The following is a 144,179-nucleotide window of genomic DNA, read 5'->3' on the forward strand; positions in this document are numbered from 1 at the left end:
AATTTGAAGAATATGGTAGGTTGGTTCATGAGAATGATATGTTGAGAACTGATTTAGTACAATCTCAGAGTAAGGAACAAAAGCTTGAGAGACAAATGATAATTCTAAGAGATGATCTATTGTAAGTGAGTATAAAGAAAAATTCAAGATTAGTTCAGCACAACTAGATCAGTTACTGAAGAGACAAAGTTAGAATGGATATTCCACTGGACTTGGATTTGAGCAAGGGCAGAGTTCTGATACTGCAAATGAAGATCAAAACCATAAGGCACTAGTAAGGCAGTTTAATGCTTATAAATTTAATGGTAGATGTTTTGTTTGTAATAGATTCTATCACATGGCTAGGCAATGTAGAAACAGAGCAAATTAGAACCCTGATTCTGCTCCCAAATAATGTTCTAAATGTAATAAGTATGGACATAAGATAAAAGATTGCAGAATAAATGTTAAATGTTATGCATGTGGAAAATTTGGACATGTAGCTAATTAGTGCAGTTCAAGTAATTATACTGATTTTAGCAAAGTAATTCAAAAGAACAATGTTACATGTTATGCATGTAATGAGGTTGGACATATTGCTAAATTTTGTAGAAGCAAAAATCCATTGGTTGGTAATGGAGGATCAAATGAGAGAGGGAAAGAAAAGGTTAATGAAATCTGGCAAGATCATACCCAGAGATGGGTTAGGAAGTCTGAAGATCAATCCGCAGATGAGAATTCTTGGGTTACTTATCCAACAGAGGAGGTTGTTCCTGTACCGATAGGAAGCTCAACCGATAACTAAGGCAGATGCCTTAGGGGTAGGCAAAATTCATGAAGATGTTGCATATGCCCTAGGAAGAGGTTCTAGAAGATGTTCCAGATATTGGAGATGCTTATCCCACATGGAGATGTTTGTTCAAGATCCGGTATCTTCCACCGGAAGTCATTGATATCAATGATAGATTAGGGTTTTTCTTGGAGGATAAAATGTTGAATCTACTTCATTTTTATCACCTTGCATTCAGAGAGATTAAGAGAAATTTAGAGCGATTAAGGGCAATTCAGTGCGATCAGATATCTTCTTGAGCGATTTCACTAGAAATTGGAAGAGGTCTTTAGGTTTCTTTTTTCACCGGTAGCGATTCACAGGTATTTATCTTGAATCATGGAAGCAAGATCATCATTTGTACCTATCTTTGTTACAAATCTGACTTTAGTTGAGGTCAAGGACCATCCCAGGCTGATTTTCAAGCGATATCCGCATGTGGCTACCCTGGACGATTCGGTTGGAGCTTTAACCCGTGTCCCCAAAGGAGTCATATATGTTGAAGATGTAAGAGCCTACATCCACTATCATATTGAGGATTTGGGAACGACTGATATCAAGAGCATGTACATGAACGAGTTAATGGGAGATTCTGGAAAGATTAAACCTGAATACTAGCATATTGTTGATCTAGGGTTTATTGGCATCTTGGATATTCTAAAATTCGAAGATGAAATTGTTAGGTATGTTTTGAGCAGAGTGCATGGAGAGTTTATCTGGTTGGATAGACCTTATAAGATTACAAAGGAGACCATCAGGGCAATCACCAGTTTACCATAGCTTGGACAACGTCTGAAGAAGAAAATTTCAAATGATCAGGTTAACAAGATTACTAATGCAACATTAGATAAGCGGTCAATAAGAATTTGTACTATCACCGATACAGACATCAAATTCAGAAGCATGATCATTGGTTACAAGGTAACACAATCAAACCAACTGAATTTTGTTTCTAACTCCTACATTTATGCAACTTATAAAATGATGAGGGAGAATGATAAGATAGATCTATCTGGTTGGATGTTAGATTAACTATTGATTAACCTAGGAAAGATTAAAGGAGAAAAGAAGGGGACATTCCGGTATGGTAACCTAATTGTCTGTTTAATGCTATTTTTCATCAATGAGACTCCTAGTTTTGGGAAGAGATAATGGGCATTTGATATCCCGGTAGGGAGGCAACTAAAACAGTCAATTACTTCATTAGGTAATCAGAGAGATGACAAATTATGGGGAAATTTTAAAGCATTGCTAAAGGCTATGAATTCTAGGATGAGGGTTCCTAAGCACATTGTTGAGAAATACTCAACTGACATATGCTTCATGGTTAAGAAAGATGAAACACTCATGGAAGTGGTCAAACCCTAGAAGATTTGGATTGAGGAGATGGGTTATGAAGTAGATGCTCAAATTCTTGATGCTTATGCATAAATACTAATTGATGCACCGGTAGATGAAACTGTAAAAACCTTTGGCAATGCTAAGTAGAAGACGCAAGAGGTTGAAATTGAGTTCAACCAGAAGAAGAGAGAGAAGTAGGAAGGAAAGGAGAGTAAGTTCATTGAAAAGGTTTCATAGGACATCAAAGCATTGATTGATGTTGTTCTAGAGAAAGGCGGGAAAAGAAAAGAACCAGAAGTATTTATTGAGCCTATTGAAGCAGAGTCTACATCTGATGATGACACACCCTTGGCATTCAAAAGGGTAATAAGGAAGAAATTTGAAGAAACTAAGGTAGAGGCTAAGAAGCAACCCATCAGGAAAGTTACTATCAGGGTACCGACATAGAAGAAAGCACCAAAAGAAACACCTTTGGCCCCATCTGATAATGGAAGAAGGAAGAAGAAGAATGGCATTGATCTAACAATTAAATATGGTAATGTAACTATCACTCCACCAAAAACTTGTGCAGAATTAGTTGATGAGATTACTAAAGATGGTATGTTAAATTATGTACCAGTTTTATTATGAACATTTAGAAAATGATGAACAAAGAGAAGTAGAGGAAGCAGTTTTTTTATATTTGGATATTTATAAGAAAGCCTTGATAGAAATTGAAAACCAAATACTGGCATAGTTGTATGATATGTTAGATGCTAGAAGACTATCAACAATGCAAGAGGACAAGCATATAAAGATACAAGATTTGTTATCTCTTTGTGTTTCTATTACTCCAGAGGAGATGGATAAGACACTTGAGGTGGCAGATAGGAAAATCTTTAACAACAAACATAGAATAATTAGTCTTATGTTAGGAAGAGTAAATGAGATAATCAAGGAGACCCAGAAGGAATGGGTTAAGTTCTTTGAAGAGAACCATGGTTTTTATACTTCACCAGAATCTAAGACAAATACTACAGAAATCCTGGTTGAAGGAAAAGGAAAGGGTATTATGGATGCTTCACCCTCAATTTTAAAAAATATTAAGATAGTGGAAATTAAGCTTCTAGTAGATACAAATGTATAGACAAATGCTAAGATACCAGCAAATACAGAGAGTGTAAAGATTGATAATATACAAGATACTAATGTTGAGGACAACAATCCTCTAGATACAAATGTACAAGATGAGGTTATAGTTCCTAGGGAGGAACCGATAGTTACTGAGACTACACCAAGTGGTGAAGCCACCAGTGCAAGTGAGGAAGCTATAAAGGATAAATCATCAAAGGAGAAGAAAGAGGAATCCGGCAAGGAGCTAGTAGTGAGTCCATCATTGTTTTCAATTGACACCTCACGGGTTGAAAAGAAAAGCATAACTGAGATGAGCTCTACTGAACTCATGATGATGGCTACACAGAAAATGATGAAGGAGGGATCTATGGATAAGGGTGTTATTGGTCAATCTATCACTGTTTTGCATAGACTAGTCCAGGACTGTAAGTTTGACAATGAAGCGAGCCCATCTGGAAAGCTTAAGATAATCATTGAACATATTTCAAAGGATTTTCATTCTTTGTAGCAGATTTGAAACCGGCAAGCACTGGAGAGGTTCACACAGGCAAAGAGAGCTACATTTGATCAAATGATTAAGTCTGAACGGAAGGAAATTAATGAAAAGTTAAAATTTATAGATAATTATTTAAAGAAGTGTACAAACATTTATAGAGTATGTTGTAACATAGATTGTCTTACAGTTAATTTGGATAAAAAGATTAAGGAAACTCGGGAGAAAATTGCAAGTATAGTCAATTCTTTTGATGAATTGAATTCATTGACTAAATCCATTGATGATCAGATTTTGGTTTTGGAAGCTCAAGTTTCTGCTCTTGAGAAAGAAAAAGACAAAATCATAAGAAGAGCCAGAAGTCTTAGAGTTTTGGTGAGTCCCTGGTTGGATTCACTTAGTGTACATAAGAAGGAGTGTGTAGATATGGTTGGTAATCCCACACCGACAAAGTTAAATGAGAAAGAGTCATTTGCCCATATGCTAAATGCACTTGTATCCATTTCTAGAACTTTCAAATTTGGTTGGGATACTTATCTATATTTTTTTTTGAGAAGGCCTATCTAGAAATTTTCAAATACATTAAGCTCCAGTAAGGTATTATTGGGATATTCATTATATAGTATCTTTCATTCTTCATCCCAGTTTTGGATTTTTAGTATTCTTTTTGGAAATTTTGATGGCATTGATGTCAAAGGGGGAGTGATATAGATGTGAAAAAGAAAAAAGGGAGTTGTATACATTAGGGGGAGATATGGAGATGTGGAGTATTTTGTTTAGATGGATATTCAGCTAAGAGGGAGCAGGTTCAGGATGAAATCGACAGTTGGAAACGATGGCCATTTTTCACATGAGTGTTGCCATCAATGCCAAAGGCGGAGATTGTTGGAAATTGAGACTCAATTGGTTGGTTTCACTATGTTTTCATTGATGGCAACATGGAAATTTATTTTGGCTTCATATTTTGGGTTAGTTATGTACCGGCAGACACTACACTGGCACCGACACCGACACTAGTAGGTTGAAAGGAATTCTCAGGTTACCGGCAATGCAGGCCAACATGATTTAGAATCAGGTTATCGGTATTGGAGGATGACATCTTTTGGATCTAGCATTGGCAATTGTTTTGATATTCATGTATTTATGTTATCTAGTCAACGTGTACATTAACAATTTAATTATCTTTGTAAGCCGACATAAGGCATGATAAATTATGAAGGGTATATAGGTTAGTTGATTAGATCATTTTGATATATGACATTATATGATATGTAATGGATGGATAGGAGAATAGGATGATGTTATGTAATGTGAAACATATCAGAGAGATCATGTATGTGAGGATATTTATGTAAGGGGTATTCCGGTAAAGAGTTTAGGGTTTCAGACCGGAACAGACAGAGCTTAACCAGAACTGTATTCAGGAATAGAAGATGCTATCTTTGTAGTTCAATCATTTCTCTAGATTGTAGTCTGGATTTGTATGTAGTTAGTGAGGCTCCTTTTGTGATTGAATAGTGTGCTCTAGGCTATAAGCCTTCTTGCAAGTGCAGGCCCCTATATTTTGTAATATCTCTTCATATGGCTAGTGGATTGATATTGTGGTTCACAAATCCCATCATGGTTTTTCCTCTTTGAGGTTTTCCACATATAATTTTGTGTGTTATGGTATCCATTTATGTGTTTGGCTTATTGGTTGCTTTAAACTTCTTTCAATTCGTATGTATATTTTAATAAGGTTAAAATTGATCATTCTGGTAGAACACCGATTCACCCTCCCCCTCTCACTGTTCTTGAATTCCAACAATTGGTATCAAAGCCTTGTACCTCGGAGGAAGTTTAATATCTTGAGGAAGATCCTGAATCTGGAATCCATGGATATGGGTTTGGAAAAGCAACTTGAGATGGCACTTGAAGATTATGATGCTGAAAGGATGAATAACTTAAAGATACAAGATGAATTGAATTTTTCTAAGGAATTCATTCTTGTCCTATAGGAGAGGTTGTCATCTGTTCAAGCTAGGAGGAAGGAACTTTTACAAAAAACATGATGATGAAGAGAAAGATGCACTTAAGGAGCAGTGTCAAAAGTTGAGTCGAGAGAACATGGTCATGAGAAATGAAATGAAAGCTATAACTATGAGAATGTCTAATAAGATTGAAGACCAGAAGAAAAAGGAAGAAAATCTTGTTATATCCCTGAAGAACAAATTTGAAGAATATGGTAGGTTGGTTCATGAGAATGATATGTTGAGAACTGATTTAGTACAATCTCAAAGTAAGGAACAAGAGCTTGAGAGACAAATGATAATTCTAAGAGATGATCTATTGTAAGTGAGTATAAAGAAAAATTCAAGATTAGTTCAGCACAACTAGATGAGTTACTGAAGAGACAAAGGCAGAATGGAGATTCCACTAGACTTGGATTTGAGCAAGGGCAGAGTTCTGATATTGCAAATGAAGCTCAAAACCATAAGGCACTAGTAAGGCAGTTTAATGCTTATAAATTTAATGGTAGATGTTTTGTTTGTAATAGATTCGATCACATGGCTAGGCAATGTAGAAACAGAGCAAATCAAAACCCTGATTCTGCTCCCGGACAATGTTCTAAATGTAATAAGTATGGACATAAGACAAAATATTGCAGAATGAATGTTAAATGTTATGCATGTGAAAAGTTTGGACATATAGCTAATCAGTGCAGGTGAAGTAATTATACCAGTTTTAGCAAAGCAATTCAAAATAACAATGTTACATGTTATGCATGTAATGAGGTTGGACATATTTCTAAATTTTGTAGAAGCAAAAATCCATCGGTTGGTAATGGAGGATCAAATGAAAAAGGGAAAGAAAAGGTTAATGAAATTCGGCAAGATCATACCCAGAGATGGGTTAGGAAGTCTTAAGATCAATTTGCAGATGGGAATTCTCTGGTTACTTATCCAGTAGAGGAGGTTGTTCCTGCACCAATAGGAAGCTCAACGGGTAACTAAGGTAGATGCCTTAGGGGTATCAAATGTTGGAACTTCTTGAGGCCCTTTAAAGGCCTATTTCTCAACAAAATTATATTTGACCTTGTATTATTTTCAGTGTCCTTGAATGGAAGGCGATCAAATATTCTCCTTTCTCTTCATCCTTTTGAGTTAATATTTCACTAATGTTAATTCAGCTCTTCTTCCATTGCCTTTATCCAATTTTCATCCTTATATGCTTCTGCTACATCCTTAGGTTCAATATTTGAAATCAAACATATCTCTTCAGCAACAATCCTTCTCCTAGTCATTACACCTTTATTCTTGTCACCAATAATCTAATTTTCTAAATAATTCAACCTTACATACCTTTAAGTCTTCTGATTATTCTAATTGTTAGGCTCTTTTATTTCTTCACTGGCAGCAGCAATGACCGGATGAACTATCTCCACAGGTTCAATCTACTTCAAGATCTCAGTCTACATAGGCTTAGGAATATCTTCATCATCAAAATCATATCCACATGCTCTGATCTACTTTCCAAGATATTCATCTACCTTCACATTTGCACTTTCCACAATCTTCTTCAACCTCTTATTATAGCACTCGTAGGGCTTTCTCTTAGTAGAATATCCCAAGAATATTCCTTCATCACATCTAGCATCAAACTTTCCTATATCCTCATCTCTTTTGATATAACATTTACTTCCAAAAACTTTAAAATATCTAACTATAGGAACATGACCAAACCATAGCTCATAAGGAGTCTTACTGGAATCACCTTTAATATGCACCCGATTGAATGTGTAAACAATAGTGCTAACAAATTCTCTCCTAAAGGTGTGTGCAACATTTCCTTCAATCAATATAGTCCTTGCAGCATCCAAGATAGTTTTGTTCTTTCTTTCAACAACTCCATTCTGTCGAGGGGTTCTAGGAGTAGATAATTATCTTATAATTCCATTCCTACCATAGAATGTATCAAATTCACCTAATGTAAATTCTCCTCCTCTATTAGATCTCAGGCAGTTCATCTTCAGTCCTATCTTAGTCTACACTCTAATTTTGAATATCTTGAATTTCTCCAACGCTTTTGATTTCTCCCTTAGAAAGGTAACCCGCATCATCCTAGAATAATGATCAATCACCAACATAAAATATCTATCTCCCTGCATACTTCTTACTCTAGTAGGACCACATAAGTCAGTGTGAACAAGATCTATAAATCCATTAGATAAATACAACTTACTTTTAAATGATGTTCTTGTTTTCTTTCCCATCTGACATTACCTACATATCAGATTAGTAGGCTTCACAATCTTAGGCATATCCCTAATAGCTTGAGTGGAACTTGTCCTTACCATGTAGTCAAAATTAACATGACACATTCTCAATGCCATAACCAACTTTCATCAATCTGAGCAATCAAACAATTTTTTTCACCAGCACTCAAGTGAAAGATATTACCTTTAGTCTTAGTACCTGTAATACACTAAAAATGGTCACCTAAACCATGGGCCCCTAATTTCGACAACATCACCAAGGTCCTAACCAAAGGCAACTAAATCAACTTTGAGCACACAATTAATTAATTCTTCAATCACCAAATGTCACATGGCAAGTGAATTATTCTATATTAATTAAATATTTATTTAATTAATTAAATCATTCCAAGAAAATCATTTTGATCAAATAATTAATTTATTAAATATCCTAGCATATTTAATTAATTAATAAATTTTCCATTTAATCATAAAAAAAGGAATTAATTTATCACGAAAGAGGAATTAATATGCAAAGCAAGAGTTAAAATTGAAAATAAAATAAAAGAATTGAATTGAGAGAAAAATCAAACTTGAGATATTATTTCTTTATTCTAAATTGAGAACTTGAAATCAAAAAAACAATTAAAGGAATTTAATCATTCTCTAAAATTAGAACTCAAAGCTTATGAGAAAAGAAATTCAGTTGCATTGAAAATACTCTTTTCTTGAATAAATCAAAGAAATCACATGGAATTACCTATTTTCATCTCAAGTGCATGGAATTAATTGAATTATATCTCTAATGCAAACTCAAACTTACAATCTGAATGCATTTCAATTAAACTATAATTGGAATCTATCTCAAGGTTAACTGAATTTGATCTCTCAATTATTTCAATTATCCTAAATTGTGCTTTTTCTTGATCTCTCTTGTGATTCTCTATAAATTCATCCTGCATCTCTCATTCAAAACACCCTGGAGATGTATTGTTATTATACAATTTTTGCTCTGGAGTCATTGAAGATATTGTTCTTGCTTTTTTATTATTGCATCTTAGTTTAGCTTTTTGCATATTTAGTTCAATTATGATTGCTTGAATTCATATAGCTTACTATTCATCCATCTAGCATAATCTTGCATCCATTTAGCTTAATATCATGCTCATGTAGATTAAATCCTTTGTCTTGGTGTAGTCTAGTAACTGGTATTGCTTATACAAATCTGAGAGCAAGTCTATACTCACATCTTTTAGAAGGAAATTGGTCGATTTGTGATGGTTTTATTATTCATGTTTATATTTGTCTAACCATACATGTAATGACTTAATTGAAGTGTTGTGTCTTACAACTTACAGACTTATTCCACTTTTCACATAGATATTTCTGGCTCCCACCGTGAGGCAGAAGACTACATCTTTTCAGCCTCAAAGACTAGCTTTTTCTTATTTTTCAGATTTTTATTTTTTAGGATTTTTGTCCATACAGTTACTGCAAAATATCATATGAGTTTTCTCACAGTGTTGAACAACAAACTACAGATATCGTGTGATCTCGTATGAATTATCATACGACTCGGTGAGAATTATTGTACATTATTCTATGTTTCTGGGTTAAAAAGAAAAATTTCATTCTTCAATTTTTCTCATTATTTTGATCATACTAACGCTCACCCTGGCTTGTTGTTTGTCTGTCTGAGGAATTTTCACAACCTAATCAGTTTTTTGCAGAACACTTGTCGAAGAATATACCTATCAAACAAAGACAATATGACTACTGATTCGTTGTCTTTGCAGGTTGCCTGAGGAGATTCGAGAAAACATTGTGTATTCATTTAATTCATTTTTTAGGCACCTAACTTTCTATCTGGTTAATGAACAAATTTGTCTTTCGTGTTTTAAGAAAATTTTGAGAGGTAGGAGGGTATGCTCTTGTCTGCATAGACAATCAAAAATCCAAACCCTTGAGGCTTTTTCTAAGTTTGAGATTTGTATAACTTTAGTGGGCCTGCCCTCTCGAGGAGCCTATAAGGCTAAAGCCATTAGGGCCGATGAGAGGGGAATGAGCTAAGTAGGAACTACTAAACGCCAAGTACTCCAACCCACTATAAAATAAATGTGATTTGATGAAAATCAAGTCAACGACAGTGCTCAGGAATAGATCTCCTCTGTACCTCCGGGTATATTAAACCTTGGTTTTCAAGGCAGGGAGACCTCTTAATTGAGTTTATACCCTGACATGCCGAATGGATCCCTTACTAGTTCCAATTAAGATTAGAAGCTATCCGGTTCACCTCAAAAAGGGGGGATAATCTTTTTGCAAGAGAGATAGTAGCTCTCCCAAGATACTTGCTATAATGTGCCACCATTAGCATTTGGAGTTGGCTAATACAGCATTGAGAATCCATTGTGTGAGACTCAACGGCCTATTTTGATTAGCTATTGGGTGTGTACCTAAGTCAGCAAGCAAATATTTTCTTCTCTCACCAATTTTTGTAGGGTTAGCATGTTGGCATTTGGCATTACAATAGACAATGGGAGATTGTTGGCATTTCAATAAGGATATTGAGAAGGTTGTTGATGATTATGGATATAACTGATTAAGGATGATTTACTGTCTTAATATTATTATTTTGTCATTTATGTCAAGAAATTGATTTTCTAATTCAGTATGATGTTGCCAATTCTTGAGAAGTATGATTTGATGAGTATAAAGATGTCAGTAAAAGACACAGAAAGAATATGATGAATAAGGGGATGAATAAGGTATTCAATGGGCAACTATTACCGAGTTAGACAATGATGAGATCATGATGTTTAGATTGTTTTAACATCATACATATGTTGTAAATTGTAAGGTTAATACTATACTATGTTACCAAGCAAAGAACCTAGTCGATAAACCCTAAGGTTATCGCTATCGGTTAATGAAGGTAGAATGTCTACCAAGTGAAGTTTATTATTTACCGAGTTGTTACCGAGTTGTTACCGAGTTGTTACCGAGTTGTAACCGAGCTGTAACAGAATACATTAAATGGTTACATGCATTATTTAATGAAGGAAGCTGATGAGCTAGAACTGATTAAATGATTGGTATGTTGTGCATGAAGTTTGTTAATAGATATATGGCAAAGGAAAATCGGCATGAAGATCTACAGCGTAGATTGAACCGCATTACCCTAGCACAAGTTCCAAGAAATGTATGCAAGTTCCAAGGCAGGGTAAAACATTTTTCAAATCGAAGGATACATTGAACCTGGACAAGTTTCAAGATCTGATGTCTATGATTGATCATGGGAAGTGTGATCAAGGAGATTAAGCGATTGGCAAATTGTTTATAAATAGGGAACTATTGATAAACAATGCATGCAGGCAAATGTATGCACAAGGATGCTACACAGTGATTACCGAGCACAGAAGCTTGAAGACCTATTTGAATAACAGAGTATAGAAGCCCAGCAGATGGACAAGATTAGTTCTATGTCTAGATTGTATTGAGCAAATAAGAATCTGCTTTAGCATTTTAGATGTGAAGTTGCAGATAGATTTTTATTACTGTTATTTTGTGAAAGTGACAGAAAATCTCTTAACCGAGTGGACTTAATAGTCTTATTTGTAAAACCGTCTAGCAAGGTGACATTCTGATTGAGTGTTTGAAATCCTTTAACAAGGTCACTTCTAACAAGGTGAAGATCCTAACAGATCTGAGGGAAATCCCTTAACCGGGTCACATCTAGCAATGTGTTTGTAATTTTTAACAGGATTTGCTTTTAACCGAGCATACTCTAGAAGAGTATATTTCTTAGTGGGTTCAAAAACCCACAGTGGCTTTTCCCTATTTCGGTTTCCACGTTAAATCTGGTGTTATGAGTGATATGATGTTTATATGCTTTTGAGTTTGCATGTTTAGCAGTTTTGGTTATATCATTGAAGTATATGTTACCGAGGTTGAATCTGATGTTTTTATGGAAGATTAAGTTTGTATGATTCACCCCCCCCCCTCTCATCTTGTTGGCTATTGGATCTGCACTTACATGAAGTATCAAAACTATCAATTGGTATCAAAGCTTTAAACTCCAGAAGAAAAATTTTAAAGGTACTTGAGGCAAAGATCCAAAGATGTATAAGAGGGATGCAGTGAAGCTGAATGAGTCAAGTTTCTCTACATGGCAGAAAAGGATGAAGCTGCACCTATCAGGAATTGGAGAATATGTTGTATATTATCTAGAGAATGATTTCATCACACCGAGCACCTATCCATTGACTATGGAAGAAATAAAGGCAAAGCAAGAACATATTCAAGCAATGATTGAAATAACATTTACATTGATCGACTCAGAGTTTAATGATCTAGAAGGCTACAATGATGCAAAGGCAATGTGGGACAAGCTCATATTTGTATATGGCTGTGATGAACATGTTCAAAGAGAAAAAGTAGACAGTCTAAGAGGACAACTTGAATCTATGAGGATGAATGAAGGTGAGAACATAACCCAGTACAGTACAAGACTAAAGGAGATTGTTAATCAAATCAAAGGAGCGGGTGGAACTATTGAAGAAAAGGATATAACAAGTAAGTTGTTAAGAACCCTTCTACCGGCTTATGCAATCCAAGTCTCTGCAATCAATGAACTGAGGTGTGTACCTAATATGCCATTTTCTTCAGATGCTACTATTGGTAAGCTACATGCATTTGAGTTAAGTAACTTTGATAACAGTGGATCTTCAGTAAATAAAGTTGAATCTGCATTTAGTTCTTTTCATCTTGATGAATCTAATGATTACAATGAAAAAAAGTACAAGTACTCTGAAGGAGATCACAGTGGAGCAAGTGAAAGATTTCATAAGAACATGGAAGAAGTACACAAACTGTATGAGGAAATCAGAAAGAAGGAAGATTTTGAAGCACTATTAGCTAGAAGGTTACCGAGAGGCAAAGGTAAGTATAAAGGAAAACTACCTTTGAAATGTTTCAATTGTGATAAAATAGGACATATGGCTTCTAACTGTCTTGACAAAGATTCTACTGAAAAGAGAGATTACCGAGATGACAGACAGAAAGATAATCATTATAGAGGACACCAAGACTTTAGAAGAAGAGATAGAAAGACATGCTTAATAGCTGATGAGGAATCCAATGATGATAAATCAGATGAAACTGATATAGAGGAAGTAGTTTATGTGGCTATCAAAGATGGATCAGATGAAGAAAGGTATGAAGAAAAAGCCTCAATATCTCACATAAATAGTAATGATTCTTGGATCATAGATAGTGGATTCTCACATCATATGACAGGTGATAAACACAAGTTTGTTATGTTAGAAGATTATGATGGAGGATATGTAAGATTTGGTAATGATGCACCATGTCCAGTAAGAGGTAAAGGATCTATAACACTTCTTGACAATGCAAGATGCAATGATGTTTATTGGGTTGAAGGTTTGAAATACAATTTGTTGAGTGTAGCACAACTAAACAATACATGTTACCGAATAGAATTTCAGAAAGGAATTGTCAAAGTTCATGACAAGCATGGAAAGTTAGCTGCTACCGGGACACAAACAAAAGGTAATACATTTCACCTTGACTCAACTCAAAACAAGTGTCTATATGCAAAGATAGATGATACCTGGTTATGGAATAAAAGGTTTTGTCATGTAAATTTTGATAATCTGATCAAAATAAGCAAGAAACACTTAGTAAGAGGTCTACCGAGTCTTGAAAAACCTGAGAATGCTATGTGCCAAGGATGCAAGATGGGTAAGATAACAAGATCGAGCTTTACAAGTAAGTCTTACACTTCTAAGGGAATTTTAGATCTTGTGCATACTGATCTTTGTGGTCCTATGAAAGTTCAGAGTTACTATGGTGATAAATATTTCATATTATTTGTGGATGATTACTCAAGGATGATTTCAGTAATGTTTTTAAAAGAAAAATCAGAAGCTTTTCAAATGTTTAAATGGTACAAGGCAAGAGTTGAAAATGAAATAGGAAGATAACTGAAATGTCTTAAATCAGATAGAGGAGGAGAGTTCACATCTGATGAGTTCAACTTATTCTGCAATGATCATGGTATTAAAAGACAAGTCTCTGCACCGAGAACTCCACAACAAAATGGAATTGCTGAGAGAAGAAATAGATCTATTGTGGATTGTGCCAGAACCCTGATGATCGAAAAGAAAGTGCCACAAACATCTTGGAGGGAAGCAATAAGCATAGTAGTTTACACCCTGAACCGAGTACAACTGAAGAAAGGTACTTTGAAGACACCATATGAAATCTGGTATGACAAGAAACCTAGCGTAATTTATTTTAAAATCTTTGGAAGTAGATGCTATGTACACAAGGATGATAGAAATGGCAAGTTTGATCAGAAAAGTGAAGAAGGAACATTTCTGATCAAATCATCTAACAAAATAGTAAAAAGTGCAAATGTGAAAATTGATGAATTTGCAGAAAGAAATGATGCAGGAAATTCCAAAGAACCAGAAGATTATGATGAATTTGTCTATGTTCAACTGACAAGTCCTACCGAGAAAATTGTTGAAGAAAATGAAGAGAATGTCCAGTTATCGAGTGATGATGAAGATCATACAGAGCCTATCGAGCTTGTATTAGCCAAGTATGTCAGAAGACATCATGCACCAAGTCATATTATAGGAGATAAAGATGATCCAGTGATGACAAGGAACAAACTGAGATAGAACACATGTCTGATATCTGAATTTGAACTAAGAATATTGAAAGAGGCATTTAACAGTGAAGATTGGATAAATTCTATGATAGAAGAGATTGATAAAATCAAGAAGAATGACACATGGACACTAATCCCAAGACCAAAGGACAAAAATGTAATTGGTACAAAGTGGATTTTCAGAAACAAGCTAAATGAAAAAGGTGAGGTCATTCGAAATAAAGCAAGACTAGTATGCAAAGGTTATGCTCAAGAAGAAGGAATTGATTATGGTGAAACTTTTGCACCTGTGGCTAGACTTGAAGGAGTAAGAACATTATTAGAATATGCTGCTTTCAAAAACTTCAAGGTATATCAAATGGATGTCAAATTTGCATTTCTGAATGGAATATTAGAAGAAGAAGTTTTTATTGAACAACCTGAAGGATTTGTTGAAGACAATTGTAAAGATCAGGTATGTAAATTCAACAAAGCATTATATGGTCTAAAACAAGCACCTAGAGCATGGTATGAAAGATTGCACTCTTATTTAATTAAGATTGGTTTTATAAGGACAAGTGAGAACAACAATATGTACATGAAGAATGATGAAAATGGAATACTGATCTCAGCCATATTTGTTGATGATATTATATTTTGTGGAAATGACTCTTTATGCAAGAACTTTGGAAATGAAATGAGAAAAGAATTTGAGATGTCATTAATCAGTGAGATAAAGTATTTTATAGGTTTATAGATACTGCAAATGAAAAATGAGATTTTCATTACTCAATCCAAGTACATAAAGGAAATCTTGAAGAAATTTGGAATGGAGGATTCAAAACCAGTAAGTACTCCTATGACTACCAACTATAAACTATCAAAGAATGATGAATTTGCATCTGTTGATGAGACACTTTACCAATCCATGATTGGAAAGCTACAATATGTTGTTCACAATAGACCAGACATAGCACATGTAGTAGGTATAGTTGCAAGATTCTCTGCAAATCCTAAGGAAACACACATGATAGCAATCAAAATAATTTTTAGATACTTGAAAGGCATCGAGGATTATGGCTTAGTATATCAGAAAGGAAATGATTTTGATTTAAAAGTTTATACTAATGCTGATTGGGCAAGCAACATTGATGACAGAAAAAGCACAAGTGGAGGAGATTTCTTTTTAGGAGAAAGACTAGTGAGTTGGCTTAGCAAGAAACAAGGATGTGTTTCACAGTCAACAGCAGAAGCTGAATACGTTGTTGCAGCATTGAATTGTACCAACATAGCATGGATCAAACAACTTTTGGAAGGTATAAATGAGAAAGTTACCGAGCCAATAACTATATTATGTGACAATACTAGTGCCATTAACATTTCGAAGAATCCTGTTATGCACTCTAAGACAAAGCACATCTCTATCAAATATCATTATCTTAGAGAAGAAGCTCAAGAGAAGAAAGTGGTGTTGGAGTATGTTAGAACAAAGGAACAAATAGCAGACATCTTCACCAAGCCACTACCAAGGGACACTTTTGAGTATCTCAGAAATAAGTTAGGGGTCCTACCCCTATCTTCTACTCACTGACCGAGTTTGGTGAAAGCATCAATTCGATGACTCTATCGAATATCTTTTAAGAGTTGATGCTAATTTACACAGTTTAGGATGTTTTCTAAAGGTGTGCAGGAAACGGTGCAGGATACAATACAGGAAACAAGAATTGAAGACAAAATGCTCTGACTGAGACTAAGTTGACATATTACAATAGGAATTCACTTCATACAAGAATAAATTATGTTTTAGTTCTTTACTTTGGCATTGTTGTTAAAGGGGGAGAAGACTGGAGAAGAAGACTGGAAAAGACTGAGAAGACTAAAAAAAAGCAAAAAAAGACTGAGAAAAGAGGAGAAGTCTAATGTATGGGGGAGAATTCTAATGACAGGAAGAGAGCATTTCATAATCTCACAAACAACTCACAGCAATCCGAATCAATTAGGTCAAATCAATTGGTTTTGCCATCAATGCCAAAGGGGGAGATTGTTGGCATTTCAATAAGGATATTGAGAAGGTTGTTGATGATTATAGATATACCTGATTAAGGATGATTTACTGTCTTAATATTATTATTTTGTCATTGATGTCAAGAAATTGATTTTCTAATTCAGTATGATGTTGCCATATCTTGAGAAGTATGATTTGATGAGTATAAATATGTTGGTAAAAGACACAGAAAGAATATGATGAATAAGGGGATGAATAAGGTATTCAATGGGAAACTATTACCATGTCAGACAATGATGAGATCATGATGTTTAGATTGTTTTAACATCATACATATGTTGTAAATTGTAAGGTTAATACTATACTATGTTACTGAGCAAAGAACCTAGTCGGTAAACCCTAAGGAACCTAGTCGGTAAACCCTAAGGTTATCGCTATTGGTTAATGAAGGCAAAATGTCTACAGAGTGAAGTTTAGTATTTATCGAGTTGTTACCGAGTTGTAACCGAGCTGTAACATAATACATTAAATGGTTACATGTGTTATTTAATGAAGGAAGCTGATGAGATGGAACTGATTAAATGATTGGTATGTCATGCATGAAGTTTGTTAATGAATCTATGGCAAAGGAAAATCGGTGTGAAGATCTACAACGTATATTGAACTGCATTACCCTAGCACAAGTTCCAAGAAATGTATGCAAGTTCTGAGGCAGGGTAAAACATTTTTCAGATTGAAGGATACATTGAACCTGGACAAGTTTCAAGATCTGATGGCTATGATTGATCATGGGAAGTGTGATCAAGGAGATTAAGTAGTTTGTGAATTGTTTATAAATAGGGAACAGTTGATAAACAATGCATGCAGGCAAATGTATGCACAGGGATGCTACATAGTGATTACCAAGCACAGAAGCTTGAAGACCTGTTTGAATAACAGAGTATAGAAGCCTAGCAGATGAACAAGATTAGTTCTATGTCTAGATTGTATTGAGCAAATAAGAACCTGCTTTAGCATTTTAGATGTGAAGTTGCAAATAGATTTTTATTACTGTTATTCTGTGAAAGTGACAGAAAATCTCTTAACCGAGTGGACTTAATAGTCTTATTTGTAAAACCCTCTAGCAAGGTGACATTCTAATTGAGTGTTTGAAATCCTTTAAAAAGGTCACTTCTAACAAGGTGAAGATCCTAACAGATCTGAGGGAAATCCTTTAACCGGGTCACATCTAGCAATGTGTTTGTAATCTTTAACAGGATTTGCTTTTAACCGAGCATACTCTAGAAGAGTATATTTCTTAGTGGGTCTGAAATCCCACAGTGGTTTTTCCCTATTTGGGTTTCCACATTAAATCTGGTGTTATGAGTGATATGATGTTTATATGCTTTTGAGTATGCATGTTTAGCAGTTTTGGTTATATCACTGAAGTATATGTTACTGAGGTTGAATCTAATATTTTTATGGAAGATTAAGTTTGTATGATTCACCCCCCCCTCTCATCTTATTGGCTATTGGATATGTACTTACATTAAGTATCAGAACTATCATAGCATGTTGTGATTGGAGTCATTATACATATTGCGTGTCTACTATGTTTTCATCCCTAAAACTGAAACTGAAATACCAAAATTGGAGAAAACAATAAACAACTCAGTGGTCAAAACTCTGTTCGTGTCAAAAACTAGTCTATCTTAGTCAAAACTCTGTCTGTGTCCAAAAAAAAACAAAAAAACTAGTCGATCTCAGTCGAAACTCTAGTCTATCTCAGCTGTCCAAAAACTCAGTCTATCAGAAATTTTGTCTCTGTCTAGTAAACTATCATACGAGTCTTCTGATTTATCATCTGGATCCTTATTTTATGTCCTATGAAATCTCATTAGGTCTAACAGTTTATCATCTGGGTCCTTATTCTGTGTGGTAGGAAATCTGATAAACTATCATCTTGCTTAGGGAATTATTGTCTGGTCTCTGATTCTGTGTCATACAAAAGACCATTACATTCATCAATTTGTCATCTAAGGTATACCCATCTGTCGTGCGAACATAGGCAACAACTCATACAAAATTCTATTTTTGTCATCTTGAAGCTATTAAATTGTCATCTGGTCCTGTAAAACCTGTCATACGAATCTCTGATTTTGTTAGTACGGAGCAGTCAAACTTGCCTAAAATAGTCCACAACGTGCATAAAATTGGTTATCATCATTCTAAGCATAAACTAATCTAAATAGTGCACTTTTGTCGTGGTGTTGCATGATTTTGTCGATCATCTTTCAGCTAGTTCAATCAGACATTTATCAAACTTAAGTCACTTAGATAACATCTTACATAGGATAGATCATTCCTGAAACCAAACTAAGTCTTAGTCACTTCTCTTAAATCAAACTAGGTAACTTAGATAAATGTCTTACATAGGATAGATCATTCCTGAAACCAAACTAAATCTTAGTTGCTTCTCTTAATCAATACGTTAAATGAATAACTAGCTCCAAATTTGATCTTGACTTCTGCATCACAAACAACTTTAGGTCACATCAGTCAATAAAAATGCCTATTCAAACCAAAAGTTCTTGTAAGAAAGCAACCAAGGGAAAAGGACAATCCTTTTCATATCAAGATAATCCATTTTATGTATAGGATCCTCTCACTGATAAACCTTCATCATCAGATATTCCAATTTATGATCAATCCTTGTCTCCCACCATATCTAGAACAAAACAAGAAAGACAAGCTCCTAAACACAAAACTTATGACGATCTCAGTATCCATGATACCAGCAGTGATTCCTCGTCAAGTGAATCTGAAGCCTTTGAACCTCTAGAAACTGATATACAGAAATGTCAAAAGGATAAAGATTTCTAAAAAATGATGAAGGTTATCATGGCTAGAGAAAAAGAAGACTATTTTTTGGAACTAGCAAAGCAAGGAGATAAACTTCCTACTGGTTATAACATTGAGGCCCTCATCACTAAAGAGGAAGAGACACCATTAGCAATGGTAAACAAGCAATTACAAGCGTTACGAACTGAGATCACAGAACTGAAAAACAAGGATAAATCATCAAAACAATATTCTCTGGACATGATATGCCCATTTCCATTTGATAAAAACATTTATATGCCTCAATTTCCTTCATGAGTGGAGATCCCAAAATTTGACAAATACGATCGTAACTCAGATCCCCAAGACCATATCAGAGAATTTTGTGCTTTATGTATAGATTTCATGCACGACCAAACATATCTCATGCACCTTTTCCTAAAAATTTTAGGTGGGCAAGCCATGGAATGGTTCTCAAGTCTACCTACAAGAATAAAAACTTTTGAAGAATTGATCCAATTGTTTCTACAACAATACTCCTATAAAATTCATCACCTAGTCACTATGATAGAGCTTTGCAATACCAAGCAGAAAATAGGAGAGCCCTTTCTCACTTTTCTCCAACAATGGAGAAAGATGTTCTCTAGATATTCATAGCCTATTTCAGATTCTGAGAAGATGGATATTTTTGTTAACAACTTAATCCCTGAATTGAAATATAGTATCCAAATGCAAGTATATTCCTCATTCAACAAAATGGTAGACAGTGCCCTCAGAATGGAAGATGTGCTTATAAAAAAAGGAGATATCTCACTTTGGAAAGAAACACAACAAGCTTCTAGCTCCAAAGAAAAGAACAAATATTGGAAATATGGCAAAGACAACAATAAAAATGTTGTTAATGATGGAGTGGTAGACACTGTTAAAGAAAACTCAAAATCCATGATATTTAACTTGGCTAGTGGCACGCAAGCACTCAAAGCAGCTGAAACCACAACAGAAAATCCTTCAAAGAAAGTAAAAGAGTGCTTTAAAGATAAAACTTGGCTTTCGAAACCTAAATGTGAATTCACTCCTCTAGAAGAATCATACGAATCTGCATTCAAAACTTTATTGGCAAATGATCTGATAACCATACCAGACAATTCTAGGCCATATGATCTGGAAGTTAAACCAAAATGGTGGAGAGAAAAGGAATACTATGACTACCATCAAAACAAAGGTCATAACAGAAACAACTGCATGAAGCTCAAGCATGAGATTCAAGATCTCATTGACGCTGGCAAAATTGTTGTTGTAAATCACACAACTAATGTTGATCACAAAGCTTTTAAGGATCTCTTACCTATTTATGAACAAGGTGATTCCTCAAAGACAAAATGAGGTGCCAAAGTTATAAACACCTATACCAGCAATGACAATGTGATTAACATGATTGAGTCTTCTCAACTTGAATATTGCAATGCGATTATAATCAAAGACAAACAACATGAATCACAAAATGCAAATGTTGTGACCTGCACTCAAAAGAAAGCCACTCTCCAAGGAGCTAGTTCTTCAACTCCTGCTCAAATGATGTCAAACCTACCAACCTCATCAAACAAACAAACAGATACAACATTTGCTAAATTTAAACAGCTAACTTCATCATTATCCCTTGGATATAGCATTGTCGAACAACTGAAAAGAATGAATTCTCAAATCTCCATTTTTGAATTGCTCAAAATCTCTTTTACTCATAAAGATATCCTAGACAAGGAATTACTCACAACTAATGTCCCAAAAGATTTATATATCGATCAGTTTCAATTTATGGTGGGTCACCTGACTTTGCCTCATTATCTTACTTTCTCTAAAGAAGATGACAGCTCGTTGAATCACCCACATAACCAGCCATTGCACATTGAAGCTATGATCCATAATCACTGAGTTAAACATGTTTTGATAGATGGAGGCACTAGGTTGAATATTTTTACCTATAATCTGCTTACACAACTGGGCTTCTCTAAAAATGGCATTGATTCAACCAAGAAAATAACAATCAAAGCTTGTGATGAAGAAGAAAGAACCTCTAAAGGTCTAGTACTATTACCAATCAGAGTAGGACCTATAGAAAGATATTATTTTCCAGTGCTGCATCTTCCTCTATCATACAACATCTTACTAGGTAGGCCATGGATTCATGAAATGAAGGCAGTTCTATCTACATATCACCAGTTCTTAAAATTTACTTATAACGGAGTTGAACTCAATATTCCTGCTGATACAAAATCTCTCTGTAATGCATTAACAAAGTGTTGATACCTTTGTGCCTCATAATAGAGCAGCCTCTACAGCTGAAAATTTAGAAATCTTGATGAAGGACTTAGAAAATAAATTGAAAATCACAAATACTGACATGTATGGATACAAGATAGAACCAATCCTTTCACTAATCTCTCTTCCTCCATCACCAAGATAGTCAGGAAAACCATAAGAGGTTATGAAGCCATAGACTTCCACTCCAAATGTCATATATGATGGTCTCTTTGTACAATCCTCTACTTCCCTTGCAGATGAAAAGAAGATGATGTTGTTCTCAAATGGCTTTTCAAAGAAGATATTGTAAACAAAGAAGTAAGACATTGTGAGATTTCCCCGACACAATATGGTCCAGGATATAAAATGATTCAATGCATGGGATATTTAGGTACTGGTCCTCTGGGCAAAAATCAGGAAGGTATTATTGAACCCATTCGTCTACAAACAAAGTCTGTAAATGACAAAGTTGGACTAGGATACAATCCAGGAAAGACATCAGACCAAACACATGCTTCTAAGTCTAAGTGGAAGAAAAAGACACTGCCTTCACTATCATAGGAAGTAAACACTCAACAAACTCAAGAAGAATATGAAAAAGAACAAAAGAACTAGCAATCAAGAGAGAGGAAACAACTGGTAATCAAGTCCCAATGATATTAGCTACAACATTACAAGGAGTAGAAATTCTAGAGGATATGAGACAAGAGGTAGAAAGAATCAGAGAATTGTTTGCACCACTGAAAATTCCAGTTACATATACTAGTAGAGAATAAGTAGATGATTCAAAAACTAACTCGAATGAGTATGAATGGGATCCAGATCATCTATCAGATACATCTAGTACAGAAACTCCAAAAGAGTCCAATGATATCACGAATGACACACACAAGCTGATACACTTAAAACTACAAACAAAGATAGAAGAAATCAGACTAAAAAGATAGGAAAACTATGAACAAAAGTTGAAAAGAGGAAGGACACAAGAAAATTCTTCACCTACTATGTCTCCTTCTAATAGGACAGAACAAATTAGGTATGGAACTACACAAGAAGAATTAGAAGCTATAGAAACAGAACCAGTCATTAGTCCTGAGGAAGCTGAATGGAGTAGAAGACAGAAATTCACAGAACCATCAAGGTTATGTCAACAGGTATGTTAGATACAAGTGATATGAACCAAATCATGAAGGAAATTGTATCATCAAAGATGTAGGTGTTGACACTATACATACATTCACTCAATCACTTGAAGAAGAGTCGGAAACCTCCTCTTATGACTTTGATGACTCTGACGACAGTCCTATTGATGAAAATACCTATTCAATATCAAACTTTGACTCATCTATCATGGATGTCAGGAACCTGTTTACTGATATTGTTACTGTCGAACCACGATATGTAGTCCAGTCTGGCGTAGAAAATAGTGCTACGAGTAGGTCTATTAGATTGGGTCAACTAAATATTAATGTGCACTTGAATGATCATGTTGCAACTATTCCTGGTCTTGAGACATTTACGCAAGGTAGTCTTCTAGAACTCAACTTGTCGGTCCAAAGTTATGATGTCAATACTGTGAACTCCCTCAAACCTGTTTAGACTTTATCCTTGGTACATCCTGAACTAATTGACTGTAGTCTCCAAAACCAACCTATGAATGTACCTATCTTTTCCAATGACTATACGTTAGCCTACTACCTTAATGCAGTCGAACCAATGGACTCTTCCACTAGCGAACAAAGTGAGAATATGACTAAAACAGATATCAAGTATCTTAGTCGCAAAAATCAAAAAAAGAAAAATAAAAGATCTGATGGCAAAAACCACATTATGGTGGTGTCAGAATCAAAAATAAAAAAAATAAAGGACGTACCTAAGGTGAAAACCTCTCTTAGGCACCTAAAGGTGAGATAATTGATATACTGCCAAGTCATTTCCAAGAAAGGTCTTCTATATTGATTGAACCAACTCAGCCAATAAATATTGGGAGTAAAGAGACACCACATATCATCCACTTAGCTCAATCATTATCAGCAAAAGAGTTAAAAGATTTCAGCAATCTCTTCCTAGAAAAGAAGATCAACTTTGCATGGACATACTCTGATATGCCGGGTCTAGATCTTGATCTCATAATGCACCATCTTTCTATTACACCAGGAGTTAAACCAGTCAAGAAAAAATTCCGCAAGATGCACCCTCATGTGGCGTTGCTAGTCAAAGCTGAGCTAGAAAAATTGCTAAAAGCTAGATTTATCAGAGCAATAGACTATGTTGAATGGATATCCAACATAGTACATGTATCAAAGGTAGACAAATCTATTAGGGTTTGCACAGACTTCAAGGATCTCAATAAAGCATGTCCGAAAGATGATTTTCCATTACCTAACATTGATATGATAGTGGATATGACTGCTGGATATGAGATGTACACACTAATGGATGGATTCTCCGATTATAATTAGATCAAAATAGATCATGGGGATCAAGAAAAGACAACTTTCACTTCTGCATGGGGAACCTTTTGCTAGAACATCATGTCATTTGGGCTAAAGAATGCAGGAGCAACTTACCAAAGAGCAGTAATAACTGTCTTTCATGATATGATGCATAAGAATGTGGAAGATTATGTTGATGACACTTTAGTAAAGACTATGAAGAGATCCACGCATATTCAAGAGCTAGGCCTTATACTAGATAGAATGGAAAAATTCAAGGTCCAGCTAAATCCTAAAAAGTGTGCATTCAGAGTGACATAAGAGAAATTACTTGGTTATATCATTTCAAAGAAAGGAATTGAGGTTGATCCTGAGAAGGTCCAAGCTATAATGGAAATGCCACCTCCAAAGAATATTAGTCAAATGAGAAGTTTGCAAGGACGTCTCCAGTCAATCAGATGCTTTATTTCTCAGCTAGCAGATAAGGATCAACACTTCACAAAATTATTAAGGTAAGGAGTAACATACAAGTGGGATCAAGAATGTGAACAACACCTTCAGCAAATCAAAGAATACCTGTCTAATCCACCAATACTGATGCCACCAATTCAAGGTAAACCATTGATTTTATATATATCAACTACTAATTCATCATAGGGGGCACTTATGGCACAACAGGATGAAAATAAAAAAGAGAGAGCTATATATTATATCAGCAGAACATTGGTGTCTTATGAAATGAACTATACTATAATAGAAAAAGCATGCTTGGAATTAGTCTTTGCATCACAAAAAATCAGAAACTACATGTTAGCACATTCCATCAAACTAGTAGCTAAGATTGATCCACTCAAATATCTTCCCAACAAAGCAACACTTATAGGAAGATTGGCTAAATGGGTCATGGTTCTTACAAAATTTGATATTGAATATGTAGAACGCAAAGCCATCAAAGGATAGGTAATTGCATATCAACTTGTTGATGCTCCACTTGAAGACACTCAACCTTTGGATATAGAATTTTCAGATGAATCAATCATGCACCTTACTCAACAATCATGGAAGATGTTCTTTGATGGGTCTTTCACTCAACATGGTTCTGGTGCTGGAATAATTTTTATTACTCCTCAAAGGTATTCAATCCCAAAGGCTTACAAAATTCTTTTCCCTTGCACAAACAACATTGTAGAGTATGAAGCTTTGGTAAACGAGAACAAATTGGCTATCAAATGGAAGGTTATGGAATTACACATCTATGGAGATTCTCAGCTAATCATCAATCAAATAATTGATACATATCAGACTCAAGATGAGAAACTAATGCCTTATAAGAGAATGGTGGATGATCTCAAGAAATATTTTACTTTTGTATCATTTCAGCAGATCCCCAGATCAGCAAACAGAGCAATAGATGCTATGGCCACCTTGGCACCCATACCAGAGTTACAAGAATCTAATTTTTGCTTTGAATTATTGGTGGAAGAGTTACATATGATTCTCCTAAGTCCCAGATAATTTGTTCTATTATTAGACATGACTCATCTCGCTACAACCACATTTATTCTTATCTACGAGACCAAATCATCCCAGAATATCTTACCCGTAATGAGAAAAGGAACTTAATCCAAAATGCTTCACAGTATGTCATAATTGCTAATGACATATTTAGTTGAGGTTTGGATAGTACTTTGCTTAGGTGTCTAGAAACTGAAGAGTCCCAATGTGTATTATCGGAAGTCCATGAAGGTATTTGTGGATCTCATTTGAATGGTCTTACTTTAGCTCGGAAACTACTAAGGGCTGGCTACTACTGACCAAACATGGAGAAAGATGCTATAAATTTTTCTAAAACTTGTGAGAAGCGTTAGCTACATGGGAATCTCATACATGCTCTAGCAAGGGATCTTATACCCTTCATTACACATTGGCCTTTTCAGCAATGAGCCTTTGATCTCATTGGTCAAATATATCCTGCATCATCCAACGAACACAAGTTTATCATAACTTCCACTGAGTACTTCACTAAGTGGGTAGAAGCGTTTCCACTCATCAAAGCAACTAGTAAACAAGTATCTTTGTTCATCCTTAACTATATCATCTGCAGGTATGGGATACCTTCATCCATTGTGACTGACAATGGAGGACAATTCAAGAATAAAGATCTAGATGAGCTCTGTGAGAAATTCAAAATCAAACAACATTGGTCATCTGTATATTACCCTCAAAGTAATGGACAAGTTGAAGCATCTAACAAAAACCTGCTGACAATCTTACACAAAACAGTAAACATATCTGGGAGGGATTGGCATCTGCAGCTCAATCCTGCACTATGGGCTTATAGAACGAGTATCAGAACACCTACTAGGGCTACACCTTTTTCTTTGGTGTATGGATCCAAAGTAGTATTACCTATTGAAGTGGAAATACCGTCTTTGAGAGTTTCTTTGCAAGGTCTTGTTACTGATGAAGACTATAGAATATCTAGATTGCAAGAACTCGAGTTGTTGGATGAATGTTGACAAGTGGTATTTGATCATCTGAGAGTGTATCAAAAGAGAATGTCTAAAGGATATAACAAGAAGGTTTAACAATGAGCATTTCAGGTTGGTGACCTTGTTCTGAGAAAAAATCCTAAAAAATAGTTTCTAGACAACAAAGGGAAGTTTGAACCCAACTGGCTGGGTCTCTACATCGTTACTGCAGTCTTTGGCTATGGTGCTTATTACCTCTCAACATCAGAAGGAGAACAGCTCTGTGAACCAATTAACACAATCCACTTGAAAAATTCTTCACTAAGTATTCTCTGCTCTAGCAACCTGTACAGCTGAAAATGTCCTAAAAAAAATCCAAAAAAATCCTAAAATGTCCTGAAAAAAAAAAAAAAAAAAACTTTGCCAAGTAGGTGAAAACCTGGCAAACAGGTGCCTCTTGTACTCAAGCACTCCATCTATCAATGCAACATTGGCATTTCCCTCTTTCCTGCATCTTTGATTTCTCTTGTACATATCTTTTAGTCACTTTTGTGACTTCCTGGTTCTTTTAGAACCCTCATGGCTTGAAACTGATCAATGTCCTAGTCTTAGGGTAATCGACTGAGCAATTTACGTGTCCTAAGTAGTATCAACCAAGTCATGTTTCCGTTAGTGATACCCAGTCATCCAATCTAAGTCAGTCACCTGTCTCCTAACTACTTAAGAGTTTTATCACTAAGTACACAAGCAAAACAACATTACTCAAAAAAATCACTAAATAGTTTGAGATATGCATGAAATTTTTCTTTGTGTGTTGTCTTTTATATTGGTTTTCGATCATTATTCCCTCTGAGTAACTCGATGAAGTCTATCTTGACTAAGAGGAGCAAGGATTGGGGGCATAATATTTTATTTGTTCTCTGCTTGTAGGAATGATTCTGATAATCTGGAAACATCTAATCGGCTGGGTGTTTGTGATAAGATCCTTCACATCAAGGTGAAATCGCCACACATACCTTGACTCTGCTTATTTGTATGCTACAGGGAGGTTGGCATCATTTCTTTGTTTGTTTGGAGGGAATTTTCTTAAATGTGCAATCTAGATGCATGCGTAATCTATCCAAGGACATGAACAAAAAAAGGGTCATTGCAGACAAGATAATTAATATTTCGCATGAAAAGGAAGGAACTCTATTTTGCCTACTATGTTTGTAAACGCTTAGTGAGGAAAATTAAGCATTCCAAATATAGTGACTAGTTTTCAGTTTGCATTCATTTTGCATTTTCTGCATTTCAAGTGATTTTTGCATGATTAACAATGATCTCTTTATCTTCTGAATGAGAGTTTGAAGTATCATCATTTCTCAGCTAACTGGTCTTTGTTTCATCATTTCTCCGATCGAGTACTTGTGTATTGAGATGTTAGCTGCATACATAAGAATTTTATATAGATTCATACATTCATTTGCATTCATCTTATTGCAAAAATAAAATAAAAAATAATAATTTGCATTACTAGTTACTCATTTTCATCATTTATTTGCATATGAAAAGAAACAAAAACAAACATTCATAACAAACATTCATATTCATTTGCATTACATACATCCATACTGAACAAATATGCATACATATAGAATAAAGCATATAGAAAAACATCTCATAAATCAATCGACACAAGTACAATGAAATCAAATCAAGATCTCATATATATAATCATCAATATCTTGAAGTACAAGTGATATAACTATCATATACAATCTCCCATCAGAGCAAGAATCATATGGGCTACAAAAAAATGTGGTATCTAACAAAATCTAAGAGCTACAAAAATCTAGCTCTCTGCCTCTCCCTCATCGCTAGGTGGTGGAGGAGTTGGAGCTTGCTGACTGGCATCCCGCCTCAGTGCCCAAGCTCCCCCAGATCGCACCATGTACTGAGAGTAGGGGACAACCTATTGCGCTATAGGAACTACTACGCTATATGTCACAACATAATAAACTACTCGACTTGTCTGGTGTAAAACCTCCCACTGAAGAGAATCTTGCTCTGCCCTAACCTCAGCCAATTGTCAGTCTCGCTCTGCTCTGAGCTCCACCAACTATTGGTCTTGCTCTGCTCTGAGCTCCACTAGTTGTCGGTCCCACTCTGCAAGCTGTGTCTGAGCCACTATCAACTATGACTGCAGACTAGCTAATCTCACTCTCATCGACCATGCTACATCAACTACCCCTTGCTCCCTCACAGGCTCTCCGCCTCCATCTCCACCCCTATCTCCACCCTTCTCATCCCTCCTCTGCTATACCTATCTAGGAGCTACTCGCTCCTCCTCTCCTCCACCCTCTGCTATCCTAGCACCACTCATCCTCACACCAACATCTCCTAGAGATCTGCCCTCTCCTCTCTGTTGTTGTCTCCTCCCAGCTAGTACCCTGTTGCTGCTCGTGCAAGAATCACTATCGGCCCGCCTAGGAGCCTCTGCTCTCTGTCCATGTCCCTGTCTCTCTCCCTATGCTTGTTCGTGTGCCTGTGCAGGGGAATCATCCTCAATCTCGTCTATGAGAGGCATCTGCTCAGCTAGATCTATAAACCTAGGGAAAAAATGCTGCTAGAACCAATCCCTGTACTGGGGTAGTACTCCCACATCTGTAATGTCATCCAAATAATCCCACCAAAGTTGTTGTAACCCTATTAGCGCCTACATGCTCAATGTGTAGGACAACCTAGGGGCCCATCCTCATCTCTCCTCATCTACATAACGAGCGTAGGTGGTAAACTCCTGCGAAATCCTCTAAGGCCTACCATAATGTCTCATGACCTGAGATACAACGAATCGCTCAATAACCATCATAGATCTGCCGATCAAAGGATGAGTCATGAACATATCTCTCTGCACATCTCTCTAGTCATCCCAAAGCTCAAGGCCCCTATACGGTCTCTATACAATAACTATCAAGTCATCTAGTTGTCGTCTCCAGTACTTTGTCTTGCCCAGATGGGGCTGAGTAACATATCCAAAATATCTATAAACTATCAACTGTTGTGGATCTCTGGCATCATCCATAATAGGTCTGCAAACTGGGAGATACTCCCAGGCCCATATCTGTAAAACCAAGACCCCTACTGCCATGCTCTTCCCCTCCCTATATACAACCTCATGCATCTCACGATACATGTGAGATAATAGACAAGTACCCCATCCTAATCTCTTAGGATGATCCACCGATCTCTCCAGCATCTTGGCCCAGCAGCATAAGAAACCTTGTTGTCCCTTGTCCGACATAGCGAAGCAACCAATGAATCCTGCCAAGACACATGCCAAGGGAAACTCCTCATTGTACCTGGCCATCATATCATCCCAACTGATAGCCCACGAAAGGATGTCCTCATCATGAAATATGCATCTCAAGGCTAATATACCAGGGTACTGAGTTGAATCATAATCAACCTTATCCCCAACAAATAAAATCCTGAGAATCCTATAAACATCCTTTGGAATGATGGTCATCTCCCCAACTGGTAAATCAAACGTGTGATGCTCATAATGGAATCTCTCAACCAGTGCAGTGAACATCCCATGATTCACATGGATATATGGCATCTGTAAAGGTGGGTAAACCCGCACAAGTCAATATGTGCTCTATCTAGATCAGATAACTCATGAAATAGCCTCATAGTAGGAGGATAGACGCATCGGAACAGAACATGTGGAAATCAAACCTGCAAGAATCAAACAATAGAGCATCAGAAAGTCATTCAAATTTGCTATAAGACAAAGTAAACATCATGCAAATCCAAATACATCAATTGCCAAATCAAATTTTCATGTTTGCACCCTTAAAAAAGCTTACTTTTTTTCATACAAAATTTCACAGTGTAGGCAGAAACTCATACGAGTCAGGAATAGCTACAGCACGACAAAAGACTCCTATACAATGAAATACATATACCCGCATGATAAAATGGTCTTCTTAGAAAACATTCGTATGATACACAGGTAGGTCTCGCATGACAAAACTAATGGCCTCAAACGATAAAATACTAAAAGACAGTTTGTCGTACGAGACACATTGTCATCTCGCATGACAAAATGACATGGACCAAATTTTAAATGACTAAAAAGAAAAAAAAATCAACAAAAAAATCAAAATTGATGACATAAATAGGCATAAGATTAGTCACTCGCAGCTGGCTCGTAATTCCACGGTCGATTATGACGTCTTTGGTGCTCAAATCGGTGTTCATGGATCAGAATGACCATTTTTCTTCGTAGAAGGCTTTTTCAAATTTCAAACTTGGAGAGGTTAAAATGAATTGAAAATGACACTTGGACCCCTTATATGGCCCAAAACCCTAATTTTTCGACTTGCTCTGATGGACATGAAAATTATACCCTTAGCTAATTTGCCCATCCTGATTCCATTTTTGAGATCGAAATCAACATACGAGATCATTCTTCTATTCAATTTTGCACAAATGCGACCACTTAGCACTTTCATCAAATTCTTATTCTTTTCTTCAATTTGCGCTCAATTTCTCATCAATCATCGCTAAATCTTTAAATATTCCTCTGAAAAAATCTTTGTGCTCAAGTCATTATCATCGCCAACATTTGCCTAAAATCATTTACCCTCGTTCTTTTTCGATTTCACTCCTGAGGGGGCATACTCGTGACCTCATGACCTCACATCTTTAATGTCAAGAATTTTTTTCAAATTTTCATCAAAAGTTGAGCAAAAATCTTTTCAACTAAATAAAATCAAACAAATTCTTATCGCTAAGGGGCATCTCAGCTTCATTGCTTCATATCAAGTTGAGATTTCTCATACATCTAAGTCGAATCAATCACTAGGGGCATTATTAGTTTCATCGCTTCGAATCAAGCTGATCTTTGTCTGCATCTGAATCAGTCTCTTAACGTTAATCAATTTCATCGCTTTTCATCAAGCTGATTATTCATTTAAACCCAATCAAAATTTTAAAGAGTATCTTTGATCACATGCTCAATCTAAGCAGGTGTTCAATTTCATCGCATCAAAGCAAGCTGGACAGTTTATCTTCACTCATCCTATCTTGATCCATCAAGTTCAAGATCGATTTTATCTTTTCTCACTATGTCTAGTTCAATCAAGTTCTAGATCAGTAAGATTCACTTCTTGATCAATCAAGTTCAAGTTTGGTATCTTTCCTTTTCATCAGTCCTAGTTCAATCACGTTTAGGATCGGTTTCGCTTTAATCAACTCTATTCAGGTTCATCACTTCAAATCAAGCTAAGCACCTCGCTCTTCATCTGGTTTGTGATCAATCAAGTTCAAAACTGGTATCTCCTAGACATCAACTATTCTTTGAACCAATGCATTGCTCGCACATTAATTCAAAGAGGGGCAAATGTAATACCCTAAAAATGGTCACCTAAACCATGGGCCCCTAATTTTGACAACATCACCAAGGTCCTAACCAAAGGCAATTAAATCAACTTTGAGCACACAATTAATTAATTCTTTAATCACCAAATGTCTCATGGCAAGTGAATTATTCTATATTAATTAAATATTTATTTAATTAATTAAATCATTCCAAGAAAATCATTTTGATCAATTATCCTATTTAATTTATTAAATATCCTAGCATATTTAACTACTTAATAAATTTGCCATTTAATCATAAAAAAGGAATTAAATTATCACAAAAGAGGAATTAATATGCAAAGCAAGAGTTAAAATTAAAAATAAAATAAAAGAATTGAATTGAGAGAGAAATCAAACTTGAGATATTATTTCTTTCTTCTAAATTGAGAACTTGAAATCAGAAAAACAATTAAAGGAATTTAATCATTCTCTAAAATTAGAACGCAAAGCTTATGAGAAAAGAAATTCAGTTGCATTGAAAAGACTCTTTTCTTGAATAAATCAAATAAATCGCATGGAATTGCCTATTTTCATCTCAAGTGCATGGAATTAATTGAATTATATCTCTAATGCAAACTCAAACTTACAATCTGAATGCATTTCAATTAAACTATAATTGAATTCTATCTCAAGGTTAACTGAATTTGATCTCTCAATTATTTCAATTATCCTAAATTGTGCTTTTTCTTGATCTCTCTTGTGATTCTCTATAAATTCAGCCTTCATCTCTCATTCAAAACACCCTGGAGAATTATTGTTATTATGCAGTTTTTGCTCTAGAGTCATTGAAGATATTGTGCTTTCTTTTTATTATTGCATCTTAGTTTAGCTTTTTGCATATTTAGTTCAATTATGATTGCTTGAATTCATATAGCTTACTATTCATCCATCTAGCATAATCTTGCATCCATTTAGCTTAATATCATGCTCATATAGATTAAATCCTTTGTCTTGGTGTAGTCTAGTCACTGGTATTGCTTATACAAATCTGAGAGCAAGTCTATACTTGCATCTTTTAGAAGGCAATTGGTCGATTTGTGATGGTTTTATTATTCATGCTTATATTTTTCTAACCATACATGTAATGACTTAATTGAAGTGTTGTGTCTTATAGCTTACAGACTTATTCCACTTTTCACACACACAATACTTGATGAAATCTCTATACCAGAGGCATTTAGGATCTTACATTTACCATTCTTGAATAACAAATCATATCCTTTGTCAACCATCTGTCCAACACTCAAAAGATTATGCTTCAAACCTTCAACATACAAGACATCATTGTTGGCCATTTGGAGGAATTAATTGTGTTGCATTGATGTTTTGTCATTGATGTCAACACTAGTTGTTTTGGTTGCTTTACCGGTATCTTTCTGGTCCCGATAGGTTGTTTGGTTTCTGGTTGGATTAGATCATGAGATGTCTCAGTAAGGAAATTTGGGAAATCACAGAGAATGGTGTAACTCCTTTCAATCTAGCATCTAGCAATCCTCCTCTGACAAACTTGGATTAGGAGCTTGAGAATGATTGTAGAGCAAGAGAATCCCTCTTGTGTGAGCTTTTGGATCAACAAATAATGGATCAATTAACAAATCATCAACAAAGGCTATATGGGACAAGTTGGAGACTCTTAATGAAGGTGACCCTATTGTTAAGATTGCTAAACTTGATGGTTATCAGGTGAGATATGAAAACCTGAAGATGGAAGAAGATGAAAGGATTGCTGCATTCATGGAAAAGGTAAATGAAATCGTTATGGGAATTCAATGTTGTGGTGGAAATCTGAGTGAAGATGAAATAGTTTCTAAAGTTCTGAGAGATTTGTCACTGGCTTAAAAGATGAAGGCTACTGTAATTCATGAATTGAGAATAATGGCTAATACTTTTGTCAATAGAGATACCTTGGTTAGGAAATTATCTGCTTTTGAGATTGAAGAATTTGGACCTTCTAGAGCTATGAAATCTGAACCTGCTTTTCATGCATTTACATCATCATCCGACAAGTAAGATTGGAAAGATTTGTATGCAAAGGAATTAGATTGTATGAAGAGAGAAGATGAATAATTTGAGCAACTTGAAGCCCTATTTTCTATAAGAGTACCTAAAGGACCGGTAGGAAGTAAGTATGAAGGAAAAACACCTTTTAAATATTTTGCATGTAATAAGATATATCATTTTTCATCTAGATGTCCTGAAAGGAATTCAAGATTTGAAGAGAGATCTGGAAGATATTTTAACCCTAACCTTGGATATTAGAAAAAGTATAAGTACAGGAAAAATAGAGATAAATCATGCTACATTGTGAATGAGGAAGGTGTGACTGATTCTGATGATGAACCAACACAAGACTCTGCTAGTGGTTCCAATAATGGAAAGGAATGGGTGTTCTTGGCTATCAAGGAAGATGTTCTAGCACTGGAAGAGAATGTACCTGAAGGGAAGGCACTTGCTGCTAAAATTGAAGATAAGGATGAATGGGTAATTGACAGTGGATGTTCACATCATATGACTGGAGATAAAAGGAAGTTTCTATCTTTGCAAGAATTTGATGGCGGTCTGGTTAGATTTGGAGATGACAAAGCATGTATGATCAAGGGAAAAGAAACTATATCATTAGATGGTAAGAACAATATTGATAATGTTTATTATGTTGAAGGTTTAAGGCATAATATTTTGAGCGTAGGACAATTGGTGGATAAGGGATTTCAATTTCAATTCAAGGATGGAAAATGCAAAATCATTAATTGATCTAGTTTGGAGATTGCAACCGGTACTCAAATAAAAGGTAATATATTTCATTTGAATTTTGGTGAGAATACACGTTTGATTGCACAAATTGATGAGAGTTGGCTATGGCATAAAATACTATGTCATGTGAATTTTGATTGCATGGTAAAGATCAGCTCAACTAAGGCAGTTAGAGATATACCTAAAATTATGAAGCTCTATAATCTGGTATGTAAAGAATGTCAAATGGGAAAATAGGTCAAAACCTCTTTTAAAAGTATAAGAGACAAATCTAATGATGTTCTTGATCTTATTCATACTGATTTGTGTGGCCCTGCTAGAGTTAAAAGTTTTCAAGGTGATAGATATTTTATGCTAATCATTGATGATTATTCTAGAATGATGTGGGTTACTTTTCTAAGGGAGAAATCTTAGGCTTTTGAAAAGTTTAAAATATTTAAAGATAAAGTTGAAATTGATATAGGATTGAAGATTAAATGTTTAAGGTCAGATCATGGTGGAGAATTCACATCCGGTGAGTTTAACAACTTTTGTGAGAAGCATGGCATAAGGAGACAATTTTCTGCTCCCCGGACATCTCAGCAAAATGGAGTTGTGGAAAGGAAGAACAAAACTATCTTGGATGTTTAAAGAACCATGATGATGTAATCTAATCTACCTCATATCTATTGGAGATAAGCAGTGAGAACAACAATTTATACATTCAACAGAGTACATATCAAAGGAGAAACCGATAAGACACCTTATGAATTATGGTTTGGCAATACACCTACAGTTAATTCAAAATCTTTGGTAGTAAATTTTATATCAGGAGAGATGATATCATTAGAAAATTTGATCCTAGATGTGATGAAAGAATTTTTCTTGGTTATTATAATGAAAGCAAGGCATAAAGATGTTATAACAAGAGATTGCAGATAATTGTGGAGAGCGCTAATGTCAAGGTGGATGAGTTGAATAGAAGTCAAATCAAAGTTTATGAGCAAGAACCGGTAGTGGAAATGATCATAACTGAACCAGTAACACCATTATTGGAACAAAATGTTGAACTAGTTACTTTGACAATATCAGAAAATTCAACAATAACTGAAGAACTAGAAAGAGGAATAGAGAATCAGAAGGCTCCTAGGTATGTAAGGATAAATCATTCAGAGGATCAGATCATTGGGGATAAAAACAATGGAGTGATGACAAGAAGGAGATTGGAAACTAATGAGGTATGTTTAATTTCTCAAGTTGAACTGGTATCAGTAATTTAAGCATGTAAAGATGAAGGTTGGATGAAAGCTATGGAAGAAGAATTAGATCAGATAGAGAAGAATAACACATGGACTTTAGTTCCTCGGCCTAAAAATAAGAATGTTATTGGAACTAAATGGGTTGTTAGGAATAAATTAAATGAAGATGGACAAGTTGTAATGAATAAAGCTAGATTGGTTTGTAAAGGATATTCTCAGAAGGAAGGAATTGATTATGGTGAAAATTTTACACCTATAGCTAGGATTGAAGCTGTAAGATTATTTCTTGCCTATGTTGCAAATAAAAACTACAAGGTATATCAGATGGATGTTAAGTGTGCCTTTCTGAATGGGGATCTTGATGAGGAAGTTTATGTTGAGAAACCTAATGGTTTTACACTTTTAGATGATAAAAACATGGTTTGTAGGTTAAAGAAAGCTTTATATGGATTGAAACAGGCAGCTAGAGCTTGGTATGCAAGGTTAGATAAATATATTTTGAAGCTTGGTTTCACTAAAGGTAATGCTGACAATAATCTATATTATAGTCTTTGATGATGATATACAGATTATTGAAGTTTTTGTTGATGACATCATTTTTGGAGGTGAAGATAAGTTGTGCATGAAATTTTCTAAAAATATGGAGAAATAATTTGAAATGTCTATGATTGAGGAAATGAATTTTTTCTTAGGTTTGCAGATTACTCAGACTAATAAAGGTATTTTCATCTATCAAATGAAGTATGCTAGAGAATTGTTGAAGAAATTTGGTATGGTAAACTCTAAACCGATAAGTACTCCTATGGTTACAAGTGAGAAATTGACAGGGAAAGATGAATCTGCACTGGTAAATCCTACAAGATACAAGTATATGATTGGAGGTCTACTATATTTGACTCATACTAGGCCTGATATAATGAATGTTGTTTGCATTGCATCAAGATATCAAAGTGATCCAAGAGAAAATCATGAGAGTGCGGTGAAAAGAATTTTTAGATACTTGCAAGGTACATCTGAATATGGTTTGTGGTACCCTAAGAATGATGACTTTACTTTATGTGCATATACAGATGCAGATTGGGTAGGTGATGTTGATGACCGGAAAAGTACTTCGGGTGGAGCTTTCTTTCTTGGAAAGAAATGTGTTTCATGGATCAACAAGAAACAATCATGTACTTCTTTATCTACTATTGAAGTTGAGTATGTTTTTGCTGCTACTAACTGTACACAAGTTCTATGGATGAAGAAAATGTTGAAGGACATAAAAATGCATTGCATTGGACCGGTAGTTATTCACTGTGATAACTCTGTTGCTATAGACATATCAAACAATCTAGTATTTTACTCTAAGACAAAGCACATATCTATCAAGTATACCTTTTTGAAGGAGAAAGTGGAAGAAAATGAAGTTAGATTGTTTTATGTGAACACTAAAGAGTAGATTGCAAACATTTTCACTAAACCTTTGCCTAAAGAATCATTTGATTACCTTAGAGACAGATTAGGGGTTTCTACCCCTCCGACAGATAACTAATTGATGCTATTTTGCATCAATCTAGTATGCATTATCAGAGATATTATTCTTTTCAAATTGATGTGGGGATGCTACTACTCAGGGGGAGTAGTTAATTTTGTGATTCAATGGTTCATGATTTTGCTTTGATATTTTTGTCAGATTTCTGGCATTGATGTCAAAGGGGGAGAGATATTCATGTAAAAAACTTAAGGGATATATACATCAGAGGGAGTATGTTTTAGAACTTCATTTCTATATCTTTGTGTGGAAGATTTTTTTGACATTTCTTGTCTTTGTTGGTATCCTTCTGGTCTCGGTAGGTTGTTTGGTTTCTGGTTGGATTAGATCATGATGCTCCGATATGTTTGGGTTATGGAATTGGCTTATTCATGCTACTCAAATTAATGTTCAATCAGTTGGTTTTGATCTGGTGTTCGGATGCTATCTTGTATGCTGGTAAGCTTGGTTTGTTGTTTTGGTGAGGGTTTCATCGGTACAACTTTGTTGAAGATTTTTGATGTTATGCATAAGTGGTGTTGGTGTGAATTCTAGTGGAGATTCAGGATGTTGATGGTGATCATGTTTGAGACTTGGTTGATTGGGATAAATGCTTTAGCATGTATGGACCTAAATTGGGTCTCAGTTTATCTAGGTTATGGACCGGCTTAATGTAACATGTAGATTGGACTTCTCGATGTGTTTCCAGGATGTCTTATGGGTTGGATATTATTTTTTTGGTCTTAGGATGACATGTTTTATAATTATGTAGTTATTTTATTGTCTAGTGGCCAACCTTATTGTTTGTGGTCGAGGGTTTGTATATATATGATGTAAGATCTCATTGTAGATCATGGTATGGGAAAATATATGTGAAGATGAAAAGGATATGTAAGCAACGAATAATGTAATAATCATTCATGCAGAGGATTTGGTCGATCATTGGTGATTGGGTTGGGTTTATGTAAGAGGATTTAGTCCTCTAGTATTGAGCTTAACTGGAATTGTATAAGGCATAGGAGATGTTATCATTGCAATTCATTCCTTCTTTTGGATTGTAGTCTAGATTTTGATGTAGTCAGTGAGATTCCTTTTGTGATGAGCAGTGTGCTCTAGGTTGTTGGCCTTCCTGCAAGTGCAAGCCCCTCATTTGTAATCACATACTTACTACAGAAGTATTATCTGACTATGGGTAGGCTTCCCATTGTGGTTTTTCCCTTTACCAGGTTTTCCACGTACAAATCTTGGTGTCATGTGGATGGTATTTATTCTCTAATTGTTGTTTATGCTTAATTGGTATATCTGTCATTTCAATAATTTGTTTATGCATTTCGGTATTGATCTTTTGGGTTTCGTTATTAATGTTTTAATTGCTTAAGGTTCTGGTAATATGGTGACAACTGATTCACCTCCCCCTCTTAGTTGTCTTCTAGTTATTTGAACTGTCTAACAATTAGTATTATGCTTACCATTGAAAAATATACAACCTCTACCATGAATCACACAAGCTTTATCATCTCCAAATCCCACTATATTGCCATCATACCTTTCCATACTCACAAATTTTCTTTTATCACCTGTCATATGATGTGAACAACCAATGTCAATCACCCATTCATCTTTCTCCACAATCTTAGTAGTTAAATCTTTCTCCTCAACAATGCAGCTTGTAGGACTCACTGATACCAGATCATCTTCCTTGATAGAAATAAATACAAATTCATCTTCTGAATTCCGATTCTCTAATTCCTCATCTATCACACCTTCATCAGTAGCATAATAGCATATCTTATGATTTCTATACTTTCGATAGGGCTTATCACTGTTATCATGCTTCTCATATCTATCATACTTATCAGATCTATCATGTATTTCATGCTTATTATATCTAGACATTCTTTCAAGGCACCTAGAAGAAAAATGTCCTATCTTATTACAAGAGAATTATTTCAAAGGTAACTTTCCATCATACTTATCGGCTATCTCTTATCAATAAGTGCTTCAATCTCATCCAATTCTATTTCTTGCTCTTCCATCTCTCTCTTTTCTCTTTCAAATCTGGCTACCCAACATGAACTTTCTCTTAGACCATACTTCTGCTTCTCGGATACAGAGGCTTTGAATGCAGTCTCATATTTTCGATGTGATTCTCCAAATTTTCTTAACTCAAATGCAGTAAGCTTTCCAACCAACATGTCTCTAGTCATTCTAGTCACTCTCTGCATCTCATCAATTGAAGCTACTTTATGCTTGTAATCAAGAGGCAATGATCTCAACACCTCAGCAACAATCTCATCTTCTTCAAGGGTTCCACCCGCACATCTGATATTCATGAAAATCTCATTCACCTTAGCCATAAAGGTTGATATATTTTCATCTTCTCCCATCTTCAATGCTTCATACTTTCCTATCAAACTCTGCAACTTAGCAAATTTAACTTGCGCATCTCCTTCATACAAGGTATCAATCTTCTTCTAGATCTCATGTGTAGTCTGCAAACCCATCACATTAGTCATCTTTGAATCACTTAAGGCACTCAACAATTATTTCTTATCTCTTATGTTATGTTAAGCATCTGATCTCAACAACAGTAATTGGTCCATTTTGAGGAACATTGTAAACATTCTTTGTAATCCTCCAAAATAAATCTCCAAGACATTTCAAATGAACTTGCATCCGGTCCTTCAAAATAGTATAATTGCTTCCATCAAATCTAGGACTCTCCTTCTTGAACATATAAGTTGTCATCCTGGATCTCCTTAAGTGGTCAAGCTTCTTACAGAGGATCTACCTCTGATACCAATTGTTAGCAGAAACAAAGAAGGAAAACTGAGGGGGTGGGGGGGCCAGGTGAATCAGTTTTCACTGGATAAACCATAATAAGCACAATCTCATATTTAAACAACTGCAACAAGAATAAAGATAAACACAATAGCACCAAGATTTTGACGTGGAAAACGCAGTCAAGGGAAAAACCACGGTGGGAGCCTACCCACAATAAGATGGTACTCTATAGTAGTATGTGTAAATATTACAATGGGGAATGCACATGCATTCAGACACACTTCCTAAAGCTCACTGCTCAAAATAAGATGACCCAAAAGGCTCCAACCCTCAGGGAAGGTTCACTACCTTACAACAATGATCAAACTGCAATCCGGATTACATGAACTATAAATATAGCATCTCCTTATGCCCGATGACAATTACAGTTAAGAACATTTGTCTGCCCTGCAACAATCTCTGCTTAATACACCACACCAAAGGATAAATTTGCTTATGAACACATATACCACTCTCTGATAATGTAAACTGACATCAACCCCAAAACTACATGACTATACCACCTATCTATACAATTCATCAACCTTGACTACAAGGTTGACCAAACCCTCAATTACAAAATTACATCACACGATACATAGATCAACCACCAGACCGATATAATGATATATATGACATAGAATGGACCTAAATCAAATCTCCAAACATGCATCACCACCGAAAATCTCACCAAAATCAACCGCAACATGTTACACCACTGAGAATACCTCATAACACGAAGAATATCACCGGATCACCAAGAACACACACAAATCAATGTAGACCATCAAGACAAATAAGACATGACCGGGAAAAAAACAAAAAGAATGTTAGAACCATCCACAATAGTTACACCAATACCACTTATTCAAATATTCATTGATCAACATGCTAACTCACAAGAACACTCAAACAACAACAATTTGGACTAGAAAGATAGCTTGCCAAGCACCAAATCATGACCCATCTGAACTAAAGATACACATGAACATCCAAAACATTCTCCCCAAATCGCAACCAAAGATATAATCATACCGGAGCTCACTGGATCTGTAAAGCGGAAAATCGCGATCGAACCCTAGTTGCTCTCCCCTCTTCCAACTCCAAGGAGAGAGAAGGGAGAGTCACTCTAGGGTTGATGGTTTTCACTTAGGAGGGACTTTACATTCAAAAGAGGGGTTGAAACCCACAAGATCCAATCCCACACAATGCAAGATTGGATGCTAAATGTGTTTCAAGGGTTAAGAAAGCAAGGCTACCCTCTTTTGTAAAGAATGTTGATAGAAGAATTAAGCTAGGAATGCATAGAAAGTGACAAAGATTCGCTTATAAACTGAGATAGGGATATAGGATGAAGCTGCGGACCTGGAATTAGCAGTAAAATGTCGATACGGCGCTGTCCTGCAAATTTGAGCAAAAGTTGATGGGACGATGGCGCCCGGTGTGCACACGGTCCTCCGAAAAATCCGCGAAATGAAGGGGGATCTGTTCGTCTCTGCACAAGGATTCCAGATCTTCAATTTCAGCCGCGTACCTGCAACCTACACACAGAAAAGAGAAGACGATTGGGGGGTTAGGGATTAGGGGTTTGCCCTTAGGTCAAACCCCGGTTTTGGAATTAACCAAGAAATGAGAAATGTTGTAAATGTAATGTAAAACAAGTACTAATACCTTGTTGTAAGGATGTTTGTATCCTTATGTGTGAAGGTATAGATGTTGTTGTTTGTTGTATTGTTGTATGTTGTATGTAGCATGTAGTAAGTGATCTCCTCTTCAATGGTTGAATCCTTGTCTTGAATGCAACACTTAGCCTTGAATGGAGACTTAGAATGATCAATTGCTTGAAAGAATGCTTGAATGCTTGAATGCTTGAGTATAGTTTCCACGCTTTTTCCCTCATCATATCGAATGAAAGAGGAAAATGTAGTTTATATACTTGTCAATTAGGGCTGATAGACTGATTTTCCCTACCTTAGGCCGACCAGGAAAGATAATTTTCCAATTTGCAAACATAAAGACCCGAAGTCCAAAAGAGACCGGGCCCAAAATAGGACCCAGGGACCAGGGCGCTGGGCGCCATGGTCCTGGGGGACCAGGGTGCTGGGCGCCCTGGTCCTGAAGGACCAGGGCGCTAGGCGCTCTGGTCCCACCTCCCGGGACAGCAGGGTGCAAAGGAGGTTCAGGCTAGGGTGCAAGAAAATGCAGTTTTTGGTGTCATAATCAGGTTTCGGGGTCTCCATTCAAGTTGCATGTTGCGTCGCCATCGTGAAGACCAAAATGCAGTCAAAATTGCAAGTGTCGCAATTTTAGGATGCTACAGGATCAAATACCAAACACTGCCAACCACTGAACAGAAAAATGAACTACAAACTGGATCAAATAATATGATCAAGCTAACTTCTGGATCACTGAAACCAATAAGGAATGAAGCATCCCAACATCCCAAATAGATAAACTGGCCATATCAACTCAATGCAATCACCGAAACACCAAACAACTCTCTGCAACACCAAAACAAGAATATGTTGACATCAATGACAACAACATATCCTAGCAGCAACAATATCCAACAACATTAGCATGGGTGGTTGTGGTGGGAGCTTCCTAGCATCAATCAAATTATGTTTTTCTTCAATTGCCACATCATATGCATTCGACAAAGTAGTACCTCGTAGCGGTTGTATCATCCTCATATTTCATAATTAAAAACTCTTTAAGATAGAACATGAAAGCCATATTTGGAGGGGGATGGGTTGTCATTGGGATCCTCTCCTAGGTTTGATAGAACTAGGTGTTGAAATTTGTCATAGCCTCTTGAGGATCTCTCTTAATTGTTATTAGTTGTTGTAATAAGGATGCGTGATCTCCTTTATTGGTGAATCTATCAAAGAAATTGTCACCAAGCTGATCCCAATTTGTAATTGAATTTGGAGGCAGGGACCTATAGGCTAGTCTTGTATTTTCCCTTTAAACGAGGTGATAAGTAGTCTAAGCACAATATTTTATTATGTTACGTTATAAACCATACAAACATTAGCTACATCTTCTAGGTACTCTACAAGTATTTTATAGTCTTCTCCAATGAATTTAGGCAAAGCTCTTAGCACGAAATTCCAGGAATTGGATCCCATGTTGCTTGAGAAGTTGGAGGCACTAATGGGTGATAAATAAATGATGAACAGTTAGTACCAAATTGGTACTAAGAGGGGGGGTGAATCAGTATAGGCAAAAACACTTTTCCTGAATCGGTTTGACTGCAAACACTGAACTTTAACTGGCAAGCAATAACACCGGTATAAAACAGATTACTACCAGTAAAACATAGTGAGAATGTCAACGACATAAACCGGTAACCCTTAGCTTTCCATACAATCTAATACCTCATTTCCACTTCACCCTTACGCATAAACAAGTAATCTATCATCAAAAATATAATGACTGCTAGCTCAACATATTTTACCAGTTTGACATAAAAGACTAAACCATCACATGAAAGGCATCACACATGACACACTGATTTTTTCACGTGGAAACCCAACTAGGAAAAACCACAGTGGGGATGAATACCCACAAGCTGTTCTTGAACTCTTTTGAAGTCCACTCTGTTAGGAGCCTAGTCTGGCTAAAGCCTTACAACAAGTTCTGCTAGGAACCGATCCTGCTAGGGATCACCTAGTTAAGGGATGGCTAAATACCCGGTTAAAGGTTAGAACCTTGTTAAAGGTTACCTCGCAAGAGGATTTGAAGAACTCATTGAATTGAGTCACCTTATTAAACGATTTACACAAAAGCTTGTAAAAGCTACCCGGTTAAGGGATTTTCTAACTACTGAAATGGTTAGAAGTCAACAGGTAATACATTGATCTGATAATAGCACTCAATGCCAAGGCAGATCCACTTTAGCTCTTTTTCTTCTGCAATCGCACTCTGCAGGTATCAACACACTTCTCTGGTCTAGCAAGAATCAAGTATCTCTTCACTTGGATACACACATAACATTTGCCAACAACAACAAAATGAAAAACATCATCGACCTTATAGGAAACAGATAGGTCAGTAGCATAAACCCTAAACCCTAAACATTTAGGTTTTACAATCCAGTCGGTTCAATCCTGACCATTAATCACACTGCATTGAATACAACAGTCTTGATTAGTTCTCAAGACGTTCTCCAACGTTCATTCTTTGCCGCTTCAGGAAGGTGATAACTCATCACGCGCTCTCCACCATTTATAGAGACTTTGCACATTCTCGAGGTAGATAGGATCAATCTCCATGCAAGATCCTCAAGGAAATTCTTCATGCGTACAAGGTTGACGTGGCAACACATATCCAGTCTTCATTACAATGCTAACTCATCACAAGATGTCATCGATTGAGTCGCACAATCTTGGCATGCATCAACCGGAAACCCTGAAGCTGAGACCACCAACCAGTAGTCATGCCAAATGAAACCTCGATACAAAACTTCCATTTACCAGTTCTCATTCCAACATACCGGTTCACCTTGAACAAACATACCACTTCACTTTTTCATAAATACCAGTTTACATATCATACCGGTTCTCTTGCCAGTTTTCTTACTACAACATATCGGCTCATACTTCAGCATATTGACATCAATGACAACATACAATATCAACATGTCATCATGCTCTGCACATATGCCAACAATCTCCCCCTTTGGCATTGATAGAAATATACAAAGATATCTTTCTGCTTCTGCTTCACATCTTCTCCCCAATACTGCAGATATATTCTCTGCTTCACATCTTATCCCCCATTGACAACAATGCCAAAGTGGAGGCATACACATCTATGTTCCACTATGCTGCTCTCCCTAAGGAGTAACATCCTTCAACACACCAATCCTAAAAAAGATATATCAATGTAAGACCTGACTGATGTGGAGCACACACCTTTAGTTCACCTCTTGAAGAGGCAGCACCCCTAATTCACCTCTCAAATAGGTAAAGGTAGCCTTCGGTAGAGGCTTGGTGAATATGTCTGCTAATTGCTACTTACTGGAAACATGTTCCAGTACAACCTCTTTGTTCTGGACCTTCTCCCTCAAGAAATGATACTTGAGCTCAAACTGCTTGGTTCTAGCATGTAAAAATGGATTCTTGGAGATGTTAATTGCACTTGTGTTGTCACAAAATATACTTACCGATTCAGATACAGGAACTTTGAAGCCATTTAATACATGCTTCATCCAAATTGTCTTGGTACAGTTCATAAATGCTGCAACATACTCCGCTTCTGCTGTAGACTGAGAGATACAACTCTGCTTCTTACTCACCATGAGACTAGTCTACCACCAAGAAAGAATGCACCACCAGTTGTGCTCTTCTGGTCGTCCACATTACCAACCCAATCAGCATCTGTAAACACTTTTAGGTTGAAATCATTACTGTATGGATACCATAATCCATAGTCAATTGTTCCCTTCATATATCTAAGAATCCGTTTGACTGCTACCAAGTGGGATTCTCTTGGGCTTTTCTGGAACCGTGCAGTAATGCCCACTGCATGTGCAATGTTCGGTCTTCTATGTACTACATAGTGCAATTTACCAATCATTGATCGGTATTCCTTCTCATTTACCAACTCTGAGTCATCCTCTTTTGATAATTTACAACCAGTCACCATCGGTGTACCAACCGGTTTGCTGTCTTCCATGCCAAAGGTCTTGAATCTGTAGTCCAATGAAGAACTTAATCTCCCCTATAAGAGACATCTTAAATTCCTTCTTCATCTCATCTGCAAAGTCATGACTCATCTTATCATCTCCACCAAAAATTATGTCATCAACAAATACTTCACAGATCAGAATCTGATCTCCTTCTGATTTCAAGTAGATATTGCTATCTTCACTTGTTCTTTCAAATTCAATCTTCACAAGATGGGAGTGCGAGCATTCATACCATGCTCTAGGTGCCTTAGTCCATACAAGGCTTTATGTAGCCTACACACCATGTCACTATCTTCTGATAGGGCAAACCCATATGGTTGCTCTATATACACCTCCTCTTCTAGTATTCCATTCAGGAATACAGATTTTACATCCATTTGATATACTTTGAATCCCTTGAAGGCTGCATATGCAAGAAGCATACGAACTCCTTCCAATCTGGCTACTGGAGCAAAGATTTCTCCATAGTCTTCTCCTTCTTCTTGAGCATATCCTTTACACACCAGTCTAGCTTTGTTTCTTACCACTGTGCCATCTTCATTCAGCTTGTTTCTGAAAACCCATTTGGTGCCTATGACATTTTTATGCTCAAGTTTGGGTACCAAAGACCATGTACCATTCTTTTCTATTTGGTCAAGTTCCTCTTCCATTGCCTTGATCCAGTCTTCATCTTTATGTGCCTCTTTGAATGTTTTAGGCTCAAATTCAGAGATCATGCAAGAGTTTTCTCTGACCTTTCTTCTTGTAAGAATTCCTGCATCCTTGTCTCCTATGATCTTCTTTGGATCATGATTTAGCTTTACATACCTAAGAATGATCTTAGTTGTTTCCTCTTGCTTTTCTTCTTCATCAGCATTAGCATCTACCGGTGTAGGAGCATTGTTACTGGTGCTAGGCTGTTTTACAACCGGTTCCCAGAAGGTTACTAGCGGTTCCTCTCCTACTTTCTCACTATTGGTTTCCTCAGGTTTCTCAAAAGTTTCATCAACTCTAACATTGATGCTTTGAACAATTTTTTGAGTCCTATTGTTGAAACACTTAAGAGCTTTACTCTTGGTAGAATATCCTAGGAATATTCCTTCATCAAATTTTGCATCAAACTTGCTTTGATGTTCACTCCTCTTGATATAACTTTTGCTACCAAACACTCTAAAGTAGCTTACCACTGGTGTCTTACCGGTCCAATACTCATAAGGTGTTTTATCCTTACCCTTTTTGATGAGTACCCGGTTCATTGTGTAGATTGCAGTGTTCACCGCTTCTCTCCAAAAGACGTGAGCAACTTTTCTTTGGATCAACATTGTTCTGGCTACTTCAACTACAATCCGGTTGTTTCTCTCTGCTAGGCCATTCTACTGTGGAGTCCGGAGGGCAGACAGTTACCTCTTGATGACGTTCTCTTCACAGTACTTGTTGAATTCATCAAAAGTGAATTCTCCTCCTTGATCAGTTCTTAGGCACTTAATCCTCTTACCGCTTTCTTTTTCAACCAGTGCTCTGAAGGCTTTGAACTTTCCAAAGGCTTCAGACTTGTCCTTCAAGAATGTGACCCACATCATTCTTGAGCAATCATCAATAAGAATCATAAAATACCTATCTCCCTGCACACTCCTAGTTTTCATAGGACCACACAAATCAGTATGCACAAGATAAAGTAAATTGTCTGTAGTGAAAGATTTACCTTTGAAGGTTAAGGAAGACATTTTCCCCAGTTGACACTCTTTGCACAAAGGATTCTCCAGTTTTCTCAGCATAGGAAATCCTCTAACTGCCTTGATCTTACTGGCCTTCACAATATTATCAAGGTTTACATGGCAAAGTCTCCTATGCCATATCCAGCTATCATCAAACTTAGCCATTAGACATGTACTGATATTTGCATTCAACTGAAATAGGTTACATTTGGTCTGCATACCAGTGGCCATCAGTTCACCACTCTTACCTTTTATTTTACGCACTCCATCTCTGAATTCCATAGTGAGTCCATTATCATTCAGTTGGGCAACACTCAAAAGGTTGTGTCTAAGACCTTCTACCCAATACACATTGTCAGCACTGCTTTTTCCATTCAGAGAGATGGACCCTCTGTCTTTTACCATACATGGTGCATCATTACCAAAACGAACCACACCACCATCATACTCTTCCAGAGATAGAAACTTACTCCAGTCACCAGTCATATGGTGAGAACAACCATTGTCAATAATCCACTCATTGGAATTATAAAAGCGGGAGACAAGAGCCTTCTTGTCTAACACATCTTCCTTAACTGCTACAAACACAATGTCTTCAATTTCTTCATCTTCTGATTCCTCATCAGTGACACCTTCATCAATTGCTACAAAACAATTTCTCCTGTTTCCTCCTTTGAACTTCTTGAACTTCTCCGGTTTGTCCTTGTTATCACCATTAGGACAGTTTACATAAATGTGTCCTATCCTATTGCAAGAAAAGCATTTCAAAGGGAGCTTACCTCTATATTTACCAGTTCCCTTAAGAAGTCTCTTGGAAAGAAGAGCTTCAAATTCCATCAGGATCTCCTCATCATCCATTTCTCTGCTTTGTCTTGGTTCACCACTGGTACTAGCTTCTTTACCATTTCTAGATGGTGTAGCAGACGCTCTAAAGGCTGATTCAGTCTTCTAAATACTTCCATCATAATTATTTAGCTCATAAGTTGTTAACTTAGCAATGATGGAGTCTAAGGATACCTTTGTCTTGTCTATAGACCTCAACTCTTGAATAGCAACAACCCTTATTGCATAGACCGATAATAAGGATCTCAAGACTTTGCTAACGACAGTGGAAACTTCTATTTTACCACCTGCACTCTTGATGTCTCCAACAACAGTCTTGATTCTTATTCCATATTGTTGAATGGTCTCTCCTTCAACCATCTGCATGTCTTCAAACTTTCCCCTAAGGCTCTCTTCCTTAGCTTGTTTCACATGCTCATCACCACCATAGATATTCTCAAGAGCATCCCATACTTCCTTGGGATTGTCTTTATCCTGAACATCAATAAACTCAATGTCAGATAGACTGCTGATCAGGGCTTCCATGACTTGCCCATTCTCCTGAATCTCTCTCTTTTGATCATCAGTGAGAGTACCGATAGGGATAATATAAGCATTCTCAACATAGCTTCTGTGTTGAGAACCCATGCTTCTGATGTATATCTTCATTTTGTCCTTCCATATTTTAAAGTTGTCTCTGTTGAACTTTGGACCTTCCCTCTTCATCATTAGAGTAGGATATTTTCCTCAAGTGGTTAATCTTACAACACAGAGGACCTAGAGGATGTTCTGATACCAATTGATGAATAAATGATGAACAGTTAGTACCAAACCGGTACTGAGGGGGGGGTGAATCAGTATAGACAAAAACACTTTTCCCGAACCCGTTTGACTGCAAACACTGAACTTTAACTGGCAAGCAATAACACCGGTCTAAAACAGATTACTACCAGTAAAACACAATGAGAATGTCAAAGACATAAATCGGTAACCCTTAGCTTTCCATACAATCTAATACCTCATTTCCACTTCATCCTTACGCATAAACAAGTAATCTATCATCAAAAATATAATGACTGCTAGTTCAACATATTTTACTAGTTTGACATAAAACACTAAACCATCACATGAAAGGTATCACACATGACACACTGATTTTTTCACGTGGAAACCCAACTGGGAAAAACCACGGTGGGGATGAATACCCACAAGCTGTTCTTGAACTCTTTTGAAGTCCGCTCTGTTAGGAGCCTAGTTCGGCTAAAGACTTTTACAACGGGTTCTACTAGGAACCGATCCTGCTAGGGATCACCTGGTTAAGGGATGGCTAAATACCCGATTAAAGGTTAGAACCCTGTTAAAGGTTACCTGGCAAGAGGACTTGAAGAACTCATTAAATTGTGTCACTCTGTTAAAGGATTTACACAAAAGCCTGTTAAAGCTACCCAGTTAAGGGATTTTCCAACTGCTGAAATGGTTAGAAGTCAACAGGTAATACACTGATCTGATAAGAGCACTCAATGCCAAGGCAGATCCACTTTAGCTCCTTTTCTTCTACAATCACACTGTGCAGGTATCAACACACTTCTCCGGTCTGGCAAGAATCAAGTATCTCTTCACTTGGATACACACATAACATTTGCCAACAACAACAGAATGAAAAACATCATCGACCTTATAGGAAATAGATAGGTCGGTAGCATAAACCCTAACCCTAAACATTTAGGTTTTATAATCTAGTCGGTTCAATCCTGATTGTTAATCACATTGCATTGGATACAACAGTCTTGAACAAATCTCAAGACGTTCTCAAACGTTCATTCTTTGTCTCTTTGGGAAGCTGATAACTCATCACACGCTCTCCACCGTTTACAGAGACTTCACACATTCTCGAGGTAGATAGGATCAATCTCAATGCAAGATCCTCAAGGAAACCCTTCACACGCACAAGGCTGACGTGGCAACACTTATCTGGTCTTCATTACAATGCTAACTCATCACAAGATGTCATCGGTTGAATTGCACAATCTTGGCATGCATCAATTGAAAACCCTAAAGCTGAGACTACCAACCGATAGTCATGCTAAATGAAACCCCGATACAAAACTTCCATTTACTAGTTCTCATTCCAACATACCGGTTCACCTTGAACAAACATACCACTTCACTTTTTCACAAATATTGGTTTACATATCATACCGGTTCTCTTGCCAGTTTTCTTACTACAACATACTAGTTCATACTTCAGCATATTGACATCAATGACAACATACAATATCATCATGTCATCATGCTCTGCACATATGCCAACAATGGGCTACCACTATTCCACGTAAAAAAGATTCTAGGTGGCTAATTAACCATTTGCAGTTGTGGTTGAGCTTGTGTTGTGCTTGACCCAATGACTTTGGCCTTGGTTATGGTCACTAAAGGAGGCAATAAAAAACTAGGATTTTGCATAGTTTGTGACCTAGTAACAGGCCTATGGATCATACACCCACTTATGTTCTAAATTTTAGGTCCCACTGGGCATGCCAAAAAAAGAGCTATTGATCCTTAAGTTTGCACTCTCAAGAACAACCTTATGGAAAGTTCAGTGAATGGGGGACTATATGAGATCCACTAAATGACCTCAAAAAATTTAAAAGTCAGCTCCTCATTTCATTTTTGAAAGGGAAAGGGATAGAGATATGTAATGAAAATAAACCTAAATCTAAGGCGATACACCAAAGATTTAACAACACTTTAAATCTTCTTGAGACAATGAGAAACATGCAACTTCTAAATTATACACACAGAACACCAATAACTCTTCATTGTTAGAAAGAGAACAAAATGCATAAGGTCATAGGGATGCATAACATGATATTCAAATATTTCTACGATAAGCACCTATTAAGACTCCATAGAATGCAAATTCCTCAACTATCATAGACTAACATTTATTCCCTAGTCTATTCCCTAATTCACCACATGACATAATATAATTTCAAACCATGAATAATACAGACAATTGAAAGAGTCATAACACATGATTCGATGATAACACATGATTCAATGACTTATCTGCTCAAATTGAAATCATAGAAGTCGAAAAACAAGATTTAGGATATTATATCTATAAATGATGCAGAACTTTAAAATCATTCATCAAACAAAAATAAACACCCCGAAAAGGCGAACTAGGCACACTCTAATATGTCTTCTTTCAAACAGATTATTTACATTTAATTTCTAAAAGCAAAACTGATTTCAAAAGTACATGGATCGCTCCCGCGAGTAATAATATGTATTCCGAGTATCAGATATTTTCCATTTAATTTCTAAAAGCAAAACTGATTTCAAAAGTACATGGATCGCTCCCGCGAGTAATAATATGTATTCCGAGTATCAGATATTTTCCAGTCTACATTTTTAATATGGAGGACTTTTCCTGCACAATGTATTGAATTATAGCAGATCGTTCAATGCGAGTGTGAGTGAGTTTTTTCCGATAAAATATTAATTGAGCGCGTAGAAATGTAACGCAGGGCGCAGGGTGCGAGATGAAATTGTTGGCAATGAAGACTCATATTTATGACGCAGCAGTAAGTAGAGAGAGGATGTTACTACCCTTTGCATTCCACATTTCTTACCCTACAATGCCTTTTCACAGGGTAAGCGAATCCACTCTCCTCTCACCTACCCAAAATCTAAATTTGCTACATAAGCTTATCAACATGTATGCCAAGTGTGGCGGGTTGTCGGATGCTCGTAAAGTTTTCGACGACATGACAGAACCAGACATCCTCTCATGGAATGTGATCATTGCAGCTTACCAAAGACATGGATGTCCTTACCAGGCGTTGGAACTCTTTTACCAAATGCGACAAACGGGCACCCAACCCAATCAGTTCATCTTTGCCAGCATCCTCCCAGGCTGTGCCAGAATGCGAGCCTTGGAAGAGGGTATGAACTTCCATCAAACCATAATCCAAAGTGGGTTTTTGGCAGACGTTGTAATCGTGAATGCTCTGATTGACATGTATGTAAAATGTCAAAGCATACAGAAAGCGCGTGAGCTGTTTGACAAAATGCCTCAACGAGATGCGATTTCATGGAATTCAATGATTTCGGGATATGCACAAAATTGTCATTTTGATGAGGCTTTAAAGCTTTTCAAAGGAATGCCTCGACGAGATGTCGTCTCATGGACTGCGATAATTGCAGGATATGTACAAAATGGGCTCGTCGAAAAGGCCTCGGACACTTTTAAGCAAATGCAATTGGCAGGTGTAAAGTCAAACTCCGCAACCTTCGCTAGCATCCTCCCAGCCTGTGCCAAAATGGGAGCTTTGGACGACGGCAGGGAGATCCATCAAACCATAGTCGAAACTGGATTTTTTTCAAATGTTGCGATTGCTAGCGCCCTTATAGACATGTATGCAAAATGCGGAAACATACAAAAGGCAGAAGAACTATTCAACAATATGGCTCAAAGAAATGTGGTATCATGGACTGCGATGATTACAGGTTATTCACAAAATGGCCTTGTTGAAAAGGCTTTGGAAACTTTTAAACAAATGCAGTTGGTAGGTGTAAAGCCAAACTCCACAACCTATGCCAGCATCCTCCCTGCTTTTGCTAGAATGGGAGTTTTGGAGCAGAGCATGGAGTTACATCAAAAAATAATCAAAAACGGGTTTTTGTCAGATGTTGTAGCTGTAAATACCCTTATAGACATGTATGCAATGCATGGAAACATGCAGAAGGCACATGAACTCTTTGAAAATATGTCTCAACAAAATGTGGTCTCATGGAATACGATGATTGCAGGATATGCACAAAATGGGTTTGTTGAAGAAGCCCTGGAGACTTTTAAGCAAATGCAACTGGCAGGCATGAAGCCAGACTCCACAACCTTTGCCAGCATCCTCGCAGCCTGTGCCAAAAAAGGAACTCTGAATGAGGGTTTGGACATCCATCAAAACATAATAGAAAGCAAATTTGTAATAGATGCTGTAGTTGCAAGCGCCCTAATAGATATGTACGTAAAATGTGGAAGCATACAAAAGGCACGGGAACAGTTTAACCAAACACCTCAAAGAAATGTGGTCTCATGGACTGCAATGATTGCAGGATATGCTCAAAGTGGTGGTCTTGACGAGGCTTTAAATTTTTTCAAAGAAATGCCTAGACATGATGTAATCTCATGGACTGTGCTGATTGCAGGATATGCACAAAATGGGCTTGTTGAAAAGGCCTTGGAAACTTTTAAGCAGATGCAATTAGCAGGTCTGAAGCCTAACTCCACAACCTTTGCCAGCATCATCCCTGCTTTTGCCAGAATGGGAGTTTTGGAGCAGGGTATGGAGTTCCATCAAAAAATTATAAAAAGTGGTTTTTTATCAGCTGTTGTAGCTGTAAATACCCTTATAGATATGTATGCAAAATGTGGAAGCATACAGAAGGCACGTGAACTGTTTGAAGAAATGTCTGCTCGAGATGTAGTATCATGGAATGCAATGATTGCAGGATATGCAGTGCACGGATATGGCAAAGATGCTCTCGAACTCTTTAAAAGAATGACACGTTCTAGAACATACCCTGACCGTGTGAGCTTCATTTGTGTTTTATTTGCGTGCTGCCATGCAGGTTTAGTGGACGAGGGCTGTAAATACTTCAATGCCATGAGCATCTATTATAGCATTCTGGCTACAGATCATTATGTGTGCATGGTTGACCTTCTCGGCCGTGCGGGCTACCTTGAGGAAGCTTTAAATTTCATCGTCAAAATGCCAATAAAACCTGTGGAGGTTGTATGGATGTGTTTGCTTGGTGCTTGTAGATCACATAACGATGTAAAGCTAGGTGTATTTACAGCAACACTACTTTTTGATCTGGACCCTAAAAATTACACACCTTATGTTCTTCTGTCAGGCATTTATGCAGAAATGGGGTGGTGGGATGATGTTCAGAAGATAAGGAGATTGATGAAAGAAAGAGGAATGAGAAAGATGCCTGGATGTAGTTGGATTGGAGTCCATAAAATGATGCATTTTTTTTCGGGTGGAGACAGATCACACTCACAAATACCGAGAGATAAAGTTGAATTCGAAGACATGTACTAAGTGATAACAAGGAAAAACAATAATTCCTTTGCCACCATGTTGAGAATTTGACACATTTAGAAGCATCCCTGGAACAACTATTAAAGCAGTGAAGAACATTTGGAGTATGTGTATGCACTGAGTTTATTTCCATGACTTGCAAAAGAAATTGGTACAAATTGGGTCCAGCATTTAAAACAAGGAACAACATTCTTTGTGGAGATTCTTGGTGCTGCTGAGTGAAACAATAAAAATGGTGCATTGCATCAGGCTTCTAGTTGTATTCTGTTACAAAAAAGAAGCTAGACCATGCTGATGACCTAGATTGGGTGTTTGTTAAAGCTCAGTCTTCTAAGTGTCATGGCATTCAGCTATTTCTTCTGGAATGAAATGGTTGATGCGACAGTCGGAAAAGGAGAGGAAGACAGGAAATGTGAGAGAAGGGCTAGCAATCCTTCCATGAGGAGAGTGCTTTCCTCCCACCTTATTCTATCTCCATTAAATTTATATAGTGCCTATATGAGGCTTGCCATCTGGATTAAAATCCACATTCCAGATGACGAATGCAATTTTTTATGTCTCTGTTATATTTAATGTCTTTTCACATCCCTTCCATTAGGTAATGAGAGAATTAATATATTTTTGAATTCAATTTATTTTTTATGAAAAATAATTTTTGGTAAAAGTTAATTTTTTTGACAATTTATGAATTTGAGATATTTTTTGAATCATATATCTATCAAATTTTAATGATTATTTGATCAAATATAAAGTATTTTAGAGCATTGCCCAAAAATAATTTATTTTTATCTTGTTGTTTGAGTTTTAATATGTGTAGATGTCTCAAAATTCATCATTAATTCCTAACTCATTTTTTTTTCATTCATTAATTATTCCCTAATTTCTTACAAATGTCCTAACTTAACTACCCTATGCCTTACACATGTGAGTACACACTCTTACACCTAAAGGCACTTGACAATCCTTCTCTTCCTCCTTTTCTCACTTGTCACAATACTACACAATGAATCCATGCATTTATCCTGATTGAATCTCAAACCTTTGCCAACTTTACATCCTAGCCCTCTATTTATATAATAGGAAATCATTTCCTTGATTTAACAAGACAACATCCTTATGTTGAATTCATGTTGCTCTTTTTGAGAATCCAACACATGCTGATTTGTTGCGTAGTCCACATCACTCCAGAGCAGTTAAATGCAAATCTAGTGATAAATGAAGAGGATCATTTAGGCCAACTCTTCTTCTACCACAATCAAAGGAGCTAGATAAATGAGGTATAAAGTTTCTTTACATTGCATTCGAATCCTTGTTTGTGGTTTTTTCTCTTATCTTCATTCTACTATGGTTGGTGGGACCCACATTGCTATTACTAACTTTCATTTGAGTCTATCATGAGTTTACACATCTATGTTTTCCGACCTCTGTTTTAATAGCTATGTGAATTAATCAAAGCTTTTTTCATTGTACCACTATTACATTTTTTGTTTTATCTATTTTATATATTATTTTTTAACATTTATTTATAAGTTTTTATTGACTTTTTGTTGTTTATTATCTTATTTTCACTTTTCATATTTTTTCGACACTTTGTTTTGAATAACATATTTTTCTTCTACTTATATGTACTAACCTATTTTAATGCTTAAACATAATAAATTGGCACATTTTGTAGTTCGATGGTTCTATAGACACTTAACAATGATTAATGCATTTCATTCTTCCAATAATAAATTAATAGACACTTAATAAATTAAATAAATTATTATTTAATTAAGCTAACATCGCTCATCATTCAAATTTAAATTTTCACTCCATTTCTCTCTTTAATTAAATATCATTTAATCATTTTGTTGATTATTCATTTTTTCTTTATTAATTTCATAATTTTAATTATTTAATTAATTTATTAATTTTTCATCTTCACACATTAATTAATTTATTTTTTTAATTATTTAATTAATTCATTTTCATTAATTTTTTCTAGTTCATAATAATTAAATAATTAGAAAATTAATTAATTAATTAATTCTCTTTCATTAATTTTTTCTAGTTCATAATAATTAAATAATTATTTCTAATTATTTAATTAGCTAATTATTCCTCTATAATTAAATATGTAATGCCTCGCCAGGAAACCCTAAAGGGATAAAGCAAAACACAAGAATAGAGTGCAATTTTTTTTTAAAAAGTTAAAACAAAATAATGATACATTGAATTATCATTAAGTTCAGATTACACAACGGAAGACTTAAATAACACTTAAAGAGTTTCCCAACGCGATTACTTGATTCAACACTTAACTCAACTCACGCTAATTAATCCAATTAAGTTGATTAACTTAATGACATGATAATACTTTAAACAATGGTAAAATTCGTTCGATAAGATAAAAATATAGATAACATGAGAAGTTCATCCATTACAATTTAACCATACATTTCGTCCAATCTTACATTTAAAACATATGTCATGCATCTAATTTCCATGCATACTTTAATTGCATTATAAAGTAATGAATACTTTCCATTATTCAAATCTACATTCTTCATGATCCAAATTGCTGCATTTAATAAGATAACTACATCTAAGATTAACATCATCTAATCCACATTATACATTTTAATCATAATGCCATCCATACATGCTAAATAAAGAGGAAATAGATGAACACAAACACCACATAACACCAAATTGATATCCGAGTCTGCTCAACTACAAGACCCCTTTAATAAATAATAGGGTGAATAATACATAAGGTTCACATCATTTACATCCTGCCATCAAGGTGTACATAAACCAATAATGCATATGACCACATTGGTCTAACAGATACATGAATGATCCCAAAGAAAGGAAAAGGATCCATCTTAACATGATAAGAAGCAAATACAAAAGAACAACTGGAGCACCCACGAGACAAAGTCCTCGCAACCCATGGTCTAACATGAATATCAAGTTCTCACAAGGGCATAAACAACAAGATATGACTCCACAACAGAGCTCCTATCCAAGACAACACAAACAACACACTAGAAAACATAAAAGACAAGTGTCATCACATAACTTGGTATGGTTACCATGGCAGGCCTCCATAGGTTCCAACCCCATCTACTAGGTTACCTTGGCAACCTATCTCGAACCTCCGGCCCATCCAAGTCCCATGTGGACCCAACACATCCTTTTGTGAAGACAAGGTTGTTGGTTTGCCATTTCAGGCCTTCTCACTGCATGTCGAGTTTGTACTAGCCCTCATCCCACGCGTGAGGCACAATTATCTTCTTAGTGTTTTTATTAACTAAACTCTCTAATATGCTATTAGGTTATCACTTATTTAGAAACACTTTTAATGGGTTACCCTACAACCACTTTGGGCGCGACCCCCACTTGAAAGCCACTTCCCCATATGACACTAGACCATAATCAAACGAACTCCTAAAACCAAGGTATACACAAGGTCGAGCGTACAGAGTTCAATACGGTAGGAATACCCACATGGTCAAACAAGTCTTCATATGAGGTGCATTGACTGAAGGTACTCTGACTAGAGACATGACCAACTATGGTCAACCACATACCAACATTTCAACACTCGCATAAAGGACATGACCAGATACAAAACCATCACATGAAAACAGTCCAAAACTCGAGATCAAGGACATAAGCAGGTACCCAAATCAACAAACGATAATATCCAACAATCACAATCAGGGACTTGCTATTTCTTAAACAAATGCAAATACAAAAAATTAAACATGCATAGGCATAAATTGGAAAAGACAATCTTCCTCCATATTGTTTAAACACTACAATTGATCTAGTTGTTATTTTAATAGATCTAATTAGATTGCAATTTGTCTACCTTTCCTAGGTACATGTCACTCATGGTTTACTAACTCACTAAAGTTCGTTTTGCATCATAAAATTAAGATAAATACTTCATCATGAGTTTTCAAACCAAAATCACATTAATATAATTGTAATTATATGCACAAACATATAAGGATATAATTAAATATATATTAATTAACCAAAATTTAATATTTAATTTCCAAAATAAAATCATTATTCCATACTTGAACGAAATAATTTATCTAAGCTTATCTTTTTCCAAAACCAAAATACACTTTCCAAGATATGGAAATATACATTATTAAAAGAAACTAGAATAGATAATCATTTCCCAAATTAACAAAATAATTCCTTGCGTATATTTCAAATATACAAAGTAAAATATCAGTTAGTATATATATATTCTAATTTGAATATCAATTAATGTATATTTACTATTATACATTTAATTAATAATAAACTAATCATCAATTATTATTTAGTGACTTGAATTAAATAATAATTACAACTTCATTTAAAATATAAATATTATTATATTAATATTTTTTTTTAACAAAAACAACAACAAAAAACATAAACAATGGGGTACCCACGTGGGCCCCCTCCCTTATCTCACCAAGTCCACATTTGGCAGCAGATGCTACCATTGGTAGCACTGCTACCAAATGGTAGCAGATTGCTACCTTTGGTAGCGCTACTACCAATTGGTCAGACCACTACCTTGGGTAACGCTGCTACCAACTGGTAGCTGCCGCTACCTTTAGTAGCCCTGCTACCTCCCCATGTGGTGGGGTTTTTCCTGCCACGTGAGAGGGGGAGAGGGTATATTTTATTTATTATTATTATTATTATTTTTTACATACTTTTTAAAATAAAGAAACCCCAGTTCCATACACCGTTTCAGACTGAGACTAAAACTAAAACAATAAAATAAATTTCCAGAATTCATGGTTTTCACATATATCCAAATTTAGAATAACCAGAACTAAAATAGGCAAATTTTCCCAACCAAATATCATATTTGGGCAAAAAGAATCATTTCTCACACATTTATTCAACCAATCTGCCAAACCCCAAACTAATTCCAATTTAAAACTTAATTTTGAAAACATTCAATGGACAAAGTTTTATCAAGAACATCCAACCCCAATCTTTGGTTTTAAAAACAATTTGAGCAACTCAAATTAAATCTGGAGGTTTTGAAAGAAAACAAGGAGGGTTTGAGTTTGTGATTTAACTACACTCTTCCATTTTCCACAGAATATAAGAGATTACCAACCACACAACCAGATTTCTTCCAAAAAACAAACAATCTCTGTTAAACAAAGAAACCCAAGAGATAAACAAGAATCCTACCTCATTTAGCAATCTTGGGAAAGATTTGATGAAGAGACCAACCTGCAAGCTCAAGAAATTCCTCCTTTCCTAAATGCCCAAAAACTTCATTCCAAAATTAATTCTCCAAAAATAATCCTCCCAAAAATAATCCTCTCCAAAAAAATATTTTCCAAACCTAGGTTAAATGGAAATTGTTTGACCAAAATTCCTATTTTTGGATTTAAAATACATTCTTTCAAATAAAATGAAAAATCACTTTTCAACAAATCAAATATGCAACAACTTGCTTTTCTTTTAAAAATTGATTTTCTCAATTAATTGAAACTAACATTTCTATTTCCAAAATGCCAAGGAGGTTTAAATACTTCTATTTTCGAATAAAATTTAATATTTCCTTTCCAAAAAGCATAAATTGAATAAATTCACCATTTAAAATAACCATTTAATCGAACTTGCTACAAACATGAATAGAGAAATTTTAATTAATGATTAATCGCACAAAGGGGTCCTATTTAATTTAGTCCCTTAATTTACTAATGCGTAAAAGAACACATTTAATCAAATTAAATACTTAGGATTAAATACTCAATTTTACCACACTCAAACCACGCAACCCAAGAAAGTCAACCAGATACACAACCTGCATACCCAACCAAAAGGGAAACTAACGGATGACTGACGATACTCACTTGAGCACGATTAGGGTAAAACAAGGGTCTTACAACCACCTAATCCAATTTCTAAGGACCAAAGAGGTACACTCAAAATTGCGAATCCAGGTGGAGATGAACCTCGTACCTATGCGGTACTGTACCTACAATCTCTTGCAATCATGAACCACACATGCATACATATATATTTAACGAAAGTGTTAGCCCGAGATTAATAACACGAATCAAGGGAACAAATAAACTTACATAAGAATCGATGTGAAAACACATTTACAGGTACGCACAATAATCAAATATCTGACTATAACATTACATCATGGTAAATCAACCAAGATCAAACCAGTTTTACATATCTGATTAGGGAAGGGATACTACAAAAGAAATTTATTTAATTATTCCTTTTTAAATACATTTCCTCAAAAAATAAAATAAAATCGTTATTTTATTTATTTATCCATTCATGCACATGAATTAAATATTTTTTGTATTAATTATTCTCATGCATTTCCACCTCATCACTTAACTAGTGCTCACTTCTAGTCTTCTATCTAATCTAATCAATCCACTCATAGTCACTCTCACTTCTCTAATCAATCAAATCCACTTCATTCAATCATGAAATCAGTTAACTCCATCTTCTCAATCAGGTCCTCTCATAAGTTCTCGACTATTGATCTTCTAATTTGTCTCAACTAATCTCCATCATTTATTAATATAAGAAAAAATCTATAAATGCAACCTTCATCCATATCATTCCCTAACCACAATTTTTAATATTTTGTACTATCATATTGCTACTTGTGTTTGTGCAAAAATAGAGACCAACAATAATATCATTTGTCAAAGAGAACTCAAGGAGACAATGCAAATGAGGAAAGTGTTTGCATAAAGGTAATATCAATTTCTTGATGCATTGTGTTTATGTATTCATTTTTATCTTCATTGGTAGATTGGAATTAGTTGTGAATTTTATTGACTTTTGTGGTTGACCTAATTCATTGATCAGGAATTCCATTGCTCCAATTCCTGATCTACATAGCTTCTTCCACTAATGTTTCTGTTAGCACATATTTTTGCAAAATATTTGGTGCTATTTGTTTGATTTTTTATATGTACATTTTCATCATAAGAGCATTTATTGTTGGATTATATGTGCAAGAGGCATATTGCGGTATCAGAAAGATCCTGTTGTGACCTGTTTTCAAAATTGGGCAAGTACCGCTAGGGCATGCTAAGGGTTGGCACTGAATAAGGACTACATAAGGAAATTTCATCATGACAGTATTGGGATCCTTATAAGGCATTCTTTGGGCCTATGTGATAGACTGTCATTTATTAGCACATATGAAGTTTCCATGAAAGGTTGCAAGTGCAAATGATATATGAAGAGGAGCTTGATTAGCATAATTATCAAATTTGAGCTATCGACATAAGTTACCTCGACAAGAATGACTAGCATAAACAATGAAAGAACCTATCGACGTGACCTAGAATGACCACTCTGAAGGAGGACCAAAAGAAAGTTCAAAAGGAGGGTTTCATTAGTGTAACATTCACTATCGGGGTATGAGAAAATGTTTTGCTGATAGCCGATGAGGTTATCGGTTTAACTTACACCGATGAAAGAGAATGCAAAGTAGAGGTCAGCAATGCCAACAGGTCATCAAAAAATGTCATTTCATGCTACCCCGATACCCGATGGGCTATGTGGCAAAGGTGGTGTCATTGACAGGACTTACTCTGATGAGGCAATACCAAAAGGTGGAAAATAGGACTCATTGGGATAACTTAAACCATTAGAAGAGCGTAATTAGAGTTATGCCGATTCTCGATGGGTAGAATGCCACAGAGGAAAAGGAGGGTATATTGAAATAACATATGTCAATGAGATATAAAGGTAAAGATAAATCCTAGCTAGAAGGCAGAGCCATCGAGGAAATTATAACCATCAGAATTATAACAAATAAGCTATGCCGATACCCGATGGAGTGATTGGTGAGACCTATGCCAATGAAAAGGATGGGTGGTGCCAAGTGATTGAACTATCGGGAGGAGTTATGAGGACTGGCCATTGGAAAATCTGATCTTAACGAATCCATCCACCATTATTAATACAGACAACAGATAGCTCTGCACTGACATGAGGCGAATCACAACACCATTTCAATTGAGTAAATGCTCCTGAAGTATCAAATCTATATATAGAAGTTGGTATAAGGAATTGGCATAGAAAACTGAAGCTAACAGAGAGATTGGAGTGAGATTAAGCTACAAAAATTTGAATTTTAGTAAAGCTTGAGGTATTCAAATATGGAGGGCTCTAGTTCATAAGGCAAGAGGAAGATCACTAAGGTCTCTGAGAGCACTTCAAATAAGTCTAAAGGTGGAGAAGGTGCATAGAAATGAAAGTTAAACCAAGATATGATTGACCAAATGAGCTCACTAGGAGCCAAATCTCGAAGATTTAAGACTAACCTGCCCGTCTGTGACCAGTTAGAAGATGATTTCAAGGAAATTGGTGATGTTTGGACCAGGATTAGAGGTCATGAGTTGTTCTTGTATCATTATTCAAGAAGGAATAAGCCGACCCTAATTTCAAACCCATGGACAACGGGATTGGGTAGACTTGTGGTTCCTAACGTCTTTGCGAATATTTTATTAATGAAAACATTGGCTAGGGCTTATAGTGCCACAAAAAGATGTATTCAATTGCCAAATGGTGATGCATTCATTTGTATCTTAACAACCACCATTCAAGAGGTTTTTGATCTTGGTTTGGAATTTGATGTGCCTTTGTCTTTTGAGAAACTAGAAGAAGAGTATACAAAGATGGATACTGTATACAATGGGTGGAATTTGGCCATACATAAAGCTGAAAAAGGAAAATTGACAGATGAAGATGGGCCCCCATTTGATATCAACATTTTCAGATAGTATCTGCAATATACATATATGGCATGTGGTCAAGTGGGAGGAGTTGAGCTTCCGGATGTAGCTCGAGTAGAACCTTTGGTTCTTGCTGCTAACACACAAATGCATGAGCTAAGACAATTTGATTACGGTACTTACATTGTTGAGAAGATGCATGAGGGTTTATTAAGCCTTCATAATGGCCTTGACAAATCTTTTAAGTTTTACTCTTTGTTACTACATATTGTCTTGTTTTATGGACGACTCAGGGGGTTGTGGCCTGAGGAATTAAAGCTAAATATTCATGGCAAGGATGGATAGGAACAACCTGTACAACTATGGGTGTCACTGTGGGATTCTCAGTTTATGAGATCTCACTATATCAAATTTGAAGAATTCTTTGTGCAACCATTATACAAATCTTTTGGAGTTTCTTTTGATGGGTCATTTTAAGAAGAAATCAAAATATTTCTTAGACCCCATGAACATGGGGATACTATGGTGAATCACAATTGGGGTGACTGGTATGTATGCCAGGAGTTCACATATGTTAGTTTTTGGATTCAAGGGAGCTCCTTATGTGCTACCGAAGCCTATACCTAATATAATTGCCTACCTGAAGATTGTGAGGCAAATGAGTGTCTCAAATGCACATCATTTTGGGGGTGCCCACAAGAAAGTTTTCTTACCCGAGACTTTACATTTTGGTGATTTCACTATTGTATCTACAAAGGCATATGAAATCATTGACAAGAGGTTAATAGAAGATTATAACCTCTATGCGCACACAACCCGAAAGAATTATGACCCGGAGGGTTATATCCACCAGAGTAGAAAAGGGAAAAATGTGGGCGATTATTTTCATGAGCACATTGAAGCCTTGGATATCTTCAGAAGAAAGGAATTCGAGGAGGCTATGTAGATCTTTCAGAACTTGAACCAGAGACTGGAAGAAAAAAGATAAAGACTGTAGGAGATGGAAGAAGAAGAAGAAGCTGAGAGTGAGTCAGGAGAGAATGAGGCTATCTCAAGATTCAGGAGGTCTGAAAGGGAGGAGGAGCTTGAAGCACAAGACCTATCTATTGCGAGGATAAATGTTGATGTTGATGTTAGGTTAGAAGAGAACACTTCTTTTGTGTCTGATGATGAATTATTCAAATTGAAGGAGTTTAAATCCTTCTTATATCACTTCAAAGGAAAGAGGCTAAGAGAAGCCATGCCTAGTGTAACACCAGAAAATGAGGTAGAGATGCTTTGAAAACTGAAGTCAGATATCAATGCAAAAGTAGAAGGCATGACCCCTCAAAGGGGAAGGTAGCTTCTTGTAGAGGAAGGAATTATCCTCTTTCCAGGTTGGGATCTTAGTGCATCCTTTATTTTTGATAGCCTATTGCATTCAGATAAGAAGGACTTCAAGTTAGACATCCAGGGTGTGAATGACATCTTCATTGGATCAAGATATGATCCAGATGATGAGGCTATGCGTTTGTGGGCCCTTTATCCCCCGCATAAGAGGCCGAAGATCATAGATGTAGAAAAAGATTTTGGACACATGATGAAGTTAAAGGTCGGTGAAGTGGATCCCATGATCACAGTAGATATGGGAGTTGATATTTCAAAGTTAAATAAAGAACAAATGAAGATGCTGGTAAAAGAACAAGGAAAATATAAATCATTATATGAGGAACTCTTAAGAAGCAGGGGCCAGCCTATACCCCAGATAGCAGATGAGTCCAAACTGAAAAAGAAGTGCGAAGAACTGCACAAAGAAAATAAAAAGTTGAAGGAAAGAATGCAGAGCATAAGGAGAGACACAACACTTGTCCTACTATCTAAACGATTTGAGAATCTATAGAAGATATTGGAGGAACTATGGACTATCTGCCAGAGAAACATGGATAACACAGTGTCGCATCAGAGGATTTTGGATCGGTTAAACATGTTACTGTAGGATCAGACACTGAATGACAAAAGGATAAATAAGGTTAAAAAACTAATTGATGCTCATGAAGGATTCACAACAAAGTTGAAAATTGAATATGAGGAGTGTAAGGGTATTGTCAATCATGGATTCCCAAGTGTGGTAGATGATACAGGGGTAATAAAGGACAAAAACCAGTGGATTACCGAATGCAGATCCCTACTCAAGTCAGCCCTTAGTGTTTCCCATGCAGATACGTTGGATATAAATGAAACAGGGGAACATGTTGAGAATTTTGTTACAGTAGAGATAGTGGTCAAAGACATTATCTTCAACACCTGCACATATAAAGATGAAGGATATCTTCTACATATCCAAAAGTGTGGTTAGCGGCTGGATGGAAATAATTAGTCTATGCCATTGTATTTTATTTTGTTTATAGCAATTAGGGAGTCAGTTAGGTTTCTATTAGTTTTAGTTTGTACTAATGAAAGGGCGTGTCCTTTCATTCATATCTTTTGAGTCATATATAGAGAGAGAGTCATTTTGTATTCTAGAAGGGACATAATGAAAAGAAAATTATTATTTTTCAAGATGGTCTATTGGAACCAGTAGTGTTATGTAAAACAGGTCTGTAGAAATGAAAATCCATTTTGTGCAAGCAAATGTATCATGAAGTATCTGTGAGTCTGCATTTTTTGTACACCCATTGTTCCAAGAAATTAATATACAAGATTTGTTGCTTTTTATCTTCAGATCGTTTCATGTTATATGATGTTGATGAGTTAAAATCCCTTGGATAAATCTGAATAAGGTTTGTTGCAGTGTTTTATCACTTGTTGTTATATAGATAACATAATTGTTTTTGTTTCTCTTATAACATACATTGAAGTCATTGTAGTGATAGTCTTGCATACCTGTGAGTTTTCCCAAACTATCTCCAAGGACCACAAATATTTGTCCATTAAATAACATGTAAATTGTCAGATAAGGCACTGGTCTATTCTTAGTTTTCTGTGAATAAATTTTGGTGTGCACAAAGTCCTCTCTAGAGAAGAATATTACTAGTTTCTATAAGCTTTGTTCTTTCATAATTACTCAAGGTTCCAATGACATTTTTCTATGAGCTTTGTTCGTTATCAATTATACTCAAGTTTTTTAGATTAAAATAAGTTAAAAGCATATCATAAAGCATAGTTGCAAGAAACAATTTGCCATTCCTGTAAATAGCTAGATTCAATAATTTAAATTCACTATAAAGAGATCTCTTTATGCTTTGGAGATTGGGGTATACCCACCTAAGGTCTAGTGGAGCCTAAAGTGTAGAGGAATTTGGTCTTTGATAGTGGAGCCTAAAGTGCAGAGGAATTTGGTCTTTGACCATTCCTGTTCATTGGCCAAGGCTGATTGGATCAGTTAGGGATTTGGCAAGTCCCTTTGATTTCCAATCTATGGTTTTGGGAACCAATAGTTTCAATCTTTCCAAAACTAGAGCATATGTTTCCCTTTTCTATCATTTTATGTTTTTTTTTTCTTTTTAAATATTCTCTTTTTGTTGTTTTTGTTACTATGCATTTTCATTGCTTTCATCATTTTTAGTATTTTATTTTACATTTATCTACCTATTTTGTGGAAAAGGCACTAATATTTATCCTCAATCCTATGCAAGTTCCTAAATTAGCACTTTCACCTTATTAGTTAGCACATATTCAATTCAGTGCCCATATGGTATCCATGTTGCCTCTCAAGTATAACTATTTTTTTCTATTTTCCTATTTTAGCACTTTTGTTATTCTTTAAGCAGGTTCATTGCTTTATATATTCATTGTTTCAACATCTATACTATTTCAACATTTTCATTGTTTCTATTTATTTTTTTATTTTTCTTAGTTTTTATACTAAAATTGGCATGATATATCATTATAATCTAGTGGTGTATTTATCTATGCCTACCAAAGTTTATAATTTGAAACTACTAACTCAGTTGGTGCTGATTTGTTTGTCCATGACTTAATTTTTCTAATAGAGTAGTTATGCTAAAATTATATTAGAGGGTTAATTAACTTATTTGTTACATCTTCATAAATTGTGAAAAGTATGCTCTCCCCTTGCACTTGGTTTAATCATGAAGATCAATTTTTTCACACTTTCTCCTTTATATTTAGATTAAAAGCTAAAAGTTCTAGTTTGTGTGTATGTTATTTCCTTATGCTTCATATGATATTGGGTGATAAAAAAAACCTAGCATTTATTTCCCTTCATGAGGCTTGCTTGGAGATTGCATCACTCCAAAGGACAACCTAAACCACATAAATCTAACGAGATATATAAAGGGGGGAGAAAAAAAATTGTACCTCAATATAGTCAGATCATCACATTTGACACAATCTTGTGGCCTTTGTTAGAACACAAGGTAAAGTGACATTAAGTTGGCACATGATTGAAGATGGGCTAGTGTTCATGGATCTAACCTTAGGTATCCTTATGATATTTCAAGGATACTCTAGAGAGATTGTACATCCTAGATAAGACCTTCTAGTCACCCTTTTGTGGTGCATTAATTATTGATTAGGAATGATTAGTATTAAGATAAGGTGTTGTACACCTTGTATAATATTTATTTTATTATTGTGTTTGTGGTGTACCTAGGGGGACCTAGGTGAACATGCATCACTAGGAGTTAACATTCTTGGGGCCACTTTATTTGTTGTATGTAACATTGGGTTTTTTTCTTATATTATAAACCTAGATAAGGGACCAAGGACCCAAAAATAAAGAGGGAAAAGTCTGATCAAGAGACACAACCACACCAGACAACTAACCTGACCAATCCATACAAAAAAATACATCCTAGCCATCACGTAGGGAAGAAACTACAGGGGGGTGTAGACCAAGACAAACATCTACCAAAGGATCAATTGAGCAAGTGCTCCTTGATATCATCTTTCAACAATCTAAACACCTTCGAAGGAAATCATTCCTTGTATTTGCACCAAAAAATTCCTTCATCACTAGCACCAATCCCACGATTGGTTGCCTAGTTAGCCACTTTATTATCATCTCTCTTAACATGAGAAAATTTGATTTGGTTGAAACCATAAGAAATTCAATTGCAGTCATAAAGAAATCACTCCAATGTCTAATTCTTTGAGAATCAACCATTCATAATACTGATAACAAATTTGAAATCTCCCTCTACCCACACATCCTTCTATTTTTCCTCACCAATTATCTGAAGACCTTTCCATAAAGCTCTAGCTTCTACAATATTATTAGAGTCTATCCCATAATCAAAAGCATAAATACCAAACAACTATCCTTTGTGATCCCCAAAAATACCTCCACCTCAAGCCTTAACATGATTGCCTTTGAAAAACTCATCAAAATTTAATCCAACCCTGATTAGGGAAAATCCACTTGCTTGTGATCCTCTTAACTTCATCATTGCAAAATTTCCCTCCCAACCATCTAAACCTAGGCCAATTATTTTCTCAATTAATTTCTTCCTCCATCAACTGCTAATCCTCTATTTTGTGCACTTGTCCCAATTTAGAAATCATATCTTCAAATTTGGCATAGATACTATCAATCCCTCTCTCTTGACTCTGAAAAGTCAAGAGACCAAAGAAATTTCAAACCTGGGCTCTTGACTTTGAGTGACCAACTATCTAACAATCTAGGCATGTTTGAGGAATCACCCAATAGATTTCCCACTTAGAAATTAGTATGCACCAAATTTTCCTCGCCACCATACACTAAATAAATAAATGATCATTGTCCTTGCAATTGGCCTTACACATCATAGATATAAAAGGCCCAACTCTACTCGTCTTCAACAACCTATCCCAATTTAGAGAATGTCTCTTCCAAGCAATCTAAAGGAAAGAGTTAGACTTGTGTATCACCTTATTGAACCAAATTCTCTTTATCGCTATCAAACTAATAGGGTTGCCTTGACAAAAGAAGAATCTATAAGTGAAGCCAACAAAAACCCTACCATCCCCTACTACCTTTCCACAAGAGTTTTTATTCTAAGATAGTAATAAGCCACTTCAATAGTTTCCCCCAAATATCTTTCCAATTTTCCTTCAACTTGCCCTCAAGGAGATCGGGGGTGATCCAATTCCTCTACCCCTCATGCTCATATTTATACTAATTGACAAATGGTCCAACACTAGGCTCTACAACTCTAGAAAGAGAACCAAAATATTGTGCATATTTCTAAGTGCCTAATCCTCAAGCCAAACATCTCTCCAAAAAAGAACTTTATCTCTTCTACAAACTTTCTAAATAGTGTCTAGTCTGATCATATCATTGCAACTACACAAATTTTTTTATATACTTTATCTCTTTGAAAAGATAATAGAATTGTCAAGAAGGTACTCATGGGAATTTTTTAAATATTTATCTCACAATACTTTTATCCACAACTTGTCCTTTTCCTCATAAACATGTCATTCCAACTTAGCCCCCAAATCCCTATTCATCTTCTTGATATTCCTAAAACCTACTTGACCCAAGCTTTTAGGCTGACACACATCTTCCCATTTAACTAAATTAAATTTAAAAGCCTCCTTAGTGCCTCTCGAAAGAAATATCCTCTATGTAGCCTTAAGAACCATAGTGACTTTGCAAGAAATCTAGAAGGTAAACATGGTGTAAATGGGCATGGAGGCTAGTGAATCCGTTACGAGAATCATCCTACTAGTAAGAGAAAGTGATTTTTCTTTCCAAGAATCTAGTTTACCTTGAACCTTATCAACCACTCTTTCCCATTCAACATCACAAATTCTCTTATCAAGTAAGGGCAACCCCAAATAAGTGTTTAGGAGATAATCAACCTCAAACACAAAATCCTTTGAATATCTAGAGATTCCACACAATACTCTTTCAAGAACAAAATCTTGGAATTTCTAGTCTTAATCTTCTAACCAACGGCCTCCTCATAATTATAAACTACTCTTTTAATTACTCTTGCCTCTTTGGTCATAGCCTCCTCAAAGAGAAAAGTGCTGGCATTATTTTCATTGATGTCAAAACGTTGCAAAGACACAAGGGTTGCAGGTTGCAGAGTGTTCAGATTGGGATAGTTATGCTAAGCTATTGCGGGATAACACAAATATAACATGGTCATGTTACACATAACAAGTTCCCACATGCTTAAAAGTTTCACTTAAGTATCTCTCTTAGTGTTGTTGTTGTGCGAGATAAGCACATCAAAGGAATTGTGTGAATATTCCTTATCCCACAAGTAAATATGTCATGAGTCTTGACCTCACGGGATAAGAAGTGCAAGCCAGAAAACATAGGACTCCTTATCCCATGCATTCCCATGGGGATAAGAGATGGATCACGTGTTAGGATAACTAGTGAACAACTAAGAGGGGGGGGGTGAATCAGTTGTTAACAAATTATAACATTTAATCCACTTAATAACCTTTAACTAGATTAAGTATCGATAAAGCAGAAACAGATACTAGTAAACAATGCAACTTAATAATTAAATAGATAATCAATGCAAAGCAACCATACCACATAACACCATGATTTGTACGTAGAAAACCCAGAAAGGGAAAAACCACGGTGGGAAGCCTACCCATAGTCAGATGATACTTTTGTAGAAAGTATGTGTTACAATGAGGGGCCTGCACATGCAGGAAGGCACACTGCCTAGAGCGTACTGCTCATTACAAAAGAGTCTCACTAATTATAGAGGTTAAAACCACCTCAAGATATATGGACAACAATCCAGAATAATGAAGTGCTAGAGATAGCATCTACCATGCCTGATTACAGTCTTGGTTAAGCTCAATACCAGAGGCCTTTGACCTCTTCCTTAATCCCAAATCGATCACCTATGATCAACCAAATCTACTTCGCATATGATATTACATTCCACAAACACAAACACTTATTACAATGAGATCTTACATCATTTTATACCAACCCTAAGGCCTAAACCAATTAGGTTGGCCACCTAAAAGATGTTACAATAAGATCATTACATAAATCCATATTACAATGATATGCCATGTCGGCTTAAGACCAAAACAACAATAACAAATCTATAAATCATACCAAAACATCTCGATAACGTGTAGAGTACACATTAACATGATACCAGTTTATAAACTAGATAGGTACTAGACCTATTCTGGGTCCACCACACCAAAGCAATGTCTTCAAGCAGTTGAAGAATGATCAAAGAACATTTTTAGCATCCTGAAACCCATCTAGAAACTGCACCAACACCAATATGAATCCTGTCAAGATTCCTCAGTGAAAGCTCTGCCAGTAAAACCTTAAACCAATTTTGGTAAGGGTTTACAAGGATGTATGATAGCATCTGATTACCAAGTCAATACCAACTGACCAAAACATGTTCTAGATGCATGTACCATATGTAACCAATCAAATTCCGTAGATCAAAATATGCTAGAAGTGTCCAAACACTAGATCTTCTACCAGTAACCAAAACCTATTTGCCAATAACCAACCATAACAGCTAGTGTTGACATCAATGCAACACATAATCAATTCATCCATAATGCCAACAATCTCCCCCTTTGGCATTGATGGCAACACTAGATGTGAAAAACATCTAAGTACCAAGAAATGCCAAACAAGTCTCCCCTTGTGGAAGACAACCAACAATCTCTTGAATATCAGTAGCTCTCCCCCTAATGTATACAACTCCCTTTTTAATTTATTTTTCACATCAATATCTCTTCCCCTTTGACATCAATGCCAGAAATCTAACAAAAATATCAAAGCAATAATGTAAACCTCTGAATCTCAAAGCTGACTACTCCCCTTGAGTAGTAGCACCACTCATCAGTGCTAGAATGAATAATATTTCTGATAATGCATGTGGGACTGATGACAAACTGCATCAATCAAGTCTCTATCGGAGGGGCATAAACCCCTAGCCTGTCTCTCAAATACTCAAATGATTCCTTAGATAGTGGTTTAGTGAATATATCTGCAATCTATTCTTTAGTGTTCACATAAACCAATTTGAATTTTGTTCTTTCTACCTTGTCCTTTAGAAAGTTATACTTTATTGATGTATGCTTAGTCTTAGAGTGAAATACCAGATTTTTAGACATGTCAATAGCTTCAGACTTATCACAGTAGATGACTACCAGTTCACTAAAATTTACCTTGATATCCTTCAACATTTGCTTCATCTAGAAGACTTGAGTGCAATTAGTTGCTGCTCCAACATACTTAGCTTCTGCAGTAGATAAAGAAATGTATGAATATTTTTTACTGATCCATGAAACCAATTTCTTTCCAAGAAAGCTCCACCAGAGTTTTTCTTCATGTCATCAGTATCTCCTGCCCAATTTGAGTCAGTATATGCACATAAAGTGAAATCATCATTTTTAGAATACCATAAACCATATTCTGTTGTTCCTTGCAAATACCGAAATATCCTCTTTACTGCACATTCATGATTTTCTTTAGGATTAATTTGATATCTAGAAACAATACTTATTGCATTCATAATATCCGGTCTAGTCTGAGTTAAATATAACATACCACCAATCATAGACTTATACCTTATCGGATTTATTGGTGTAGAAGTATCCTTGATAGATAATTTCTCACTTGTCACCATAGGAGTACTTACCGGTTTGGAATTATCCATACCAAACTTCTTCAACAATTCCCTCATATACTTAGTTTGATAGTTAAAAATGACTTTGTCAATTTGAGTAATCTGCAAACCTAAGAAAAATCTCATCTCACCAATCATGGACATTTCAAATTCATTCTTCATATTGTTAGCAAATTCCATGCACAATTTATCTTCTCCTCAAAAAATGATATCATCAACAAATACTTCAATAATTAAAATATCATTATCAATGATCTTATAATATAAATTACTATTAGCACTGCCTTTAGTAAAATCGAGCTTCAAAAGATATCTATCCAACCTTGCATACCAAGCTCTAGGAGCTTGTTTCAATCCATATAAAGCTTTCTTCAATCTGCAAACCATATCTTTATCATTTGTCAATGAAAATCCATCAGGTTGCTCAATGTATACTTCTTCCGGCTCAAGTTCACCATTCAAAAATGCACATTTAACATCCATTTGATAAACCTTATAGTTCTTATAAGCTACATAGACAATAAATAGTCTAACAACTTCAATTCTAGCTACAAGTGAAAATGTCTTACCGTAATCAATTCCTTCCATTTGAGAATACCCTTTACAAACCAATCTAGCCTTGTTTCTTACAACTTGACCATCCTCATTCATCTTATTCCTAAAAACTCATTTAGTTCCAATAACATTCTTATTTTTAGGTCGGGGAACTAAAGTCCAAGTTTCATTCTTCTCTATTTGATCTAATTCATCTTCCATAGTCTTTAACCAATGTTTATCTTTACAAGTTTCAATAACAAATGTCAGTTCAATTTGAGAAATAAGAAATTTTCATAACTCCCTTGTTCCTATCTCCAATAATTTGATCTTTAGAATGATTTAATCTTACATACCTTGGTATCTTCTGAACTTCAGGTTCATTGCTCTGATCATCACTCACAGTTGAATTTTTTGATTGTGCTGGTGTAACTTTCTCAGTTTCAATGTCCTGTACCAGTTGAGGCATTGTCAGTTTAGTTATGATCATCTCCACTACCGGTTCCCTATCATATGATATAGAATGATTTCTGTATTTCTCATCCACTTTCATCATTAGCACTCTCCACAATTTTCTGCAATCTTTTGTTATAACATCTATATGCTTTTCTTTGAATTGAATAACCAAGAAATATCCCTTCATCACATCTAGGATCAAACTTTCCAATTGAATCATCTCTTTTGATATAGCATTTACTTTCAAAAATTTTGAAATATTTAACAGTAGGTGTATGTCCAAACCATATTTCATAAGGGGTCTTACTAGTTTCACCTTTGATGTGAACTTTGTTGAATGTGTAGACTGTTGTACTCATTGCTTCTCTCCAATAGATATGAGGTAATTTGGCTTCCATCATCATAGATCTTGCTGCATCCAAAATGGTTATGTTCTTTCTTTCCACTACTCCATTCTGTTGAGGAGTCCTAGGTGTAGATAACTATCTCTTGATTCCATTTGTCTCATAATAACTGTTAAATTCATGAGAAGTGAACTCACCACCATGATCTGATCTTAGACATTTGATTTTCAATCTAGTTTCTATTTCAACTTTTGCTTTAAAAACCTTGAATTTCTCAAAGGCTTCAGACTTCTCCCTAAGAAAAGTCACCCACATCATTCTAGAATAGTCATCAATAATCAACATGAAATACCTATCACCTTGAAAGCTTATAGTCCTTGCTGGACCACATAAGTCAGTGTGAATCAAATCAAGTACACCATTATATTTATCATGTATGCTCTTAAAAGAAGTTCTAGCTTTCTTTCCCAATTGACATTCCTTACATACCGAATTATGAGGCTTCATAATCTTAGGTATATCTCTAATAGACTTAGTTGAACTGATCTTAACAATACAATCAAAATTAACATGACACAAACTCTTATGTCATAACCAACTCTCATCAATATGAGCAATCAAACATGTCTTATTACCAATGTTCAAGTGAAAGATATTACCTCCAGTCTGAGTACCAGTTGCAATCTCCAAACCAATCTTGTTAATGATTTTGTATTTTCTATCTTTAAACTGAAGTTGGAAACCCTTGTCCACCAATTGACCAACACTCAAAAGATTATGCTTTAAACCTTCTACATAATAGACATTATCAGTATTATGCTTACCATCTAGAGAAATAATACGTCTACCTTTGATCATACATGCTTTGTCATCTCCAAATCTGACTTGACCACCATTGTATTCTTGCAGGGACAAATTTTTCCCTTTATCTCCAGTCATATGATGTGAGCATCCACTATCAATTACCCATTCATCCTTATCTTAAACTTTTGTTGCCACGACCTTTTCTTCATTTTTGATAGCTGGTTCCAGTTCATCTTCTTTTAAAGCATAGAACACCCATTCCTTTCCATTGCCAGATCCACTAGCAGATTCTTCTGTCGGTTCATCTCCAGAGTCATCAGTTACTCCTTCCTCATCAGCTATGTAACATTGTTTACTTTTCTTGAATCTATATCTATTTTGGTTAGGCTTAAATGATTTCTTAATTCTTTCCTCAAACATTGCGTTCCTTTTAGGACATCTAGATGCAAAATGACCAATCTTATTACATGCAAAACATTTAAAAGGTGCTTTTCCTTCATACTTATTTCTTGTCGGACCTTTAGGTACTCTTCTAGAAAATAAGGCTTCAAGTTGCTCAAATTATTCATCTTATTTCCTCATGTCCTCCAATTCTTTTGCATATAAGACTTTCCAATCAGTTTTGCTAGTAGATGATGATGATGATGCATGAAAAGTAGGTTCAAACTTTATAGCTTGAGAAGATCCAAATTCTTCAAGCTCAAAAGCAAATAATTTTCCAATCAGAATGTCTCTGTTAACTAAAGAGTTTGCCATTGTTCTCAACTCATTAATTGCAGTTGCCTTCATCTTGTAAGCCGGTGGAAGGGCTCTCAAGACTTTGGAATCTATTTCATCTTCATTCAGAAATCCTCCACAACATTGAATTCCCATAACAATTTCATTTACTCTTTCCATAAACAAAGTAATTCTTTCATTATCTTCCATCTTCAAGTATTCATATCGTACCCGATAACCATCAAGTTTAGCAATTTTGACAGTAGGATCACCTTCATTCAAAGTTTACAATTTATCCCACATAACCTTTACTGAAGATTTATCAGTTAATCGCATGATCTGCTAATCAGTAAGTGCACACAAGAGGGCTTCTCTAGCTTTGCAATCATTTTCAATATTCTTGTCCAAGTCTGCTGGAGCAGGATTGCCAGATGTTGGATCATAAGGTGTGTATCCTTTCTCAATGATCTCCCAAATATCCTTGCCAAGACATCTAAGATGAGTCTCCATTCGAATTTTCCATATCCCATAATTTGTTCCATCAAGCTTAGGGATTTCTCTTATGAAAATAGTTGTCAGTGGATTAGAAGTGTTAGCTATCATAGGATCTACCTCAAGTGGTTAAGCTTATGCAAAACAGGAAAAAAGATCTAATACCAATTGTTAAGATAATCGGTGAACAACTAAGAGTGGGGGGGGGGTGAATCAGTTGTTAACAAATTATAACATTTAATCCACTTAATAACCTTTAATTAGATTAAGTACCAGTAAAGCAGAAACAGATACTGGTAAACAATGAAGTTTAACAATTAAACAGATAATCAATGCAAAGCAACCATACCACATAACACCATGATTTGTACGTGGAAAACCTGGAAAGGGAAAAACCACAATGGGAAGCCTACCCATAGTCAGATGATACTTTTGCAGAAAGTATGTGTTACAATGAGGGGCCTGCACATGCAAGAAGGAACACTACCTAGAGCGTACTGCTCATTAAAAAAGAGTCTCACTAACTATAGAGGTTAAAAAAACCTCAAGATATATGGACAACAGTCCAGAATAATGAACTGACAGAGATAGCATCTACCATGCCTGATTACAGTCCCGATTGAGCTCAATATCGGAGGCCTTTGACCTCTTCCTTAATCCCAATTCGATCACCTATGATCGACCAAATCTCCTTCGCATATGATATTACATTCCACGACTACGAACACTTTACAATGAGATCTTACATCATTTTATACCAACCCTAAGGCCTAAACCAATTAGGTCGGCCACCTAAAAGATATTACAATAAGATCATTACATAAATCCATATTACAATGATATGCCATGTCGGCTTAAGACCAAAACAACAATAACAAATCCATAAATCATCCCGAAACATCCCGGTAACGTGTAGAGTACACGTTAACATGATACTGTTCCATAACCTAGATAGGTACTGGACCTATTTTGGGTGCACCACGCCAAATAAATATCTTCAAGTAGTTGAAGCATGATCAAAGAACATTTTTAGCATCGTGAAATCCATCTAGAAGTTGCACCAACACCAATTATGCATCCTCTCAAGATTCCTCAATGAAAGCTCTCCCGGTAAAACCTTAAACCAATGCCAGTAAGGGTTTACAAGAGTGTATGATAGCATCTGATATACCAACTAACCAAAACATGCTCCAGAAGTACGTACCATATGTAACCAATCACATTCCATAGATCAAACATGTCGGAAGTGTCCAAACACTAGCTCTTCTACTAGTAACCAAAACCTGTTTGTCGGTAACCAACCATAATAGCTAGTGTTGACATCAATGACAAAACATCAATGTAGCACATAATCAATTCATCCATAATGCCAACATCATTGGCTAAGAGAGAATAAGCCCCACATAGAGTAAACACACAAAGAAAATCATTATTCAAGCAACGAACAAATAGGGAACTACTAGCAATGCGGGATAAGAAGATACTTAGAAGACATACTTAGAACCTTAACCCACAAGGAAAAAAAAAGACAACAGTTGTGTCATGGGATAAGAAGAGACAAGCATCACAGAGGGAAGGTCAGTGGAGTCTTGTTCCATGAAAGTAAAAGAGGTGCTCCCGAGTGTTGCAAGATAAGAAAAAATGAATCATACACATAGAAACCCTATCCCGCATGGATTTTTAGGGCAGCGAGGAACACTGCAGGATAACAAAACAAGAGGAAAGTGAAGTAGACATTAAGGGTCTTCTTGTCCCGTATGACCAAATTGGGATAAGGAGAGACTCGTGGGCTAGGGAAAGGCACTGACATAGGAAGAGATCTGATCCCACATCGACTAAGAGGTGCACAACAAGTTGTGCGGGATAACAAAGGAAGTGAAGAAGCTAGTCAAGGTTTGACCAAGTTTATCCTGCGTGTTCCTGCAACGTTGTGGAGAAGGTTGCGGGACAAGAATGTAGTAAAGCAAAACACAAAGCCTTATCACACACAAATTGAGAAGCCACTCAAATGTAACGCGGGATAACAAAGAAATGGGGAAGCTCTTTAAGATCAAACAAAAGCTTATCCTATAGTGATTTTTTAATGTCACCATGACCATTTGAAGTGTTTCAGATGACATGGTGGCAGCATGATAAGGACAATGGTCTACATGGCAGTCAACCAATTATGACCAGAAATGCTCAATGAAAAATTTGATGTCTTGGATGCATTTTGATAGATGTAGAGGCTTATGTGGTAGCTGTCTGACTTTGACCAAGTGATGTGGATGCAGAAAATGAAGAAAAGTGGTCCCCAAGTGACCGATAATGAAATCTGATATGTAGAGGTCGATTCTTGCAGAGATCTTAATGAGGTAGTTGTCAATCTCCACAATGTAGATTGACAAAGGAAGAAGGTTGCATTAATGATGAACCTTTTTCAGTCTGTTGATGGGCTCAAGATGATCAATGGTGGTTGGATCAGATTTGTTAGATAGATCATGTTTGCTAAAAATATCAACCTAGTGCAGAAGGTAAGCAGTATAGAGACCAAAAAGAATAAAATAGAGAAGGGTCACTCAATGTAGGTGATCGATTCAAGTAGGGAAATCTAATCTACTGTAGACTGTATCCTTGAAGAGAATATTGAGATTACTAAGTTTAGTAATCTATGTACTGATCAACTTGAAGATAAATGAAATACATTTAATGTATGCAGCCAGTCTGAAATCATTCCGCAGACAGAGAATAAGATCTTGTTGAAAAAGAAAGCTGACAATAGGTAGAGCAATCTAATATGATTCGAAGTTGATAGTGTGAGAGATGTTATGTACAAAAGGAAAGTGTTCTACTGAATGATATAGATAGAATGAGATAGAGCTGGAGAAAGAGTGGAGTGAGGGATTTTGTAGTAGTAGAAGACTGAGAATCAGAGAGAGTAGCCTGAGATAGATGAAGTTGAGGAAGAGTAAAGAATAAAAAAGAGTATAGAGAAGAGAAGAAGAACATAGAACTGATAGGGTGTAATCCTCATAATCAAAGAGAGTCATTCTCAAGATATGACACTTTTGTAGTGTTATAAAATTCATTTGTAACTTGGTTTTATCATTGTAAACCTGAATCTTATTATAATTTCTCTAAGTGGGTGCTCAGAGAAAGGGTAGGTGCTCCTTTGAGTAGGTTCTCATAAAACTAGGGGTTGGTGCTCCTTGACTTGGTGCTCAGGATATCAAGGGTTGGTGCTCCAAGGGTTGGTGCCCTAAAACTTATTGTAAATTATTATTTACTATGAGGTTGGATTGGAGTACTAGAGACCAACAACTATTCTCACCGAGGTTTTTTCCACATTGGGTTTTCCTCGTACATCTGGTGTTATGTGATGTTCTCTCATGTGTGTGTTCTCAGTTAATTTGCAGTAGTAGTATTAGCATATGCAGTTAATTTTTTTGAAATACACTGATTCACCCCCCTCTCAGTGTGCATTTATGTTCTTCAATTGGTATCAGAGCCCTAGGTTCCATCATAGTAAAAGCTTTATCTCACTTGGGTAGATCCTGCTTAGTGAACACAATGGCTAGAAATTAATCTTCCTCTAAATTACCTATCTTGGATGGTACCAACTATGCCTTCTAGAGAAGAAGAATGGAAACTTACTTGTCCTCCTTAGGCTTTGATGTCTGGATGTTAATAACGAATTATTACACTACTCCTCAAGTTCCTCCTACAGACCCTAATGCTAAAAGGGAACATGAGAATAATTCTAAGGCTAAGAATGCAATCTCAAGTGGTATGTCAGATATAGAGTTTGTCAAAGTCATGCATTGTACATCAACAAAAGAAACTTGGGATAAGTTGTAGAAGATATATGAAGGAGATACCAAAGTGAAAGAAGCCAAACTGCAAAATGTAAGAGCTTAGTTTGAAAGTATAAAAAATGAAAGAAGAAGAAGAGAAGATAGTTGATTATCTGCAAAGAGTGGATGAGACTGTGAGTGCTATAAGAGGACTTGGAGAGGAAGTCAAGGATGAAGTTACCGTCAAAAAGGTTTTGAGATCATTAACTTCAAAGTATGATACAAAAGTATTAGCTATTGAGGAAGCTAAAGACTTAACGACTTTCTCAATGGATGAATTCTTTGGCTCTCTATCTGCCTATGAAATGAGAACAATAAGTGTTGAACCTTCAAAGAGAGAAGATGCCTTCAATATCACACAAAAAGGAAAAGAACAAGCCACAAATGAGGATGAAAATGATTCAGATGTTGTTGTAGAAAATTTTGTCAGGAAACTCAAAAGTGGCTCAAGAAAGTACAAAGGTAAGTTGCCTTTCAAATGTTTCAACTGTGGCAAGATTGGACATTTTGCATCTAAATGCCCTTATGGAGAAAAGGATAAAGATGGAAATAAAACCATGAAGTTGTTTGGCCAGGAAAATATGAAGAACTCTTATAAGCCAAGGAGAAGAAGTTTTAAGAATAAAAGTAGTCTTTACACTTTTGAAGATGATGCCTCTGATGAAGAAAGTGTCTCTGAAGATTGTTGTAGGGAAGGTGAAAGAGAAGTTAATCTCTTATGGCACAAGGAGAGTTATCTGATGAACATATTATTGATGATGATGAAGAGGAAATAGAAGTTGAAGTAGACCTTGAAGGTGAACTTGTGAGTGCACTAGAGAAACTTAGAAAAGTAAGAAGAGAATATAAAAAGCACAGGAATGTTGGTGCTAAAGAACAAGAGATATTAACAAATCTCTTGAGGAATCAAAGAAAATAATTTATGATTGGAAGATTTAGTTGGAAGAAGAAAATAGGATGTATGAAGTGATGAAGAGATATTAGAAAGGATAAAGAGTATCAATAGTTAGAGGAAGAGATTGTAAGTCGTAGAAAAGAACTTGAAAAAAAGAAAGATGAACTAAACATGAGGATTAAGTATGATGGCAACACCGAAGCATTAGACAAAATGTTAAGTAAGAAGAAGCACAAAAAGAACATCAATGGAGTTGGATTTGAAAAAGGACAATGTTCTAACAATAAAGATTCATCAAACAAGGAGATACTCTTCACCTCTTCAAGTGAAAGCAAAGTCAAACAAACCTTCATAGTCAACAAGCCCAATGAGAAGAAGACATATGTTTCTACTACAAAGAATCAGTCAAGAGACCAACATGTTAATCCTAATAGAAAAGCCATTGTTGACAATGGAGGCTTCACAAAGGCCAAGGATACACGAAGGGTGAGCTTAAGAAGATGGAACTATGCTGGTCCAAGGAGACAAATTAGAAACAACTTAAACAATGATTGGTATGTACCTCAATTCCATGGCTATTGCTACAAATCTAATACTTATGGTCATTATATTACAGAATGTAGGCTTATGCATAGGTCTCCTCCTAGTTTTGAAAGTAGAAATCAATTTTCTACTCTTAAGGATATGAATGTTGTTTGTTATCAATGTAACAAGTATGGTCATAGGAGTTATGAATGTAGGAGAATTATATCTCAGTCCTACAATAGATTTTCAAACTCATTATTCAATGTAAATGTAAAATGCTATCATTTTCAAAACTTGGGCCACATTGCAAAAAATTGTAAGCTTAGGATAGCTAAGAAAAAGAAGACAATGTCAATGGCTTAACCTAATGCAAAATCATAATAGAATGAGACAACAGAAAAGAAGAAAGAAACGAAACAAGTTTGGACAGAAAAGGATAAAGATCAGGCCAAGTCAAGTTTGATTTTTCAAATTGCCCTACATGCTAAAGAAAACATTTGTGGGTAGTTGATAGTGGGTGTTCCAACCACATGACTGGTGATAAGAATAAATTCATCAAATTAGAAGATTGGAATGGTGGTTCTATGAGGTTTGGAGACAACTCTTCAAATAAAATAAAAGGCAAGGGCACACTTAATATTGACGGAAAGATGAAAGCTCATGATGTATATTATGTGGAAGGTCTGAAACACAATCTACTAAGTGTGACAAAGGATATAAGTTCACATTTGATTCCAAGGGCTGTGAAATTAGAAAAGAGAGCGGTGGTCTGCTTGTTGCTGAAGGAAAAAGAACATATGGAAATGCATATAATCTTAAGGAATGCATTGAGTCTCAATGTATGATGGGACAAGATGATGAGAACTAGTTATGGCATAAAAGACTAGGCCATATCAATTTTGATAATCTTGTTAGAGTAAGAAAGAAATAGTATGTAAGACACATACCTCAAATTATTAAGCCAACACACACCTTTTGTGATGAGTGTCAAAAAGGAAAAAAAACCAAGGTTAGATTCAAAATATTAGGATAACCGATGGACAACTGAGAGGGGGGGGGGGTGAATCAGTTGTCAACATATTATATTAATCAAACCACTTAATAACCTTTAACCGGAGCACATAAACATTGAATACCAAAAAACAGAAACAAATACCGGTAAGAAATAAAACTTAAGAATGAAACAGAGAATTAACATAATGCAACCATACCACATAACACCATGATTTGTACATGGAAAACCTGGTAAAGGGAAAAACCATGGTGGAAAGCCTACCCATAGTCAGATGATACTTCTGCAGAAAGTATGTGATACAATAAGGGGCCTGCACATGCAGGAAGGCACATTGCCTAGAGCGTACTGCTCATTACAAAAGAGTCTCACTGACTACAGAGAGGTTATAACCACCTCAAGATAATTGTACAATAATCCAGAAGAATGAACTACAAGAGATAGCATCTACCATGCTTGATTACAGTTCTGATCAAGCTCAATACCAGAGGCCTTTGACTTCTTACTTAAACCCAATTCGATCACCTATGATTGACCAGATCTCCTTCGCATACGATATATCATTTCACAACCATGACACATGATCGAAAATGTGATCTTACATTAATTTATACAAACCCTAAGGCCTAAACTAATTAGGTTGGCCACCTAAAAGATATTACAATAAGATCATTACATACATCCATATTACAATGATATGCCATGCCGGCTTTAGACCAAAACAACAATAACCAATCCATCAAACATCCCAGTAATGTGTAGAGAACACGTTAACATGATACTGGTCCATAACCTAGATAGGTACTGGACCTAATCTAGGTCCACCATGCCAAAGTGATGTCTCTAATCAATTGAGGAACAATCAAGGACCACCTTCTGCATCCTAAATTCTATCTAGAGGCTGCACCAACACCACGTAGGATTCTGTCAAGGTTCTCAGTGAAAACTCTATCGGTTAAACCTTAAACCCTTACTGGTAACACAAGATCTTCTATCGGTAACCAAAACATGTATGCCGGTAACCAACCATAATAGATAGTGTTGTCATCAATGATAAAACATCAATGCAACACATAATCAATTCATCCATATTTTCAACACAAAACAAAAGAATATTCTACCACAAGGCCTTTAGATCTTGCGCATACAGATTTGTGTGGGCCTATAAGAACAAGAGCCCTAAATGGAGAAAGATACTTCATGTTGCTCATAGATGACTTCTCAAGGATGACATGGGTTACCCTCTTGCAAGACAAATCACAAGCATTTGAGAGATTCAACGTCTTCAAGAAAATGGTTGAGAAAGAGAGTGGTTACAAGCTGAAATGTCTAAGATCAGACCATGGAGATGAGTTCAGATCAAATGAGTTTGAAGACTACTATGAGATACATGGAATTAGAAGACAACATTTTCCCTCTAAGACACCACTGATAAGTTGAGACTTTGTCATATTTTTATCATCAAAACTCTTAGGTTTTTGACATCTTTTGGTTTGCATAGTAGTAGTGAAGTATTGTAAATTGACTATATGTATTCCATGTGTTAAACCTGAACTTATGAAATCATGTTTGAACTTTGCCGGTCTATTCCTGCAGCCAAGTGATTTGTTCATGTTGCTATACGGATTATTTAGGGTAATATCATATGTGAATTAATGAATGTATTAATTAAATAAAATACATATGCATATCCTTGTATGTTGCTTTTGTTGTAGTGCAGATAATAAATGATGTCATAGTGGATATTCTCCTTTTGCACATGAAGAAGGAAGAATCACGTAAGAAATAATGGGAGATCAAACTGAAGAGGAGCCGAGCAAGCGCAAGGTATGACATGAGCAGAGTAGCCAGACAACACTACGAAAGTTTAACTCTAGTGGGCATTGAATTCACAAAATATTGCTATGGCATGCAAAAACTGTGGTTTGGTCTAGATCCATGTTTCCTATAGCCAAGCTCTAGTTATCCTCTTCATCAGTCAATCATCCGCCTCTTCTTTTGGGTGTGATTGGAGCTGTCCATTGAAGTTCATCTTTTCTTTTTAATAAGCTCTTCCTTTTTTTCTTAGAGGTTAGATAGAATAGAGAGGAATAGAGCAGAGAATTTTGATAAGAATTCTTGAATTTTCTTTTCAAATATGTAATCATTTTCAAGAAGCAATGAATAAAAGATATGTTGTTCTGATCTGATTAAAAGTATTTTTCTGGAAGCTTGATATCACTCATCCAAGGGGGCCCACTTGGTGAGTGATCTTGTATTTATGCTCATTGAAATTAGTTCTTCTTTAGTTGTAGTAGAAGTTCATGCCTTGACTATTCCTGCAGCCACTGGAAATAGATCCACTGACTGTTCTTGCAGCCAAGCCAGAACAGAGTGATTTCTATTATTTATATTAGATCATTCCAGCATTGTTTTTATAATTTTTCCTATAGCCTTCTATAATTTCCATTCTTTCCTTTCCTTTCTGCATAATGTTAGTTACTATAGAAATGCAAAATAGCCATTGAAGGAGCTTAGTGCATATATAGTGTAGACCCATTTCAAGTTTTACGTCCCTGGGTTGATAACTAAATGAACACTAGCCATGAAAATAATAACTTTACCAGAGAATGTCAAAACTTCAGGTTGAGATTTCAATTAGAGTTATTATTATTATAGTTAGAGTAGACATTTTTTGGCGCCATTACCGGGGATGGTGTCAAATTAAGAACCTTTCATGGTTATTATTATTTCCAGTTAATTGTTTTTGAGATTTCTTATTGTTTGAAAATTTCATGAATCTACATGCATAGAAGAAGAGACCCTAGAGGTAGATTTCTACCCACCCATCCTAATCATGCAGAAGATAATTTCCCAGATATAAATCCTTTTGCTAAACTTTACCAGGCCCCACAGAATTTGAATCACCTTGAATCTGAATTTTCAGAAGGTAGTCTTCAGTTTCTTTTTGGTCTTCAAGAAGAAGAATTTCCTATAGTAACAACCCCCACAAGTCTAATGCAAGGGAACCCTCCTTTTGGTGGGAATAATCCACCACCACCACTAGGTCCAACGTTTGAGTTTCCCATCTCAGATTAGCATGATAACGCTAATCTCAAGAACATTCCAGCATCTTCACTCCCTAAATTCTATGGATTGGTGATAGAGGATCCAGACACATTTCTGTTTGAGTTTGATGTTCTCTGTAGGAGTTTTGACTATACTACATATGCCCATAGACTCAAAAATTTTCCTACCACTTTGAAAGAGTCATCCTTGAGATGGTTTATAAGCTTGGGTAGTAGCACAATCAATACATGGGATGAGATGAAATGGTTTTTTCTTGCAAAATACAAAGATTATTGTAGAGGTATTGATCATCATGGGGATGATAGCTTTAGAATGACACAAACTGAAGATGAGAGTCTTGAAGATTACTTGGAAAGGTTTATGTTTAGTGTCAAAAAGTCCAAGCATAGCACTCTCATTGAAGATTCCCTCAAATTGATATTTTTGAGGGGAATCAGTGATGAATGCACTGATTCCTTGGATCTAATGGGAGGAGGTGACATTATACAATCCACTTGGGCTGAAATAGGACAAATTTGCAAGAAGTATTCCAGATCTACTTCTAAGAAGAATAGGAGATTTAAACCAGGGGCACCATTATCAACATCTGGAACTGGAGTTTCTAGATTGGAACTTAGTAATCTATTAAAGGACTTCAAGGAGAACATTATAAACAATATGGCTACCTAGTTGGATACACTGGCAACTAAGAAGAAGCATGAGGAAGCTGATGCATTCCTTGCAGAATTTTGTCCTCATTGTAAATAGCGAAAGAAAGATTACAGATGTAAGATGGTTGCAAACGTGGAGGTATCTGACTTCAAGCCAATTCAAGGTGAGGATGAGCAAGTCTTCTATGTGTCTCAAAGAAGACCAAATTTTCAAAGACAAGGTATGCCACTCGATCCACTTTCTTTTTCTGGTTATAGTGGAAATTCTTATGCACCAAATAACCAATGGCAACCACAGTATTCTCAAAATCTTGGTAACTATCAAAATTGGTATGGTTCACAAGGCCAAGGGCAACATTTTTCTAATAAAATTCCATAGTGGCAGCAGCCATAGGGGAACTAGTACCCACCTCAAGGCCAAGGAAACCAATTTCAAGGAAATTGGCAGCCTACTTCTCAATGGAGGGGAAGCCAACCATGGCCCGCCCAATCTTCTAGTTATCAACCACCTATTTAGCAACCACAACCTCCTACTTTAATGCCTCCTCCTACAGCTACTGCTGTACCACCTAAACCAACACAGTTGCCTACTCAACAGTTGCCAAATCCAAATATCAAGTCTCAACAACAACAACAAGCTTATTCGGCTAATGTTAATCAGTACCCAGCCTATTCTTTATCACTAGATGACATTCACCTCTGATCTGGAACAACTTTACCTAATCCCTCTCATTCAGTTATCACTGAGGTACATGAGGAGCAAGAAATCTCTAATTCAACAAATACAATACCCCAGAATCAAATATTGCCACCATTTCCCCATAGATTGCAAGAAAAAGAAGTCCCCATTGAACAACAATAAAGATTTGATATTATTGATCAATTGAAGCACATTTGTGTTAAAATTTCATTGTTGCAAGCAATAAAGGATGTTCCCATATATCGTAAGGCATTGAGAGAAGCATGTCTAAAAAAACCCGGCAGGAAGAAAAAAGGATCCACAAACAATGCATCTTATTTGTCAACTGGTTGATATTATGTTGGGTAAGATTGCCATACCAAAGTATTCTGATCCAGGTAGTCCTATTGTGAGTATAGTCATTAATGACAGTCAAATAAAAAATGTTTTGATTGATTTAGGGGTAGCCAATAATGTAATGACAAGGGAAGTAATGAAACATCTTGAGATCAATAGTTTAAGGCCTACACCCACAGTTCTACAACTTGTCGATGGCTCTACAGTGAGACCTGATGGTATCATAGAGGATGTAATGGTTATTCTAGATTCCTAGGAATATCCTGTAGATTTTATGATTTTATCTCCAAAGGCAACATTGGGAGGATATTCGGTCATTTTGGGTAGACCTTGGCTTGCCACAACTGATACATATATTGGGTGTAGATCAAGGGATATGACTATTTCAGATGGGAGTTCTACAAAAACATTAGCCTTGTATTCTCCAGCACAACCCCAACTTGAAAAGCAACAAGCCATTTGGCCTATCTTGGGAGAAGAATCTGAAGAAATTGACTCAATTAATCACCTTATGATGATTAATTGAGGACCACTCATGCAGTTATATGACGAGGAATCAATTCTTTATAAAATCATGATAAATGAATTTATAGAAGAGTAAAAATTGCAGGAATTGGTTTTGAATATTGCAGGTTTGGACTTTCCTGCAACCACTGATATATTACATACTCTGTTGCCGCAAGAATTATCTTCTTCTCATTTTTCTGATATAAACCAGATTGATCTTACTATTAAGATGGAGGTGGAATGGAATAAATATTTGAATATTAATAGAGATCTATCAGATACTCAAAAAGAGGGCCTTGTGGAGTTGCTGAAATTTCATAAAAATGCTTTTGCATGGGATTACAAGGATATGAATGGGATTGATCCAGCAATTTGTACCCACCGTATTTATATAAAGGATGAGTGTTGTCCACTTAGACAACCTCAAAGAAGAGTCAATCCTTCCTTGAAGGAGATAGTTAAAGAAGAATTACAGAAATTGTTAAAAGCTGGGTTTATCTATCCTATCTCTAACAGTCAATGGGTATCACCTCTGGTGATAGTCCCTTAAAAGGAGGAAAATGGAGGGTATGTGTTGATTATAGAGCTCTGAACTTAGCAACCGAAAAAGATCATTTTCTATTTGTTTGTATTTTGGTATGGTTTTGTCATTGATTTCAACACCTACTAAACACTTATCAACTCTGGCACTTTGGAGAATCAACAACATTCACCAGTCACCGTATGTGGTACACTGGCAAGATATAATGATCACTGGCACTTGGAATGATATGGAAATCAGATGATTATGTTGAAGACATCTTTTGGACACTTTGTATTGAAGGTTTGTTAATTGGCATATTCGTATTTGCATATTTGTTGTTACCGACAAATAGGTCCAGGTTACACCGATAGGTTTATCTTTTCCAGATTAGCATGGCACACTACGGAGATGACTTATTATTGTTGTAAATGCATTAAAGATGACATGTTGAATTGGTTATTGCATTGGGTATTAATTGATTTGCAAATTAATTTTATTGTATTATCCTTTAGAGCTGACCTACTAAAATTGGTCCTAGGTTATGGTATAAATGTAAGATCTTATTTTTAAGATCAAGTGTGGAATGCGAAAAATAATTGTGTGAAGGTATATGCGAGAATAAGAAGAGCTATACACGCAGACATCATTTGAAGGTTAAATGAGGTTTTTGTGAAAGCATATCAGAACTACATTGGTATTGAATCCAACATATGAAGATGCTATTTTGAGCAGTATATTATTATTGGGTTTAATCATCCAATTGTAGTTAGTATGACTCCCATTTTGTGTTTGAGCAGTGACCTCTAGGCACTTGGCCTTTTTGCATGTGCAGACCCCATTTGTATACACTTACTATTTGAGTAGTATCATTTGATTATGGGTAAGGTTTCCCACCGTGGTTTTTCCCTTATAGGGTTTCCACGTACAAACATTGGTGTTATGTGTTGTGGATAACTTTGTCTTTTTGTTTCATGCATTAATCTTCACCGGTATTGCAATTAACTGATAAATTGTCTACTGACATAAAAGACTGGTTCACTGGTATTAAACATTAAGTTGGTTAAGTTGTTTTTGGTTTGAATTTATTTGATAGCTGATTCACCCCCCCCCCCCATCTTAGTTGTCTCCGAGACCTAACAATTGGTATCAGAGCCTAGTTCTCTTTTTGCAGAAGTTTAATAGCTTGAGGAGATCCAATGTCTACTAACTATTTCATGAATGACAGTCCTAAACTTGATGGAACCAGCTATGGCATATGGAAAATCAGAATGGAGACACATTTAAATTGCATTGGAAAGGACATCTGGGAAGTTACAAAGAATGGTTATACTGCTGCCACTTCCAGTCAACCTAATCCACTTAACTTGACTAAAGATGAGGAAAATGATTGCAAAGCAAGATAAGCACTTTTGAGCACATTATCAGATCAACAAATCATTGGATTATCAAATAGATCAACTGCTAAATCTATTTGGGATCATTTGGAAACACTGAATGAATGAGATTCCATAGTCAAAATAGCAACACTTGAAAGCTTTCGAGTCAGGTATGAACATCTAAAAATGGAAGAAGATGAAAGGATTTTTTATGGAAAGAGTTAATGAAATTGTTTTGGGTATTAAATGTTGTGGAGGAACCTTAAGTGAAGATGAAATTGTTTCAAGAGTTTTAAGAGGATTGGCACCGGCATATAAAATGAAGGTTACTGCTATAAATGAGTTAAGAACAATGCCTAATACATTAGTAACTAGGGATACATTGATTGGAAAACTTTCAGCCTTTGAAATTGAGGAATTTGGTCATGTTGCTAATATAAAGATAGATTTAGCCTTTAAAGCATCAACATCATCTGCATCATCATTTGACAAATCTGATTGGAAAGCCTTTTATGCAAGAGAACTTGAGGAAAGCAAGAAAGAAAATGAAGAACTTGAAGCACTATTTGCAAGGAAAGTGCCTAAAGGTCCAGTTGGAAGTAAGTATGAAGGTAAAGCACCCTTTAAATATTTTAACTGTAATAAGATTGGTCATATGGCTTCAAGATGCCCTCATAGACATGCTAGACTAAGAGAAGAAGCTAGAAGGACATACAAGCCTAACCCTGAATATCAGAGATACAGATTTAAGAAGAATAAAGACAAATCTTGTTATCTTGCTTATGAAGGTGTGACTGATGATTCTGATGAGGATCCGACAGACAATGGATGGCTTTTTGTTGCTATAATAGAAGATCAATTGACACCTATAGTCCAACAAATAGAGTAGGCCTTGGTAGCTAAAATTGAAGTAAAGGATGAGTGGATCATTGACTTAGGATGCTCACATCATATGACATGAGATAAAGGCAAATTCTTGAAGTTTCAAGAATACAATGGAGGCTTAGTGAGATTTGGAGATGACAAAGCTTGTTTGATCAAAGGTAAGGGTACAATATCTCTTGATGGTAAGCATAATACTAACAATGTTTACTATGTTGAAGGTTTAAAGCATAATATTTTGAGTGTTGGTCAATTAGTTGAGAAAGGATTTAAGTTACAATTCAAAAATGGAAAATGCAAAATCATGAATAGAACTAGTTTGGAAATTGCAACCGGTAATCAAACTAGAGGCAATATCTTTCATTTGAATAACAGTGAAAAGACATGCTTGATTGCACATATTGATAAAAGTTGGCTATGGCATAAGAGACTCTGTCATGTAAACTTTGATTGCATAGTGAAAATCAGTACTACTAAGGCAGTTAGAGATTTACCTAAAATTGTCAAACCTTACAATACAGTATGTAATGAATGACAATTTGGAAAACAAGTTAGAGCTAGTTTCAAAAGTATTCCAGAAAAAATCCAATAATGACCTTGATTTAATTCACACTGATTTATGTGGTCCAGATAGAACCAAAAGTTTACAAGGTGATAGATATTTCATGTTAATCATTGATGACTATTCTAGAATGTGTTGGGTTACTTTTCTCAGAGAAAAATCAGAAGCACTTGGAAAGTTTAAACTATTCAAAGCAATGGTTGAAAATGAAACCAGTAAGAAAATCAAATGTCTAAGATCAGATCAAGGAGGAGAATTTACATCTAAGGAATTTAATACATTCTATGAAGTAAATGGAATCAGAAGACAGCTATCAACACCTCAGACACCATAGCAGAATGGAGTTGTAGAAAGGAAAAACATAACTATCTTGGATGCAACCAGAAGTATGTTATTAGAAGCAAACCTACCATATGTATATTGGAGAGAAGCAGTAAGTACAATGGTCTATACATTCAACAAAGTTCACATCAAAAGTGAAACCGGTAAGACCCCTCATGAACTATGGTTTGGTATTACTCCTACTCTTAAATATTTTAGAATATTTGGAAGAAAATATTATATCAGAAGAGATGAGTATATTGGGAAATTTGATCCTAGAAGTGATGAAGGAATATTTCTTGGTTATTCATCTAAGAGTAAAGCATATAGATGTTTTAACATAAGATTGCAGAAAATTGTTGAGAGTACAAATGTGAAGATTGATGAACAATTTAGAGGAACTTCAAGGTATATAGATTCTGAACCGGTGATAGAAACTCTAACAAATGAACCTACACTGAACCCACCGGTACATAATGAAGATCCAGTAACACCGGTACCATCCAAAAATTCTATTGTGACTGAGGATCAACAACAAACGAAGACACCCCAGTATGTAAGATTGAATCATTCTGAAGATCAGATAATTGGAAACAAGTAAAAAGGAGTTATGACAAGAGGAAGATTGGAAAATGAAGAGGTATGTCTTATTTCTCAAATTGAACCATCATCAGTAAATGAGGCATGTGAAGATAAATATTGGACTAAAGCTATGGAAGAAGAATTAGAACAAATTGAGAAGAATAACACTTGGACATTAGTTCCCCAGCCTAAAGATAAAAATATAATTGGAACCAAATGGGTATTCAAAAACAAACTTAATGAAGATGGAAAGGTTATCAAAAATAAAGGAAGACTAGTGTGTAAGGGATATTCTCAAAAAGAAGGAATTGATTATAATGAGACTTTTGCACTGGTAGCTAGAATTGAGGCAGTCAAATTATTTTTGGCTTTTGTAGCACATACGAATTACAAATTATATCAAATGGATATTAAATGTGCATTTTTGAATGGAGATCTTGAAGGAGAAGTTTACATTGAACAACCTGGTGGATTTTATTTGACAGATAACAAAGATATGGTTTGTAGGTTAAGGAAAGCTTTGTATGGATGAAAGCAAGCTCCAAGAGCTTGGTATGCAAGGTTAGATAAGTATCTTTTGAAAATTGGTTTTTCTAAAGGTAATGCAGACAGTAATTTATATTATAAAGTGACTAATGATGATATTTTGGTTATAGAAGTTTTTGTTGATGATATAATCTTTGGAGGAGAAGATGGATTATGTAAAGACTTTTCTATTGAAATGCAACAAGAATTTGAAATGTCTATGATTGGTGAAATAAGATTCTTTTTAGGATTGCAGATTTCATAGACTGACAAAGGTATATTCTTAAGTCAATCCAAATACTTAAAGGAATTATTAAAGAAATTTGGGATGAAGAAATCTAAACCGGTAAGAACACCTATGACTACAAATGACAAACTATCACTAAGGGATGAATCTACACCTGTAAATCCAACAAGGTACAAATCTATGATAGGAGGTCTACTGTATTTGACACAAACCAGACCTGATATTATGAATGCAATATGTATTGTTTCAACATTTCAGAGTAATCCTAGAGAAAATCATGAATCAACAATAAAAAGGATTTTCCGGTACTTACAAGGCACTACAAATCTTGGATTATGGTATCCTAGAGATGAAAACTTTGAATTATGTGCATATACATATGTAAATTGGGTAGGAGATGCGGATGATAGAAAAAGAACCACCGGCGGAGCATTTTTTCTTGGAAGAAGACTAGTTTCTTGGTTAAGTAAGAAACAGAGTTGTACATCTTTATCAACAATAGAATCAGAATATGTTGCAACAGCAACTAACTGTACACAGGTACTATGGCTTACACAAATGTTGAAAGATATAAAGGTAAAGTGAAAGGAACCTATAACTATCTATTGTGATAACACTGCAACAATTGATATATCTAAGAATCTGGTACTACACTCTAAAACAAAACATGTTTCCATCAAACTGAATTTTCTAAGGGAAAATGTTGAAGCAAAAGAAATAAAACTAGTTTATGTGAATACTAAACAACAGATTGCAGATATTTTCACTAAACCACTGCCTAAGGAAACTTTTGAATATCTTAGAGATCAGCTTGGGGTCATACCCCCACCAGTAGATACTTAGAGAGTGATATTTGTCATCAACTGGTAGAATTAACAGAGAAATCTTTTACTCCAACTTTGATGAGGAAGCTACTTCTCAAGGGGAGTAGTTGGTTTACTAAATTGATTGGTATTTGTATATGAACTTGGTTTTGTAATAACTTTGACATTTGATGTCAAAGGGGGAGAGATTGGTATGGAAAAACATGGAACACAAGGAAACACATGTTACTCTCAGGGGAAGAGATTGTTACTTTGAGATTGAGTTTACTTATACCTTGGTAATTGTTGGTACTTTGATGGTTTTTCCATCTTGTGTTGCCATTGATGCCAAAGGGGAAGATTGTTGGTATTTTGGTATGGTTTTGTCATTGATGTCAACACCTACTAAACACTTATCAACTCTGGCACTTTGGAGAATCAACAACATTCACTAGCAAACAAATGACTTATGAACAGTCACCGGTATCTAGTACACCGGCAGGATATAATGATCACCGACACTTGGAATGATATGGAAATCACATGATTATGTTGAAGACATCATTTGGACACTTTGTATTGAAGATTTTTTAATTGGTATATTCGTATTTGCATATTTATTGTTACTGGCAAATAGGTCTAGGTTACACCGATAGGTTTATCTTTTCGAGATTAGCATGGCACGCTATGGAGATGACTTATTATTGTTGTAAATGCATTAAAGCCGACATGTTGAATCAATTATTGCATTGGGTATTAGTTGATTTGCAAATTAATTTTATTGTATTATCCTTTAGAGCCGACCTACTAAAATTGGTCCTAGGTTATGGTATAAATGTAAGATCTTATTTTTAAGATCAAGTGTGGAATGCAAAAAAGAATTGTGTGAAGATATATGCAAGAATAAGCAGAGCTATACACACAAACATCATTTGAAGGTTAAAGGAGGGTTTTGTGAAAGCATATTAGAACTACACCAGTACTGAATCCAGCATATGAAGATGCTATTTTGAGCAATACATTATTATTGGATTTAATCATCCAATTGTAGTTAGTGTGACTCCCATTTTGTGTTTGAGCAGTGAGCTCTAGGCGCTTGACCTTTCTGCATGTGCATACCCCATTTGTATACACTTACTATCTATAGTAGTATCATCTAATTGTGGGTAAGGTTTCCCACTGTGGTTTTTCCCCTTACAGGGTTTCCACATACAAACATTGGTGTTATGTGTTGTGGATAAATATGTCTTTTTGTTTCATGCATTAATCTTCACCAGTATTGCTAGCTGTCATATATCCACTTAACAAATTTAGACACTATATCATAGGATATCCCATATTTGTTCATATAGATCATGCTGCAATTAGATATCTCATGAATAATCCATCAATCACTGGTAGATTAGCTCGCTAGTTATTGTTGATGCAGGAATTTGATATCGCAATTGTTGATAAACCAAGGAAGTCTAATGTGGTTGCAGATTATCTTTCACGTCTTCAATTGTAAAAAGATTCTACAATAATAGATGACACTTTTCCAGATGAACATTTGTTTCTCATTCAAGCTCACACTCCTTGGTATGCCGATATTGCCAACTATTTAGCTACAGCTAGGATGCCAATTTATTTCTCTCCTAAGGAAAGAAGGTTGCTAGTTGAAAAAAGTTTTAACTTCTCATGGATGGCTAATTGTCTATTTTATACTGGACCTAACCAAATCATGCGAAGATCTATCAGAGAAGATGAAACATATGACATCTTGCATGCATGTCATGATGAGCCACGTGGAGGTCATTTTGCTGCCAAAAGAACAACACTGAAAATACTCAATACATGATACTATTGGCCCACATTACATAAGGATGTAGCTCAGTATACACGGAAATGTGACAAATGTCAGTGAATGGTAAGACCTACAAAATCTAATGAGATGCCATTATATCCTCAAATATCAGTTGCACCATTTGACAAGTGGGGATTAGAATTTGTTGGCCCAATTGATCCACCTTCTAATGGCAGATCTTATATCTTGGTATGTACAGACTATGTAACAAAATGGGTAGAAGCTCGTGCCATGACACATGCAAGAGATAATAAGTTAGCTGAGTTTCTTTATGAAGAGATATTTACAAGATATGGAGTACCAAGGGAAATTGTCTCAGACCAGGGACGATAATTTACTTCAATATTGATAAAGGCTTTGGTCAATGAATACAATATAAGACACAGAAAATCTACTCCATATCATCCACAGGCTAATGGACAAGTAGAAGTTACAAATAGAGAGTGTTGTTCACCAAATCTAGTTAGCCCAAGAACACCTGCAAATCTATCTATGAGATAGCCAATCTCAATCAATGAAACACTTCAGGGCTTGGACAACATAACAAGGACCTAAATCCTTCTACTCTTCAGGCTCTGCAAAACTTAGGTGGGTGTACTTGTGATGCATTTAATCATACCCATTACACACAAGACTACATCAACAAAAGTAGACATACCATTCCACAAGCTCACCCAATTTAGAAACACACTACAGATTGGCTAAATATGTATAAACCATAAATGAAAAAAGAGCTTGGAATGAAAAGAACACAAACCCCTAAACATAAAGGGAAATGGATTTATCTTTGATTTGTATAAATCTAAAACTATCCCCAAATCTACAAGACCAGTGCCTTGTTCATTGGGCAACAGAGTCACACAAAGAATTGCAAATGTGTATCCTAGTCACAAATTGGTTTTTCTTAAACAATATTCTTGCATTAACACCTTATATTAATGCATTACTCAATCCATTCATAGAATTCATATCTGGGACACATTCCATTATTCATGACTGATTATAGAGTTTAAAACCTTCATTGAAGGATACCTATAGACAATCACACAATCTCCTTGAAATTGACAAATTTTGTCCTCCTTAAGGATTCAATTCATAATAATGGGAATATATACACAGAGACAATACTGTGAGAAATTTACTCATGTCTAACACAAGTAAGATCTGCAACTAGAAAACATCTACTATCCTGCAATGTAAACTTTGTACCCTGAAACAAACCAAAGAGTTTTACAAACTTGGGTCAAGAAGTTCAGAAATGGAAGCCATGAAAACTGGAGCCACTCTCACAGAATTCTGGAACCTTTACAATGAGAAGAAAATGGGAATAAGAAGAGGAGGGAAAAAGATTAGGTTTCATCAGAACAAGCCAAGTGTCCCCTTTCTCCAATTGAAATTCATTATCTTCTTCTTTCCCATGGAAACTGCTCTCCAAATATCCAAAATTTGTTAAAACTAACAGCCTGATCAGATTCCTTATATTGAGATCTTTCCAACAATATATAATACTTCATATTTTGGGAAAAAATGGACCTCTGGGCGAATTAATTCTGCATATGGATCCATCATTTAAATTTTTCAAAATTCTTACATAGTTTGCACTATACAATTTAACTTTGATTTTTCCCTCTTTTTTGGCCTGATGCCCTACCACGTGGCGGTCTCTGATTGGTTGATGAGATCCATTAGGTGCCACCTTGGATGACACTTCATCACTCCACCAGTGTCCACCTCGTCACTACCACTGGGTTGCTTGTTCATCGCCACATCATTGCCATGTGTATGCCACCTCAGCACCATGCCAGCGCCACTGGACAGGACCTGCGAGTTGGACCACCATGTCATCCTGCCACTCATCTTTCGCCATTTCACAATGGCTAACCAACGTGCATCTTTGGCTTACAAAATCATGCACGCCATCGATCTTCATCAAACTTGGATGCTCTTTAACCTGCTCATTTTCGCAGATGCTTTTCGCCATTTTGCAGAGGGTAATAGACGAGCATCTTTGGCTTGCAAAATCACGCGCACCATCGATCTTCTTGGAACCTGCTCATCGGTTAAGCTACCCTCCGTCTGCAAAACTTGCCTACCTCAAGATCTGTGCCTACGTGGGGTCCAGCTATCGCCATTTGTCGGCCTCCTTGGTTGCCTCAGGAAGTGCGCCTGTGCACATGGGGTCTGCTTGGGCGCCTATCAGGCACCATTCGTCAAAAGCCTCTTGAGGCTTTGACATATTACTTGTGTAAAGCCTTAGTTATAAATATCAAAAATCACGCCCACCCAGCCAATGTGGCATAATGCATTTTAGCCTAGGAATGCATTTCTGAAGAGTTTCCTAAGTGTTTTAATGGTGTTTCCTGTATCATTTGCATTTCTTGGAAGTTTTCAAAACCTTTGAAAACTCCATTCCATGCAGCTACACCTCACATCATTGCATTTGGTTGGGGTTTCTAATTTCTTTTCAATGCCACAAAGAGGGGTTTGGGCTTTTTACACCTTCCTGTGCATTTTTATTTTTGAATGCCCCTTACATAGCATGACTGGGAACGTTGGAATTACACCTACTGTTGCACTTGCTTGAAACTTCCAATTGCCTTTTCATCGTTGCCCCCAAGAGGACTTTGGTTTTAACCTGCCAATGTATCTGTTTCAAAAGTTTCAGTAGCTTCAAACTACACAAAGAAGTCATTTGGCTGGCATTTATTGTTTCTGGCAGCCTTCTTCATTACCACGTCCAGCAGGGAGGAGAGAAAAAAAAAACGTGGGAAGGATTGAGATTGGCATTCAAACCTGCCAAATCTATAATGCATAAAATCATCTGCAGTCTCTGGCAATCACCACGTCCAGGGAGGTCTTTTGCATTTTTTAAGGTTTTCATCACCCTCCATCTGCTATTATGTTACATTTGTTTTAAAATCTTTCTGCAACCTTTCAACGCAAGGAGCGAGGTTTGCATTTGCTTGGAATTTAAATGCCTTTCTCCAAACACCAGTCACGTGCCACATGAGGGAGTTTGAAAGGCAGCGATTTGTTTGCATTTACTTTGCATCTCCCTACTGATCTTCATTAAACATGTCCAACATTAGCTTCTGAGGAAAAATGTGGGGGGTTGGACTGGTATTCAATTTGCCATTGTTCAGACTTAGCATGTTCTGCATTTGACTGCAGCTCCTTCATCCATGTGAGCATTTGGAATTGTAGGTAAACTCCTTGCTGCCCTCCCCATCACCATGTAAGATTTGGAATAGCAGGTTGTTTGATATGAATCTTGGTCTGCTATTTCCATTGTAGAAAATGGTATTTGGGAGGAGGTGTAATTATCACTACTAAAACTGCAGTTGGAATGTTCCATTCTCATATAAAGAGAACATTGACATATGTCATGTGATGCTTCTCAATCACAATTATTTATCCATTGTTGTTACCCTCCTTTGCAAACATGACAATATGGACTCTCAGCTTGATAATGTTATTGCCCTTGTCTATCCACTCAAAGATGCATATGTCCCCTCTCTGAAGATTATTTTGAACTAAAATTGGATCCATCCATCTATAGATGACAAGTACACTAAAGTCGCCTCTCACCATCCTACTGGTGAATTATAGTCGAGCTGACATTCATATACATTACCATGAATTTAAGACCATTTCACCATAAAATTTAATGCACAAGCGCACGCCAGGTCGGGCCCCAAAGTGGGTCCAACTAAAAAAAAATTTGTTTTTATTCAATTGACCTCTAAAATACCTCAAGAACCTTAAAATTACCTCTATAATCGATCGGCACCATTTTCAGATCATCGAACTGAGTTTTGCAACTTTTAGGCACTTGCGCCACATTTTCGCATTTAATCGCGAAGACGAATTTTTCAAGCCAGTCAAAACACCTTTCTAGACCTCGCCATCTGACAGGCGTGTACTTTGATATAAAAGGATGAACTCTACCAAGCGGTTTCTCAAGACGAATCCTGAGCGAAGAGATATTAATTGTCAAAAATGACCAACTGGCTTTGTCGACACTGCGGACCTAATGAAGTCAATGTTCTGGCAACACATGACGCCTTTCTTAAAAATATCAAACGACCTCCATAGACCCTCAAATATGAGACATAGGTACCTTGAAGTACATATCAAACCTTAGAATACTAAGTTTGACCAAAAGTCTGACTGGGTGCAAATGGCGTGCTCATGAAAATGGCTACTTTAACTGATGCGGCAACAAAAGTACAGATAACTGAAAAAGATGGCTCAATAGACCCTTTTGAAAACCAATCAAACGGATTGGCGAAGGCTTGAAATTTGAAACATAACTCATAATTTATACCAACAATAGCCCAGAACAAACATTCTAGCATAACACTCACTAAGACAACTTTTACACTTATGCGAAACAGGGCTTCGACTAGCTGTCAAAACAGGGACTTGCCAAAACATACAAACTGCAAACGGATTGATCTTTGAAAACTGAGAAAATGGATTCATAAAGACTTGAAATTTTGCAAGCTAACTCATATTTATACATACAATTCAACCCATTTTTCAATTCTTCATGACGATCAACAAGGAAAAATATATAAACACCCAAAGTAAGCTACTCGATAAAATCTGCATTTGAGCCTAAAATGCACTTTCAGCTCACCCCTCGAAATGGGTACCTGGTAAAATTATCCAAATTGAATTATGAAAGTTGCACATCACTGCATAGGTCAAATGAAAGGTTTAGGACATGTTTCCAAATCCTTACCCCTTGAAAATCAACTGGCTCCATTTTGCCCTCTCTCTAACTAGGCCATTCAGACTAACTGATTTGGAAATGTAGAGCAAAATTTTGAAATGGGCCTCTAAACTTGACTCAAATTTAATAAGTCCCAACAGTGGCTCTGACTGGGGATGGTTGATTACAAAATCAACACAAGAATCCAGATATCTATGGTTAAGCAGACCACCCAAAAATGTATCATTCTCTTCTCTTCTCAAAAACTAAGGGCTTCCTTATTCTACCCAAACAACAGGGCACTTTATTGAAAACCATACAACTAAAGAAAATTAACTATACAAGATATACAAACATACTCACAACTGATTATAAGCTGCTCCAAACAACTTTAGCATTTACCTCTGTCAAAAATCTGATTTTCATCACTTGATACCATGATCCAAACAAAGGCACCTTTCAATAATAGCTGAGCATAATCCTTATAATCAAAGCTTACCATCATACTACTGTAACAACTGGTGTGCAGGCCTTTTGCCTGATTTTGAACTTTGTAGTCACACATTACTTCAACAAAAGTAAAATCATGAGACAAACCACTATAAAGGCCTTTCCACAAGCTGCCATACCTTTCACTGTCCCACTCAACTCTATCATTTGCAAGGGCATCATCATGCTGAAATTCAAAAATAAAGCATTCAATCTCAACATTATAATTCCCATCAGCACATGCCTTATTACTATTTAAATTCATAAAATGAGGGACATTCACAACCAGTTGATGCAAACAAGGAACATAAATGTTACAATCCAGATGTGACACTTCACTATGCTGATCACATTCCATACTATCCTTGTCTATCAAACTCAACACATCTGCATCCTCAATATCCCATTCATGGAAAAGAATGCATACCTCTAGCTGAAGCAAATCCTCAGCTAAATCTTCTTCATTCAAACCTATATCCACCCGAAAAACTTCCATTTGTGGTCTTAAGTAATCATCACATAACCCATGCCTCTTATCTTCATCATGAAGTAATTTCTTACAACACATGCTAATACTGTTCAAAATTTCATCAGCATTAAAAACTTGTTCAAAACAAGGGAAAACTTCAGCATTTTCATCAATGAAATCAGCACCATGAACATTTATATCAGAGACAAAGAATTTCATATCTGGTTCAAGCATACTATCAACATTCACATTCTCTTCATGGTACTTCAAATTTTGAAAGCATTCAAACACTGGCTCATTTAAATCTGAAATTAGAACATTATTGACACTTTCACATATGTTCTTATCTTCAAAGATACTTTCATTTTTCAGATTCATGACTGAAGAATATGACTTGGTCTCCTCTTATATCATCTTCACAAGATGAATAATAAGAATTCTCATAACCATCATCAACTGCATAACTAGCATTCATTTGCTAACCAAAAGAAAGTGAAAAACTTGTGTCAAGATCATTCCTATTCTGAAATTGCTCTTCATTGTTCCTCTGTATACCTTCAAGGTGCTGAAAATCAAACTCATTATCCTCATAATCAGCAGCACCACTCCATTATGAAACACATTCATCACTGGGTATACTTGCATTGAAAACACTATCAGCATCATCCGCAATTTCATTTTCAGATTTATCAGACTTAATCAAAATCTGATTTTCATCATATTGCACATTTTCACTTACATAATTAGCAACATTTAGTGATCCTTCAGTATTTGGTATTGCAACATTGAACACATCAGCAACATATAAAGATTGATGGTCATCATCCTCATTAATTTCATTATTGTTAATCTTACGTGATGCATGATTTACTTCATAATTTGCAGTCACATAATTAGCATAACCGACATACAAATCAAATGGTACATATCCCTTATATATATCTATCTCTGTATCAACATTATCACAACATTTCCCACTGATCATTCCATCATTACTATGAGAGACAACTGGCATTGACAGGAGAGGTTCTTGAGTCTCATTTAAAATTGATTCACATATATCAGCAAAACTATTTGGAACAGCAGGGCTTGACATATTTTGACACAGAATGTTTTGATCAGTTTCAAATGGTATTTCACCATTGGAGATGCTTTGACAAAAAACAACAACAGACACAAACCTCTTGGAGATCCCAAATTTCAAATTATTTTCAATGTCCCTAGCTGTATTAAAAGCTTCATACAAGGTTTTGGGTTCTTTGTTTCTCAAAAAGAAACCCATCTTCTCGTCAAATGCACTCATTTAGATATCCAGACATACTTTATCATCAAACTTATACTTTCTGGAAATTTTAGTCAATGCTTGTGAAAACCTTATATTAAATGTCGGTACCAATTCATCTTCCCTGATTTGTATGTACGTGAACTCTTTCAGCAAATCACAATCACTCACTTTTTCATCAAATTGGTCTATGAAATCTGAAATCAATTCCTCCCATGAGGAAATACACTCTGCCAGCAAAAAGGAAAACCAATCCCTTGCATCTTCTTTCAGTGATTGCACAATAACTTCATGCACACATCTTCTTGACAAATTTCAAACTCTCCTATCAAATCTGAAAATATTTTCACATGTTGACATGCTGATTCTGATTTCTTCTCACCGAATATGGGACAAATATTTTCTAATTTCTGTGGGTATGGGATTTGGTTAACCTGGAATATCTTTAAAGTTCAGAGCAACATAATACTTCATACTGAAACTTTTCCTATTACACAGTTGTGACACTTCACTAGGCATGGTTATATGTGAATAAGATTGGGGCTGAACTAATTGATTGCACATTGTGACTTCTCAGACTTCATACACAACCCCACCAAAAATTCAACAACTTCTAAATATGTCAAACTACTGAATTATCTTCTTTACTTTTTGACATAAGATTCATGGATACTTGCATATCATAGGAAAACATATAAGATCTTGAAACTTAACAACACTTTGAATATGCAAATATTTTTTTATCTTCTTCCCTATCAACAAAGTGCAAAACACTAGATAGGGAAACTATTTTACTCTTTCAAATTTTCAAAAGAGATATCTTGCATTGAAACTTCTAAAAATACATGGGTGTTTGCAGCTATAAGACTTGTAGATCTGAAGATTAACTTCCACTTTCAGCACGGTCTTTTATCACAGAGTCGCCACCTCTTGCATAGAAGACATTTTGAACAACAGGATACCATTCAACACTTATTTTAATTCTCTACTTACTCCTTCAATCTCTCTGCAATAAACACTCTTCCAGGCTATTTAACACTGGTATGAGCCAAAAACCCAAATAAGGAATTGGGGAAAAGTTTGCAACAACTGTAAGGACTTGCTCCCAACTCAGCAATATACATTCACTGTTACTCCTTCACAAAATATGACATGACAAAGATATCATTCTATAGATCCTGAACAAGAAACATGTTCTTCACCACAAATCACTTTCAAACTCTGTTCATACACAATGGAATGACTAACTGGATGAAATTAGGCAATTTCTATTCAGCTTCCCCAGCAGAGTCGCCATTTTTGTTGTTCACCAAATCTAGTTAACCCAAGAACACCTGCAAATCTATCTATGAGATAGCCAATCTCAATCAATGAAACACTTCAGGGCTTGGACAACATAACAAGGACCTAAATCCTTCTACTCTTCAGGCTCTGCAAAACCTAGGTGGGTGTACGTGTGACGCATTTAATCAGACCCATTACACACAAGACTGCATCAAGAAAAGCAGACATACCATTCCACAAGCTCACCCAATTTAGAAACACACTATAGATTGGCTAAATCTATATAAACCATAAATGAAAATAGAGCTTGGAATGAGAAGAACACAAACCCCTAAACATAAAGGGAAATAGATTTGTCTTTGATTTGTATAAATCTGAAACTATCCCCAAATCTCCAAGACTAGTGCCTTGTTCATTGGGCAATAGAGTCACACAAAGAATTACAAATGTGTATCCTAGTCACAAATTGGTTTTCCTTAAACAATTTTTTTGCATTAACACCTTATATTAATGTATTACTCAATCCATTCACAGAATTATTAGATCTGGGACACATTCCATTATTCATGACTAATTATAGAGTTTAAAACCTTCATTGAAGGATACCTATAGACAATCACACAATCTCCTTGAAATTGACAAATTTCATCCTCCTTAAGGATTCAATTCATAATAATGGGAATACATACACAGAGACAATACTATGGGAAATTTACTCATGCCTGACACAAGTAAGATCTGCAACTAGAAAACATCTACTATCCTGCAATGTAAACTTTGTACCCTGAAACAAACCAAAGAATTTTACAAACTTGGGTCAAGAAGTTCAGAAATGGAAGCCATGAAAACTGGAGCCACTCTCATAGAATTCTGGAACCTTTACAATGAGAAGAAAATGGGACTAAGAAGAGGAGGGAAAAAGATTAGGTTTCATCAGAACAAGCCAGGTGTCCCCTTTCTCCAACTGAAATTCATTATCTTCTTCTTTCCCATGGAAAATGCTCCCAAAATATCCAAAATTTGTTAAAACTAATAGCCTAATTAGATTCCTTATCCCGAGAGCTTTCCGACAATATATAATACTTCATATTTTGGGAAAATATGGACCTTTGGGCGAATTAATTCTGCATATGGATCCATCATTTAAATTTTTGAAATTCTTATATAGTTTGCACTATACAATCTAACTTTGATTTTTCCCTCTTTTTTGGCCTGACGCCCTGCCACGTGGCGGTCTCTAATTGGCTGATGGGATCCACTGGGTGCCACCTTGGATGACACTTCATCACTCCACCACGTGTCCACCTCGTCACTGTCACTGGGTTGCTTGTTCATCACCACATCATCGCCATGTGTCTGCCACCTATGCACCACCTCAGTGCCATGTCAGCACCACTGGACAGGAACCACGAGCTGGACTGCCATGTCATCATGCCACCCATCTTTTTCCATTTCGCAATGGCTAACTGACGTGCATCTTCAGCTTGCGAAATCATGCACGCTATTGATCTTCATCAAACTTGCATGCTCTTTAACCTGCTCATTTTCACAGATGCATTTTTGCCATTTTGCAAAGGGTAACGGATGAGCATCTTTGGCTTGCAAAATCACGTGCACCATCAATCTTCTTGGAACCTGCTCACCTGTTAAGCCACCCTTCGTCTGCAAAACTCACCTACCTCAGGATTCATGTCTACGTGGGTCCACCTGTCATCATTTGTCGGCCTCCTTGGTCACCTCGAGAAGCACGCCCGCGCTCGTGGGGTCTGCTTGGGCGCCCATCAGGCACCATTCATCAAAAGCCTCTTGAGGATTTGACATATTACTTGTGTAAAGCCTTAGTTATAAATATCAAAAATCACACCCGCCCAGCCAATGTGGGACAATGCATCTTAGCCTGGGAATGCATTTCAGAAGAGTTTCTTGAGTGTTTTAATGGCGTTTCCTCTATCATTTGCATTGCTTGGAAGTTTACAAAACCTCTAAAAACTCCATTCCATGCAACTGCACCTCACATCATTGCATTTGGTTGGGGTTTCTAATTTCTTTTCAATGCCACAAAGAGGGGTTTGGCTTTTTTACACCTGCCTGTGCATTTTTATTTTTGAATGCCCCTTACATAGCATGGCTAGGAACGTTGGAATTACACCTACTGTTGCACTTGCTTGAAACTTCCAATTGCCTTTTCATCGTTGCCCCCAAGAGGACTTTGGTTTTAACCTACCAATGTATTTGGTTCAAAAGTTTCAGCAGCTTCAAACTATGTAGAGAAGTCATTTGGTTGACATTTATTGTTTATGGCGGCCTTCTTCATTACCACGTCCAGCAGGGAGGAGAGAAAAAAAAAATGTGGGAAGGATTGAGATTAGCATCCAAACCTGCCAAATCTATTGTGCATAAAATCCTCTGCAAACACCACGTCCAGGGAGGTCTTTTGCATTTTTTAAGGTTTTCATCGCCCTCCATCTGCTATTATGCTACATTTGTTTTAAAAGCTTTCTGCAGCCTTTCAACGCAAGGAGGGAGGTCTGCATTTGCTTGGAATTTAAACACCTTTCTCCAAACACCAGTCACGTGCCACGTGAGGGAGTTTGAAAGGCAAGGATTTGTTTGCATTTACTTTTGCATCTCCCTGCTGATCTTCATTAAACATGTCCAACATTAGCTTCTGAGGAAAAACATGGGGGGTTGGACTGGCATTCAATTTGCCATTGTTCAGATTTAGCATGTTCTGCATTTGACTACAGCCCCTTCATCCGCATGAGCATTTGGAACTGCAGGTAAACTCCTTGCTGCCCTCCCCATCACCACGTAAGCTTTGGAATAGCAGGCTATTTGATATGAATCTTGGTCTGCTATTTCCATTGTAGAAAATGGTATTTGGGAGGAGGTGTAATTATCACTACTAAAACTACAGTTGGAATGCTCCATTCTCATATAAAGAGAACATTGACATATGTCATGTGATGCTTCACAATCACAATTAGTTATCCTTTGTTGTTACCCTCCTCTGCAAACATGACAATATGGACTCTCAGCTTGATAATTTTATTGCCCTTGTCTATCCGCTCAAAGATGCATATGTCCCCTCTCTGAAGATTATTTTGAACTAAAATTGCATCCATCCATCCATAGATGACAAGTACACTGAAGTCGCCTCTCACCATCCTACTAGTGAATTACAGTCGAGCTGACATTCATATACATTACCATGAATTTAAGACCATTTCGCCATAAAATTTAATGCACAGGGTCGAGCCAGGTCGGGCCCTAAAGTGGGTCCGACTAAAAAAATTTCATTTTAATTCAATTGACCTCTGAAATACCTCAGGAACCTTAAAATTACCTCTGGAATCGATTGGCACCATTTTTGGATCATCGAACTAAGTTTTGCAACTTTTAGGTGCTTGCGCCACATTTTTGCATTTAATCGCGAAGACATATTTTTCAAGCTGGTCAAAACACCTTTTTGGACCTCACCATATGACAGGCGTGTACTTTGATATACAAGGATGAAATCTACCAAGTGGTTTCTCAAGATGAATCCCGAGCGAAGAGATATTAATTATCGAAAATGACCAATTGGCTTTGTCGACACTACGGACCTGATGAAGGCAATGTTCTGGCAACACATGACGCCTTTCTTAAAAATATCAAACGACCTTTGTAGACCCTCAAATCTGAGACATAGGTACCTTGAAGTACATATCAAACCTTAGAATACTCAGTTTGACCAAAATTATGACTAGGTACAAATGGTGGGCTCATGAAAATGGCTACTTTAACTGATGCGGCAACAAAAGTACGGATAAGTGAAAAAGATGGCTCAATAGACCCTTTTGAAAACCAATCAAATGGATTGGCAGAGGCTTGAAATTTGAAACATGACTCATCATTTATACCAAAAATACCCTGGAACAAAAATTCTGGCACAACACTCACTGAGACAACTTTTACACTTATGCGAAACAGGGCTTCGACTAGCTGTTGAAACAGGGACTTGCCAAAGCATACAAACTGCAAACGGATTGATCTTTTAAAACTGAGCAAATGGATTCATAAAGAATTGAAATTTTGCAAGTTAACTCATATTTACACATACAATTTAATCCATTTTGAAATTCTTCATGATGATCAATAGGGCAAAAGATATAAACACCCAAAGTAAGCTACTCGATAAAATCTGCATTTGTGCCTAAAATGCTCTTTCAACTCACCCCTCGAAATGGGTACCTGGTAAACTTATCCAAATTGAATTTTGAAAGTTGTACATCACTGCATAGGTCAAATGAAAGGTGTAGGACATGTTTCCAAAGCCTTACCCCTTGAAAATCAACTGGCTCCATTTTGCCCTCTCTCTAACTAGGCCATTCAGACTGACTCATTTGGAAATGCAGAGCAAAATTTTGAAATGGGCCTCTAAAATTGACTCAAATTTAATGATTCCCAACATAGAGCTTGAGGCTATTCTTACAAAAACAGTGTCTTTTCACAAGAAAGATTGGTCTCATCGACTTTCAGAAGCAATTTGGGCATATAGAACAACTTGGAAAACACCAATTGGTTTCACACCTTTTGAGATGGTTTATGGAAAAAAAACAATGATGCCTATTTAATTTAAGCATAAAACCTTGATGACAACTTTACGATTAAATATGACATTGTCTGAAGCACAGAAAGAACACATTCAGCAATTAAATGCTCTAGATGAATGGAGAAAGATAGTTGTTCAACAGACCGAATTGATTCAAAATCAAAGACCAAAATGGCATGATAAATATATCAAAGAAAAGAAATTCAAAGTTGGTGACTGGGCACTACTATATGATTCCAAATATAAAGATGCTATGGGAAAGCTTCAAACCCGATGGTTAGGTCCGCATGAGATAGAAGAAGTTTTCCATAATGGAGCTGTTCGTTTGTCCACAATTGGTCCTATTAGATTTAAACTCTTAGTAAATGGTCACCGGCTACCTTTATATCATAAGCTAGCTACTAAAGAAGAGTTCCTGCAATAGTTTGCTCCACAAAATGACATAGAGGTTCCTGCAACAACTGACAAGGTTCCTACAACAACTGACAATGAGCCTACAACAACTCATGAGCTTCCTGTTGCAACTGAGGAAGGTAATAAAGGTAAAGTTCCTGCAGCCTCTGCAGTGAACATATTTGCCGCTTCATAATAAAATATTTCCATATTATATGGGAATATTCTTCTCTGTACATAAAATCCCATCCATGACATTCCATCCCACATTCTTACCTATCATTTCATTTCATTTCGCCATCATTTTCATACAATTGCAGGTACGCGTATATTGTGTTTTGTTTTAATTATGCATTTATTAGTTTATTATGATTATATCCTGTTTAAATCCGCTCCACTACCCGAAATCTTGTCAGCTTGTGTGGACACATGCTAGGTTAAGTTGGGGGGGTGCTTTATGGTTCGGTTTCCAAAGTGATTAATTATCAGTCCTTTTTGGTACTCTGAATTGATTTTTTTTTCCCCATCATTACTTATTATGTTATTATTTCATGCAAGTGAATAATAAATTCTGCCGCCAGAATTGAGATATGTAAGGGAATTTCAATTTAGTAAGACTGTCAGATATTTTGTTTCAGCTGTAGAGAGAAAAAATAGAAGAGTAAGAGATGGGTGGTGATCCAATTCGTCATGAGCCAACGGTTCATGAAGTGTTGCTGTAGGATGCTCTTTGTGAGCATTATTTCAGACACCATGGCTGGTTGGATTACTTCTTGAAAATCAAGGATTATAATGAAGAAATTGCTGCAGAATTTATTCATTCCTTAAATGAAGGAGAAGCTACAGTTAAAGGTTTGAGGGTTATTGCTACGAAGAAATGAATAGAAGAAGTAATGGGGTTGTCGCAGGAAGGAGAATTGTTTCCAAAATCAAAATATGCAAGGAGTGCCCGGGCAGAGTTCATAATTCCCACAGATGGACCCTTAATGGTGGACAAACAAGGAACTAGAAGGGTTTCTCTACCAGTACATTGGCCTCAAGTAGCTTTGTATGTTATGAAGTACATTACATGTAAAGGGCAATATTCAAATCTGCATTCACCTCATTTTAAATTACTTAGTCATCTGCAGCATGGCCGGTGAGTGAATGTTCCTAATTTCTTATACCACCTCATTTCTACAAGTGCTAAGGAGATGCAGAAAAATGGAAATCACTCTGTTAGCCATCATGGATTGGTTAAGCTACTTGTACAACAATCCCTGAGAGAGGTTTCACAAATGGAATGGAGTGTATTTGAGGATATACAACAATTTAGGGTTGAAGATGCCCCTATTGCAGATAACCCTCCGGTTGAAGAAGAAAATGTTGCAGAACCTTCTTCCCCTGTAGTTGCTACAGATGAGGATTTTCTTGTTGCTGAAGGAGCCACAATTATTATAGAAGAAAAGATAGTGGAATCAAGTGAAGAACAACCCTCTACTTCTCTTCAAAAAGATTTGCCAGTTCTGCAAAGGAAAGGAAAAGAGTTGGAAAGGGATGAAATAGATGAAGAACTTATGAACCAGCCGTAGGTAACTCAGATTCCTCCTACAACCAAGAGGTGTAGGACAAAAATAAAAACTCCTATAGCAACTAAAGCAACTCCTGCAACCATTCCAAAATTTTATGTAAGAAGAACATGCATCAAGACACAAAAGACTCATCCTATGGGTAATCCGATAGAGGTTATTACAGTGGAAACTTCAGAAGAAGGAAGCCCTACAGATATTGAAACTCAAGAAGAAGGAGGCCCTACAGAGGATGAAATCCAAGAAAATGTTGTTGAGGATAAACTAGAAAATCTTGCTTCTGTGGCACAACAATTTGAAGAAACTATTGAAGATATTCTATAGCACCCTGAGGAAAATATTAGAGAGATGCCAACTCAGATTGAGGAGTTTATTGAGGAAATCCCACGGTCTAAGGTAGTACCTATTAGACCTCCTTCATCCCTAAGTAGTTTATCTATTTCTTTAACATTTTATAGACAATTGGAAATAGAGAAGGCTAGGTTGCAGGGCATTATTGATAAACAACAAAAAGAAATTGAAAAGAGAGATAGAATTGAGGAATTAGAGGCTAAGGTAGAAATAATTTCTAGTATGGTCCCTGAGTTGATGCAGTGTAGGGTACCTCCAAGAGTTTATGCAGTACATTTGAAAGAGCTGTATCTGAACTTCAAACTAAACCACATTGTTAGGGACCTTATCCCCTCTTTAGAAACACCTAAAGAATTCTTTTATGCTTACCAAACCTCTCCACCTACTGTGAAGAATTTGCTATGTGAATTATCCTTACATAACTATGATGTACCCTCAAACAAGGAGTGGAACCCTTTATTATATATTGGGGATATCCATATCAAATCTTTAATGTCATGGATCCAAAATGAGATGGTCATGGGGGCACAAGCCAAGGAGTATGAAAAATTAGAGTTTGACTGTCCATTACCATTAAGAAGGGAATCAAAAGCACCAAGAGTTCTTTATTACAATTAGCAGAAGTTACTGGAAAGAGATGATGTTAGGAAATTAGTGCTTCCAATGAGAGAAGAAATCTATCAAGCATATGAGCATTTGATTTAGACTGATAGGACAACTGCAATAGAAGGGTTAACTCAGTGCTGGAATAATCTATCGGAATAGTTAAAATAGGGAGAACCTTATTCACTACAAAATTTTCATGCAGCCATGCAAAGAGCCCCTAGATACATACAGTTAGGCAGGGAGAAAGACAACAACTAGCTACCATTGATCTTTCAACCCCCAATCCTTATGTGGCCACTTTTGGCATGTCAGCCTACAAAGAAGAACTATGATGCAGTCACAGAAGAAACAACTAGATGGTCCAGGCTGGAAAAAATGAAAGGATTTTATTGGAACTTGGCTTCACGGGGGACATGTCAGGGCACTGTTGGTGATTTAAGAGTTACAACGAGAGTAAGAAATTTTCCTTTTGCTATAGGATCGGCAAACTCTTAAAGTTGGGGGGCATGATAAGTTGAGACTTTGTCATGTTTTTATCATCAAAACTCTTAGGTTTTTTACATCTTTTGGTTTGCATAGTAGTAGTGAAGTATTGTAAATTGACTATATGTATTCCATGTGTTAAACCTGAACTTATGAAATCATGTTTGAACTTTTCCAGTCTATTCCTCCAGCCATGCTATTTATTCCTGCAGCCAAGTGATTTGTTCCTATTGCTATGCGGATTATTTAGGGTAATATCATATGTGAATTAATGAATGTATTAATTAAATTAAATAAGTATGCATGTCCTTGTATGTTGTTTTTGTTGTAGTGCAGATAATAAATGATGCTGCAGTGGATATTCTCCTTTCACGCCTGAAGAACGAAGAATCACGTAAGAAATAACTAGAGATCAAACTGAAGAGGAGCCGAGCGAGCGCAAGGTACGGCATGAGCGGAGCAGCCAGGTAGCACTACGGAAGTTTAACTCTAGTCGGCATTGAATTAGCCAAATATCGCTACGACATGCAAAGACTGTGGTTCAGTCTAGATCCACATTTCCTGTAGCCAAGCTCTAGTTATCCTCTTCATCAGTCAATCATCTGCCTCTTCTTCTGGGCGTGATTTGAGTTGTCCATTGTAGTTGATATTTTCTTTTTAATAAGCTCTTCCTTTTTTTCTTAGAGGTTAGAAAAAATAGAGAGGAATAGAGCAAAGAATTTTGATAAGCATTCTTGAATTTTCTTTTCAAATATGTAATCATTTTCAAGAAGCAATGAATAAAAGATATGTTGTTTTGATCTGATTAAAAGTATTTTTCTGGAAGCTTGATATCACTCATCCAAGGGGGCCCACTTGGTGAGTGATCCTATGTTTATACTCATTGAAATTAGTTCTTCTTTAGTTGTAGTAGAAGTTCATGCCTTGACCGTTCCTGCAGCCACTGGAAATAGATCCACTGACTGTTCCTGCAGCCAAGCCAGAACAGAGTAATTTCTGTTATTTATATTAGATCATTCCAGCATTGTTTTTATAAGTTTTCCTGTAGCCTTGTATAATTTCCATTCTTTCCTTTCCTTTTTGCATAATGTTAGTTACTACAGTAATGCAAAATAGCCATTGAAGGAGCTTAGTGCATATATAGTGCAGACCCATTTCAAGTTTTGCGTCCCTGGGTTGATAACTAAATGAACACTAGCCATGAAAATAGTAACTTTACCATATGAATGTCCAAACTTCGGGTTGAGATTTCAATTAGAGTTATTATTATTATAGTTGGAGTAGACAACCACAACAAAATGGTATTGTGGAAAGGAGGAACAAAACAGTCAAGGAGATGGCAAGGACAATGTTGAATGAACCTAATCTGCCTGATTTTTATTCAAAAGAGGTAGTTCACACTATTGTATATACAATAAATAGAGTACAATTAAGAGTAAACAACAAAATAACACCTTATGAGTTATGGTATGATAGGAAACTATCAGTCAAGTATTTCAAGGTGTTTGGTAGAAAGTGCTTCATCAAAAGAGATGAAGATGAATTAGGAAGTTTTGATTCAATAAGTGACAAAGGTATCTTCTTGGGGTACTCTACTCATATCAAGGCCTACAAGTGTTTCAACAAAAGACTAAAGAAGGTAATTGAGAGTGTACATGTGAAAGTAGATGAAGATATACATAAAGGAAAGAAAAACTCAATTACTCAAACTGAAGAACCATATGTTGAAGATGAAGTTCAATCTAAGAGTGAACATGAAGGAGAAACACCTAGAAAATCCCCAAACAAATATGTGCAAAAGAATCACCTTGAGGATCAAATCATTGGAAACAAAAATGATGGTGTGGAAACTAGAAGGAAAGCTAGAAACACTGAGCAAGTAAATTTCTGCCTTATGACAGAAATGGAACCCAGGACATATGATGAGGCCAACAAGAGTGAAGAGTGGATGAAGGCAATGGAAGAAGAGTTGCAGCAGATAGAAAAGAACAAAACATGGGAATTGGTTCCTAGGCCAGGAGACAAAAATGTCATTGGAATGAAATGGCTCTATAGGAACAAGATGAATGAAGAAGACAAGGTAATAAGGAACAAGGCAAGGCTAGTATGCAAGGGATATTCTCAAGTAGAGGGAATAGATTTTGAAAAAACTTTTGCACCATTTGTAAGACTTTAAGCAATCAGAATGTTCTTGGAATTATTAGCAGATAAAGGATACAAAGTATATCAAATGGATGTCAAATGTACATTCTTGAATGGTAATCTAGAAGAAGAGGTATACATAGAGAAACCTGAAGGCTTTCAGTTGCATGAAGATGAAAACTTTTTTTGCATATTGAAAAAGTCGTTATATTATCTAAAGCAGGTACCTAGAGCATGGTATTGTATGTTAAATAAGTATCCTCATCAGCAACATTTCAAAAAAGGAAATGCTGACAACAATTTATATATCAAGGTAGATGGAGACCACATGATCATAGTAGTGGTGTATGTATATGACATCATCTTTGGAGGTAACAAAGATGTTCTATGCAAAGAGTTTGCTAACCAAATGCAGTTCAAGTTTGAGATGTCAATGCTTGGAGAGCTGTCATATTTCCTTGGTTTGCAGATTTTTCAGCTAGATAAAGGGATATTTATATCACAAACTAAGTATGCAAAGGACATGTTGAAAAAGTTTCAAATGGAGGACAACAAATTGGTTAGTACTCCCATGGTGATAGGTTACAAGTTGAGAAAAGATGATGAGTCACCTAGCATTGATCAGACCTTGTATAGATCCATGATTGGTAGCCTATTGTATCTTATAGCTTCAAGGCCTGATATTGTTCAAGCAATGTGCATGGTAGCTAGATTCCAAGAAGCTCCTAAGTAGTCACATGTAAATTTTGTGAGGAGGATATTCAAGTATCTGCAGGGAACACTTACTTATGGCTTATGGTATCCAAAGAAAAGAGATTTCATTTTGCAAGCATATACTGATGCTGATTGGGTAGGATGTGTGGATGATAGGAAGACCACTAGTTGTGGAGGTTTCTTCCTTGGAGATAGATTGGTGTCATGGAATAGCAAGAAGCAAGAAAATATTTCACTATCAACTATTTAAGCAGAGTATATTGTTGTTGCTACATGTTGCTCACATGTTTTGTGGATGAAGCAAACTCTCAAGGATATTCAAGTGGAATTTTTGGATCCTATTCCCATCATGCATGACAACTCAAGTGCAATCAATATTTCAAAGAACCCTATCATGCATTCAATAACTAAGCACATTGCAATTAAATATCACTTTCTTAGGGAGAAGGTTGCAGAGAAGGAGGTAAAGGTTGAATATGTTCCTACAAGTAAGCAGGTTGCTGACATATTCACAAAGCCTCTTTAAAAAGACACTTTTGAGTATCTAAGACACAAGTTGGGTGTTTTTCCACTTTCCTTCAGAACTTACACATATTTCAAGAGGTTTGCGGTTCAAGGGGAGTATATTATTTTTACTACTTTTCATCCTTGAACTACATGTTTGTCTGAGGGGGAGCTCTGAAATTTATGTGAGAAGTACTAATACTGATTTTTATAGTAATAATCGTTCATCTAGTAGAATCTACAAAAAGAGGTGCAGAAGTTCTAAAGGAAATTTCTAATGTATTCCAGTTATGTTGTGATCAAAATTGGAAGTTCCATTCATTACTCATCATTGACCATTGGTTGCAACACCCTTTTCCACTATTGTCAAAGGGGGGGAAATTGAGTGGAGAAAATAATCAGATCAAGGTTTGCAAGTGTGTTGACATCAATGCCAAAGGGGGAGATTGTTGGCATTATTGTCATTGATATCAAAAGGTTGTAGAGACATAAGGATTGTAGGTTGTAGAGTGTTTAGATTGGGATAGCTATGCCAAGCCTATTAGGAGACCTTGCAGGATAACACAAATATAGCATGGTAATGTTACATGTAACAAGTTTCCATGTGCTTAAAAGTTTCAATTAAGTATTTTTCTTAGTGTTGTTGTTGTGTGGGATAAGCACATCAAAGGAATTGTGAGGATATTCTTATCCCACAAGTAAATCTATCATGAGTCTTGACCTCGCGGGATAAGAAGTGCAAACCAGAAAATAGAGGATTCCTTATCCCACGCGTTCCTGCGGGGATAAGATATGGATCACGGGCTAAGAAAGAATAAGCCCCACATAGAGAAAACACACAAAGAAAAGCATTGTTCAAGCAATGAACAAATAGGGAACTATGAGAAATGTGGGATAAAAAGATAATTAGAAGACATACTCAAAACCTTAACCTGTGAGGAAAAACAAAGACAACATTTGTGCCATGGGATAAAAAGAGACAAGTGCCATAGAGGGAAGGTCAGTGAAGACTTGTCCCATGGAAGTAAAAGAGGTGCTTATGAGTGCCACAGGATAAGAAAAAATGAAGCATACACATAGAAACCCTATCCCGCACGGATTGTCAGGGCAGTGAGAAACGCCACTAGATAACAAAACAAGAGGAAAGAAAAGTAGACATTAAGGGTCTGCTTGTCCCACATGACCAAACCAGGATAAGAAGAGACTCGTGGGCTAAGGAAATGCATAGACATAGGAAGAGATCTTATCCCGTGTAAGCTAAGAGATGCACAAAAAGTTGTGTGGGATAACAAAGGAAGTGAGGAAGCTAGTCAAGGTTTGACCAAGCTTATCCCGTGTATTCCTGCAGCATTGTGGAGAAGGTCACAAGACAAGAATGTAGTAAGACAAAAGAAAAAGCCTTATCCCGCATAAATTGAGAGGCCACTCAAATGTGGCATAGGATAACAAAGAAATAGGGAGGCTCTTTGTGATCAAACAAAATCTTATCCCACAACGACAAAGTTTAATGCCACCATGACCATTTGAAGTGTTTTAGACGACATGGTGGCAGCACGATAAGGATGATGGTCCACATGGCAGTCATGGATGCATGTCGATAGATGCAGAGGCTTATGTGGCAGTATGACAAAAAATGTTGAACATTAAATTTGATGTCATGGATGCATGTCGATAGATGCATAGGATTATGTGGCAGCTAATCGACTTTGATCGAGTGATGTGGATGTAGAAAACAAAGACAAGTAGTCCCCAAGTGGTCGATAATGAAATCTGATATGCAGAGGTTAGTGCTTGTAGAAATCTTAATGAGGTAGTTGTCAATCTCCATGGTGTAGGTTGACAGAGGATGAAGGATGTGTTAATGGCGAACCTATTTCAGTCTATTGATGGGCTTGAGATGATCAACAGTGGTTGGATTAGATCTGTTGGACAGATCAAGTTTGCTAAAAATAGAAACCTAGTGCAGAAGGTAAGCAGTACAAAGACCAAAAAGAACAAAATAGAGTAGGGTCACTCAATGCAAATGATCGATTCAAGGAGGGAAATCTGATCTACTGCAGACCGTATCCTTGAAGAGAAGATTGAGATTACTAAGTTTAGTAATCTATGTACTGATTGACCTGAAGATAGATGAAACACATTTAATGTATGCAGCCAATCTGAAATCATTCTGCAGATAGAGAATAAGATCTTGTTGAAAAAAAAAATTGACAGTAGGGAGAGAAATTAGATATGATTCAAAGTTGATAGTGTGAGTGATGTTATGTGTAATACCCTAAAATTGGTCATGTAAACCATGGGACCCTAATCTCGACAACATCACCAAGGTCCTAACCAAAGGCAATTAAATCAACTTTGAGCACACAATTAATTAATTCTTCAATCATTAAATGCCACATGGCAAGTGAATTATTCTATATTAATTAAATACTTATTTAATTAATTAAATCCTTATTTAATTAATTAAATCCTTATTTAATTAATTAAATCATTCCAAGTAAATCATTTTGATCAAATATCCTATTTAATTTATTAAATATCCTAGCATATTTAATTAATTAATAAATTTGCCATTTAATCATAAAAAAGGAATTAATTTATTACAAAAGAGGAATCAATATGCAAAGCAAGAGTTAAATTGAAAAAAAATAAAAGAATTGAATTGAGAGAGAAATCAAACTTGAGATATTATTTCTTCTTCTAAATTGAGATAACTTGAAATTAGAAAAGCATTAATTGAATTATTAATCATTCTCTTAAATAGAACTCAAAGCTTTTGAGAAAATAAGTTCAGTTGCATTGAAAATGAATAAATCAAAGAAATCGCATGGAATTGCCTATTTTTATCACAATTGCATGGAATATATTGAATTTTATCTCTAATGTAAACTCAAAATTATAATATGAATGCATTTCCATCAAACTATAATTGGAATCTATCTCAAGGTTAATTGAATCTAATCTATCAATTATTTCAATTATCCTAAATTATGCTTTTTCTTGAATAATCTCAGTCGCTCGTTGCTAATCGATCTTGACCATTGGTCTCTCTTGTGATTCCCTATAAATTCAACCTTCATCTCTCATTCAAAACACCTTGGAGATTTATTGTTATTATACAGTTTTTGCTTTGGAGTCATTGAAGATATTGTGCTTGCTTTTTTGAGAGTATTGCATCTTAGTTTAGCTTTTTTGCATATTTAGTTCAATTATGATTGCTTGAATTCATATAGCTTACTATTCATCCATCTAGCATAATCTTGCATCCATTTATCTTAATATCATGCTTATATAGATTAAATCCTTCATCTTGGTGTAGTCTAGTCACTGTTATTGCTTATACAAATCTGAGAGCAAGTCTATACTTGCATCTTTTAGAAGGCAATTGGTCGATTTGTGATGGTTTTATTATTCATGCTTATATCTGTCTAACCATACATGTAATCACTTATTTGAACTGTTGTGTCTTATAGCTTATAGATACTTATTCCACTTTTCACACACACATTTCTGGCACCCATCATGGGGCAAAAGACTACATCTTTCGGCGTCGAAGACTAATTTTTTATTTATTTTTCTTATTTTTTCAGATTTTTTGCCTAGCGGCATGAAAATCCCCCAGATGTTACATTTTTTGGATTTTTGTCCATATAGTTATTGCAAAATATCGTATGAGATTTCCCACATGCCCAAATGACAAACTACAGGTATCGTGCGATCTCATATGAATTCTCATATGGCTAGGTGAGAATTGTCGTATGGTATTCTGTATTTTTGGCTTTAAAAGAAGACTGCATTCTTCAAATTCTTTATTGGATTTTGATCATACTAATGCTGACCCTGGCTTGTTGTCTGTTTGTCTATGGAATTTTCACAACCTAATCAGTTTTTGCAGAATGCTTGTCGAAGAATATGCTTGTCAAACAAAGACAATAAGACTATTGATTCGTTGTCTTTGTAGGTTGCCTAAGGAGATTCAAGTAAACATCGTGTATTCTTTAAATTCATTTTTAAGCACCTAAACTGCTATCTGGTTAATGAACAAATCTGTCCTTCATGTTTTAAGAAAATTTTGAGAGGTAGGAGAGTATGCTCTTGTCTGCATAGACAATTAGAAATCTAGACCCTTGAGGCTTTTTCTAAGTTTGAGATTTGTGTACCTTTAGCGAGCCTATCACAGTGGGAAAAAGTAATCACCCTGTGAGAATGACCCAAGTGAGTATAGTCGGACTTGGGCATTCCAACTCACTATAATAAATAGGTCTCTGGTTGATTAAAGTCTCAGAGGATGGGATTATTTGAGTTTTCTCTTTGAGATAGCTCATATCAGGCATTTTGTAGGGCCTCGCGGTCTCAATCACATTTACTTGACTACAACTTGTTTCAGTACCTTGTCGGGCTATAGGCCTCAATCATGCTTGCGTGAATTCAAGGGGTAATTTTGAATGAAATTCCTGACTAAGAACTATAAGATAGAGGCTACTCAGTTCACCTCCAAAAGGGGGGATAATATTTGTGAAAGAGAGATAGTAAGTCTCCCAAATACCTGCCATTTTGTGCCCCCATTAGCGTTTGGAGTCGGCTAATATGGTATTGAGAATCCATTGTGTGGGACTCAACGACAGTATTCTAATTAGTTATTGGGTATGTACCTAAGTCTGCAAGCAAAGGTTTTCTTCTCTCACCAATTTCAATAGGGTTAGCATGTTGTGATTGAAGTCATTATACATATTGCGTGTTTAGTATGTTTTCATCCCTAAAAGTGAAACTAGAATACCAAAATTGGAGAAAACAATAAACAACTCAGTGGTTAAAACTTTGTCCGTATCAAAAACTAGTTTACCTTAGTCATCAAAACTATGTCCGTATCAAAAACTAGTCTACCTTAGTTGTCAAAACTCTGTCTGTATCAAAAACTAGTCTACCTTAGTCGTCAAAACTCTATCCGTATCAAAAACTAGTCTACCTTAGTTGTCAAAACTCTGTCCGTATCAAAAACTAGTCTACCTTAGTCGTCAAAACTCTATCCGTATCAAAAACTAGTCTACCTTAGTTGTCAAAACTTTGTCTGTATCAAAAACTAGTCTACCTTAGTTGTCAAAACTCTATCTATATAAAAAACTAGTCTACCTTAGTCATCAAAAACTCAGTCCATCTCAAAACTAGTCATCGTTAGTCATTAAAAACTCTGTCTGTCAGAATGTTGTCTTTGTCCAATAAACTGTCATACGAGTCTTCTGAAATATTGTCCTACTACCTACAGTTTATCATACAAGGTTTCATCAATCTTGATAGTTTGTCATCTTAGCCTTTATTCCGTGTCATATGAAATCTGATAAATTGTTGTCCTGGTTAGGTAAGTATCATCTAAGCCTCTATTCTATGTCGTATGAAAAACCTTCATGTCCATCAGTTTATCTTTTGAGGTCTACCCACCTGTCATACGAACCTAGGCAGTAACTCGTACGAAATACTATTTTCATTGTCCTAAAGCTATCAAATTGTCATCTGGTCTTGTAAACCCTGTCGTACGAATCTCTGATTTTGTCAGTCTAGAACAGTCAAAATTGTCTAAAAATAGTCTACAGAGAGCATAAAACTGGTTATCATCATCCTAAGCATAAACAAATCTAAACAATGTACTTCTGCCATTGTGTTGCCCGATTTGGTCGATCACCTTTCAGCTAGTTCAATCAACCATTTATAAAACTTAAGTTACTTTGATAACGTCTTACACAGGATAGATCATTCCTGAAACTAGACTGAGTCTTAGTCACTTCTCTCAAATCAAACTAGTTAAATTAGATCACGTATTACATAGGATAGATCTTTCCCGAAACCAGGGTAAATCTTAGTTGCTTCTCTCAATCAATATGTTAAACGAACAACTAGCTCCAAATTTGATCTTGACTTCAGCATCACATCTCACCATCGGTCAATTCAGTCAATAAAAATGCCTATTCTAACCAGAAGCTCTTCTAAAAATTCCAACAAAAGTAAGATGCCCATGGCTACCTTGGTCCAACAAATTCAAGTTCTCAAGAGAGAAATATATGACATTCAAGCTCAACAAAAAGTTTCAATGACTCCTCTTGAGATGAAAATTCATGATATTAAGAACACTAGACTTAAAGAAATGCTAAAACAATTACATAAGATGGAACGGAAAGTAATTGAAAATCAAAAGCCAAATCTCATACAAGATCACAAGATATCTTTACCAAGACAAAAAGACATATATCCCCTAGATAGACAATTTACACCTTTGGGGCAATCTATTGGGTCGACTTTGAAATAGCTTCTTCAACATAATCTTATCATATTTCCTAAAAAGACCACATGGGGATGTGAATTTTTGAGTAAGTATTGTGCATATCATAGACAAAATGAATATAAGACTTTGCATTGCCTAGAATTAAAATATAAGATTCAAGACCTCCTTGATGATGGTGTTATTGAAATCAAAGATCCTAATAATTCACCTAAAGAGAAACCAGATGTCATTACCAAGCATGATCAAAATGGTGAGCCTGTGTCTAGGAATGGCCCACATGTAGCCTCCATTTATTCCATGATGCCTCCATCTTCTAAGGATTCTCAACATCAGTCCATATCATATACCTCAAATAATGAACCTAATGATGAAAATTTTCATGTTGACCCTCAAGGGCTATCTCAAGGCCCCAAGGGACATCCCATCCAATGGTTGAAAAAGATCTTACCTCCCTAGAATCCCATGAAGGATCCCATTATACCTTTCCATTTCTTCCAAGATGATCCCCTTTGATCTTAAGAGCAAATCATAATTCCTAAGAAAGATCATGATGCCTCTTCTACCTTTTCAAATGATCCTATTCAAAATGAAGAGTCAAATACTCTATCCAATGGTCATGTTCCATATCAAGATCAAAGTATACCTTCATCTCCTTGTCATAATCCTCCACATTCACCTCAAGAATCCATCATTCCTACAAATCCCTCTCATGATCCTACAAGTCAAAATATTTATAAATGTAAAGGGGTAGACCTTCACAAGCAAGAACCCGTCCATGTTAAAGAAACTATTAAGGGTCATGGCCTTAGTGACATTCCTCAAGATGGTGGTATCCCTAGTAAACCAAAATATAGGTACACGCTTTCCCCTTCATCTCTTCCATCCATTCTAGGACCCTATATTCCTCCATCCCTTGTGCAAGGTCAACAAAGGTGTACATTTTCACTTACCTTCCATCCATATAGAAGGACACAAAGGTTCACTGAGAAAAAGAAAGCAAAATCAAAAGCTATATGGGTTCCTAAGGCACTTGTAGAAGCAATGTGTTCCAAGAAACTACAAAAGCATGAAAAATCAAAAACCATGTGGATCCCTAAGTGTCTCCTTGAAGCACAACAGTCTAAAGAAAAATACAAATCAACAACCAAGATTGTTGTTCCTCCATCCAAACCTTCCAAATCTATTTCTCCATCAACTCCTTCATCCATTTTGGATCTTATGCCCCAAAATCTCTGGTTGTTCCTCCATCCAAATTTCAAAATTTGAGATCCACTTTTCCTCCATCAATCCACCATCCCTCAAGATGTGTGCCAATGGTGATCCCGCAAACGTTTCCATTCGCTCATGCACCAAACTTTCAACATTTGGTCCATTATCCAACACCTCCTTTTCATCCTTCCATACCCCTTATCCAATCCTTTGCATAAGAATTTACCCTAGTTTCATCACAAAATCCAAAAAACTAAGGAAATCAACATTGGAGATGTTCGACATGTACACTTAGCTGAGTCCTTCTTGGAAAGACATCTTTATGTTGGACCAATGAACTACTTACACAAAACTCCCCAACCCTATGAACAACATGCACCTTCAATGATATCATATCTAAGGGATGGGTTAGTTTAGCATTTACTTTTTGCACTGCATATCATTTTCTTAAAAGCACTGCATCATATATAGTTTCTTTTTCAAATGCATCACATTCATAAAGTTTTTGCATTTGCATATAGCAGCATTAATAAAACAAGGCAATTGTCCAAGTTTATCATCTATTTGCATTCAAGGCAAATAAGGGTGTCTCCTTTCTTAGATATCTGGACATGAAGTCTTTGAGGTCATAAGGTCATTCCTTTTCAACATTACCTTGTGATGACGCTTTACTTAGTAGTGATTTCACTCTTTGAGACTTGTTAAACCAAAATCTATCAATTGATATATCTCAAACACATTAAAAAAAAATCTCAAATTCATTCTAGACACCTAGTTGATCATATGACTAGTGAAAAATCTAAAATTCTACTTCAATGCCACTCTAATTGTCACACCCAAGTAGGTTTCATTACTTACAAGTCAAGGCAAGAAAAAAAAAAGTGTTGTGCCAAAGATTCATCTCAAGGCAAAAGAGCAATGATATATAACTGAAATATCACACATACAAGTGCGACAAAAAGATTGACTATGGGACCATGTGAGTAACTCCATCAGGGCTATGAACGCCTACTGGAAATGGAGCAATATTCAAGAAAATATAGTCTATAACCTCGTCGGAGCTCTAAAAACTTGTTGGCACTAAGGCTCTATTTAGGATGCTTTTGAAGTTAGAATAATCCACGTAGCTAGTCATATAGGATGCTAAGGATCTTTAGTGAACACAAGAGCGAGAATTAACTCATTTGCACTCACATGGGCAAAACAAGATCAAAGTTTCAAGAATCAATAGGGAAGTTTTCCGCATCTCCATTTGTAAATCCTAGTCACTAAGTGTGTTAATTTGGATGTTCCAAGGGACTTTAAGGATCGATTGACCCCTTATCTATGAAATGTTTTGTACCTCCAATTCAATTGGTGTATTAAGAAATGTTGAACAAACACAATCATCTTTGTTCGAATAGGAAATGCATCTTCATCATGCATAATGCACTACCATATGTCATATCAAAAATTCATTGTCTCCACATGTATTTTGCAGATCATCATGTCATATAGGTCTGCATACTGGGGGCATAGCTACAAAAATCATAAAATTCCTAAAATGTCCTGAACAAAATCCTAAAAATAAAAAAACTCACAAAATCAAAAAAACTGAAAAAAAAATCTAGCAAGAAAGCATAGACTATCCTTCAAACCAAATCAACCACATACAAACTCTCAAGGTCTGCAATCACACTTATCGCATATCTTGTTAATCAATCTATCAAACTCTATCAAACATCAACATGTCTTATACAGGGAAGGGTACACTCGAAACCAGACAGATCGGTCTTATACGAGGTACTTACTCTTTGAAACCAGACATTCCTATCAATGATCATCAAATCAAAACAATGACATAGATCAATATGGTTGTTGGATTTTGTCCAGGTTAGTCTTATCTCTTGTACTAAAGTGTCGCATCTATGCTTTTTCTTGTACATATCTTTTAGTTTCTTTTTGACATATTGGTTCTTTTAGAACTCTCATGGTTTGAAACTGATCAATGTCGTAGTCTTAGGGTAATCGACTGAGCATTTTACGTGTCCTAAGCAATATCAACCAAGTCATCCTTTTGTGAGTGATATATGGTCATCCAATCTGAGTCAGTAACCTATCTCGTAACTACTAAAGAGTTTTATCACTGAGTACACAAGCAAAATGACATTACTGAAAACAATCACTAAATAGTTTGAGATATGCATGAAATTTTCTTTGTGTGTTGTCTTTTATATTGGTTTTCGATTATTATTCCCTCTGAGTAACTCGAGAAGTCTATCTTGACTAAGAGGAGCAAGGATTGGGGGCATAATATTTTCTTTATTTTTTACTCGTAGGAATGACTTCGATGATCTAGAAACATCTAATCAACTGGGTGCTTTTGATAAGTGCCTTCACATTAAGGTGAAATCGCCACACATACCTCAACTCCGCTTATTTGTATGCTACAAGGAGGTTGCCATCATTTCTTTGTCTGTTTTGAGGGAATCTCTTTAAATATGCAATCCAGATGCATGCGTAATTTGTCTAAGGATATGAACAAAAAAAGGGTCATTGTGGAAAAGATAATTAATATTGCACATGAAAAGAAAGGAACTCTATTCTACCTGCTATGTTTGTAAATGCTCAGTGATGAAAATTAAGCATTCCAAATCTAGTGAATAGGTTTTAGGTTGCATGCATTCTACATTTTATGCATTTTGAGTGATTTTGGTATGATAACTGTTTGTGTAAATAATTATTCATCTTGGATATTATTACACCTTACTTAAAGTTTACTTAGGAAATGCATTTTATAGTAGTTTGGGTATGAGGCACTTGGGTGTTTGTGCCACACTGGGATAGTGTGTGTATGAGAATTTCCACCTTTTATGGTGTGATCTTGTTGTTACACTCCACATTCAGTGGGTGATCCACCTCATGTGGAATATTATATTGTTTCTCCTACCTACCCACACCTATTTCCTACCTACCCTTATTTCTTATTGAGCCACATGTCATGTTTGTGTGCTCACATATCCATATAGCCTTGCCTATATAAGCAGGCTCATATTCATTGTATGTAACAATTGATGATCCAGTTGATCAGTATTTTCATCTTGATAGAATATAGTTTATTCCTATCATCCATTTTTGTTTTCTCTCATTTGTGTTTTCCATTGCCTCTTGATCTTGACAAAATCTCACATGGTATCAGAGCCATTAGAGTGTCATTGGTTTGCTAATTGAGAGAAATTTGATGCTATTTGGAGTTGTGTATTTTGGAGTTTTCTATTGCAGGTTATTATTGAAGCTTGATGAGTCAAATATAAGGTTACCATTGGATTGAGGAGGACCAAGAAAGTCAGTTTTGCCTTTTGTTTTATCCAAATCGGACTTCAGAGGCCAAATCTAGAGGCATTTGAAGTTTGACGCTGCGGCAGAAATTTTCCAGAAATTATAATTTTGTAGGCAATTTTCAAGTAGCGATATCTCACTCATCCAGACTCATTTTTTCAAGAATTTTTTTTTGTTTTGGGGTATAATTTCATGATCTGTACAGTGGTGTAGGAGGTTTTCTGATTTTTGGATACAGGTTTTTTGGAAATCATGAAATCCCAATTTTTACAACTTTGGAGGCTTCATTTGGGCTCATATGGACTCTTTTTTAGGTGCCATTTTTTTTGAAAGTGCATATTTTTTCATCTACTTTCATAATTTGCCATCTGTTTGTAGTGATTTTAAGTAGAAATTGTACTTTCAGTATTTGGCCATTTTTGGCATATTTGGTACTTGCATTTTGCTTCGATCTCAGTTTAGATCACTAGCAATATTTGTTGAAGTCTCTTAGATCTCATTTTGAGAAGTTGTAAATTGAAATCAGAAGTCCACTTTGCCTTGTTTTGCAAGTGGTCCATTGTATACGCACTAAGTATAAAGTGTCAAAATCACCATTTTGGGGGGATTTCTTGATTGAGTATTTTGGGGGGTGTCTTGTGTGATTGTGCCTCTCTCTATCTTGTGTTTTTTCATTTTGGTGCTATGGGTTCTGCTATGTTAATGCATTAGTAGCTTCTGCAAGATAAGACTCTCCTAACTCATTAATCTCCTCTATTTTGTTATTAGTTTACTCATTCATGCTTTATGTTTATCAGACTATAACATTGATCATAATTATAATATTGATATTGGATAATGATGGATTAGATTAACGACCTGCTTAACTATGTTAAGCGTCAATCTAAATGCTATCGGGCTATTAACCCGATAGCATATTAATGTCGATTCATATTGGTATTAATATGCTATCGGGGTATTAACCTGATAGTATATAATGCTAACAGCTATTGTTATTGTTTACTTTATATTGATCCATTATCATATGCTTTGATACTGATTCATTATCAGGTATGTTTTAGATCTGTTATAATTAACAATGATACCGATTCATTATTGGGTATGTTTATAAGCATTGTTACCATTAACAATGATACCGATTCATTATTGGGTATGTTTATAAGCACTATTACCATTAACAATGATACCGATTCATTATCGGGTATGTTTATAGCATCAATTAGTTATGGATTGGTTGATGGTTGTAAGAGTCATGACCAAGTGACATCTTGGTCAGACATGTCTAAAAGACATGTCTGATCAAGGTGCCACTTGATCATGGCCATCTTACTATTTATACTTCATTCAAATTAAAGGAGATGACATTGAAATCAATACTTTTACATGGTATCAGAGCCAAGTTGATCGAACTTGAGGCTATTTAATTTCGTGAAACAAATTTAAGAACAAGTTTATACTACATCACATTTCTTCAAATGGCCAGTGCTATCAGATTCGAAGACAGACTCGGAGGTGGTGATGATTTTTCAGCCTGGAAATTCAAAATTCAAATGATCCTAAAGGAAAACAAAGTGAATTCGTTTATTCAAACTAAAAATGATCAACCCGAAAATGAACCTGACAAAACAACATGGATTAAGGGAAATGAAAAGGCAATAAAAATAATAGTTGATGGGGTGAGAAACAACATAATCCCAATCATAAGAAAACACCAGACAACCTATAAAATGTTCAAATCTCTTGAAAGCACATTTGAAATATCAAATGCAAGTCGAACTCTAGCATTAAAATGAGAAATAAATCATATCACCATGAACAAAGGGGAGACAATCAACACCTACTTTATGCGGATATCAGTTCTAAAAGATGAACTTGCAACTCTGGACTACGAGATCCAAAGTAAAGAGTTAACACTCATTGCTTTAGATGGGTTGCCTAGTGGATGGAGCACATTCGTCCAAGGCATCAGTGCAAGGTCCAAATATCCCAAGTTTGAAAGATTAAGGGATGATTGTCTCCAAGAAGAATCAAGATTGAACAAGATGGGAATGAAACACAAGAATATAGATGAAGACCTACAAGTTCTAAAAACTAATTCCACCAAGCAAAACAAGAAAAGCCAGTTTAGAAAGAGAAAAGGTCGTCAAGGCAAGAATACTTCAAAGAAGGACTTATCTCACATTCAATGTTATAGGTGTGATCAGTTTGGACACTTTGTTGCAAAATGCCCAGAAAGAACCAAGAAACATGCCACATTTGTCAAAGAAGGAAAGACTAAAGGGGAAGATGACTCCGGGAAATACGTATTCTACTTAGCACTCACAAGTCAAGCTTCTAACAAAATCAACTCATGGGTGATTGATAGTGGTTCATCCAGGCACATCACTGGGTTTAGAGAAGTACTGGATTCCATGACAGAGGAGAGTGATGAGGACGTAACCCTCAGAGATGACTCCACACATCCAGTCAGAGGAGTAGGAACCTGCACCATCAAATTGAAGACAGGCATAGCCTTGTGGCTTGAAGGAGTACTATATGTCCCCGACATCAAAATAAATCTAGTCTCTATATTGGCACTGGAAGATAATGGATACAGAGTAACATTCATGGACAACAGAGTATTGGCTTGGCCAAGGAACTCCTCCATCAAGAAGGCAAAGACCATTGGACAGAGATGGGGCTATTTGTATGAGTTGTGCACGGAACCCAATCTAGCCCTAATCCATGAAGCCACTAATGCAAATGAAGTTTGGCATAGAATATTAGGCCATCTAAATTTTAGGGCTTTATCTTCAATGGGAAACCTTGTCACAGGTCTACCCAAGTTAAAGGAAGACCATTCAGGAGCATGCAAAGGATGTGCCCTAGGTAAAAATACCAAAGGTGCATTCCAAAATAGTACTAGGAAAACTAGTAAAATTCTAGAATTAGTTCATTTTGATGTATGCGGACCTATGTCCATATCCTCTCTAGGGGGATTCTTGTATTATGTAATATTTGTTGATGACTACTCTAGGAAGACTTGGATCTACTTTCTGAAAAGTAAAGAATCATAAGAGATCCTCTCTAGGTTTAAAGAATTTAAATCACTAACTGAAAACCACTTAGGAAACAAAGTTAAAACCCTAAGAACCGACAATGGGGGAGAATACACATCAGATTCATTTAAAGAATTTTGTAGAGATAATGGGATTAAGAGGGAGATCACTATACCTTATAACCCCCAACACAATGGGGTAGCGGAAAGGAAAAATAGGACTATAGTTGAAGTTGCCAAGGCCATGATCCTAGATCAAAACCTTAACACAAATGTCTGGGCTGAAGCATCCAGCACAGTTGTATATAGACATAATAGATTCTTTCACTCCCATCTTGAGGACAAAACTCCTGAGGAAGTATTCACTAAGACTAAGCCTGATATTAGCCACCTTAGGATATTTGGATGTCCTGTCTATATCCATATACCTAAAGAAAAGAGACTAAAACTAGAGCCTTCTGGTAAAAGAGGATTGCTTGTAGGATATAGTGAAACCTCCAAAGCCTATAGAATCTATGTACCTGGTCAAAGAAATATTGAACTAAGTAGGGATGTAATCTTTGAAGAGGACCTGGCTTTCAAAAGAGCTCAAAAGTTCATAGAACCTGAAATCTATGCACCTACCTTTAACTTAGATGAAAATCCTGCCCTTGAGTTTCAGAGGGAGAATCTAGATGAAACTAAAAATGAAAATGAACACTCACCTAGAAATCTCAAGAAAAGACCACTATGGGCCACCAAAATAGTAGAAGAAGCTCAGAGGTTTGCTACTCCTTCTGGAACCTTCAGAGAAAGCAAAAGACCTAATAAATTTACTAGCTATGTTGCTCTTATGAATGATCTATCTAAAAATGAACCTGACAATGTAACAGATGCCCTAAAACATCAAGTATGGAAGGATTCTATGTTTGAAGAGTATCAATCCATAATGAAAAATGATGTATGGGAAATCATTCCTAGGCCAACTAAGAAATCTGTTGTTTCTTCTAAATGGCTTTTCAAGATCAAACATGCAGCAGATGGCAGCATTGAAAAATATAAGGCAAGATTTGTGGCAAGAGGATTTTCTCAAAACGAAGGAATAGACTATGAAGAAACATTTTCTCCTGTAGCCATATATACCTCAGTAAGGACTATACTAGCCATTGCAGCAGCAAAGGGATGGAAGGTACATCAAATGGATGTAAAGACAACTTTTCTTAATGGAGAGATATCTGAAGAAGTATACCTAGAGAAACCTGAAGGGTTTGAGATCCATCATGTAGAATCTCATGTGTGCAAACTTAAGAAAGCTCTATATGGGCTCAAACAAGCTCCCAGGGCCTGGTATGAAAGAATTGACACATATCTATCAAAACTAGGCTTCTCTAAAAATGATGTAGATCCTAATCTCTACTACAAATAGAATAAAGGTGATATGCTAATAATGATTTTATATGTTGATGACTTATTAATCACAGGAGAAGATCACCTTATAGATCAATGCAAGAAAGAGCTATCCAAAGAATTTGATATGAAGGACTTGGGATTCCTTCATTATTGCCTAGGGTTGGAAGTATGGCAAAATTCTAATAACATTGTTCTAAACCAAGACAAGTATACATTAGACATCCTGAAGAGATTTGGAATGCTAAACTACAGACCTATGACTGCTCCAATGGAAACCAATCTTCATAAACATAAAGAAGCGGCAGCTAAATCACCTTCTACTGACCCCACTCTATATAGGCAAATGATTGGGTCTCTTATGTATTTGGTAAATACAAGACCAGATATTTGCTATGCAGTAAATGCCTTGAGTCAGTTTATGTGTGAGCCAAAGGAGATGCACTTGGTAGCAGTAAAACACATTATGAGATATTTACAAGGCACCTTAAATCTTGGTCTCAAGTATGAGAAAATTGATCTTAATCTACACAGATTCACAGATTCAGATTGGGCTAGAAGTGTGACTGATCGGAAAAGAACCTCTGGGTGCTGCTTCAATTTAGGATTAGCCATGATATCCTAAAGTAGAAAGCAGACTTCTATAGTGCAAAGTTCCACCGAGGCCAAATACATTGCAGCCTCCATGGCTGCCCGAGAAGCAGTGTGGCTTAGAAATTTGCTTGTGGGATTGTTTGGTAATCTGATGAAACCTACTATCATCCATTGTGACAATCAAAGTTGCATAAAGCTTTCAGTGAATCCAGTGTTCCATGATAGATCCAAACATATTGAGATCCCGTACCATTATGTACGAGACTTGGTAGACAAAAATGTGATCAAATTAGAATATGTTAGTACGGGAGATCAAACTGCAGATATTCTGACCAAACCACTTTCCAGAGTGAAGGTTGATCACTTCGGAAAGGGTTTAGGTATGATAGAAAGGTAATCTGCTTTGTAAATAAGATGTTGAAAATGTAAACTTCTTTTGTCATGTTGAGATATTCTAGGTTTTTACCCCCTCTATTCATATCTAAGAGGTGACGATCTCTTAGATTATGAACTCTTGTATGCAGACATCATAAGGTGACGATCTTATGATTCTCAAACTAGTTATCATGTTGGATCTCTGGTATGTCATGGATGTGCCATGATGGTGTTGTGATAAAACATTTGAATAAAATGTTTGTGCACATATCACAACCTGGATAAGATGAGAATTTAACCATCCTCATATGTTTATCCTCAGTATTGCGTGTTTAGGCAATACTGATATCACGTGTTTAGGTGATATCTTGTCATAATAAAATGATGAATCTTTTATATCACATGGTTGGGTGATACTCTATGTCATATACTTAGAGTAATGTTTTATATTTTGTATCCTATGTTCTGATGGTACTTCATATCATATGTATAGATGATATATATTCTTGGAGACTAACATTTTTGGAAAAGAAATGTGATGCAGGTTACTTTATCTTCCAAAATCTAAGATGGAGTGTTAATGCATTAGTAGCTTCTGCAAGATAAGACTCTCCTAACTCATTAATCTCCTCTATTCTATTATTAGTTTACTCATTCATGCTTTATGTTTATTAGACTATAACATTGATCATAATTATGATATTGATATTGCATAATGATGGATTAGATTGACGACCTGCTTAACTATGTTAAGCATCAATCTAGATGCTATCGGGCTATTAACCCGATAGCATATTAATGTCGATTCATATTGGCATTAATATACTATTGGGGTATTAACCCAATAGCATATAATGCTAACAACTATTGTTATTGTTTACTTTATATTGATCCATTATCATATGCTTTGATACCGATTCATTATCGGGTATGTTTTAGATTTGTTACAATTAACAATGATACCAATTCATTATCGGGTATGTTTATAGCATCAATTAGTTATGGATCAGTTGATGGTTGTAAGAGTCATGACCAAGTGACATCTTGGTCGGACATGTCTAAAAGACATGTCCGATCAAGGTGCCACTTGATCGTGGCCATCTTACTATTTATACTTCATTCAAATTAAAGGAGATGACATTGAAATCAATACTTTTACATCCTAAATTTCCACTTTTAACTCCTCATAACTATGTATCATGGAAAATTAATGCATGGAGTAAACTAATGGAAAAAGGAATCATTCATTATGTAAATGAAACTATTACAGCACCACTTGATCCTAACACTGATCCTAATGCTCAAATTGAATGGCTTACTAAGAATTCTATGGCACTTGGAACTCTTAGAAAGTATGTATCAGATGACCTCATTTTTCACATTGATAAGTGTACAACAATTAAAGAGGCTTGGGATATTTTTAAGAGATTTTATGGTCAAGTTGATGAGATTAAGGGCTACAAGCTTGATAGTGAACTCACAACTTTGGATCCCAAGGATTTTGATACAATCCAAGATTATGTCACAAAAGTAACTGAGCTAAGAGCAAAGCTAAAGGATTGTGGAATTGACAAAAAGGATGCTCAATTGGTTTATAACTTGTTGGACAAACTTCCTTTAGAGTATGCAGCCTTTGTATCTAGCTTTCACAACCATAGGTTAGCTCAAGGTTCCTCATACACTTCTCCCTCATTTGATTCATTCACGGAGATGTTAATACTTGAGCAATCTAAGTTGACCACAATGGGGATTCCCAAATCTTCAAAGTCACAAGCTTTGGTGGCTAACAAAGGTAATCAAAGTAATCAAGGAAAAGGCAAGAATCAAAAGCAACATAAGTCAAAACCACAACAAGATGGAGCACAATTTTCCTCTCCACAACAAGGTGATTCACCATTCTCACCTAAGAGGAAATCATATAAGGACAATCTTTTTTGTGGATATTGCAAGAAGTCAGGACATGATGAATATCATTGTTATAAGAAGGATATTGATGAGTTGAAGAATCTTCTTGAGAAGAATAGAATCAACCTACCTTCTAGAATGTCTACATCGGCTTCTTCTTCCAAGGATAAAGGAAAGGATCACTCTTTTGGGACAGATAAAGGAAAGGGACAAGCTCTTTGTGCTACTACAAGTCATGATTCAGGAAGATGGCTTCTAGATTCAAGGGCTTCTCATCATATGGCATCTTTGTAGTCTATGTTTTCTACATTTGAGCCTTGCACATGCTGCAGATTTTGATGGGAAATCATACATACATGGATGTCATTGGGAAAGGATCTATTGCCATTGGGGATAACTCCTTCAATGATGTGTTGTGTGTACCCCTCTTGACAATAATCTTCTTTCCATCTATCAAATCACACATGGAGCAACTAGGAAAACTGTGGAGTTCACACCTAATTCAGTTATCATTAGAGACCTGGAGAGTGGAGCTATCATTGCGACTGGGGTGGTTGATCATGCATCTCGATTGTACCCTTTTTTAGATTTTGGTCCTATTGATAAGTTTGGTTCTTCTTATGTTGATGATTTATATTTTGAGGAGAACTTTGGGCATTTGAACTTGGGGATTCTCACATGTGACCCCATTCTTGAGCCTTGCATTTCATCTCCTTCTATTGATATCACACCACCTATTGCACCTGATGATGTAGCTAGTGCGATAGTTTTTCCTTCTTATGATTCAGTGTAGCAGGATATTTCATATCTTCCAGCTTCAGTTGATTGGGATGCCTACTTGACAGACATTGCAGGTTTGTTTGTGGACTCCTACAATGCAGATTTGGGAGATACCATTGATGACATTCATCTTCTCTTTGATGAAGATGATCCTTCTTTGATTGTTGTGAGGGATAACTCTGACCCTCTTCTGCATTCTCTACATGATCAATCTTTAGAGGTTGACATGATTGTGGATACTTTTGTACAACACTTGGAGGATGTCTCTTTATCTTTTGAGGAGACATATGAGTCTTTAGATATTGTTCTACATTCATCTCCACTAGATCTTGGAGTGCCTTTTTCAGAAGTGTGGCATAGTTTACCACCTTTGGAGGGGGTATCTTTCAGCATCGACATGGGGACACTTGAGTAGTTTTCAGAGATTCCTTTCATCATGAGTATTTTCACTTCATCTTCCCTTCATGGTTGGGGAGACTTCATGGATACACCTTTGGTTTTGTTTCTTCCTAAGGGGAGGAATGTTGTTCGACATTCATGGAGCAGTTTCTTCATTCATCTTTGAGCTTCTATCATGGGTGCAAATTCCACATTGAGGGGAGGCTTCCTAGTCTCTCTTCTTCTTCTCTCATATGGGGGGGACTTTTTCCTCACATGGGTTTTTGTCCTTCGCATACTTCTATGAGAGTTCTTTGTATCTAGTTTTCATCTCTCTTTTGGGGGAGGGTTTTTTCCATTGGGTTTTTCTCTCTTTCCTCTCTTTGTGAGAGATTTCCTTGCATTGGTTTTCATGCATTTGCATTTGTACATGGGTACCTAACATGGCCTCGTAGCTAGGACCCATCTTGCATTGCTTAGTTACATTTTAGACTTAAGTGCATTACCCTAAGTTGCACTTAAGGGGGGGTGTTGGTGTAAATAATTATTCATCTTGGATATTATTACACCTTACTTAAGTTTACTTAGGAAATGCATTTCATAGTAGTTTGGGTATGAGACACTTGGGTGTTTGTGCCACATTGGGATAGTGTGTGTACGAGAATTTCCACCTTTTATGGTGTGATCTTGTTGTTACACTCCACATTCAGTGGGTGATCCACCTCATGTGTAGTATTATATTGTTTCTCCTACCTACCCTTGTTTCTTATTGAGCCACATGTCATGTTTGTGTGCTCACATATCCATATATCCTTGCCTATATAAGTAGGCTCATATTCATTGTATGTAACAATTGATGATCCAGTTGATCAAAATTTTCAACTTGATAGAATACAATTTATTCCTATCATCTATTTTTGTTTTCTCTCATTTGTGCTTTCCATTGCCTCTTGATCTTGGCAAAATATCACAATAATAATGATCTCTTTATCTTCTGAATGAGAGTTTGAAGTATAATCATTTCTCGACTAAGTGGTCTCTTTTTCATCATTTCTTCAATCGAGTACTTGTGCATTGAGATGTTAGTTGCATACATAAGAATCTTATATATATTCATACATTTCATTATACACAATCATTTTCATTCATATTATCGCATAGAAAATAAAATAATTTGCATTACTAGTTACTCATTTTCATCATTTATTTGCATATGAAAAGAAACAAAAAAAACAAACATCCATATTCATCTGCATTACATACATCCATACTGAACAAATATGCATACATATAGAATAAATTATATAGAAAAACATCTCATAATCAATCAACACAAGTACGATGAAATCAAATCAAGATCTTGTATATATCATCATAAATATCTTAGAGTAGAAATGATATCAACTGTCATATACAATGTCTCATCGGAGCAAGAATCGTATAGGCTACAAAAAATGGGGTATATAACAAAATCTAGGAGCTATAAAAAATCTATCTCTCTACCTCTCCCTCATTTCCAAGTGGTAGAGGAGGTGGAGCCTACTGACCAACATCCTACCTAGGTGCCTGAGCTCCCTCACATCGAGCCATATACTGAGAATATGGGACACCCTATTGCGCTACAAGAACTGCTACACTATAAGTTACAACATAATGAGCTGCTCAGCTAGCTTGATGCAACACCTCATGCTGAAGAGCATCTTGCTCTATCCACATCTCACCAAGCTCATGATCATGCTCTGCCCTGACCTCCTCTAGTTGTCAGTCTCACTCTGCAAGCTGTCGGTCTCGCTCCACAAGCTGTGTTTGAGCCACTATCAATTGTGACTGCAAACCTACTAATCTGGCTCTCATTGACCATAGTGGATCCACTACCCCATGCTCTCTCACAGGATCTCCGCATCCTTCTCCACCTCCATCTCCACCCTTCTCATCCCTTTGCTGTCGCACCTATCTAGGAGCTGCTCGCTCCTCCTTGCCTCCACCCTTCACTACCTTGGCACCACTAGTCCCCACACTAATAGCTCCAAGGGATCCACCCTCCCCTCTCTATTGATGTCTCCCCCCAGCTAGTACTCTACTACTACTAGCACTAGGATCACCACCTGCCTGCCTAGAACTCATTGCTCTCTATCCCTATGCCTGTCCCTATACCTGTGCCTATGCAGGGGCCTCATCCTCAGCCTCCTCTATGAGAGGTGCATGCTCTGTCGGATCTATAAATCTAGGGAAGGGGTGTCTCTCAAACTAGTCCCTATACTGGGGCAATAACCCCACATCTGCAATATCCTCCAGATAGTCCCATCACTGTCACTGCAATCAGACCAACTCCTGCATGCTCAATGCATAGGACAACCTAGGGGCCCATCCTCATCTCTCCTCATCACCATATCGAGCATAGGTGGTGAACTCTTGTGATATCCCCTAAGGCCTACCATACTACCTCATAACTCTTGAAACCGTGAATTGCTCAATGATGGACACAGATCTCCCAATAAGAGGATGAGTCATGAACATATCTCTTCGTTGAGCTCTCCAGTCATCCCACAGCTCTAGACCCCTACACGGTCTCCATAATACAATGATCAAATCATCAAACTGTTGTCTCCAATACTCTGTCTTTCCCAGATGGGGCTGAGTAACATATCCAGAATATCTATAAAAAATCGGCTGGTGTGGATCTCTGGCATCATCCATAATCAGTCTACAAACTGGGATATGCTCCCAGGCCCATATCTGAAGAACCAACACTCCTTTTGACATGCTCTTCCCATCCCTATATGCAATCTCATGCATCTCACGATACATGTGGGCTAATAGGAAAGATCCCCACCCTAATCTCTCGGGCTTAGTCAGTAGTCTCTCCAGCATCCTGGCCCACTAACATAGAAACCCCTACTATCCCCTATCTAGCATAATGAAACAACCAATGAAACCTGCTAATACACATGCCAAGGGAAACTGCTCACTGTACCTAGCCATCATATCATCCCAAGTGATAGGCCACTCCAGAATGTCCTCATCATGAAATATGTGTCTCAAGGGTAAGATACAAGGACGTTGAGCAGAATCGTAGTCAACCTTATCCCCAGCAAATGAAATCCTAAAAATCCTGTAAACATCCTCTAGCGTAATAGTCATCTCTCCAACTGGTAGATGAAAGGTGTTATGCTCAGAATGGAACCACTCAACAAGTGTAGTAAGCATCCCATGATTCACATGGATATCAGGCATATCTAAAAGGTGAGTAAAGCCACACAAATCAATATGTTCTCTATCTACATCTGACAACTCATGGACTAGCCTCATTGTAGGAGGATAAACACATCGAAACAAGATATATGGCAATCAAACCTGCAAATATCAAACAACAAATCATCAACAAGTCATCCCAATTATGCTACAAAACATGTTAAACATCATGCAAATCGAAATACACCAAATGCCAAATAAAAGTTTCATGTTTTAAACCTTAAAAATGCTCATTGTTTTCCATATGACATTTCACAGTGTAAGCAGAAACTCGTACGAGTCAATAATTCATATCGCACAATAAAAGGCTCTCATATGACAAATTTCATAAACTCGCACGATAATATGGGTATGAAGAAAACTCTCGTACGATACATGGGATGACTCCACACAACAAAACATATAGCCTTAAACAACAAAACACATGAGGATACTTTGTCATATGAAATATAGTGGTGTCTCGCACGACAAAATGACATTGACCAATTTTCAATGACATTAAAAAGCAAAAAAACTCAACAAAAATTCAAAATTGATGAAATGTAAAGGCTTAAGATTAGTCACTTACCACTGGCTCGTAGTTCCGCGGTCGATTATGCCATCTCTAGTGCTCGAATCGATGCTCCTGGATCGGAATGACCATTTTTCTTTGCAGAAGGCTTTTCAAATTTCAAGCTCAAAGAGATTAAATGAATTGAAAATGACACTTGGACCCCTTATATAGCCAAAACCCTAGTTTTTCAACTTGCTCTGATGGACATGAAAATTGTACCCTAAGCTAATTTGCCAGTCTCGATTCCATTTTTGGGATCGAAATCAAAATTCAAGATCATTATCCTCTACAATTTTGCACAACTTAGACCACTTAGCGCTTTCATCAAATGCTCATTCTTTCTTCAATTTGCGCTCAATTTCTCATTAGTCAACACTAACTCTTCAAATATTTCTTTGAATCGTTCTTCATGCTCAAATAATTATCATCACCAACAATTGCCTATAATCATCATGTACCCTCTCTATCTTTCGATTTCGCTCTCGAGGGGGCATACTCATGACCTCATGACCTCACATCTTCAATGCTGAGAAAATCTTCAAATCTTTATCAAAAGTCGAGCAAAAATCTTTTCAACTAAAAAAAATCAAATAAGATCCTATTGCTAATGGCATCTCAGCTTCATCGCTTCATATCAAGTTGAGATTTCTCCATCATCTGAATCAAATCAATCGCTAGGGGAATATCAGTTTTTATCACTTCAATTCAAGCTGATATTGTCTTCATCTGAATCAGTCTCTTAACGTTAATCAATTTCATTGCTTTTCATCAAGCTGATTATTCATTTAAACTCAATCAAAATTTTAAAGAGTATCTTTGATCATACACTCAATCTAAGTAGGTGTACAGTTTCATCGCATCAAATCAAGTTGGACAGTTTATCTTTTCTCTTCATGTCTTGATCCATCAAGTTCAAGATCAATTTTATCCTCACTCACTCTGTCTAGTTCAATCAAGTCCTAGATCAGCAAGATCCGCTTCTTGATCAATCAAGTTCAAGTTCGGTATCTTTTCTCTTCATCAGTGCAATGTCCCTTTCTAGGTTTAGGCTGGTTTGAACCATAATTAATCTATTTCAAAGTACTGATGACTTAAACTATCTTAATTAAGAGTCAAGGCTATCTTAACATGAAGCAGATCTGTGATATTCTTTCTTTAGTCTATCAAGTACTAGATAATTTAATCTTATTCCAGTTCGTCTATAAATCATTTACATATTTTTTAATTACTAGTTTAATGGATTATTATACGTTATTGCCGAGTAGTTTCTAAAAGATATTACATTAATTATATTTGTTGTATTAATATCTGTTATTGTATAAATATCCTTATTAATAACTTTTATATTATTGCTTAGTGATATATATATATATGTTGACAATGATTTTAATATTTCCTAATAACCTATTATTATTACTACTGCTGCCTAAAATATTACTAGTGATGGATATATTCAGTGGCTGGTAGTGGGAGACAGATCTGACGCATGTCAGATCTGGTCTGCCACTTTCATGAAATTATGTATTCCTATAATACATATTTCAGACTGTTAATATTATTCTACATAAAGAAATTATTGGGATTCATATACTAAGCATAAATATTAAGCACACCACCATGCATGCCATCGGAAATAAGCATGTCCTGCTTGTGACATTAATAATAGTTCTGATCTGAATTATTATCAATGGAACCTGATATAATGATTATCTTTAATAGGAATGGAAGTAATTGTTGTTTTTATATGATCATGCAATGAATATATGAGGACTAGCCCTTATCTGTATAGCTATGCTCGATTGACCTTTGTACCCAGTTATAGGGCGTACTTCATGTTGTTGCGGGTGGATGATATACCTCCCTCTTACTTGGCTGACCACAGTATTCCCCTGAGTGCTGTGAATATCCCATTTCCTAATCCTCCCCCAAAATGAATTCGAATCATCTTAATATATATGGAGGAATAGTGTCTAAAGAGACACGTCTCTTGTGTCTATGTAATCGTCTCCTTAATCGCACCATTTCTTTTTGTTATGATTAACAGATAGGTGCTATTTATTAATTAACAACTCTTTGTAATGATGGTGATTATTAGCGTTCTTCATTATCTTGTGTTTGTACTTAGTTTGATTTAGTGATTCAATCATCGGGGTGGTATATACCTTACATGATAATAATCATCTTTCCTTATGAGCGTTATTTGCGATAATCTGAAGGATTGTGTTTATGATTTTAAATTTAAATTTGAATTAAGATATAATGAAGAAGCAATAATGATGGACAAGTAAAAGAATAGTAATATTAAAAATGTAAGGGAAGTTTGAGTGGTTGTTATACACAAAAAGATAATAAAGTAGCAAATAAAAGGGATAAGAGAATATAGAGGAAGTGAAGTAGTAAATGCTTATAATGGTGTAGCATCTATACAACTTTGGAACCATTGTTCTATTTGGTATGCATGATGATCCTGGTTTTAGATGCTTTGATCGATGCTTAGTATTAGTATTCTGATCACTGTTGAATTCTCTTTGTAATATTGTATATCGGTTCTATTAATGGCATTGTATTAATACGATATTATTCCAAATAATACTAATAATGTATTTTGACAATTCATGTTTATATTTTATATTTATTAAATAACACGTTATATGGTAAGTGTAAAATATTCAATATATCTATTTTATGTTTTAATAGTATTTTACGGTAAAACTTCTTTAATAGTTAATATAATATTAATAATTGAAATATGAACGTTATATTAAAACAATAATAAATAATAATCATAACAAACATTACTAATCATATATTAGAGAAAAATCGTGAAGTCTCATAAATGAGGCGATTTTCCAATATTAATAAATGTTAATTAATAAATGTTTTAATTATCATATCTATTTAGTCATAATAATCTAATGTCCAAAGGGGTTATGACAGTCCGCCCTTCCCGAATTTGCTTGCCCTCAAGCAAATGTTTATATTAATTTCCTCGACTAACTCATCTACCAACATGAGTTAAACAACACGGAACATATACATGGAAAACACAAAGCATACACGAGGAAGGCACAGAGCATACATATGGAAAACACGAAGCATACATATATGCAAACACGGAGTATACATGTGAATACACACATTGTGAAATTTCTTTCTTGTTACGAGTAGAAACACAAATCAGCACCAGCTCGATGTAAAAACATAAACATCCAATCTAGTTTGTGATGTCCCCAACTCCACAATCTAAAGAAAACATATGAACAATGAATTTCAACAATTAATTTTTGGGTATGAATAATTTATCTAGAGAATAATTAGCCAAATTCACTTGAGATCATTTGTTATCAATAAGTCAATTCCCATATTTGGCTCCTAGTGGGATCGAGAGGACTAGCTACCATAGGATGCCCATAGCGCTTATCAGGCCCAAGGGTGGTACACTCCCCCTTGGCCCAACTGCCAGTAGCCCTTTGTCAACTGCAATGGGTGGCCTACCTGACAGAGGCCTAGTTCCTGCTATCCCTGTTGCCTAATTCCTCATCTATCTCACTGGGTTTGGATATGCGATTGCTTTATTCATTATCTTGGTAGTATCTTATATCATTCACCAATTGTAACCTTAGGTAGAGTATTTGAGAATTTCAAATGGAGTAAATATAATGAGTCTGATTAACCATATCGACAAGAGGATAGTTAGCACAATGTTTGGATACTTTCCTCAAGTATTAATTAAATGAATTATGCTTAACTCCCTATTTGCCATTAATGAAAGAGAAAAGATTTAGACACAACGAGACACCCGTAGCGCTTATCAGGTCCAGGAGTGGTTTACTCTCCCTTGGCCTCACTAATGGCAGACCTACAGTTGCCATAGCGGGTGATGTACCTAACAGAGGCCTAGTTTCTGCTGACCTCATTGCTCTACCCCATTTCCTCACTAATGGTCCATATGGAATTTATGATTAATTTATTCTCAATTTAAATGCCAACTTATATATATATATATGTATATATTTATTATTATTATTTTTTTTCGTCATTATTATCATTATATATATATATATATATTAAGTATTTTAAATGCCATATGGATATGCCTAGTTATCTACTATTCTAATTTGAATTACTCTGAAGTCATACCCATTCAATATATTTTAAATTCATCTTATGCGATAGAACCCTTGTTGCTTATCGGTCATGGTACTTGCCTCTGTTTATTGACTAACATAATTTGTTGATTCAATCTTACCCTACAGGATGGCAAGATCATAGCTCTGATACCATTTGTAATGTCCCTTTCTAGGTTTAGGCCGGTTTGAACCATAATTAATCTATTTCAAAGTACTGATGACTTAAACTATCTTAATTAAGAGTCAAGGCTATCTTAACATGAAGCAGATCTGTGATATTCTTTCTTTAGTCTATCAAGTACTAGATAATTTAATCTTATTCCAGTTCGTCTATAAATCATTTACATATTTTTTAATTACTAGTTTAATGGATTATTATACGTTATTGCAGAGTAGTTTCTAAAAGATATTACATTAATTATATTTGTTGTATTAATATCTGTTATTGTATAAATATCCTTATTAATATTATTCCTTAGTGATATATATATACATGTTGACAATGATTTTAATATTTCCTAATAACCTATTAATATTACTACTGCTGCCTAAAATATTACTAGTGATGGATATATTCAGTGGCTGGTAGTGGGAGACAGATCTGACGCATGTCAAATCTGGTCTGCCACTTTCATGAAATTATGTATTCCTATAATACATATTTCAGACTGTTAATATTATTCTGCATAAAGAAATTATTGGGATTCATGTACTAAGCATAAATATTAAGCACACCACCATGCATGCCATCGGAAATAAGCATGTCCTGCCTGTGACATTAATAATAGTTCTGATCTGAATTATTATCAATGGAACCTGATATAATGATTATCTTTAATAGGAATGGAAGTAATTTTTGTTTTTATATGATCATGCAATGAAGATATGAGGACTAGCCCTTATCTGTATAGCTATGCTCAATTGACCTTTGTACCCAGTTATAGGGCGTACTTCATGTTGTTGCGGGTGGATGATATACCTCCCTCTTACTCGGCTGACCACAGTATTCCCCTAAGTGCTGTGAATATCCCATTTCCTAATCCTCCCCCAAAATGAATTTGAATCATCTTAATATATATGGAGGAATAGTGTCTAAAGAGACACGTCTCTTGTGTCTATGTAATCGTCTCCTTAATCGCACCATTTCTTTTTGTTATGATTAATAGATAGGCGTTATTTATTAATTAACAACTCTTCGTAATGATGGTGATTATTAGCGTTCTTCATTATCTTGTGTTTGTACTTAGTTTGGTTTAGTGATTCAATCATCGGGGTGGTATATACCTTACATGATAATAATCATCTTTCCTTATGAGCGTTATTTGTGATAATCTGAAGGATTGTGTTTATGATTTTAAATTTAAATTTGAATTAAGATATAATGAAGAAGCAATAATGATGGACAAGTAAAAGAATAGTAATATTAAAAATGTAAGGGAAGTTTGAGTGGTTGTTATACACAAAAAGATAATAAAGTAGCAAATAAAAGGGATAAGAGAATATAGAGGAAGTGAAGTAGTAAATGCTTATAATGGTGTAGCATCTATACAACTTTGGAACCATTGTTCTATTTGGTATGCATGATGATCCTGGTTTTAGATGCTTTGATCGATGCTTAGTATTAGTATTCTGATCATTGTTGAATTCTCTTTGTAATATTGTATATCGGTTCTATTAATGGCATTGTATTAATACGATATTATTCCAAATAATACTTATAATGTATTTTGACAATTCATGTTTATATTTTATATTTATTAAATAACATGTTATATGGTAAGTGTAAAAT

General features: G+C 36.0%; 1 protein-coding gene across 1 annotated transcript; it reads left to right on the top strand.

Annotated features, from left to right (window-relative positions):
• The first annotated feature begins 52,358 nt into the window (after nucleotides 1-52,358).
• On the top strand, nucleotides 52,359-110,402 carry LOC131029771 (pentatricopeptide repeat-containing protein At2g13600). Its single transcript, XM_057960419.2, has 6 exons — nucleotides 52,359-53,151; nucleotides 53,455-53,589; nucleotides 53,758-54,041; nucleotides 54,087-54,645; nucleotides 64,921-65,269; nucleotides 110,147-110,402. Exons 1-6 carry the CDS (start codon nucleotides 52,359-52,361, stop codon nucleotides 110,400-110,402), a joined length of 2,376 nt encoding a protein of 791 aa, XP_057816402.2.
• The last annotated feature ends 33,777 nt before the right edge of the window (nucleotides 110,403-144,179 follow it).

The sequence above is a fragment of the Cryptomeria japonica genome, chromosome 9 (assembly GCF_030272615.1).
Source record: "Cryptomeria japonica chromosome 9, Sugi_1.0, whole genome shotgun sequence".
Classification (NCBI taxonomy): domain Eukaryota; kingdom Viridiplantae; phylum Streptophyta; class Pinopsida; order Cupressales; family Cupressaceae; genus Cryptomeria; species Cryptomeria japonica.

Bases quoted from the DNA above. Each gene is read 5' to 3' on its own strand.
- LOC131029771 (XM_057960419.2), top strand. From the start codon at position 52,359: ATGTATGCCAAGTGTGGCGGGTTGTCGGATGCTCGTAAAGTTTTCGAC. The intron at 53,590-53,757 runs GTTTGGACATCC...CAATGATTGCAG, and splicing joins AAAAGGAACTCTGAATGAGG to GATATGCTCAAAGTGGTGGT. The intron at 54,042-54,086 runs GTAAATACCCTT...GGAAGCATACAG, and splicing joins TTTTATCAGCTGTTGTAGCT to AAGGCACGTGAACTGTTTGA.